General features: G+C 32.5%; 18 protein-coding genes, 3 long non-coding RNA genes and 2 pseudogenes across 42 annotated transcripts; 8 read left to right on the top strand and 15 right to left on the bottom strand.

Moving 5' to 3' along the window:
• Positions 1 to 5,828: 5,828 nt before the first annotated feature.
• On the bottom strand, positions 5,829 to 10,350 carry LOC100797238 (APETALA2-like protein 3). 4 transcript variants are annotated; one of them, XM_003554309.5, is made up of 11 exons: positions 9,385 to 10,350; positions 7,982 to 8,432; positions 7,867 to 7,892; positions 7,747 to 7,777; positions 7,573 to 7,660; positions 7,316 to 7,461; positions 7,130 to 7,174; positions 6,900 to 7,003; positions 6,649 to 6,791; positions 6,415 to 6,531; positions 5,829 to 6,315 (listed from the first exon to the last, which is right to left on the bottom strand). In XM_003554309.5, exons 1-11 carry the CDS (start codon positions 9,464 to 9,466, stop codon positions 6,064 to 6,066), a joined length of 1,485 nt encoding a protein of 494 aa, XP_003554357.2. In that variant the 5' UTR covers positions 9,467 to 10,350; the 3' UTR covers positions 5,829 to 6,063. The 4 variants fall into 4 exon arrangements, with proteins under 4 accessions (XP_003554357.2, XP_014627678.1, XP_040868545.1 ...); XM_014772192.3 differs by having other exon boundaries at positions 9,403 to 10,350; XM_041012611.1 differs by having other exon boundaries at positions 6,900 to 7,174.
• Positions 10,351 to 17,881: 7,531 nt separating this feature from the next.
• LOC100796712 (60S ribosomal protein L4) lies at positions 17,882 to 19,593 on the bottom strand. The gene is made up of 2 exons (XM_003554308.4): positions 18,219 to 19,593; positions 17,882 to 18,070 (listed from the first exon to the last, which is right to left on the bottom strand). The coding sequence occupies exons 1-2, from the start codon at positions 19,395 to 19,397 to the stop codon at positions 17,957 to 17,959; spliced, it is 1,293 nt and encodes a 430-aa protein (XP_003554356.1). The 5' UTR covers positions 19,398 to 19,593; the 3' UTR covers positions 17,882 to 17,956.
• A 2,340-nt stretch (positions 19,594 to 21,933) lies between these two features.
• Positions 21,934 to 26,047, bottom strand: LOC100783482 (protein REVEILLE 8). Of its 3 annotated transcripts, none has more exons than XM_003553489.5 (10): positions 25,310 to 26,047; positions 25,043 to 25,192; positions 24,721 to 24,778; positions 24,501 to 24,624; positions 24,257 to 24,415; positions 24,002 to 24,127; positions 23,791 to 23,900; positions 23,091 to 23,150; positions 22,425 to 22,548; positions 21,934 to 22,344 (listed from the first exon to the last, which is right to left on the bottom strand). In XM_003553489.5, the coding sequence occupies exons 2-9, from the start codon at positions 25,168 to 25,170 to the stop codon at positions 22,444 to 22,446; spliced, it is 870 nt and encodes a 289-aa protein (XP_003553537.1). In that variant the 5' UTR covers positions 25,171 to 25,192; positions 25,310 to 26,047; the 3' UTR covers positions 21,934 to 22,344; positions 22,425 to 22,443. The 3 variants fall into 3 exon arrangements, 2 of the variants coding, with proteins under 2 accessions (XP_003553537.1, XP_040868549.1); XR_001386420.3 differs by lacking the exon at positions 21,934 to 22,344 and adding an exon at positions 22,664 to 22,753 and having other exon boundaries at positions 22,443 to 22,548; positions 25,310 to 25,619; XM_041012615.1 differs by lacking the exon at positions 25,310 to 26,047 and having other exon boundaries at positions 25,043 to 25,301.
• A 2,236-nt stretch (positions 26,048 to 28,283) lies between these two features.
• Positions 28,284 to 30,178, top strand: LOC100796184 (uncharacterized). Its single transcript, XM_014771391.2, has 2 exons — positions 28,284 to 28,524; positions 29,840 to 30,178. Exons 1-2 carry the CDS (start codon positions 28,356 to 28,358, stop codon positions 30,103 to 30,105), a joined length of 435 nt encoding a protein of 144 aa, XP_014626877.1. The 5' UTR covers positions 28,284 to 28,355; the 3' UTR covers positions 30,106 to 30,178.
• Positions 30,179 to 32,588: 2,410 nt separating this feature from the next.
• Positions 32,589 to 35,522, bottom strand: LOC100795657 (uncharacterized). Its single transcript, XR_001386390.3, has 7 exons — positions 35,453 to 35,522; positions 35,257 to 35,328; positions 35,027 to 35,166; positions 34,835 to 34,923; positions 34,511 to 34,695; positions 33,972 to 34,430; positions 32,589 to 33,093 (listed from the first exon to the last, which is right to left on the bottom strand). It is a non-coding gene; the product is annotated as an uncharacterized lncRNA (long non-coding RNA).
• Positions 35,523 to 38,422: 2,900 nt separating this feature from the next.
• Positions 38,423 to 46,134, top strand: LOC100794606 (pentatricopeptide repeat-containing protein At5g02830, chloroplastic). Its single transcript, XM_003554304.5, has 12 exons — positions 38,423 to 38,984; positions 39,332 to 39,419; positions 39,630 to 39,834; positions 41,007 to 41,114; positions 41,502 to 41,666; positions 41,819 to 42,394; positions 43,033 to 43,098; positions 43,231 to 43,311; positions 43,622 to 43,719; positions 44,830 to 45,040; positions 45,393 to 45,453; positions 45,633 to 46,134. Exons 1-12 carry the CDS (start codon positions 38,525 to 38,527, stop codon positions 45,947 to 45,949), a joined length of 2,436 nt encoding a protein of 811 aa, XP_003554352.1. The 5' UTR covers positions 38,423 to 38,524; the 3' UTR covers positions 45,950 to 46,134.
• A 410-nt stretch (positions 46,135 to 46,544) lies between these two features.
• LOC100795126 (UPF0308 protein At2g37240, chloroplastic-like) lies at positions 46,545 to 49,934 on the bottom strand. The gene is made up of 9 exons (NM_001254655.2): positions 49,681 to 49,934; positions 49,328 to 49,469; positions 49,182 to 49,227; positions 48,599 to 48,658; positions 48,206 to 48,242; positions 48,035 to 48,114; positions 47,806 to 47,897; positions 46,965 to 47,025; positions 46,545 to 46,802 (listed from the first exon to the last, which is right to left on the bottom strand). The coding sequence occupies exons 1-9, from the start codon at positions 49,871 to 49,873 to the stop codon at positions 46,743 to 46,745; spliced, it is 771 nt and encodes a 256-aa protein (NP_001241584.1). The 5' UTR covers positions 49,874 to 49,934; the 3' UTR covers positions 46,545 to 46,742.
• Positions 49,935 to 51,169: 1,235 nt separating this feature from the next.
• On the top strand, positions 51,170 to 54,682 carry LOC102666238 (adenylate kinase 1, chloroplastic). Its single transcript, XM_006604484.4, has 4 exons — positions 51,170 to 51,543; positions 52,899 to 53,039; positions 53,224 to 53,496; positions 53,575 to 54,682. The coding sequence occupies exons 1-4, from the start codon at positions 51,301 to 51,303 to the stop codon at positions 53,716 to 53,718; spliced, it is 801 nt and encodes a 266-aa protein (XP_006604547.1). The 5' UTR covers positions 51,170 to 51,300; the 3' UTR covers positions 53,719 to 54,682.
• Positions 54,683 to 62,341: 7,659 nt separating this feature from the next.
• Positions 62,342 to 71,050, top strand: LOC100794069 (WRKY transcription factor 44-like). Of its 3 annotated transcripts, XM_026126950.2 has the most exons (8): positions 62,342 to 62,576; positions 62,704 to 62,731; positions 62,834 to 62,928; positions 66,378 to 66,645; positions 66,731 to 66,862; positions 68,925 to 69,643; positions 69,936 to 70,094; positions 70,442 to 71,050. In XM_026126950.2, exons 4-8 carry the CDS (start codon positions 66,427 to 66,429, stop codon positions 70,626 to 70,628), a joined length of 1,416 nt encoding a protein of 471 aa, XP_025982735.1. In that variant the 5' UTR covers positions 62,342 to 62,576; positions 62,704 to 62,731; positions 62,834 to 62,928; positions 66,378 to 66,426; the 3' UTR covers positions 70,629 to 71,050. The 3 variants fall into 3 exon arrangements, with proteins under 3 accessions (XP_025982735.1, XP_003554351.1, NP_001304597.1); XM_003554303.5 differs by having other exon boundaries at positions 62,342 to 62,731; NM_001317668.1 differs by lacking the exons at positions 62,342 to 62,576; positions 62,704 to 62,731; positions 62,834 to 62,928 and having other exon boundaries at positions 66,427 to 66,645; positions 70,442 to 70,628.
• A 4,778-nt stretch (positions 71,051 to 75,828) lies between these two features.
• On the top strand, positions 75,829 to 78,988 carry LOC100793549 (probable serine/threonine-protein kinase PBL7). Of its 2 annotated transcripts, XM_026127198.2 has the most exons (6): positions 76,168 to 76,246; positions 76,851 to 76,910; positions 77,124 to 77,314; positions 77,548 to 77,737; positions 77,830 to 78,221; positions 78,425 to 78,988. In XM_026127198.2, the coding sequence occupies exons 4-6, from the start codon at positions 77,617 to 77,619 to the stop codon at positions 78,692 to 78,694; spliced, it is 783 nt and encodes a 260-aa protein (XP_025982983.1). In that variant the 5' UTR covers positions 76,168 to 76,246; positions 76,851 to 76,910; positions 77,124 to 77,314; positions 77,548 to 77,616; the 3' UTR covers positions 78,695 to 78,988. The 2 variants fall into 2 exon arrangements, with proteins under 2 accessions (XP_003554350.1, XP_025982983.1); XM_003554302.5 differs by lacking the exon at positions 76,851 to 76,910 and having other exon boundaries at positions 75,829 to 76,246.
• A 1,241-nt stretch (positions 78,989 to 80,229) lies between these two features.
• Positions 80,230 to 82,435, bottom strand: LOC100793025 (glutathione S-transferase L3). Of its 2 annotated transcripts, none has more exons than NM_001317638.1 (10): positions 82,253 to 82,263; positions 82,077 to 82,151; positions 81,933 to 81,993; positions 81,486 to 81,572; positions 81,309 to 81,407; positions 81,123 to 81,225; positions 80,963 to 81,039; positions 80,698 to 80,805; positions 80,361 to 80,441; positions 80,230 to 80,241 (listed from the first exon to the last, which is right to left on the bottom strand). In NM_001317638.1, exons 1-10 carry the CDS (start codon positions 82,261 to 82,263, stop codon positions 80,230 to 80,232), a joined length of 714 nt encoding a protein of 237 aa, NP_001304567.1. The 2 variants fall into 2 exon arrangements, with proteins under 2 accessions (NP_001304567.1, XP_040868334.1); XM_041012400.1 differs by lacking the exon at positions 80,230 to 80,241 and adding an exon at positions 80,544 to 80,583 and having other exon boundaries at positions 80,372 to 80,441; positions 82,253 to 82,435.
• An 891-nt stretch (positions 82,436 to 83,326) lies between these two features.
• LOC100792493 (ATP phosphoribosyltransferase 2, chloroplastic) lies at positions 83,327 to 87,351 on the bottom strand. The gene is made up of 11 exons (XM_003554300.5): positions 87,190 to 87,351; positions 87,045 to 87,104; positions 86,846 to 86,959; positions 86,579 to 86,644; positions 86,377 to 86,484; positions 86,181 to 86,264; positions 84,948 to 85,049; positions 84,690 to 84,803; positions 84,522 to 84,602; positions 84,243 to 84,362; positions 83,327 to 83,824 (listed from the first exon to the last, which is right to left on the bottom strand). Exons 1-11 carry the CDS (start codon positions 87,349 to 87,351, stop codon positions 83,729 to 83,731), a joined length of 1,107 nt encoding a protein of 368 aa, XP_003554348.1. The 3' UTR covers positions 83,327 to 83,728.
• A 97-nt stretch (positions 87,352 to 87,448) lies between these two features.
• LOC100782942 (glutathione S-transferase L1-like) lies at positions 87,449 to 89,329 on the bottom strand (annotated as a pseudogene).
• A 799-nt stretch (positions 89,330 to 90,128) lies between these two features.
• Positions 90,129 to 92,252, bottom strand: LOC100782405 (glutathione S-transferase L3-like; annotated as a pseudogene).
• A 1,356-nt stretch (positions 92,253 to 93,608) lies between these two features.
• On the top strand, positions 93,609 to 96,277 carry LOC100791970 (protein MODIFIER OF SNC1 11). Of its 3 annotated transcripts, none has more exons than XM_003554299.5 (6): positions 93,609 to 94,092; positions 94,195 to 94,272; positions 94,384 to 94,512; positions 94,625 to 94,685; positions 94,785 to 94,861; positions 94,966 to 96,277. In XM_003554299.5, exons 1-5 carry the CDS (start codon positions 93,803 to 93,805, stop codon positions 94,821 to 94,823), a joined length of 597 nt encoding a protein of 198 aa, XP_003554347.1. In that variant the 5' UTR covers positions 93,609 to 93,802; the 3' UTR covers positions 94,824 to 94,861; positions 94,966 to 96,277. The 3 variants fall into 3 exon arrangements, 2 of the variants coding, with proteins under 2 accessions (XP_003554347.1, XP_006604546.1); XM_006604483.4 differs by having other exon boundaries at positions 93,610 to 94,092; positions 94,788 to 94,861; XR_005889931.1 differs by having other exon boundaries at positions 94,625 to 94,861.
• Positions 96,278 to 99,132: 2,855 nt separating this feature from the next.
• LOC100791448 (probable protein phosphatase 2C 79) lies at positions 99,133 to 101,961 on the bottom strand. 2 transcript variants are annotated; one of them, XM_006604482.4, is made up of 5 exons: positions 101,342 to 101,961; positions 100,856 to 101,255; positions 100,089 to 100,456; positions 99,537 to 99,773; positions 99,133 to 99,443 (listed from the first exon to the last, which is right to left on the bottom strand). In XM_006604482.4, exons 2-5 carry the CDS (start codon positions 101,142 to 101,144, stop codon positions 99,225 to 99,227), a joined length of 1,113 nt encoding a protein of 370 aa, XP_006604545.1. In that variant the 5' UTR covers positions 101,145 to 101,255; positions 101,342 to 101,961; the 3' UTR covers positions 99,133 to 99,224. The 2 variants fall into 2 exon arrangements, with proteins under 2 accessions (XP_006604545.1, XP_003554346.2); XM_003554298.5 differs by having other exon boundaries at positions 100,856 to 101,136; positions 101,342 to 101,947.
• Positions 101,962 to 106,588: 4,627 nt separating this feature from the next.
• LOC100781865 (uncharacterized) lies at positions 106,589 to 108,549 on the bottom strand. Of its 2 annotated transcripts, XM_014771461.3 has the most exons (4): positions 108,455 to 108,549; positions 108,235 to 108,355; positions 107,620 to 108,032; positions 106,589 to 107,525 (listed from the first exon to the last, which is right to left on the bottom strand). In XM_014771461.3, the coding sequence occupies exons 2-4, from the start codon at positions 108,343 to 108,345 to the stop codon at positions 107,390 to 107,392; spliced, it is 660 nt and encodes a 219-aa protein (XP_014626947.1). In that variant the 5' UTR covers positions 108,346 to 108,355; positions 108,455 to 108,549; the 3' UTR covers positions 106,589 to 107,389. The 2 variants fall into 2 exon arrangements, with proteins under 2 accessions (XP_014626947.1, XP_014626946.1); XM_014771460.3 differs by lacking the exon at positions 108,455 to 108,549 and having other exon boundaries at positions 108,235 to 108,446.
• Positions 108,550 to 109,631: 1,082 nt separating this feature from the next.
• LOC121174119 (uncharacterized) lies at positions 109,632 to 111,508 on the bottom strand. Its single transcript, XR_005889934.1, has 2 exons — positions 111,428 to 111,508; positions 109,632 to 110,003 (listed from the first exon to the last, which is right to left on the bottom strand). It is a non-coding gene; the product is annotated as an uncharacterized lncRNA (long non-coding RNA).
• A 1,638-nt stretch (positions 111,509 to 113,146) lies between these two features.
• On the top strand, positions 113,147 to 114,993 carry LOC100790914 (dirigent protein 17). Its single transcript, XM_003554297.3, has 2 exons — positions 113,147 to 113,329; positions 114,203 to 114,993. Exon 2 carries the CDS (start codon positions 114,225 to 114,227, stop codon positions 114,708 to 114,710), a length of 486 nt encoding a protein of 161 aa, XP_003554345.1. The 5' UTR covers positions 113,147 to 113,329; positions 114,203 to 114,224; the 3' UTR covers positions 114,711 to 114,993.
• Positions 114,994 to 122,303: 7,310 nt separating this feature from the next.
• Positions 122,304 to 126,749, top strand: LOC100790395 (uncharacterized). Of its 2 annotated transcripts, NM_001253953.3 has the most exons (4): positions 122,304 to 122,496; positions 122,567 to 122,742; positions 125,337 to 125,535; positions 126,237 to 126,749. In NM_001253953.3, the coding sequence occupies exons 1-4, from the start codon at positions 122,433 to 122,435 to the stop codon at positions 126,467 to 126,469; spliced, it is 672 nt and encodes a 223-aa protein (NP_001240882.1). In that variant the 5' UTR covers positions 122,304 to 122,432; the 3' UTR covers positions 126,470 to 126,749. The 2 variants fall into 2 exon arrangements, 1 of the variants encoding a protein (NP_001240882.1); NR_183043.1 differs by having other exon boundaries at positions 122,312 to 122,742.
• A 2,781-nt stretch (positions 126,750 to 129,530) lies between these two features.
• Positions 129,531 to 132,946, bottom strand: LOC100789337 (serine/arginine-rich splicing factor RS2Z32). 6 transcript variants are annotated; one of them, XM_003554294.5, is made up of 7 exons: positions 132,824 to 132,946; positions 132,344 to 132,462; positions 131,447 to 131,486; positions 131,188 to 131,283; positions 130,385 to 130,572; positions 130,162 to 130,260; positions 129,531 to 130,022 (listed from the first exon to the last, which is right to left on the bottom strand). In XM_003554294.5, the coding sequence occupies exons 2-7, from the start codon at positions 132,448 to 132,450 to the stop codon at positions 129,659 to 129,661; spliced, it is 894 nt and encodes a 297-aa protein (XP_003554342.1). In that variant the 5' UTR covers positions 132,451 to 132,462; positions 132,824 to 132,946; the 3' UTR covers positions 129,531 to 129,658. The 6 variants fall into 6 exon arrangements, with proteins under 6 accessions (XP_003554342.1, XP_006604541.1, XP_006604542.1 ...); XM_006604478.4 differs by having other exon boundaries at positions 132,344 to 132,466; positions 132,824 to 132,930; XM_006604479.3 differs by having other exon boundaries at positions 132,344 to 132,459; positions 132,824 to 132,930.
• A 1,401-nt stretch (positions 132,947 to 134,347) lies between these two features.
• On the bottom strand, positions 134,348 to 137,229 carry LOC100789862 (serine/arginine-rich splicing factor RS2Z32). Of its 3 annotated transcripts, none has more exons than XM_003554295.4 (7): positions 137,082 to 137,229; positions 136,660 to 136,784; positions 135,881 to 135,920; positions 135,618 to 135,713; positions 135,296 to 135,483; positions 135,075 to 135,176; positions 134,348 to 134,950 (listed from the first exon to the last, which is right to left on the bottom strand). In XM_003554295.4, exons 2-7 carry the CDS (start codon positions 136,764 to 136,766, stop codon positions 134,620 to 134,622), a joined length of 864 nt encoding a protein of 287 aa, XP_003554343.1. In that variant the 5' UTR covers positions 136,767 to 136,784; positions 137,082 to 137,229; the 3' UTR covers positions 134,348 to 134,619. The 3 variants fall into 3 exon arrangements, with proteins under 3 accessions (XP_003554343.1, XP_006604540.1, XP_014627423.1); XM_006604477.3 differs by having other exon boundaries at positions 135,075 to 135,170; XM_014771937.2 differs by having other exon boundaries at positions 136,660 to 136,799; positions 137,082 to 137,126.
• LOC121174117 (uncharacterized) lies at positions 135,922 to 136,653 on the bottom strand. Its single transcript, XR_005889932.1, has 2 exons — positions 136,266 to 136,653; positions 135,922 to 136,162 (listed from the first exon to the last, which is right to left on the bottom strand). It is a non-coding gene; the product is annotated as an uncharacterized lncRNA (long non-coding RNA).
• Positions 137,230 to 138,203: the final 974 nt, after the last annotated feature.

The following is a 138,203-nucleotide window of genomic DNA, read 5'->3' as shown; positions in this document are numbered from 1 at the left end:
TTTCTTATGTGAATGGGATGAGATGTCTTGTCAAAGTAACTGACTGAATTAAGATGGCTTCATTAGTGTGTATTAGGAGTGTGAAGCATAAAGCGTCAGAACGGTAAAACTTACTATCTAGGATAAAAATCACCTAGTAGGGGCCAACTTAGGATAGGTATAATAACCTAGTTTTTGAGCTCATTAGCTACTGTTGAATACATTAAAATCTCACATTTCTTCTGTTTTACTACTGAATGGACAAAACACAGTAATCATAAGCTTAGTGAATGGACTTTTCATAGGAAACAAATTTTAAAGGGCACACTCATTCTCCTTAGGTTTATGATTTACTTATTTATTTTAATTCAAATCCTCTGAATCAACTGTTACGTCCACCGCGCGTGCCCTAAACAACCATCCCTAGACCCAAGTTGTAGATTATGAATAAATATTGGTCCATATTCATAATTCATACCATATCAATTAAACTTAACCTGGAATTATTTTTTTCTATTAAATTGCTTTATACTCTCCCTCACCAAAAATTCTGTCCTTCCCCAACATTTTGTCAAAAGGAGCCGTGCACTGAGATGCTTGTCCATAAAAGTTAAACCTTAAAATAAAGGACGCTGCTATGGTGAAGTCCGGGAATACTTCCTCACATGTGGAACACAGAACATAACCCGCAATTGAAAGTTACTTACCGGGAAAAAAAACAGTAAAAAATATATTAAAATCATTAAAAATTTAACTTTAAAATAATAAATAAAGATTCTTAATTTTATATATTGAAGAAAAGCTAGAAGAAGAAACGACGGCGGGTGACGGTCTCGTCGACCTCCTCCATCTCTTCCCTGACCTTCATCAACTGCGAGACGACTTCGACACCTTTGAAACCTCCGTGAAAGGTTCTCCCTCTCTCCTTTGCCTCGCTGACGGCGACGACAACGTTTGTTTTTTTATTTATTGTACGTTTTCTGATTTGGTGAATTGAAGAAATCAGTAGCATGATTTGTTCAGTTTTTGTTTTCTTTTATTTGTTGGATTCTGGTTACTTTGTTTTGCTGATCAATCATGAAGTTGCTTGATTTTTTATTTTTTTTGTTCTTTCTTGAATCTCAGTTGCTCTCAATTGATTTGGAGGATTTGAAATTTGGGATGAATTGGTTGTTTATTTTTGTGAGAGATTTTTAATTTTAAATTAGTAATTTGAGGTTTTGAAATTCTGAATTGGTATTTGGAATGAACGAAAGAAGTCACCAGGAGAAAACGAACGGTGGTGGGGAAGAGCTGACGAGATTAAAAAAAAAAAGGAAAAATATTTATTATAAGGAAAAAAACTTCAAATGTATTAAAAAAATTACCGGTTGAACAAGTATTCCTTCTTTGATTTCAAACCTGATACCTGATAAACTGGTAACCTTTCTCCATCAGAATATAATTTATCTTTTTTATTTTTGTGTGATGTTTATTTCTTTATGATTATTTTTCTTCCAGTAAATAACCTGTTATTACAGGTAAATTTAAATGTTCTACAGGTGAGGAAGGATTCCCAGACTTCACCTTAGCCGCGTCCTAAAATAAGACAATAAAATTGTCCATTTTTTTAGAAGCACCTGTATGTGACAAGGGAAATGTTACTCGTCCATCTCAATAAATTTGGGTGGATTTGGATGGATAGAGGAAAAAGTAAGAGAGAAAAAGACAAATTAAAAAGAATAAATACGAAATATGATTTGATACAAAATAAGAAGATAGATATAAATTAAGAAAAAAAATGAGGTAAAAATGAGTTATAAAAGACTGACTGAGGGAGATGAATATCATTATCTGTATAATTATTACATTTTCCATATATTTAGATTAAAATCTAATAACTTTGTTTGTTTTGGGCAATTTTTCTCAAGATATTTTAGCATATAAGATCTAAGTATATATAATTAAATAAAACTGCTTACAGGTCGGTGGAATAATCTTTTACGTGAGTTTCTATTAACAGCTTTAGCATACCATGGATGTTTTGGTCAATAGTATTAAAAGTACCACTTCATTTATCCCTTTAATGAAAAAAAGCATGTATACATAAAATAAAATAAGAATTTAATTAAAATACATTAACAACATATATAGTAAGATAGTTGATTTTTGTAATAGTAATTATTTTAAAAATTATAATTTAGATAGTTGAATTGAAAACATAACTTTTTTGAGTTTAATAGACATACAATTTCAGTATTAACTTTTTTATACTCTCAATTAATTGAAAATGATTTTTCCTGTAGTTTATAAGAAAAATTTATAAAGGTTTTAATTGACCAAAGCAACACAAAGAATCAGAGTTAATCCAAATATATGAGACTGCAAATCTGGTGGTGATTGATTGTGGGCAGAGGCGGTAAATTTAGTTGTTTCTATATGTTTAGGTTAAAAAAAACACAGGGAAATAGAACAAGATTTGTAATTATGGGCAGGGATAATGATGTCGGCAGTTGAGATGGATGTGAATGAAGAAATTGATGAGGCCAGGTTCAAGTGAAGTGGTGTGTGTAGATAGGAATAACTTGGCAATGCAATAGAGCCCAACAAACAAAGGGAAAAACCAAATTTAGAGAGTTAGATTAGGTCATTCATTGGCAACCTTCAAGTTTGGAGAGAGGGCAATTTAAAAGTGACAGAGAGATAGGGTCAGTAACTTGGTACGGATTTGATAGGTCACCTACTTTTGAGAGCAAAGAGTGGCCCCTGCCAGAATAATCAACTTTTTACTATTCACATATAGAAAGTACAGTACAGTGTGGCCAACAGGCTTTTCATGCTGCTCATGATACATACATACAGCTAGCTGCATGAATCATGCCATTCATTGCCCCCCACACCCACACTCTCATCCTCACCTCTTGTTAATTCTTATTTCTTGGAGATCCCATATCAGTCAACATAACTCTTATTCGCCACTTTTATATATAAATAAATTTAACTATCAACACATAGAATAGGAATAAATAAGTTACAGAAAATAACATTTTATTAAATGAATGACATAATATTAAATAAGATAAAAGTTAAGTATTATTTCTTTATATTTAAATTTTAAATTATTTTTTTTACTGTTTATATCTATGTGTGGAGGGAGTAAGCCAATTTGATGAGAATGTGTTAGATTCATATTCACATTAAAATAGTATTCAATTTAGTAAATCTTCAACATGAAAAAGTGTGTTAGATATTTATAATATATAAATAGAAATAACCTGTATTTTATAAGTAATTATACAGTTTTTTTATTTCTCTTTCTTTATCATATTATTAATTTTATTATATTTATATATTTGTTTGTCTGAAGATATTAGATAGCATTTAGATATTAAAAAAAAAAGTTAAATTAGGTTGATAGTTACATTTAAAGATTTATTAAGGTCATTTAATTAATTTGGTTTGGTGAGGGGTTTCTTACTCTTTATTACAGGGAAGGCAGATTGACGTACAAGTGAGTGACTGAGTCCTAATCCTAAGGTTGTGGCAAAAACCGGCGAATGCGGAATTGCTTTAATCCAGGGAAAGGGACGGGACATAGCGAGCCCCTATTTCGACACGTGGCCGAAAATTATCATGCCATGCGACAAAATCCCCCAAACAAATCATTTTCAATCTCGTACCTCTTGTCCTTTTGGCATCTGCCATGCCTCAATTGTAATTCTTTCTCTTCATGTCAGGCCTATTTTTACCTTTTATTTTACTTTACATGTCAATTATATTTTATTCTTGCCTAATTTCTTCAACTTTAATTAATAAAACTAAGAATTTGCTTGATTGATTTAAAAGAAATACAATATAATTAATTAAGATTAAAACTTTAAATTATAATAGAGTATAAAAATATGAATTTTATCTTATTTTATTATTTATTTTCTATTTTTTTAATCTTTTTTATCTACAAACAAATGAGCTTTAAAAGATTTTTCGACTCAAACTTCAAATATGTTGCGCATTATAAAATTAAGAGTCCCTTTAACATAAGGAATAAAAATTGTAGAGCAATATTCTAAGTTCAATTTTAATTTATTCAAAATTAAAATTAGTTTCAATCATATTTTTATATTTAAATTTTACAAAGGATTAAAGTAGAAAATTATTTTTTTATTAAATTTCAATTTCTAGTAAGAATATTCATCAGCAAAATTACATCATATTTGATAAAAAAATATTTAATTTATAAGTGACAATGGCACTAGCTATAAAAATAGAAATGATAATGGAGGTTACAGTAGTGACTATGGGATAAGGAGGTAGTGGGTTGGGTGAGGGAATTAGTTGCAGTAGCAACAATTATGAAAGCAAAGGATATAGGTAACAATAATGGTGATAGAAGTAACAAAAATAAGGAAAGTATATATATATATATATATATATAATGTTACGAGTTGGTAAGTAATTTCAATTGCATTAAATTATAGGGAATCAGATTTTGACGAAAAAAAATATCGTTTACGTATAAAAATAGTCTCATAGTACAATTATGTTTGACATACTTTTTGGTAAAATTACGTTTATTTTCAAACACGATTTTGACTATTTTTTTGGGTGAAGGATATAAGTAGTTTGAATCATACGTTGGTCCAGCCACAAATTAATGAATCTATAACATTTTCAACATCGAAGTAACACTTTGTCGCTTTCGCATTAAGGAAAAAAAAATCCTTATTGTGCATATTAACAAATATTTTTTCTTATATATAATTTAGTATTACATCATTTAATATTTGTTATGGAACTCATCCTTTTTAATAATTTCACATTCTCAGCTTCAAAAGTGATTTTAATTTATAGCAGCCAAATAACATTCATTTTGTCGGATATCACATTTGAAACATAAGTTTCCAGACATAAATTACACTATTATAGACTCAACAGAATTAAGTTAATAAATCATGATTCACAAATTCAAATTTACAAACTCTAATCTAAGCACTATGTAGTTCCTATAATCAGCACCTGTTGAGTCCAATTTAACATTTGAAACTAAATCTACCTCATTTTAACATTTTTCTACGAAAAATTCTGTCACTTCAAATCTTCTACAACATTTCTTTTGCTTTCAAAATCTCCGACCATACATTACATTCTCTCCTTCCTATTGTGAAATGAGAATTTTAATTTTCGAATCTGATTTATTAACTATACTTTGACCTTTTCTTTTTTAAAAAAGTCTGTACATATAAAGATGCATCAGCAATAAAAAATTAAAAATATAGGAAATCGTGTTTGTCTGGTTTGCGTTAATATTATTTATTATAAAGCTTGTAAAGCGTCGGCATTGATGCATCGGCAGTTTGGTTATAACTTCTTTCACTATCTTCTCGGACAGTGTTTCCGAACTCTCTGACGATGATGCTTATTACGCACTACTATAGATCTTTGTTTGTGAGAGGAGTAGAAATTTAAAAAAATGTGAAAGGAGCAAGGAGTGTGTATACAATGTACATAGGAATGGGACATAAAGTGACTTGGACGTCCTACCGTGCGCACAAAATCAATGCATAAACTTCGACCTAGGTTAGGGGGAGGAATCATTAACAAAGACCATAAGACAGCTTTGCTGTTCCTTAAATATAAGAATAACCATGTGATGGGATTCAAGCCAAAATTTGTGAATAGTGTTATGTCGGCAATAATAAACACTGGCTAGTGGCGACTAACTAACGGAAGCAAAGAAAATTCACGACAATGACCCACAAATATGGATTGAACTTACCATGCGTTCAAATATGTACAAATTCCGTCTCTTCAAAAAGATCAAACTCATCTTTTCAAGTATTTTCTAGATAGAAAAGCACCGAGATTGAATGTTGGAGATACCAAAGTAAACGCTTAGTCTCAAAAATCAGTAAAAGCAGAGTTCAAGAAGCCATCGGGGCATGGCATTTCTTTACATATATTGAAGAAAACTAGTAGAATGGCAAATAGTAAAAGCTGTAGAACCAAGCAAATTCAATTGCTACTTGTAACTAGTCCTACTAGTTTGTCAACCATATGGTGAAATCAAGAAGATTTGCAATTGCTTTGGTCTACCTAGCAATGCATTCAGCTACCGAAGAAGAAAGGGGATATGGTGCCGGAGTTAGTGATTGATGATGGAAAATGCGAGTGGAGGAATGTCATGTTTGGAAAACGAATTTGAGTATCCGCAGCTGATGGTATTATTGTTGAAGGGAATCCTGATGATGCTGCAGTAGAGAAGGGTGGAGCAAGAGTTGCCCTGCCATAAGGACCTTGGACTTGCCATGCCCAATTTGGCACGGGAGCAGCTTCCATCCTCTTCTCTATTGCTGTTTCCTGTAAATATAAAACGAAAATGAATGATCAGTGAGCACTAAAATAAGTAGACGGAAGAAATTGGGTAAAGAAATTGCTATGAGAATGTATGGCAATCACCTCGTAGATAGGAAAGAAATTGCTACCATTCCAGACGGAAGGATGTTGCCCAGATGCTATGGAGAAGCCATGATGAGGTGGCTGAATGGTCCGTGATCTTGATCCAGAGTGCTCAAACTATTACGCGAAGTAAAAAAATACAAACTGCTAATTCAGAAACAAATGAAAAATGCAGACTCAAAGAATAATTGAATCCAACCATATGGGCCATCATACAACACTCCTCAACCTTACCATAACTCGCTTATCGAGAGGGATATCATCCCAGCTCTGCGGAGCTATCATACCACTCCCGTTGCTGGGTGTGTTCTTGATTTGACCATCAGAGTAAGAAGGGGGAGCTATGCCCAAGTTCAGATCAAGACTTTGCTTGGTATCTGAAATAGTGTCGCAGTGAAGGTGGCGTTAAATGTTTTAATCCATAACTTTATAGATCAATCAATAAGCAGATTATGAAACAATGGAAATAAATAAATAAGTGGTACCTTCATTATCAGACTGGGAAATTACCTCCCCTTCATACAAGCTGGGCTCGAAGTTTGTAACTGCTTCCCTTCCATTGCATTTTATAGCTGCCTTATCATACGCTCTGGAATTATGTATATACACAGCAAGTAAAAAATAACACATCAAGTGTGTGTCTGTATATATGTATATATACAGAATCCAAAATGTTAAGGAATTTAGGCTGAGATATTCAATTAATTGGTAAAACCTTGCAGCCTCTAATTCACTGTCGAATAGCCCAAGATATATATACCTGCAAGCAAGCAATAAACCCTGGCCAACTTAAATTCTGATTTATCACGAGCAAAGGAATCCACATAATCTCGCATATTAATGCACATGGAAATAGAAAACTGAAAAAACTTTATTCAACCAAATAGTTTTGTTTTCTCACTTTTTACCAAGAAACTGCCCCATACGAGCTTCCCATCGCCCGCACTTATGCAGAGTAACTCCCCTGTATTTGGAGCTTCCCCTCGAAAAACCAGTGCTCTGTCGCCGCAAAATGTGCACAAACTCCTCCTTCGTGAAGTTACTCATCTGCACAACACAATAACCGAAAATCAAATCCACAATCACAAATTCCATTCAAGTATCTAAAACAAATTAAAAAAACCAAGAAATTAAAGCCATCAGTGCACAGTTCAAAACCTGCTTTATATCTTCATCGTAATCGCTAACGTTAAAATTGATATCCGCATCAACGCCACGGAACTTGATCGCAGCTCGATCATAAGCCCTGAAAAAAAAAATTAATTAATAAAATAATAAAAACAGCACGCTTAAACAAAAACCAAAAACACTTAATCACGAAAATCAAATTACCTTGCCGCAACATGCGCGGTGTCAAATCCACCTAAAAGAAAAAAAGAAAAAGAAAGCGATATTAAAGAAAACTGAAGCAGTTAATATAAAACGAATCTTCTACTTGCGTTGCGTCCTCACCCAAGTACACTTGTTTCCCACAGTCCCTGCACAAAACAAAACCACACAGTGGATTCACTAACGGTAGCGTGTTAATACCAAAATTACTGGGCATCATCGATTACTAAGTACTAACCAAATGTGCGATTCCCATCTTCCGGTTCTGCGATAGAAAGTAACGCCGCGATACTGCGAGCTTCGCGACCGCGGTCCTCTTCGGCTCTTCTTCACCTGCTGTTGCCGGGGAGTGATCCTCTGCTCCGGCGGAGCACCGTGCTGATCCACCTTCGACGAGAAATCAAGCCACGCCGCCGCCGAGGCTCCCGAATCGGCCGCCGGAAAGAGCTGGATGGTGCGAACGGACGGTTCTCCGGCGGCGCCGAGGGGAAGCCCGTCGGAGGTGGCGGCGTTGTTGAGGATGGCAAAGTTGTAGGCAACGGCGTCGCCGTAGGAGCAGGAGTCGTCGGTGTCGGCGGCATTGACGACGGAGGAATTGAAGCTGCCGGAGCTCTCCATTTGCAAGTCGGAGGCGGAATCGGCGTTGAGGTTGAGATCCAACATCGCGGCGTGAGTTTGTTTGGTAGAAGCTGTTAGGGACCGTTTGGAGGGAAAAGTAACGTTAGTTACAACGGAAGTGAGTCTGCGAGAGAGTGGGATCCAATTTGCAACGGCAACAACAACGAATTCACATCATTTGTTCAATGCGCGCGTGTGTGTGTGAGTGAGCGAGTGAATGAACGAAACCCCTAACAATATAGGAGGGAATTTCATGCAGCGAGAAGAGTGAAGAGTGAAGAGTGAGATTAAAAAAAAAAAACACAAGAGAGTGTGTGGGTTTTGTTCTTGTATGAAACAAGCACCACAGTCAATGCTGGGACTCCTTTTCTTTTCAATTTTTTTTTCTTCTACTCAAACGGCTTTTAGCAAGGGGAGATATTTTTGGTTTTATGGGAATCATAGGTTAGTTACAAACTATTGATATGTATTTTTAAAAAAATAATATTTTTGGAAAGATGTTTTTTAATTATTTTTTTAAAAAAAATATATAAAAGAGATAAAAAAAATTATTTTTTAGTTTAATTTTTCTTTTACTATAGGAAAAATATGAAAATATAATATTCTTTATTAAATTATATAATAAGATAAATAATTAAAATAATCATTAAAAATATGCATAACATGTTTTTTGATTTTTAACAAACTTATTGAAAGATTCTAAATAATTAACTAAATATATTTTTAAGAAATATAATTTTCAAAATTTATAATTTTCATCGATCATTATTCTGAGAATAAAAAAGCTTTTCTATCGTCAAACATGCCTTTTGAAGTCTTGCCACACATTTATTTGTAATTTTTTTTTTCTCTTTCCACCCTTCCCCAGCGAAACTTTGTTTCCTTTCCCAAGTTGGGAAATTTTTTAATACCGTTGGATGAAAGATGTTTTTAATAGAATGGTTAGAAATAGAGTTTGTTTGTAGACTGTTTAAAAGTTAATTAGAATAATTAAGGACAAAAATAATGTATATTAAAGGTCACCTCCATTGAAAAGGTCACCTTCGGGCGATTGCCGACGTGGTATCGACAAAGCAAGGTTCCGCCGGAGACGCCGCAACGCCATGAACCACTCCCCGTTCAGGCTCTGAGGATCGGGGGAGGACTAAGAGAGTAGCTTCGAGCTATACTATGATGGCTTCGACAATAATTAAGGGGCTCCGCCCGCTGTCGTCGAGGATGTCGGAGTTTCTGCTCGGATCGGGATTCGACGGACTGCTACAGTATGTTTCGTAGATTGAGATCAACAACTTGGGTAAGGTGGAGAATCTGCCGGTGTTGAATGTGGCGCTAGAGTCAATGCCAACGGTGGAAATTACTGAGTCTCTGGTTGCGACGGAGACGCACAGCGCCGTGTGCAAGGAACATTGGCGCGCGAGATGTCGTGCAAGCACCTCTACCACTCTAATTGCTTGTGTCCAGTGTGCTGCCGTCGAAGTAGGCCATGTCGAAAAAGAGAGTCGTCGGTGAGGTCGAGGAGGAGTTGGTAGGGTTGAGCATATAGAGGTTGACGAGCGACAGATTCGCCGTCGGGAGGTTTGCCGACGAGAATCACTTGTAGGAGGTGTACACTTGTTTTAGTTGGGATACATGTGATTTTGTCCTTAACTATCCTAATTAACGCTTAAACAGTATGCAAACAAATTATATTTCCAACTGTTAGATTAAAACCATCTTCATCCAACAGTATTCAAGTGTTTTGTAACTTGAAAAATGAAAGAAAGTTTCCCAGTCTTCTTTACCTGGGAGAAACAATTTGTTCTGCCAAACTTTGCTTCCATTATTTCCTTTTTGTTTATCAGATTTACTTCTTCTAAAATAAGGAGAAGATCTGTTGAGCGGAAAATAGAATTAGCCACTAGTAGAAGAACCAAAAATAATATTAGAGTGACGCATGCTTGTAATTAATAAATGATTTATTATTAATCAACTTGCATGGTGTATTAAATTACCGATCGAATTAGAGATGTGGGTTCATTCTGCCGAGGGCTGACGATGTCATTTAATCAGTGAACTTTTCAGTTTTGTCCACGATTTCTTTTTATCTTGTACTAATACAATAATACTACTTTGTGAGAAAAACAGGATTAGGAGACACTTAAATATATTTATTTGTTGATACAATAGATTATATACTGATATATAAAATAAATTTATACGATTATCTAATAATCATGAATAATTATATAAAATAAGTTTGTTAACTTTTTATAATAATTATATTAAAAATCATATATTGATAATTACTTATTGATCGATGATATATTTTTTTTCATCTTTATAACTAATACAAAATAAAATAAATATCTAAATTGTTTAAGAAAAATTAAAGAGCAAACAATATATATATATATATATACCATGTTGATGACACTATGTGTCCCTCAATCTATATAATTATTCTATAAAAATACTAATAAATAAATAGTGATCAAATTAATCATTAAATATTTCTTAAGAACATTAATTACAACGTGACAGTTTAAAGAGTGTCTAAAAGTAAGTAAAAATAGAAGTATTAAAAGTCTGTAAAATTATGTGCATGGAATTATTAAAAGTTTATATCACATAATAATCTAAGAGCTCCAAGGAACATAAAAAATATAATATTAAAATTTATTGCTCTAATGTGAATGACTTAAAACTTTTTTGTCAATGTCTGTACTACAATTTGTGGTTATTACTCGACAACCTAAAGTAATAAAAATGTTTACCAAAACAAAGTAATAAAATTGATACCAAAGTACATGTACATATGTGTTGGTATTCTTGTGTAAATAACAAGCAAAGTTTGCAGTCAAAAAATTAAACAAGTAGAGTTTGTTTCTCATCCATGAGCATACCGCCCATATGTATTGTTAACGCATGTCTAGAGTTTACATTTATTAGTAGAACAAAAATTACAAATTTCTTATGCTTTTGACCGTATATGGATTATGTATATTTATGTTTTATTTTAAGATCGACATTGTTCATGAACACGACATAAATCAAAATAATATTGTTTAAGTATCACTTATTAATCTTTTTTAATCAACAACTATAACTTCTAATTAAGTTTAATTAAGGATACCGGTTAAGAAATTCAAAACATAAAATTTTAATTAAAACTTACCTTTAAAGTACATTAAAAATCACTGTAAAAGTGCATGAATGACATTTTTTAATTAAAAAATTGTTTTGAATTTCTTAGGACTGGTTAGCATTTTTTATTAATTCTTTCAAATCTCATGGTAATTAAAGCCACAGGATAGTGAGTTTAGTCACAAATTTATACGTTGCAAGTAATACATTAATGAAGTTGATATATAACAAACACGAGATAAATAAAATCCCAGTACGATGCCCAGGCTTTCTATGGAGATACAATAATAGTGAGTAGCTAGCTGAATGATCATATTTATTGACATCAGGTACGAATAAAGAAGAAACTAGAAATGGAGAATCCAAACATTGTAATTGCTGAGTTTGATAGGCTATTTATGGGTGTGCTAGCTGCACATTGTACAAATGAATGCAATAAAACATCATAGTATATATGAAGAGATTGTTAAATAATTAGACTACCAGATATTTGGTGCGCATATAAGTAAGTGGCATTGATAGTTATAAGACTACACTCTTGTACCCAATTTGCCATGTCCCATGACTCACGCCATTCAAATTGGCCATGTCTACAACCAATCAAACAGTTTCCGTAGCTAGGGTTTGGTGATGTAGAATTAAAGAACCTAAATTGGACGACACAAATTGTAGTGCCAAGCATTTTTGGCAACGAACAAACGCAACGTGTAAAACGTGCTAAGAGCACAAGTTTGGGCATGAATTGGCTTATTATACACCATGGACGGTGATTTTTAAGATTGTCCAATATCTTAAAGAATATTAGTTAAAAAATTTAAAGTAAAAATATTTTTATTGAAAGATAAAAAATTACGTTATTTATCATTTTCATTACACTCTTATATGATTTACATAATAATAATTATTTCTTTTAGTTTCTTAGAATAAGGCCCTTTTGTTTAATTAGAAATGAACATTTGGAATTGATGATTTTGAAATTTATTGTGTTTTGGTTGTAGTTAAACTTCAAATTGCTAGGTTTATAGGTTCTAGCTAGGATCAAAGGTGATCAGTGTCGGTACAACAACAGTAGCTTTGCAGAACATCAAATGCGGTCCAAGCGGTGGCTTCAATGGCGCACACACACAGGGAGAGGCTTCGAATAAGAGACAGGGTCGGGTTGGAAACTGGAAATAGCTATGCATGGCCCTGTATTTATTACAGGGTAGGGTTTAGATTATTTGTCATTTGATCTTAATTAGTTAATTTGAATTTGGTATGCTACTTTTGATATTATTTTAATCTTACGAGTCTTAAGTTGGTTAAAATGTTTATCTGTGATGTTACTTTCATTATTTTCATATATGTTCTATTTGAAAATTTTATATTTTAAAAAAATTCCTATATCGTTAAATTCATTTATAGATCTTTATAATTTTATTAAATTTCGGGGATAAGTTCTTATAATTTAACAAATTAGTGAGTTTAAGGATATGCACTGTTAATGTAATTTTTTTTACATAATGTCTATCTTCTTGAAAATAATTAGATCTCCATAGTTTTGAAATTTTGTAAGTGAGTCCTTAAAAATAACACCTTCAAATCTCTGTTAAGTGTTAGTTTTTGAAATTGTTAACATATTCTCGCGCTAGTGGTGCTGTTGGATTTTTTATTTAGAAAGCTTAGTCTCTCTTTCCACTTTTTTTCTTTCTTTCTTTCTAGCAAGCATGCTCTCTCTTTCCACTTTCTTCTACTTTCATTTCTTGCCCACTGGGGTATTAAAATTTATAAACACTACTTTGTTGAGCTTACAAACTTAATAACCGATAGACTTACCTAGAGCAAGAAAGGGTGGGGCAAGAGGATAGGACTTGAACCAAAACCATGTTGAGTTACTATATAGCTTCTTAATTAGTTGTATTTAGTATGGTTATTTTTTTCATAGACTTTTATTCTTTAAAGTGAATAAAGGAAAATATATATAGTAACAATTGATAAAAAATATCAACGGGTTATATTCTAGTATATAATATACTATTAATAGTAAATTTTTCATCAATACTATAATTACTTACTTTACCTTGTAAAATAAGTTTTTAGAATAAGTTCTCCATCATTTATCTTTTTTGGTGCAAAGCAGTACACAAACAGTGTTTGAATTTGGTAAGGGAATGGTTCTCAAATATCAACCTCCTAAATGATGATAACGTGTCTCTTTCTGTATCCACAATAAATTCCAAAATACCCCCTAAAATGAGAAACCGACCTCCAATGAATTAACTTCCGTTAACAGAAACTTAACAGTGTTAAGTTAGCAAGAGCTTGATTACAGAATTTTAAAGTACATAGACTTAATTAAAAAATTAATAAAATATAGAGATTTATAGATTAATCTAATCTTATTAAGTTTTATATAGTGTTCTAAAAATTAGACAGGACAGTCTGAGTAGAACATCAGCCAACCGATCAAGTGTTTGGTCTAAATAAATAGAGAAAAATCAGTTAAAGAACTGAAAGAAAATCTATTTTAGTTTTTAATGTTATAATTTTATGGTATCATGTATATTTAATCTTATTTTATGTATTATTCATTATCATTATTTTGTTTCAATTGAATCATTGAATATTTAACTACATTTAGAAAAAAAATTCAATCTTTAGCTGGTATCATGAGTGGTTTAATAATCAATTTAATTTTAAAATATTAATTTTATGAGAAAATTTTTGATGTACAAATAATTTAAAGAATTATAAATAGTCATCCAATCATAATCTATTATGTGATAAATTTAATAATTTTTAAATAATTATTTCAATGTAACTTAAATTAAATTATAATTTGTCATTGATAATATAAAATTAGTCTACATTATGAATCTATAAAAATTTTACTCTAATCTTATTTATTCTGAATAAATATCTGTTTCCGTACAAAAATGTAATAAGAAGCCAGAATGGATGCATAATTATTTTGCCTCCACCAGACAGCCTGATCTTTTAGATGCAATCTGATGGCCCTCCTAAATGTGTTGTCTAATTTAATTTGTCTCAGATTTGGCGTATGATAGTCTAATTCGTCGCTAGTTTTTTGTTTTTGCTTTAGACTACGGTGCTACGTCGTTGATCATTATCATATACAACATACCAAACTTTAATCCTATCAAATATCAATAGCTAGAGTTAGAGGGGAATAATGATAATGAAGTTTGTTGAATAACAATAATAACTTCTTATGAATGTGAATCGAATATTTCTAAACACCAACGGCGGTTTCAACTTTCAAGTACGGAAGCACATATTTTACGGTACTTGCGGTTTTAGTTACTGCTTTTCGCCCTCACCACCGCAAATAAATAGATTAGGGTATGTCTTATTTTATTTTAATAAAAATGATATTAATAAGAGTTTTTAATAAAAAAAATACTATATTGAAAATGAAAATAAAAATAATCACTTTTTTTGAATGTGAGGATATCGCTTTTTTACACCTGTAAAAAGCAAATAAATAAAGAATAAATACCCTGAACATATTTCTTAAGATTTATCTACGAATATATCAACAATTATCTCCTTTCGTCTGATAAAATCATTTGATAAGCGCGGCGCGTGTGACATTTTTAAATGTGTGAAACATATTGCATATCAAGGGGGTAAAAAAAGACTATGATAAAGTTGTTGAGGTGGGATACTCCAAACAATTGGACAATGTCCATATGTTAAGATCCCACTAATATTTAATATTTTAATGCATAAAGTCGAAGGTACTGTATAATTTGGGATGGGATTAAGACACAACACAAAACATATTATGCATTGAATCTATATGTACACCAGGAACCACTTTGGCTTACTTTATTAGATAGTAAAGCCAATTAAGAGCCAAGTGGAGGGGTCTCGTAATTTCGATCTCAAATTAATTCGCTGACGTAATTAGAACTTATGATAAATTTCCGTAGCATTATTCAATGTCAGTGCAGTGAAGTTTCTTTGGAGGGTACATTTGTTAGTGCAAGTTTCTATTTGTTGATGTGGTCCATTTTCACCTTTTGTTTTCGAGAATTTATAGGTTCGCACCAGGGTTTCCCTTTATGGACGAAAACCAAGTTGTTAGAAAAAGCCCAATTTGCGTTCCACGTAATGGAAGCAGGTCAGCCCAACAGATGAAAGCGAACCTCACTTTGCAATTTGTGATACCATGGTTGAAAAAGCAACTTGGATCAGTGACGAACTAATTCTAGGTTAGTGGTTCAGTGACCAATCATAGTTGCATATCTCTGTGGAGTGATATACCATGCTGTATATCATGCTCTATGATGTTTTTCAATTTGTCTCTATATCTATATTAAGTTACTCTGCTTACATTAAAACAGATCCCATTATAATAAAAAATATTATTTATACTATTATTAATAAATTATAATTTTTGTATATATGAATTTTGAAATAATTATTTAAAAAAAAATCAAACTTATGATATATGGATTTATAATTAACTAAAGTGTAAAAAAATGTTATTGGTTTTAATAAAAATAGTACAACTTGAAAAAGCGTATGGGCTTTAACTTATAAGGCTCACATGAAACATCCATGCATTCATAATGAAACACAACTTTGTCTCTTTTTCATCTTGTTGGCCCGAAATAGGAAAATGTATACTTGTATTAGTTGTATAAACCTGTACGTACTATTTGGTAAAGTTAGACTTATCTGTATTTATTTTACATTTATTATGATTAATGCGTGATTTTGATCTCTTAATAATATAATATTTTACTCAAAAATTAGTCATTTAATTTGTAATTATTAAATCAAGTTTTTTTATTACTAGAGTCAAATCCGTAAACATTTTTTATCAGCTTAAAACACTTAAATTATCTTCTTTTTTTTCCATCAAAATCTCCATCAGTTAAACTTATTAAACCATTTTAAACCTTCTTCTATGTAAAACTAGTTCAGTATCTGTATGGGTATTAATTTTATAATTTATAATTTCTTTATAAATTATAAATTTTTAGTGTATTATTTAATTATATTTTAATTAATAAAAATATATACTTAGTGTAAAATAAAATATTAAATTTTATAGCTTAATATAAATTGCCTACAAAAGATATAATATTAACTAAAAATACTAAAAAGAAATGAAATAAACTCATCGATCTATTTTGTAGTAAATTATTAAATAATATTAAAATCGTTATAAAAAAATGCTAAAAGAGGAATGAAATAATTGATTAAGAATAAAAATTCTAAAAATATATATTTTTGCATTTAATAAAATAATAATTGAATATAATTTTAATAGAATGAATAATAAATTTATTATATATATATATATATATATATATATATATATATATATATATATATATTCATCATTCAAGACGATATATTTTACTCAAGAATTTAGACTAAAAAAATTCCAAAATTTGTCTTTTACAAAATCTTTATCTCTGCCATTTTCGCTTTACAGAATCCTTATTTTAAAATTTGGTCATTCTTTTTGTCATCTCAAATTCATCCTAAATCTCTAATTATTTGAGTAGACAATAAGGATTAGAAAATATTAAATAAGAATAAGTGATAGAAGGGCTTTAAGAGACAAGAAAAGAATGCAAGTAAAGCAAATTATGTTTCAACGTCAATTGATTTCAAGTAATCCTACCTTATCTAGGATACAATTATTGTTAGTACAGTGGTAGAATCTGGACAGTCCTCTTTCGACGATGGAGAGGGATTTAGTTTGAATCAAAACTGAACGTTGTTTTATTGCGATATGTATTTAATCCACATATACACATCAACATGGAAGCTATGTACGATGTCTTTTGACGGTGTGTCGATCTATTGTTTTCGTATGATAGCTATGTATAAATTACAATTACAGCTGGGTATATTTGTTGGGGCATGTGATTAGTCTGTTTAGCTTACAGCTTGCACGGATGTGAATTCGGCAATATCTAACTTATTTAAATGCAATTCTATACAGATTTATTCGTTTAACGGCTTTAATTTGTGGGTTTACGGATAAACTATTTTTTTTGGGTACATGGATAGTTTTTTTTATCTCTAGAGGAGACCAGTTTAAACCCATCTCTTTAGAAATTACAAATCTAGCAAAAATTGGATTCTTTTAGTCACATTTTTCCTTACACCGTAATTCAACTAAGATAGAAGTATTTTAACGACAGGGAGCTCAATTCATAGGAAAAGGGAGTAGGAGTTCAATCCAGATATGATGTTCCAATCGTATTGCTTCAAATAACATTGAAAATGCGCGTAACATTTTTTTTGTTTACTTTGAAAATCAAATTTTAAAATTATGCAAAACCAATGCATGTTTTCCTCATCAAACTGACAATGAAAAGAATGTACACTCAAGAGAGCCAAAGCAAAAATCCATCCTAAGAATCGCAACTTTTCCTCCAAAATAAAATTTACCGTATCAAAACTGCAAAGAATGTAACAAAACAAAACCTTAATACTCAAACTTTTACTGGGAAACACCTAGCCACTTAGAGAAGTTGTCAAAATCTGCATAATCAGAGTCAGACACCATAGTTTGATACCACGATTTTCCAGCAGACTTGATAGCAGAAGCCTCCTCCTAACAAAGGAATAGAACCACCAGTGTCAGTTCAAACCAACATCAATGAACTAAATACACAAATTAAAATGAAGTAAATCCAAACATACACAAACTCACATAACACGCGAAAATGAAGATAATTTGGTAAATGATAAAAGTAACTAACCTTGGAGACAATGTTGCGCTTCTTATCAAGCTTCTCCTTCTTTGCCACAATGCGCTGCTTCTCAGCGAGAAGAGCCATTCTCTTAGCGGTCTTGGCATAGGGATTGAGCTTCAACATCGCATTGAGGTTGGTGAGAGGGTTCTTCTTGAGAGGAGCTCTCTTAACATCTTTCTTAATGGGCCTGACCACGGACTGGACCTCATCGGAGTTAATGATGCGGGCCAAGTCCGAGTTAACCATTCTGGGCCTAGGAAGCAGGTAGCCCTTTTTCTTCTCAGAAGCCTTATGGAAGGATCCATAGATAGAGTCCAATTTCTCAAACGCGGACTTGGTCCAAATAATGAACCTCCCGAGGTGGCCTCCGGGTGCCAGCTTCAGAAGGTTGAGCCTATCAACATTTGCCACCTCAACACCAGGAATGTTCCTGAAGGCTTTAACGACCTTAGCACCTTCTGTTCCGTACACGATAAGAGGACCCTTCCGTGAAATGTGCCTGCGGTTCCTCATTTTTCCCTTCCCGGGACGAATTCCGTGGCTCAGTTTCGCTTTCTCCGCGTCGGGGAATGCGCCGATTTTCTGGAGAATTTTCACGGCTTCTTTGGATTTCTCGACGCTTTCGACGGTGTCGCTGACGACGAGGGGGAGTTCAGGGACGGACTCGATGCGGTGGCCGCGAGCCTGGACCAGGGAGGGGATTGCGGAGGCGGCAATGGCGGAGACGACGGCGTGGCGCTTCTGCTGGACGTTGATCTTGCGGTGCCAGCGGCGCCAGATCTTGGTCGGGGCGAACATGCGGCCGCCGCGGCACATGTTTCCGAAGGCTCCCTGGCCGGCACGGTGGGTTCCTCCGCCGGGGACTCGCGGAATACGTGAGACGGCGCGGCCGGTGCCCCAGGACTCGGCGGAGGTTTGGTGGCCGGCGCGCTTGCTGACGGCGTAGGGTTGGCGGCTGTTGCGAGAAATGTTGGAATGAACGAAATTGACGATGTCAGGACGAATGGAGGCCTTCATGACGTCGGGGAGAGGGACGGTGGGGGCTGCATCGCCCTCTAGGGTTTGGACGGAGACGAGAGGGCGAGCTGCTGCTGCCATGGGTGTGGTATTCACAAAACTAGGGTTTAAGGGTTTGGGGTTTGAGACGTTGAATATAAATATATTTACTTGTCCAGGCCCGTCCATGTTTGGGCTAATAGTTTCAATGAAATGAAGGACTCATAATAAATTCTTATTATAAACTTTTAATTATAAAATTTATTGAAATAAGTTTAAAAATTTGTAAAAAAACCATTATCTATGTTGACAGGTTGAATTATGGAATCTCATTAAATCATTACATAATTAATAGTATATTGTTATTTGATATTAAATAAATTATTGTGCGACACTAGTGTTTTATAGTTAGAGTAATGTAGATGGAGCTAATTGGATTAGTCTATATTACTTATATTATATTGACAAAGTTCTTAGGCCTACAACACAATTTCTATCTCTTGATGAGCAGAGGAATTAGTTAAATTACCTTTATGACAAATTAATTGATGTTGGTTGTGGCTTTAACACCTTTGGGTGTATTTTTTTTTTTCTTTCGAATTTATCAACCAGAGGCTTTTTTTTTTAATTATTATCTATTTTAGGATAAGTCATAACACCGAATTTTATGTTAAAAATCATAATATTCATTATTATTTTTTTAACTGTAAATTTTAGTTTTTTTTATAATTTACGACTTTAAAGTTATAATTTTTTTTTACATTTATGACTTTGAAGTAGTAAATGTTTCTTTTTATATATGTAGACTTTGAAGTTGTAAATGTCTTTTTTTTTTTTACTTTTTTACCTTAATTTTTTAAAAAAATTTGTAAGTATTTTTTAAAGTTAATTTTTTTAAAAAAATTATAAATATTTTTTTTTACTTTTTTCAGTTTTATTTAAAATTTTGTATATTTTTTAAATATTAGTTTATTTAATATATTTTTCATATTTAATATTTAATATTTTTTTTTACTAATATTAAGGAATTTGATTTGTTTTGTAAATGAAAAAAATAATATAAAATACTTAAATCAAATAATGAAAAATAACATAATAAATTAATATAAAATGAATAATATAAAAAAGAAAAATATAATACATAATTTAGTAACGAATAATATTATTTTTACTTTTTATGTTTCTCTTTAGTTTATATTCTTCATTTTATATTTAATGTATTATGTTGTTTTTATTACTAAATTATTATATATTTTTAATATTAAATTCATTTATACAATAAAATTAACATTATTTAATAAATTATAAGTTACTATTAGTAGCAAAATATTTTAATATTTTGCTTTAAATTTTAGTCAACTTATATTAACATATTATGTTGTCTTTTTTATGTTTCTCTTTAGTCTTTTTAAATTTAAGTGTTTTGTATTATTTTTTTCATTTACAAAACAAATAATTTTTTTTAATATTAGTAAAAAAATATATAAAATATTAAATATAAAAAATATATTAAATAAAAGAATATTAAAAAACATATATAAAATATAAAATAAAATCACATATATACAAAATATTAAATAAAACAAAAAAGTAAAAAATATTTATTTATTAAATAATTAAATAAAAATAATTATTTACATTTTTCTTAAAAAAATTAATGTAAAGAAAAAGAGATGTATGACTTCAAAGTCAAAAGTATATATATAAAAAAAAAACTTTACGCTTTAGTGTCATAAATTATAAAAAAAAATTTACAATCTCAGTTACAAAAAATCATAACGAATGTTATAATTTCGAACACATAAGTCGTAAAACGACTTACTCAAAATGAATAATAATTCAAAAATACCTACAATTGATGAATTCGAAAAAAAAATTATACCCAAACAATATTAAAGCCGTTGGTTGCTCTAAGAATAATGTCAGGCACACACATCACTTGATAATTCCACGCTTATCCCCATCTTGTTATAATTCTGCATTGTTGTACTTTTTTTTTGCCCGTGCATTACTATACTTGCATTTTGCCATCTTCGGATAATGCTTTCCCAAGTGATGCGAAACAAGCATTTTATTGTTATAAGAAAAGAAATGCTTAACTGCTCAAGTGAGGTATGCTGCATCAATTTTGTAACCGAGTACTAATAAGTAACAAGTGAAGATCTGTCAAAGGAGGATTCTCTCTTTACGGTTCTTAATTGGTATTCTGACTACTGCAAGAAATTCTTTTTAGTAGAAAAAACTTGATAGTGAAATTCTTTCTAGTAAGCAGATATGAAAGTACAAAATGACGGTTACAAAGTCAAATTTTCTCTTCATATCTTCCCTCATGTATTATTGTCATGAAATACACGGTTTGTTAAATTTCAAACTTTCTGGTTTTTGCACAATAAAATTCGTACTAACCATAAAGCTTACTGTTCTCCTTTCTACTGCATAATCCAGTGGTTGCCGGTTAGGCTTTGATAACCGATATTTCATTTTCATGTCAAATAATTGGAGCTACAACTTTTATCTAAAAGACTAAAACACACCAATTATGTCTCTAGTAAAATTAATTTTAAATCGTTAAATATAATTAAACGTGTCTAATTTAAGATTTTTTTATTAAAGTATCTGTATACTATAGGAAATTAATTTTTGATGTAAAACAAAGACACTATATTGAGCTGCTTTCTTGTTAACTTCACAATTGCATTCCAATTATTGATGCTAAAAAAAAAAGTAAGTAGAATTAGAAATTGGGACCACTTCCTGTTATGATGCTCTTTATGATTTACATTGAAAGTTAGGCCACATTGATATAAGCTACTATGACTAGCCCCCCACCTCTCCAATTAATACACCTGAGCCATCAAACTTATCTTACAGTTAGACCCATGTGTCTACTTGAAAACCACATTCCATAAATAAGTACTAGAATCACTGCAATACTACAAAACCTTGTGCACCTTAGAATTACCCGATGAATATATTTTTGGCTTTGCTAGCACTTCCATTAAAACAAACTCTCCTGGTTGTGGTTACATAGGCTGATGGTTTGGTTGCATTTTCAAGTTTCACAACGAGTTAATGTGAATGCATTGCTAATGCTGCTGGTTGGGCAAAACCTCGGTCTTCCATCCAAATTTGATAACTGTAATAGGAGACGTTACAATGCAAACGGATATGGGAAACCAAAGTAAGGTACAAAACATGAGAGGAAAAAACACTTACTAAGTTCAATTAATGGTTGTCAAGCTGTTTGACATGATAGATCATTTGTCTGCTTCTTGACGTCAATTCCTGCGGTAACTCCTACTGTTTTTGTATGGACATCGTATGATGACATGACCTCCCTCTATACAAAACCAATAAAGAAGAACTGTTATAAATCTCACATTCAACTTTCAAAGACAAAGGCACAAAGTTTTCATCCAAGTTAAAAAAAAAAAAACTTCAGGAGCATGCCTTACTTCTTTCTACAAAAATGAAGCAGATGACATTAGCATTCAATAGTCATCACAACTCACAAGGAATTTTATCTCGTCGTATTACTTTTAGTTCTGTTATAATGAATACAGGGCAAGGACATCAATCTTCTAGCAGGTACAGTTTATTTTTTTATTTTTTAACCAAAGCAAGGATCATGTCATAAGTTCATATAATATGAAATGAAAAGGGTAGCATGTGGCACAGATAGCAAAGCCAGATGAGTAAGATATATTGATTTGGAGAAATCATTAAATAATCCAGGACCACCATGTGTATGGTCCCAATTACATGTCATATATAATGAGAATATGGTGGTCTCTGACCATCTAATAATTTACTGAAGTGCAAATAGTGCAGATCCTGTATATATTGCATATAATCATGATTGAGATTTATTTTGATACTTACAACGGGCTCAAAGTCAGGACTAGACAAATTGACAGTGAGGTTTTTCATTAACAACAAAACCTGCAGAACACCAAATATATGTAAGTCAATTTTCAGTCAACAGATAACAACAAGTTTATAATTGGTAAACTCATTAGTCCCTTTTGAGCCTCATTTAGCTTTTGTAGTACGTTCAAACATGGGGGAGGAGAGGGGATATGAGTTGGGGAACAGGAGGACCAATCTATTATGTAAGAAATTGTAACAACTCTTATGAAGATTGAAGCCAGATCCAGAAACGGAAGGGTGTTTCGTACTTTTGATCTTGAAATGTTACGAGAGAACAAGAACAATGCTCTACTAGTTCGCAACTAAAAGAGATCATAAAAAGCAGCCAGTGCATTATTTATCCCTGTGAATGTGATTTGGATGATTATACTAAATGTGAACAAAAACCTGCCTGGTTCATGCAAAGCTCAAGCCCTTTCTCATTTCAAACTAAGTTATGACAACCACTCAAAAATCTTACCAGAAGAATTTTTATTTTTTTCAATGGTTTCTTGGAAAACAGAACCAAAAGGATCTTTTATGGTATAGCCTTTTATGGTACCACAAATGCATATAATGATTATCTTCCCTAAAATGATCTTTGCTTTATTGAACTCACAGTGATAAGTTTTATTGAAATAAAATGCATATTGATATGTTTTATTGAACTCACAGTTTCAAAATTTATAGGATCCATTTCCTTCAGCTTCTGGACATGGCCTTCTGTGTCTGGATCAAAAACACTTCCAATGAAGCTGTAAACATCAGCAAAATCTGGCAAACCTGTGAAATTTGGTCAAGATGAGACAATCACCACCAGTTACTAATGATTTCACTATGAACACGAATGTAAAAAATAAAAAAAATGCATGTAAGATCATTACCATGAATAACCTGAGCCTGTTTCCCTTGTTTTGGCATCTCAGTAGCAGGCAGATTTCTAGTAGAGTTCCCAACACCACTAAGACTGCTGTGGTCAATTCGTGTTATCCCCTTTGATCCAATATCAGCTGAATCAGTAACGTCATATAACATAATTAAGTGGTGGAAAAGTTCCATTTAGTACAGCCATCACAGACTCTTCATATCAAACAAGCAATTGAACCAACAAATATAAGAACTAAAAGAAGTGTGCGTGCCTTCATTTCCAAGAAGATTGGCGAGCTCATCCTTACAAGGCACTGATTTGTTGGATCCAGAATTCATGAGCAAGGAATTTTCATCCCATGTGACATACCCTGGTGGAAGGGTACTAGTGGAAGAAACATAAACCATGGAAGCTGGCATTGGCAACAAAACTGCCAAACCATAAAACAGCATGTCAACAATATGCATTCTGTGATTTTAAGGAACAGAACATCATTGTGTTAAATAGAATCAAACCATTTTTGGATGCCTTTTGTGGATAAGGATGAGAAGCTTTGCGCTTAGGCCGAGGAGGAGGCACATGTGCTACTGTCCCGCTCTTTTGAACTTTCAAGAAGTACTTCTGGGCATGACTTCTAATCTGAAGAAAACTCATGGTGAGACTGTGAGAGATACAACATAATGGCATAACAGAAGATAGAAATTAGAACACATAGCTGAAGAGCTTTTTCCTAACCTGAATAACTGATTTTGAACCAACAAAATCTTCAATTTTCTTCCAATCTCTGTCAAATCTGAATAGCAAAAACATAAAGTCAGTAATTCAATAGCAGAACGTGTTTGATACTTCTCTCGAACATTCAAAAGCAAAGAGGCTTCATATCTAGGACTAAAAAGAACTGAACCAGCAAGATGACCAACGAATTTGTTAAGTTGTGCACCTTTTCTATCCAAAAGTTGAAAACAATCAACATAAACAAATGAAACTCAATCTAGAATGAAACATAATGAATATTTTGTGAAGTGAAACAGCATTATGGTTATGAATATGAACTCACAGTTGAAGAGCTTCGAGAAACTTGTCGTGCTCTTCCTCAGACCAGCTCTCCCTAGATTTGGTAATAGTATAAGGCTTTCTAATCTTCTTGCCAGACCCACTTGTGGAAGTTGAGGGCTTCATGGCCATTGATTGACAACTTCAAGTGTTGCTATAGTTCATATGAAAAAATAAATATGATAAAAAATCAGAAATGGTATCATAGTCTATCCTAGTGTTTGTTGTTCAGCCTATTGGATCACCGGTTATCAGGCCGTTAGCAGATTACCTGGAAATGTCTAATCCTGCAAATTTTATGCTTGGAGGGCGTGTTGGAGTTGAATAGTGATATGATCAAAATTGTGTATATAAATGGCCAACAATCATCGCTTTATGAATTAGTTTTTGAGGTTGAATTGTATCTAATAAATTTAAATTCGAATATGAGAAAAATAAAATAGGGAATGGCGGGCTTGATTATGTGGTTATATGAGGTGTACAGTTGCTAATTAGGTCAGTGCCACAAAACCAAACTCCCACCACGTCCATTTCATCCTCTCATATCATTGGCAGTTTGGCACACCCGAAAAGCACTATGATCACTTTAATCGTTCCACTTGTGTAAATATAAATTTCTCCCACCATGGAATCAACAAATTTCAAAACATTTTAAGAACTTATTATAAAACAAAGCATGCTTTCTTAATATAAGATAAAACATCTTAATTACACATTTTTTTCAAGTGTGTCACACACGTTTGAAACCCAAAAATAAGGATTTGACAACATGGTTATATGGTGTCCAATAGTTTGGCGGCGTAAATAATAAACGAGGAGGATTAAAGAGAGAAAAGTGGTATAGGAAAAGAAGGGACATGGGGGTGTTGAGAGGGGGGCAATGTTTTGTGAACATAAGGAAATGATAGTGAAAGAAAACAAGTAGTGGGTCACACACACACAGTGACCATGAAAGTAGAAAGATTGGTATGTGGGGGGTGTGAAGACTTGGAACCACAAGACCTGTTACAACTCGTGCTACTGCTGCTGTTGTCTTTCTAGTTCGGTAGAAGGCGCGGCAAAACCTATTGATTTTATTTGGTCCTGGCCAAAAGTACAAAAGGACACCCTTTTATTATTATTAATTACTGAATTTTATTAATAATTATAAATAAAATTATATAGGTTTTATTCCCTGTTAGTATATCATTGGCATGTTACAGAGTTTGAGTGCGATTGGAAAGGAACTAGACAAAAGTTTTAGTGTGATTGGAAAGGAACTAGAGATGGTTAGTTATGTAAGTTTTCAGGTGATGATTAATCATTTACAAAACAAATGATACTTTCACTATGCTATGATAACATAATAATTTCACAAATTATAGGTAAAATTAATTTAAAAATAATTAAAACATAGTTTTTGTTAAACTATATTGTTTTAAATTATATAGACAAGATATTAGTATAAAAATAAAATAAAACATAAGATAAAAACATATCTGTAATGAGAAAACTAATTATTTATAAATTAATAAATTATTAAGGTGGACTACAAAAGTATTAATAATTATAAAAAAAATTATTTCTTTGTAATGAATATGCCATGCACATCTAATATGAATGTTTATGACTTGACTTTTAATTCTTGTCATAAATAAAATTCAAGCAATTTTTACTTCTATTGTACACAACGTTTATTAAATTTATTTTTATACATTAGTTGTATAGGTTAAGGAGATAAAACTATAATTTTATTGAAAAAAAATATTATATGTAAACTCAAAATTTGTTAAATGTTTTACACTTTTTAAGCAATTAAAGAATTAAAAAGTTTCTATTAGAACCCTTTTAACTTCTACATCAAATAAAAAGTGTGTACTAAATTAGCTAGATTGTTTTGATTTTTTACGTATTTGAATATAATATTTAAAACCATATATAAATTGATTTATAAAATGTTATTGTGAGTTAATAATATGTTGAACTTGATGTGCTCTACCCCAAAATTTGTTAAGGTTAAAAATAACAAACAAATTAATTATTATGACTACCAATGTAGAAGAGAGTTGTCAAATTCTTGTGTAACTAAATTTATATTAAGGAAGTAATTTTTGTGTGAGTTTGAACTCCAATCCATATTTGAAGTCTATGAATTGATGTTTTCATCAAATCCAGTGGCTTGTCAGTTGACAATATTGAGCAAGATAAGCTAAACATGAAACTTAAAGAGCCAACTCCATTTTCTTATTTATATCCTTTATATTGCGTATAATAACAAATGAGAATGCATGTTTTCAAATAGTCAGATAAGTTCCTTTCGTGGTAAAAATTTAAAACATTTATTTAGAAGTAGAAAACTAATTTTGTTATGGAGGCAAATATTTGCCTTATCTCTTAAGTTTGCATGGTTTAACTAAAGCAATGTTGACTTGAGGGAAAATGTTATAAACTCCTTTTAAGCTAATTATCACGTGATTTATGGCCTACTAACCATACATTACAATTGCTCCACCTATCGTGATACCGTTTCATGCCTACAATTTTGAAGTTTGAATCTAAGTTCATATCAGAGTATTTGTGTATGCATTTGTGTATGTGAATGCAGGCTCACATGAATGCTTATTGAAATTTTCATCAAAATCATTATTTTGCCTTAAGCATCCATCATGTTAGAAAACACACCTAAACAAATTTGATATTTTTTTAAGTGTCAAAGAATCAAAATAATTAAATTTAAAGTTAAGTTAAAAATTACAAGAATCATTGTGCTTTGTGTGGATCTATAAATTTGTGTAAAATATTTAAAAAGCATAACGTAAAAGTAGTTAAAAAAATTATTTTACTGTATAAATTAAAATATAAAAGTATAAACATTTGAAATTTTTAATTTTGGAAAATCATAAAAATTAATATAACTAATAAAATATTAACTTGTAGATATTTTATTGTGCTTAATATTATTAAAAAATAAATATTTTTAAAAAATTTAAATGATTAAAAAACTTATTTAATTAAAAATAATTTAATTTAATATAAAAATCATAAAATATATGTGACAGGATAAAAAAAAGAACTATATAATTTTATAAGTAAGAGTGCAAAATTATAAAATTGTCTTTAGGGTAAAATTACATATTCACGAAACAAAAAATAAAATAGGTTACAGATTAACGTGATTGTAAGGTGGAACTTGTGGTTGTGGAACAGAAGGAAGGACACGTGTGAAGAGGTAGTCAATTTTGAGATCGAAATAAGAGGCAAAGGATAAGAAACAGGTGATGATCCTTTAATTTCCTGAGTTCCGGCGAATTAACAAGCTTCAAATTCAATTGCTTTTCATGCAAATGGATGTTTATACACACATCTCATTACCATCTTTCATATCGCATCGCTTCTCTTCTTCACGATTCCAATGCTCATCACTTTCTTCTTATTCTCCTTTCAAGCTTGTCTGTTCCAACAGAGACTCCAAGGAATCTCAACGAAACGACGATAACAATAACAAGGGTATTTGTTTTTCCATACTTCTCTTATTATTATTTGATGATAGTCTTTGTCTTCTTATGAATTTATTTAATGTTGCTTTTGGAGTTCTTTGCGACTTCTGATTTCACGAATCGGATTACCTTGCTCTTGGTCGGTGCTTAAAGTTCCCGTAAAATGGCATGTGTTTTAATTTCTAACAGATATTGCTGAAAGCACCGTACACTTGAATGTGTTTATCAATTATCATCACTCTTATTTGTTTTTTTTTCATCTAAAATATCTTCCTTCTATTTTATTTATTGATCAAATTAACAGTAAGAGTATTTTAGTATTTAGATATAAAAAATGCTAACATAAATGTGGCCAAATCTCATGAAAGTGACGATATATATTTTGATGAATAGTTGTTTATCATATGATCATATACCATGTGTAGACACCTCATCAAAATTAATGCAGAAATTTTCTTACAGTTAAAAAAATATATAAAATCATTAACCTTTTTATTTTGTTGAAGATTGAAGTATTATCGTTAGTTGGGTCCTTAAGCTAGGATCAAGTTGGATAAAATTAAGAGGCAGTACTTTAGGTATCTGTAGTTTCAGTTCAGTAACTTTAAACGTTAAAAATCAATGCCAAAGGTTGGCAAAAATGATCAATAAAACTCCAAAGTTGATTTTAAAAAATAGCTCCATGAAAAACTTAAGGAATAATATCTAACTTTGTCCTGCCAATTTTTGTATAAACAAAGTGATCTAGAGTTCAATCATTTTGTCTCCATTTCTCTTAAGATTTAATACAAAGTGAATTTGTGCATTACGTTTCAAGCCTAGAAGACTCTTGCACGAGGGTTCATGTTATATTATCCTATGAATTATTCACGTTTTGTCACTTTAATAATTATGAGATAGTAGGTTCATGATTATTATATGTAGTGTTCTGATAGCCACAAAATTCAACATCACTTAGAAGTCGAGATTAGAAGTAATTTATAAACATCATTTCCTCCCAACACACAAGATCTCTTTTACAAGGATAAAATTCTAATTTTGAAATATCATTTGGTAGAAGGAAATGAAAAGGCAGAGACAACTACAAAAATTTTCACCCATGCTTGATTATCCCTTTTTTTTTTATCATTGAAAATATCTGTGTTTCTCTCCATATTTCCTAATTTTGTTTCCTCCCATATTCCCCGTTATTTCCTGAACACAGCAATCTAGTTTTTACCCTTAAACTTCATTGCTTCCAAAAGTATTTAATCCATTTTTCATCCATTCAAAAACAAGTGTAGAACTGACGACCACTTATTATAATTGTTGGTCAAATGTCTCAGGTGATAAATCTTCAACAGACTGGGACAAGGCATGGTCAAAATTCAAAAAGCAAGGGGGAAAAAAACCCTTCTCCAAATTTTCAGATAAGTATGTGAGCTGGAATCCTAAGCGTTCAGAGTTCCCTCTTTCTGAGGAGGTTGACCCTATCAAGAGAACAGAGAGATCAAACCTCAGTTTCTGGAATAGTCCAACTTTCACTTTAGGGGGTGCAATTATAATTGTCTTATTTCTTCTGTTGTACACCATTCTTGCACCAATCAAGTGATCTCTTTTAAAGCAATATAACTGTAAAACTGAAATATTGTTTCACAGAAAATGTAAATCCTTTACTAATGTAATTGATGGCTTCTCTCCATTTTCTTTTGTAGTTCTGTTGCTTCACCCACTTGAAACGATATTCTTCCTCGGATATGTCATTGGCTTTTCATAGCCAATCATATTTACAGATGACTTTCATGCATGCTGAAGTGAGATATGAATACGGAATAAATTGATCATATTATGTGCTTGCTTTAACCAGTTTTTAACTGGGGAGAATTCTAGAAAAGTCAAAACAAGGTAAGTGTTGAACTTGAGTAGACTAGTAAATGGCAATTACTTGTAGTGAATTAGGTTTATGGTATGTAATTGATTGTAGGTTAATCAATTGATGAACTTGATAACCACTTGTTATTAATCAATTTGACAATTTCCCTCCTTAGGACCATCATTTTATGTTAGCTTAGTTTGACTTTTAACGAATTTCTCCTCTCTTTTTTTTCTTTTTTCTTTCCTGTTTCTTGGCTGCGATAAGGGTTTGCAGTGGTTCTATGTGCCAACTCAGTAATAGGATGTAATCTTTTTTATTTCTTATGTCATGTCTATAATTGTCTTATTAGTTTAACATATTTAAAAGAAATGATCTTTTTTAACTATACGAGAGGATTTTTAAAAATAAGAAATTATATTTCAAAATGTAATCATTCTTATACAAACAATAAGATTTAAAAAGTAAGAACCCGTTAGGATCAACTTAGTGGTAGAAGATTTGAATAGTTAGCATAAGATCTTATGTTTGAACTTCATTGTCACCATTATAAAAAAAGATTTAAATAGTCAGACAACAGTAGTATCGAGTTCATGTATTAACAATTTGGTTTCAGGAAGCTTGGTGAACAATTGTTCACAAATAATTTTACTGTTGAGGTAACAAGAATCGCTAGCTTATTATTCGGTAGATTCAATGAAGGTCTCACCGAAAGAGAGTGAGCCTAAGTGAAGTTCTTGTGATAGAGAAATTTATCTAAACTAGGTATACGGCCTGTGATTTGTACAGTTTTTTTTTTTTTTTAAATTCAAACCGAGAAATAAAAAAAATAATGATAGTGTACTGTTCAGCAGTTGACACGTGATAAGCTGTTGGACAGTTTATATATATATATTATTTATTGATAAGATTGCATTAGTAACATTCCCAGTACAATATATATTCCTTTGTTATAGTATATATTGATGATAATTTTAGGTTAAATTGTAATTTTAATTTTTTTATTTTTAAATCAAAATATTTAATCTTCTATTTTTTAAAATAATCAATTTTAATCACTTGAATATTCAAAGTCTAACGTTGACTTTAATAGTAAATATTGGTGCCACACTTATGTGACAAGAAGTTTAATAAAGTAAAAAAATAAAAGAATTTGGTAGAAGTTGATTTCATCACCTTTTATTTAAAGACAAAATAATAAATTATTAATACACTTTTTTTGTTTAATTAATTTTGTGAACAATATTTTACATGTATCATTAGTCAAGAATTATTATTATTTTAATTATAAAAATTTATAAATTAAAATACATATTTAATATTTAATTTTACGTGTATTTACTTTTATCATAAAATTTTATATTAATATAAATCAATAAATTATTTATATAAATATTTGTTCTTATAATATTATAATTTTTTTAAAAAAATACATAAATTAATATATTGATTATTTTAAAAAATTATGTAATTTGTAAAATTACGTAAATTTAAAATAATATTTAAATAACCTGAAAAATTAAAGTTATTACTTTTTATAATTAAAATAAAAAATTTATTATTTAAAGTAAGATAAAGACTGCATTTCGGCTTGAGGACATTAGGACATTGATGATAACGTGACTTGAGGAGCCGAGAATGACGTGTGTGTCTCAGGATTATGATTTATGAATGGACGAATTCATTAGCATGCCCATCTTAGAAACTATTGGTATTAAATGAAATTGCTTAACATGTACATAAATTGTACCCTCAATAATTGAGACAAATCATTTCAGACTTTCCATTTCAACACTCTCCTCCACAGATGCATGCCAGAAATTATTGACACAATAGAGATCCTCCACAAACAATAAAAACAACGAAAATGGGCAGTTCCTTATAAAACTTCTATTTTTTTTATTAATATCATTAAAAAGTGATAAAGATTGAGATCTTCCATAGTTGATTTTTTAACTAAAGACTAAATGCGTAAAGTAAGGACGTAGTTTGTGGAATCTTGGTAGCTTCTACAACAACATCAATAACAAAGGTGTTATCCACTAGATAAGATCGACTAAACGAATCAAAAAACGTAGACGAATCAAAATACGTCATTTGACTAAGTTAAAGATCAAATCTTCATAGTTATTGTACGGAAAGTTAAACAAGCTGAACATCCAAGACACCAAAAATACCACTTTACACTTGAACATTAACAAAAATTACACGGCATAAAGCAATATGGAACACCCCCGTGCTGATTTCTGAAATAAGTAAACCGTAAACTCATAATAAAACTGATACACACTGCTGAGACAACATAGTGTTCAAACAACAAAAAATGTGTGTAGTAGGTCCAATGAGAGATCTAACTACAGAAAGCTAGATTATATCACATTATGTCACACATGCAATTATTCTTACCAAATGTAAAATTGAGAAGAATACTTTCATTATCATCAAAGGCTTCACTCAAAAACTTACTTGAAAGAAACAAGTGCTAATGGCTACAAGCACATGCTCTATTGTGCATTAGATGCATAGAAATATCACAAGAAGGTTATAACTAATCCTCAGAATTAAGTTTCAGCTCCTTACTCCTTTATTTGAATTGATATCTTTGATAAGCTTGCTTAATTCATCCAACTCGTCCATGTCCAGTTCGCCATCAACATCGTCAGTATCGTCAACATCAGCACTAGCTATTGAGGTGCCAGGACCATCTTCGGTAGCATTACCATTCGCCTAAGTTGAACCCGACAATTAGCAAATTGAAATATACAGTAAATAAATAAAGATGCAGCACCCAAATAGTTCAAACGCATATTTTAGCTGTGCATTCAATACAGCAAAAAATGCGAGATAAGAGAACAAGGCCCAGAAGTCACAACCCACCCCTAAAAATGGTCATCCTCTATATATGTTTCAAAAGGCATATTGCTAATAGTACAACAACAACTGTTCTGAATGGAGAAGAAAGAAGGCTTCCACTGGTTATAATTCATGACATGGCTCCATGACCAAAGGGAAACACATTCATCCCTGGATTCTTTCCAGCAGGCCATATTATGTGTAGCAACCTAAATGCAAATAATAATGAAAGTACAGTTTTTGGTTCAAGTCCAAGTACTTTATATTTTTATACTTGGGAACTCATTACAGATACATTATATTCCATTTCAATGTGTTCTGAAACAAGAATAAGTAGTTTACCATCTGCAAAAGCAAATTGCTGGTCTTCCTGGGTTTTTTAAGGCAATTCAGATCTAACCTTGGTTATTAGTATTAGATTTGTATGATTGGAGAGGCATGTTGTCTATGCTGCTTGTGTTTGTAGTGGGGTCATGAAAGTGGCCGAGCCACACCCCACCATAACCCAAGTTCCAACTTCCAATATAACCCCCAAAAAAACAAAGATTATATAAATGACACAAACAAGCATGCCAGCTTGGAAATTGAAGAAGTTAAATCTCAAACATCATTTTCTCTAACTAACAGATTGAATTCCAAGCATAATATGCCTCACATTTACATTCACCTGGCTGCTTCTAAGTTGTAACTATATCCATGAAATAGGCAAGGAAACCAAATTATGCAGAGAAATAAGTGAAGAAAAAACTAACATTCTGTTCAGTGTTGCCAGATTCAGATTCTGGTTCTCTTTGGTACTTGTCATATGCTTCATCATCATCCACAAAACAAGCTAGCATCTGACAAAAATAGCTCGTGACCAATGCAAATGGGAATGGAAACATGACATGATTAGTGACAGACAACTAACTTAAAGGTCATCAGCCTTCATAACCAACTGTGATCCTTCCATTAAAACACATTCAAGAATGTGCAGCATGTACTTTTTCTTTTGAGTAATAAAACTCATTCATGTGTGAACTGTGAACCGTAAGACAAAGATTGGCCTCTCTCTGCCTGTTGTGCAGCAAGATTGCATACCTCATGCGAACATTCTTAGCCCTCTCTGCCTGTTGTGCACCAAGATTGGCCTCTCTCTCTTCCATTTTCTTTTTCTTCCATTGCATGAATAATTCAGGAGTCATAGGAGTTGTAGTTGTCACTTTGGCACGCTGAATCATGATAAAATATTCTTTTAGGTAACCTAATGCAATATTATCAAGTGTAGCTCGATGTAGAAAAACACTTTCACCTGATTTTCAATCTCCTCCTCTATTGTTATTTTTTCACTTTCCTCCTCTAATAGAGCCTTCATTTGAGATTTCAAAACATATCCAAGGGGAAGGGCATGTCTATAGTGGCAATTCTTACTGCCATTGGGGCAGACCCAGAACCAACCATATTGCTTCTTCTCCACTGTGTCCAAAAAGTACAGACCTGAATAGGGTACACAACCAGCAAGATAACAGTCACTTTGAGTTGCACAAGTCAAACAGCAAATATGATTCAAAAACAATGCACTATCATCAAACAAATATCCAAAAGACATCATGACAAATCAAATGAAACAACTTACCATGTCAGTTGGTTTGTTCTGATTATACTCGGTTTTCTTAGACTCTACAACCTTCTCCAAGGTGTCTTGATCCCAATCCTCCATTGTTTCTGACAAAAAGAGAGCCAACCAAAAGTTAGAACAACAGAAAGCCATGAAAGCCAAAACAAGAAGCAAGCAAATGAATGTCCCTCTTGAACTATAATTCAATACCCTCGTCACACTTATCACTATAAAGGTCAATTTTTCCCCTTTCCTCTGAACATTCAAATCATGGGAGAACTTGCACTTGAAGCCCTTGGTACACTGCCCCACTTTGAAAAACTCACACAATATGGACTTAGGATCAACACCTGCTCAAATCACTCACATATCAGTTCCCTGCAACACTGAATACACAAACAAGCCCACAATGATACTGAGACGATATTAGCGAGTGGCACCTTAGGCTGACTAACAGCAATTTTGAACAAATCATTTAACTCCTTGTCCTTGGCCTTCTCTTCCTTCTTTTTCTGCCACCATCATTTCAACAAATCAGCATTATTAGTATATCTTAGAAAGTCAAACACAGATCATCGATGATGATCAATGATTAAAGTTGTAATTAAGCAGTAGAGTTAAAAGTGATTTTGGGACCTTTGCAGTGAGTTTTGAAGGGTCGAGTTTAGGTTGCACGTATTGCTTGAGGTTCTGGACGTATTTCTGGACATTTTTGCTCCTGTTCTTGTTTTTGAGACCGAAGGTTTTGTCTTCAACGATCTTCTGCTTCTTCACAAGATCAGCTTTTGATTGCTGCTTCGGCGGCATTAAAGATTGGGAGTGAAGAGGTGGCAGAAATTAGGGGACAGTGTTGTTGTGTTATGCGACGACAGGAGACAATGCGGTTGCCGGGAACAGGTTGTCCGGTTAGGGTTTAAACCAGAGGAGTCAACACTCCAAATTTTAAATTATCCAGATGCGTTCCCTTACTCTTCTGAGCTCTACACAGCATCAATTACCATCGGTTGCTATTGGTCCAACAGCATTCTTATTAGCCCCACCCACATTTTTAAATTTTCAAAATTACCTTTTCTCACGTTGTACAAATGAGGTAGGAAAAAAATTATAACGAAAACATGATTGTGCAAATTCATTTTTGCACAAAATGAAGTCCGTTTTATTGAATATTAAAAAGGAATCGTATTTCTGTTGAGGACCTTAGCGACACCCCAACCCAAACAACACCCCACACCAACAGCACCTCCGCTTCACCACGACGCTGGCGCGCTGCTAGCACCACCGCCATTTCATCAAATTTATGAATTATAAAATCCATGTAGCAATCTTTTTCATTCTCGTCAAAATCATGCATTCTTTTTTCAAAATTATTGGGATGAATGGAAATAAAAAGAGTGAATTAAAATAAAGTCAAAATTAAAGGTCTTTAGTTAAAGAAATTTAAAAAATAAAAAAAATGACAAAAATAAACAAAGATAGGTAAAAAATAACACAGTGTGACTCACTATTTTTTTAAAAAAAAAATCGATCATTTTTTTTTTCTCTTACTAAACAAGCCCTATCCTCTCTCTTCTTGCAATTTCTCTCCTACCAAATAAATTGTAAAGGATTTTTTTTAAGACTATTGTGCACGTTGAGCTTATGACTATCTTATGGATCTTCAATTGGCCATTTTAAGAGGCTTCCATAATATCATAGTGGAATCTAATTCTAAAAGTGCTATTCAGTTTTTGAATAGACTGTCTTCTGAATCATCCCATCACCAATTTAGTTCACAACATTTGACATGTTTGTTCTTCTGTGCATTCTTTGATTTGGCAATATGTCACCAGTGAAGTAAATGCAGCTGTTGGTGTAATGGCTAATTAGGCTAAAATTTTGCTTATTGATTACACTGTTTGAGGTTCCTCCTACTTTTTCACAATTAGTTTTAATAATTGGTTTTTCAGCTATTGCTTGTGTTAGATAATCTCTTTGTTTTATGTCCCGTTAGTAGCCCTTCCAGAATTTTTTTAAAAAGAAAAATGTAAACCCCAACCCAAAGATTATTACTTATATGCCAAACTACAATCACTATCTTTTTTTTTAAAAATCGATCATTTTACAACTGTCACACATTGTTGTTGTGTAGTCATTCATTCTAATGGAAACATGTCTAGTATAATGATATTTCACATTTATATCAACTTCACATGTAAGTCATATTAAGCTACATATTAGCTCCAATAACTAAAAACATATAAAGATTTACAAGCACTCGTCACAATTATTTTAAGATGGAAGCATTCAACACTTCATATTTATAACATGGTCATGATTTCAACACCAAATTCAATTATTCGATTTCAACACCACATTTTTACTTGAATAAAAAAAAGCCAAAATTAAGATGTTTTTTTCTTTTTTTTTCTTCACTCCTTTTCACTCCAACCAAATGAAGAGTAAAGTTGTGTTTGATAAGGGGAGAAGAAACAAATGAAGGAGAAATAGGTAGGTGAAAAGAGAAATATGTGAGAAATAAAGAAAAATAAAAGTCATTTGGTAAAAGAGGAATATAATTAAAATTATCTAATATAAGGCAACACGATGCACTACAGGTAGACACGTTTATAAAAAAAAGTAAGGGAGAATGAAAGCTTTTAGCTGTGGGACTCATTATTTTTTTGAATTTTTTTCATTGCTACCAAATCACTCAAGATCATCAGACTTTTTCGCCTCTCTTTGCTCCTTATCTTGTTTTTTTAAAGAAATTTCAGTTATTTTTATTTTTTTAATATTTTTTATTAGTTAAAAAAATTATTTGATATTGATAAACAAGTTTTTTTAATAGATTTGAAGACTATATTCAACAAAATATTTAAGCTAACTAAAAAAACTTATTTAATTATTCAATAAATAATTTGTTATCAACAATTTTTAACATTTTTTTTGAAATGATACTTAAAATAATATTTTTTAAAATGTTATTTTTGATTTTTTATATTTTTATCCTTATTATATTTATTTAACTTTCTATCCTTTTAACATAAATAATAATTTTATCATTTTATATTTTCAATTACTTTAATAATTAATTTTATCAAAAATTATATTTTAATCATCTAACTTTTCAGCTTTCTTTTATGCTACTTACTTCTCAGTTTCCAGGTAACTTTATAATTAATTTTGCATAACATAACCTTAAATAAAATTATTTTCAAATCGATGTTATATTATTGGTTTGTGGCCCAACGAACCGTATCCAAATCGATGATAAAATACTGTGTTTTATTTAATGAGACTGAGCTATAACTTTGAGTGAGAGTGCTTTGTTTGGTTCAGGACAATAGGAGAAAAGTTTTGTACTAACATGAGACTCAGATCTTTTATATTCTGCCTTAATTGAAAGAAAATTATTTTATTTTTTATCATCTTTATTTTGATCCTGTCTGAATCTAACACACCCACATTTTCAGTGTATCGTTTTTAAGGAAAATAGCAAATGTGTGTTTTAGTGTTTACCATGGTCGATAATTTTCCTGCACAAAAAGGCAAAGTTATAAAATATCGGGTGGGGGTAAAAGTAAGAGGACTTTGTGGGTACGATAATGTTGAAAAAACATGCTCCTTTCAAATCCAATCCAATCCAAAATCCAAAACCCATATAAACCCCTCCTTCACACTCCACTCAACAAACCAAACGGTTGGCCAAGAATCATAGAACAATAAATTATGAGAGATTTCGTGATCCTTGGCTCCTCCGTTGTAACTCCCTTTTCTTCTTCTTCAACACCGCATCATCAACATCGTCACCCCATCAAACCACCCCACAAGCCTTCTCTCCCAAAGCTCGCTCCTTTTTCTTCCAATTGGAACATTTCCTGCGCCCTCCAAGCCCCACTCGCTCTCAGCCACTGCGCTGATTCAAAGCTCGTTCAGGAATTTGAAGTGGTTTTTGAGGACTTTATTGATTCTGGGGTGGTCGATGCTGAGCTTCTGGCCAAGGTGGTTCTGTTGGGAATTCGAGGGAAGAAGGTTCGGAGTGTGATTCACGCCCTCAACAAAGTTCAGGGTCGAAGAATTTCTTTGTCTACTCATCTTAATGGCTCTGATATCATTGCAAAGGAGTGTTGCCGCTTGGTCACGTGCAGCCACGTTGAGGAGGCTGTTGAACTCATGGAGGTTCTCGCACGTAATTTTTTTTTCTCCATTTTCTTTTCTTTTTGCTAGTAATGTGGATCCATCCTTAAAAGTCACACATGCAGTGCTTGTGCTAATTACATTTTGACATATATGCTAAATTTGTTCACGTTTTCAATTTTTTTTAAAAATTGAGTCAATATTGTCTTTTTTGTCTAATTCACAACTCAAATTTGAAAATTAAAGGAGCAAATTAAATTTTTTATAATAAAGAAACTAAATTGAACAAATTAAATAAAAAAGGAACCAAAAGGATAATTTAGCATTAGAGCAGCTTCCTAATGATTGACATTGTTGTGACTTTTGTGATAGTTAAAATTCATTAATTTTCTACTCCAGGTTTCCAGATATCAATCAGGGAACTTGTTCAGCCGTCTGACATAATTAAACGATGTGTTCTTAGTCGGAACCCAATTTTAGCTGTGAGGTATGATTTTTTATTGTTGTAAAAGACACATTGTTTCAATTTCTTAAGCATATTGTTTCCATTAAAATGTGTTGTCTTTGATTTTTAATATAAAGTTCTGTTTATGCTTTCTAAACTAGTGCTTGCTTTGGTATTTTAAATAGTTCATATTCATATATGTTGATTTTCTCTATGTAATCAGCTTTTATATGATAGTATGACATCTTTCAGGTATGCATGTCTTCTTCCCCATGCACATATATTGTTCTGCAATATTATTTCAGAATTTGGCAAAAGGAGGGATTTAGTTTCTGCTTTGAAAGCGTATGAGGCGTCGAAGAAACACTTGAATACTCCCAATATGTACATATATCGGGCAACAATTGACACTTGTGGTTTATGTCGTGATTACATGAAATCTAGGTACATATATGAGGTATTTGCTAAGGCAGTTTACATTGACTTACTTCAACTTGTTGGTTAAAGACTTTAAGCAAAAGGCCTATTAAAAAATTTGAGTTCTATTTTAGTATTTTATACTCCTAGGCATTGTTCTTTTGATACAAATGCCATTTACTTCCAACCCCCATGTTTATGCACTCTTTTGCTCTTCCTCCTGTTCTCTTAGTTTAACATTCATAGATATATCTAACGCAGAGTTATCTTAAATCTTAACGAATATGAACACTGCATTAGATTAATTGACATTTCCAATTTTTTTTTTAAAAGTATGCAGCTAATCATTAGTGAAATGTAGTACAGATAAATAGTAAATATTTTAGCACAATGATGTTACACAAATAAGAATTATTTTATTGATATCTACTCATAAATTTTACACCTCTCCAATCACTTTTGGTTTTGCTGAATATGAAGCATTAAAAGGCAGCACTCAAGCACAAGAATCCTGTTGGATGGGAAATGGGAAGAGATGTCAAGCAAGTTGGCACAAAAATGGCCTAAGGCTTATAGTTTGAAAAATGTGTATAGAACATGCCAAACTAATCATATAGAGACCAAATCGTATTTTGTTTTTATCTGGATTTAATTTGGTTTCAGTGACCAAGCTTTTACACCATTAGTGAATTTGATACACTATTGTTTACTATAGCATAAAAAGTTTTATAGGATTGTCCATAGTTGCAGAATTCTCTCACTGTATTGGTTTCTCTTTAAAGAAAGTCTTCTCATTATAATGTAAAAATTGATGAACAGCATGCCTACATGAACCATGTACTCACACTGCATAGTTGGTAATATGGGGATAGTCTATCTAGTTTTAGCCTTTTTATTTTCTCCTCACTGCCCTTAAATTGTCCAAAGAAATAAGTAATACAATGGGAGATTATCTCCACAGGCTAGGGATAGAGAAACTGTTATAAATTTTTAATTATATTTTGGCTTACTCAGTAATTTTGGCTTCACATGTTTCCTAAAATGGTGCTGTCTTAGAATTTTAAAATATGAAATTTTATTGTTCCGAATCTGAAAGATAAATACTATACTAGTGGTCATAATGTTGACTGGCAAGCACCATACAAGTTTTGTATTATTTATTCACTTCTCAGATGTGTATTATAGCATTCATTTGCACAATTTCTTGTGCAGGATTTGCTTAATCAAAAGATCACTCCAAATATATATGTGTTCAACAGTCTCATGAATGTGAATTCCCATGATCTTAGCTACACGTTAAATCTATATCAAAATATGCAGGTAATTGTGCTGCCCTCAAATATCATTGTCACGTATACACACACACACCCAAAGAAAGAAAGGAAAAAATTCCAGAACAAAGATATGCACATGCTTATCTTAATAGAGATTATGAAAACTTCACTTGTCCTTACAGTTCCTGTTTTCTCACAATAATTTTTCATGTATTAAATAAACCACATATAGCAAATTATGTCTATATTATGTTCATTTGGTATCCCTTAAAAAATGAGAAAAGAAAACTAATTAGATTTTCTTCTGCATAACTTCACATATTAATCGACAGCATATGATTTCATTTTCATGCCATGAGTTGGCAGGAGCATTAAAGTTTTTCTTCATCTGAGCAAATACTGCATATTGGCTAAATTCCTTCTACAAATCCAGAATCTCGGTTTAAAACCAGATATGACATCTTATAACATCCTACTGAAAGCATGCTGTGTTGCTGGAAGAGTTGATCTGGCTCAAGACATTTATAGGGAACTTAAGCATTTGGAATCAGTGGGACAGCTAAAATTAGATGTCTTTACCTACAGCACAATTATAAAGGTATTACTGTAGATACAGAATCACCTTAGTTTCATTTGATATTGCATGGTACCTACAACCTTCTCCCTCACTTCTCTTTGGTGAAGTGATATGTAACACATTTATTTTACAGTACAAAATATTTGACATCTCCTGACAAATATCAATTTCAGGTCTTTGCAGATGTAAAGTTGTGGCAGATGGCTCTAAAAATCAAGCAAGACATGCTGTCTGCTGGTGTTTCTCTTAATATTGTTGCATGGTCATCATTAATCAATGCCTGCGCACATGCAGGGCTTGTAGAGCAGGCAATTCAGTTATTTGAAGAAATGCTTTTGGCAGGCTGTGAACCTAATACGCAGTGTTTTAACATCATTCTAAATGCATGTGTTGAAGCTTACCAATATGACAGGGCTTTTCGCTTTTTCCATTCTTGGAAGGGAAAAAAGATGTTGGGGTCATCTGGTGAAGGCTACAATAGCAATATAGGGCAGGGACACATGCATGATGTTACTTCTATTCCAAATGGCATTTCTAATTCACACATCTTGAATTTTGCTGAGAGGTTCCCTTTCACACCAACTACAACAACATACAATATCTTGCTGAAGGCCTGTGGTACTGATTATTACCATGCAAAAGCATTAATCAAAGAGATGGAAACAGTAGGTCTTTCCCCTAATCAGATAAGCTGGTCAATTTTGATAGATATATGTGGAGCATCATCAAATGTGGAGGGTGCCATTGAGGTAAAAATATAATAATCTAAGAATATTATGTTTTTACATCTATTTTGCAACAGTTTTTTTGGAAACCTTTATAGTCAAGTTGTATTAGGATTGGTGTTTCGGTAACACCATGGGAACAGGAACATCATGGGTTTCTTATCATATTTGACATTTTTTATGTATCACTTGCATTATTTAGTCACACCAAAAGAACAGCTAGAAAGTGTTTGTTAATCTGCTAAATATGCCTGATATGTTCAATTTTTTCGTTGGGTACAATTGAATGTGTAAGCTTGATAAATAATTAGATAAAAGACTATTGAGGTATAGAACAGGTAGTAGGAAAACCCTTCTCCAAAATGTTAAAAAGCAAAATATTAACTAGACAAAATTATGGCTGCAAGATAAATAGTGTAACTTCAAAGTTATCATGTTTAAATTGCAGCTATGGAAACTCATTATGGACCATTCTTTAATTAGCTTATCTAGTTATCTTACCACGAAGTCATATTCCATATAAAACCCGACTTCAAAATAATCACCGATAAATAATAATCTACCTGAATATTGATATGCAGAGCTCAGATTATTGTACTTTGCTTCTTTGTATCATGATAATGCATTTAGTTCTCTGATGAGATGACTATGTTCCCATGCAGATTTTGAAAACCATGGGTGATGCTGGAATTAAACCTGATGTTATTGCATATACAACAGCCATTAAGGTCAAAAGCTTTTCTGTCAAAATGAGCTTATTTTATTTTATGAAATTACTTGTACACCTGTAGTGGATGTTTTTCACTATCTTAAAACTATATGGCCTTTGACGTAAGGGAATTTTGCCTTATGGTTCACAGGTTTGTGTTGAAAGTAAGAATTTTATGCAAGCATTAACATTATATGAAGAAATGAAATGCTACCAGATACGTCCAAATTGGGTGAGTGCCTAGTGACTCAAGTTGTTATCTTGTTATGATTCTATTCATAAAATGGTAAACTTAGATAGCTCTATCCATGAACTCAATCAACATGGATGAGGTTGCTCTAGGATTCTACAACCATAAATACCAACTAAAATATAAGTACAATAGCTGACATATCTACTCATGAAGAAAAGAAATGACAGACAATGCATAATACAGTAAATATAAAAAATAATGGAAATTACAACTTTCTTGTGATCCTGGAAAAATTAACAGAGTATGCTTCATCAACTTATCTCTATTGATTTTGTTAATTATCTCTCAGGTGACATATAACACACTTCTGAAGGCACGCAGTAAATATGGCTTCCTACATGAGGTGCAACAATGCCTGGCTATATACCAGGATATGCGAAAGGCAGGGTATGTTAGCTTTACTTACATTACAGATAACTTGGACTCGTTATCTTTTCCAAGTTATGTGTATCTTTGTATCTGTCAAATGTTATGTTGTATACCTTGTTTGTTCCATTTTAAATCATATGTTAGCAACTTTTTAACCCATTGAAGGTTTGGGAGATCACTACTTAATGGTTTCAAGAGAAAGTATAGCCAGTGAATATTGTTAGCAGATTGTAATGTATATATCTGAGTTACTTATGCCCAACAAGTTTCTTTATATGCTATTTCAAGCTATACATGCACACACATGTATACATAATGCAGCAGTTTACTGCAGATGCTACTTCATAATGTTAACCCGGGTATGCTTGATCCCATTCAATATAATTCCTTTACTATTAGGCCTGATTTGGTGTTGTAGGTTGTTGCTTCTAGTTATAATTTCTCCCAGAGAAAATTGTTGTAAAACTTTGTTTGAGATGCTGAGAAATTAAAGATATGGCCAAATTAAAGCTTATAAAGGTTTGGGAATCCTCACCTCATGAGCTAGATTTTGGGGTTGAATTAGGTTTAATCCAAATTCAAGATGAAATCAGAGCCTACCATGGATATGATATTGGGCCATCTTTAACTGTCCAAAGACCTACTGGCCTCACAGCTTTCCCAATGCAATGTATAAAAAAAAGTCCTAGAAGCTCCACGCCCTAGATATCAAATCCTATGTGTAAGGGAAGTGTTAAGATCCCACATCGATTATAAATGTGGCCTAAGTAGGACAATCTTTCCTTATGAGCTAGTTTTTGTGATTGAGTTTGGCCCAACTCAAATTCAAGATGAGATAATATGCTTTACTGAAGTGTTACCTATTTCATGATCCTCTTTGGGTCTTCTTGAATTTATAAGGAACAGGAATCCCTCATTTTCTAGGGAAAAAGAGGGGATCCTGATCCAATTTTTTTTAGGTTCATTGTCCTCATGGTACAATATAACAAGTTCCAAAATATTATAGCATACAAAGGATTGAACAGAATGATGTGATCCAGGACTATCTTCAATGTTTAAGGGTATGACCAGAATATCCTTTGACACCAACATCACTTTGTTTCAAACTAAATAACTAATGTATTGCAGGTACAAACCCAATGACTACTATCTAGAAGAACTGATTGAGGAGTGGTGTGAAGGAGTAATACAAAATAACAGAGAGAAGCAAGGAGAATTTTCTTCCAGCAATAAATCTGAATCAGAGAGACCCCAAAGTTTACTTCTTGAAAAAATTGCAGCTCACCTTCTAAAGAGGGTGGCTGATATCCTAGCTATTGATGTTCAAGGGCTCACAAAGGTGCCTATAAATTCCTCAGTTAATATTTGCCATAAATCTGTCTCAACTCTAGCATGGCTTTAAGCTACATTTTTATTAGTAGAAATGCTAGCAATACTATCTTTTCAACATACACATGAGTATTGTGTGAATTTCGTGAGTCCCATTAAATTGGGAGTGGAACTCATGAATTATGATTTAGTGTGTCTTCTTGTTAATAGCAGATTTGCAGCAATTCATTTATTTCCATATTTTTTCTGGGTTTCTATCAGTACTCTCAAATTTAGAAAATAAAACAATATTTTTTAAGTTATATTTGATTTAAAATTCCTAATTCTTACCTTTTGTTATCAAACCTATATGGTGTCAACAGGTTGAAGCTCGTTTGGTTGTTCTTGCAGTTCTTCGAATGATCAAAGAGAATTACGGTTTAGGTATGAATGGGAGATTTTAGATATATAATGCTACAATACCATGTTGCATGCTGATTTTGCATGGTCTTTTGTACACATAAGCATTCATATTCATATGAGCTTAGAAAGGAAGCAGGTGGAAACACTAAAAAAAGCAGAAAATCCATGTGACTAAACATAACTCGGTTTTTGTGATACAGGACATTCTGTAAATGATGATATCTTGATCATCATAGGAGCTACTAAAGTAGACGAAAATCCATCCAAACACATATTAGAAGTGCAAGAGGCAATAATAAAACTTCTTAGGAATGAGTTGGGGCTTGAAGTTTTTCCAGCCAAAACCAGATTAGCACTAAGTGACACAGCAAATTTAGAGTACCCCAACTTTTCTAATCTGAGCATAGAAGCACAACCTGGAGAGAATGCATTGGGGTTTCAGACAAGGAGGCCTGGAGTTCTAGTAAGGTTGAAGGTCACCAAAAAATCATTATACCGTTGGTTGCACAGGAAGTAAGCGTTAAATAGTTCTATTATAACTTACAGAAATTTTGTACAAATATTAGATAAGATATGCCATTTTTTTTCTCCCAACCCTGTATATATTGCATTTGGGTATAGCTGCCTATGTATCTGTAATAAAATAGGTGTAACATAATGAATGATACCTAGTACCGTGGAATCAAATCATTTTCTTAATTATTCTCATTGTTTCTGTCCATTTGTACTTGTCATTCTCAATTGCCATACTGATTTTTCAATTTCGGATCACAGGCAAGGTTAAGAGAAGCTTAAGCAATTCGGAAATATTTTGGTTTTGGAACTCGTTAAAATTAGCACACGTTTACTTAATAAATAAAAAAATAAGAATAAAGACCAAACGAAACTAATATAAAAAGCAGGACTATGAAGGTTTCGACACTAAACAGTCTTTTTAATGAAAGTGATTAAGCAACAGGTCTGTTTTAGAAGTCCCGTCCATTCCATCGCAAATTGGAAAATGAAATAAAATGATACAACACTGATGTAACCTATTTCTCCATTCGACCATTCCATCGGTAGGAAGAACATTTTGAAATAATCAATAGAATCTTAAATTAAGAGCCTCATAGTAATAGGTTCCAAATTGTGAGTTGTCATTGGATAAATGGCGGGTAATAACGTTATATCTTTTAACTGAAACTCGAAGAAAAGCCACTGTTCAGCGTAAGAAGCAGCTTAAATATGATGTACAATGCCGTATAATGCGAGTTCCATTTCAGTAGCAGGCTAAATAAAGCAGAGAAAGAGGGGCTCCCTCTCTTCTTTCTTCACGAGCAACATGCTTTCAAGATATCTTCAATTTCTGGGTCATCCCCTGCCTCCTTGTCCTGCTCACATGAATATATTTCACATGATGATATCAGAAAAACGTTTATATGACATGAATATTATGCTGATTGACAACTAATTGCTGTCAAGCTAATAAATACCAAGGAAAATATATTATATAAAGGATGGAGCATAATAGAGGGTGTTGCACTTGCACATACTCTGTGAAGGTATGAGATGTTGTTTTTACCCGGGCCTGCAACTATAATTCCTCCTTGTTTCCTGCCACCATGTCAAATATGAAGGAAAAGTTAAGAGAAATTCAGCCATGCACAGAAGGGAAAAAATGATCCTGTCAAGTGTCAATGACTTAGAAGATATCTTACGAGTGGTTTTCATTTTATAATTTGTTGGCTTATTTTAAGAGTCTAGTATCACTATAATAGGGGTTATTCAGTATTTCATAATATACCTTATCAGTCTAATACTTCTCATCATTCTATGTTTATTTTTCTCTTTTCCTTCTTTCCTGACCTAAATCCTATAATGTCAACAGAATTCATGGAACTTAAATACAAATTTAATTATTGCCTCATGTTAAGACATACCATCCAAGACACGTCTAATTACTCTTCAAGTGTCAAACACTCTTCTTCTGTTGTCTTATAAGTAATTATCATGTGTCAAGTACTCAGGCAAGACATCAATGACCAAATGAATTTTTTTTTTCAAGCAGACGAAATTTTGTTAGTTGTTATAGAATAAAATGGGATAAGCTTTATTCCATCAATATTAATATTCCTCTACAATAGTTAATGTAACAATAAGTGTTCAACTAAAGTTCTCTTCTACCAGGAAGTAGGGTGTAATAGATGGACCAATGCCCTTAAGTTGGAATGATATCTGCTATGTATAAGTTCCTAAATCATAGATTCGTAGTAGGAAAGCCTATTTATCAGTTTGGACAAGAAGGATCCTTTTAATAGTGGAATAGACTAGACAAACCTGGAAAAATTAGCATAATCAAATAGTTTTAGATTTCTCGTGAGATAATTTACATACCAGCCTCCTCTGCTAACGGTATCCTTTTCAAATGAAAGCTTCCAATCTTGTCGATACCCTTCCATATATAGCTGTATTATCTTAAGACCTGCCTGCAGTGTAACAGCTGAAATTAACATTGGATGTCCTTTGTACAGTAAACAAAAATCTCAATTGATGAACATATATCATTCAGCCACAGGTGTTTTATGCACTTTTTTATTAAAAGATCTGGAGGCTTGTGACTTACATTGGGGGTAAATGTGGTTAAAACTCCAGAAACAAAATTTAAGGCCTCATATGATGAGTGAGTGGGGTCTGCATAGATTTCTAGAAGAGATAACAAGGTCATGTCAAAGTGCTGATATAAGATGGATAGATTACTAAAATTAGAACAAGCATAAGGTTATCTGCAAAGCACCTCCTTCAAATTTTGACTTCTCAGCAAAGGATTTGGCCTGTACCAATACAAGGTATTAGCAACAAATTCCAGCATACTCAGATTATAAGAGAAAGAAGAAATCAATAATTGGAAGCATAGGATTGAGAATTATATCAAGTAAACATTAGTGCTCCCACTCAAAATTCAAAACCATACTCCAATTGAAGCAGATAAGCAATCTCTTGTACTTTTTTCCATTTTAAATTAGAGCTTATGAAAACATGTTCTGAGAGGAAATAAGTTTAATGAACCTTGTCAAGAAGATGATGGATGCAGTACAAGAATATACGACATCCAAAAATGAAAGTGAAATCCAACCTAACAGACCTGATCTAAAAGTACAGGCATTCACCATATTTTCTTCTGATATACCTGATCAATGCTCCCAGGTCCAATCAATACAAGTGCCACACCAGATGCATCCATTATATCCTGTTGGCAGAACATATCCGTGTTAGGAGACATATAAGTCTTGGTTAAATAGAAAATTTTCTATTTTGCCACTAAACACCATGATATAAGAAAGATGATATAGGATTCCTCTTGCCAAAAGTTTTCATTGCAAACTACTATCTTCTAGAAAATTGGCACTCATGTTTTGGCCTTATACCCCATGGCAAGGATTGAGGAGGATATCTTCATTCAGAACTAGTGAAAGTAAAATACAGATTACAGCAAAAGGAAGCTATCCAAAAATTCAACACATGAAAGGCGACAAAAACCACGGGTCATGTTTGGACCAGCATTTTTTTATTTAAGATGCATGTCTAGTGGATACTATAAACTCAAAAAACAAGAGCCAAAATCATCTTCTAAGAATTCAGTGCTAAAAGCATCATTCAAACTACTGACAGTGATCAAATGAGTCTTCAGATAAGGCGGACGCTAAATAGAACATAAAGCAATTTGCAAAAGAACAATATAAAAGGGAAATAACTACAGCAGAAAACTTTACCTTCTTGGATGAAAGATAATCAGCCCTTTTGCGGCACAACACGCACCTGTAAATGTACAGAGAAAAAAGGAGCACAAGTGAATACTAAACAAACTCAAACTAGCTAAAGGGTAACTTAATTTGTGTAGTAAATATGATAAAATCACCCAAAGTGGCGTGCAAATGCCACAACGGCTTTCCTATCTTTCCACAAGTCAGAAATTGGAATCCCGTTTCCATTCAAATCAAACACTTTCACCGAATCCAGTGAACTCGTGGTATCCTCACCCAACACCGGAGACTCAACTCCTGTTCTCAGTCACCCATTGAAATAAACAACCTTAAAGAGTTTGAGTGTGACACATGTAATTTTTTTTTTACAATTTACACTTTCAAAGAAATTATCATATATTTTAAAGTAATTACAAAAGTCAATAATATAAAAAAAATTATGCTATTTCAGAAACTTGTTTACTTTACTTTACAAAGAGAAAAGACTAAAGAGTGAGACAAGACTTGCCTGCAGAAGCAGCAACAAAGGGTGTGGTTGTTGCATGGTATTGAATTGTTGAGAGTTTGAGTAGGTTATTAGAATATATTGGAAGGTTTTGATTAAGTGAAAGGGTGGGATGAACATGAAGCCGACACTGACTAGTCGTTTTGTTAAGGAGAAGAGAATTTGACACAAGAGTTGTAGAAGGAGAGCATGCCATGGAACACGGTCTCAGGAAGCAGAACAACAAATGGTGAAGGCTTTTTTCCTTCTTTCTATTTGTCCCTCGTTTGTTTCCCCAAGCAATTTGAAAAAACAACAAATCGGACTCATGATATTGTGGAGTGTGAGCGTATAACACTTGGGGGTTCCGAGTTAGAGAATCAACAAACGTGGCATATTTTGTGGCACAAAATTTCTTATTGAACTTATGGACACAAATAATTTTTCCATTGAAGTTACGTCTAATAATGTAAAAGATGCATTACAGTTGCAACCTAAAAACACAAAATGATACTATTAATCAACATTCAACACTCAACAGTGACTCAGTGAGGCAGTTTTTTTTACCTGAATTGCAGAAAAGTGTGACAATAATGAAAATAAAGTTAGTCTTATTTGATATTTTGAAATTTTGAACTGTGACTTAAACAAGTTCATGAAACGATAAAAAGAAAAACAATACAAACCATAAAGTTAGTGTAAGACAGATCCAATCAATCCTTCTGTAGGGCAAACATGGGAGGGTTTTATCTATTGAGAAAAAGGGTTATGTATAGTGTTAAAAGTCATCCCATTACAATTTTCAATGTAAGATAAAATTATTAATTTTTAAAACATCTATTTTAAATTAATTCAATCGGTAATTTGTAATTAGATAATAATATAAAATTATTTAAACTTTTTATCTTTATTAAAAATAAAAAAATTATTGAATTACATTATATGTTAAATAAATTGATGATAAAAGGTTAAATGTCAAAATACTATTTATATTTAAAATTATTTAAATATTATAAATTGCAATTACTTGTAGAATATTATTTCAATTTCATTTGTTTTTTTTTTCTTCAACAATCACTAATGATATGTTTCGTAAAAAGAAAAAAATAAAGAGAAAAAAATACAAATAACAGGAAATAAATAAAAAAATTGACTTATAAATTTTTTTTTTTTCTTTATTTCTTCTCCATCCTCTTTTTCTCGTTCCAAACATAATAAGAATAATGACACTGTGATGTAACAAAAAATGGTAAGGATTAGTGCCAAAAAAGGCTAGGGTTTCATCTTGATATAAGTCTTCTTGTATTAGGGAGACTTTTGATTCTCTTTAACTGCGAGTATGTCCATTTATTATTATATTATTTTAGATTTAATATAATTTACATTTTTTAAAAAAAAAAAGCTAGGGGTTTCATAAGTGAATAAGAGCACGGCTTTGCTTAAAAGTCAAGCCACAGTCGTCGGCTAACGGTAATGCCAAAAGAAAATTAATTAAAAAAAACTCCCCCAAAATGACATTTTTTTTGGGTAACCAAAAAATATAAAGAGTGGGATTTGTTTTTCACAGGAGAAATAGAGTGCGCAGAGAGCATTGTAATAATACCACATTACCACTTCCACCCTCACCTTGCTGTGCCTCTCCCTATGGCGGCCATAACCCGACTCGTAAAGCGCACCTCCCCCCTCTCTTCCGTGGCGCGTGGGTTCTCATCTCACGCGCCTCCGTGCAAGGAGGAGAGGAATGTCCAGTGGGTGTTCCTGGGTTGCCCTGGCGTCGGAAAAGGCACCTATGCCAGCCGCCTCTGCAACCTCCTCGGCGTCCCTCACATCGCCACTGGCGATCTTGTCCGCCACGAGCTCGCCTCCAACGGCCCCCTTTCTTCCCAGGTCTCATCCTCTCTCTCTCTCTGTCTCTCTCTAGATTCAAAATCTCACGTTTTTATTACTGTTATTGTTGATTTGATTGAGTTTCAATTTAGAAAATTGATGAGCTATGCTACGCAATCTGAAAATACAAATCTTATGCTAGATTGCATAATGGTGGTTAATTATGAGATAATCTTATAAATTTGTGTCTTTCTGGCATTAAAAAATTTCAAACACTCAATTATTTTTCCTCTCAATCTCTCTCTTTCTATCACACTGCATCAATCATTTATCTCTTCTCCCGTTCATTTTCTCTTAAGTTGTAGACAACTCAAGGTTGTCCGAGAAACATTTTTCTTGTGAGTTCTCTACAACTTAAAGAGAGAAAGGGAGGAGAAATAAATTATTGACTTGATTAATGATGTAGTGTGATAGAAAGAGAGACAGATAGAAAAGAGAATTGTTGATTGGGTGTTTGAAATTTTTTGTTTTCAAAATATAATCAGTCCTTGTGAGTTATAATACTAATTGTTGCGTCATTATGTGACTCCGTGGTGTATTAGGTTACCCCGTGTCGGTTGTTCATTCTAGTTAAACAAAAAAACACTTCGAATTTTGATGCACCCAATTGGCTGAATTGGAGATCGAAAGGTTGTCACTTGTCACCTTCCAGTAATATTGGTTTTTGAAAAAATACGGCAGTTAGACTGCAAATTTCGGGATCTTAATGTGGTTTAAGTCTCTGATTGGAAAGTCGTGCTTGTACTAGTTTGGCTTGCCTCTCTTTTTTATTTGAGTGGATCCGAGCTCTTTTTTTTTTCTGCTTCTAATTGTTACAAGAGTGACATGTATGGCATATTTTTGTTGCTTGTTATTTTTTGTTGGTTAACTTTATTTTGGCAATCTGTGCCGCATGTATCTAGAATTAGAGTTGTTAATTTTCAGTTCCTTAAACGGTTTAATTATTAATTTCTTGCATTCACCTGTTTGACAGTGGTGGAGGATTATTCTGTTGTGTTGGGGTTGCATTTATGCAATTTATTTACTAGGTTATAAGGAAAGCCTGCCTGTATGTCTCTGAATTAGTGAAGTCTTGGTTATTGATTGCTTCTCATTTTTATTTTTCCATTTTAAGCATACAAGGTATTGGAATTTTCACTATTCTTGATCTCTTTTTGAGGTTTTAATTATACATAGTTATGATATTTCAATTTCAATGCATCATATGGTGTACCTTAATTTTGTAGCTGTGAATTGGAGATACCATAGTTTGAACTTTTAAGAAGTAGCATAGTTTTTAACTAAAAGCGAATTATAAGAGGATAGTATATTTATCTTTTTTGCTTTCTGTTTTTCAATCATTGATCTTTTTACAGCTATCAGAAATTGTTAATCAAGGCAAATTGGTGTCAGATGAAATCATAATAAGTTTATTGTCAAAGAGGCTGGCTGATGGGGAAGCTAAAGGCGAATCAGGATTTATTCTTGATGGTTTTCCTCGAACAATAAATCAAGCAGTGAGTATTGATACCCACCTAATGCCCTTATATTAATTAGTATATGTGCTTGTAGTTGGCTGTGATTTTTCTTGGGACTAACTAACCACACAAGTGGCTATATTTTCTGTCCTCGACGATTTCCTGACATTCACTTTTCATAACTGCGATCTACTTAAAATGTGCTTGAAACCTGTGTGCTCAGGAAATATTGGAAGGGGTAACTGACATTGACTTGGTGGTCAATCTGAAGCTCCAAGAAGAAGCACTGCTTGCAAAATGCCTTGGTAGAAGAATTTGTAATCAATGTGGAGGAAATTTTAATATTGCCTCCATTAGCGTCAAGGGTGAGAATGGGCGTCCTGGAATGGTCATGGCTCCACTTCTTCCTCCTGCACACTGTATGTCAAAGCTCATTACTCGGTCAGATGATACTGAAGCAGTAGTCAAAGAAAGGCTTCGTATATACAATGAAAAGGTATTTGTCTTATTATTTTGTCAAACTTCCTCATTCATTTCTAATAGTTTTATAATTTGTTTTCTATCATTCTTGCAGAGTCAGCCCGTGGAGGAATTTTACCGTAGTAGAGGGAAACTGTTGGAGTTTGACCTGCCAGGAGGTATCCCAGAATCTTGGCCTAAGTTGCTGCAAGCTCTTAATCTTGATGATTATGAGGAGAAGCAATCTGTTGCAGCATAAGATATATAAGCATACAATACAAATGAGTATTTCATTCTTTGCATGCATGCATGCTTGACGATTTTGCAGGAAATAGAACCAAAGAAGGTTTACTTCTCTATTGGTATTATTTGGGTAAATAATTATATCATGAGGTGTTGGAATCTGATATAACTTCTTCCCTGTTGGGATTTCTGCTATTCTAATTCAGTTATATATGGCCATGGTTTGATGGTTTCTAACATTGTCAGGAACAGATGATTTCTGTGAGAATTGCTGATTGATTAGCATTTAGCAATAAGCTTGTCAGAATCTGGCATATAAATTGTTGTGTTGTAACTGAAATACGAAATATGAAGGAACTAATGTTATTGTATTAATTTCTTCTTATGCTTTTTTTCTTTGCCTGCCAATTTCACAATCCCCACTAATGACTCTGTTTAAATAGGGCAAACAGAGGGATAACAGACTGAAAAACTGTGTCTGCAAACACCACGGATGCTGTATTATATAGATGTCATTACAATAAATTCTAATAGTGACAGGATATTTCGTTTTCTCAAAATCAGATTCTACTTTCTTACAAATCCTACTTTCCTACTAATAATACATGTATATTATTTTATCCTGATTTTCAACAGACTCCTTTTGGTTGACTATGTTTTGGATGCATATAATGGTAGGTTCAAATCCTAGGAGTTCTCTTTTTCTTGTTTACAGGAATGTGGCTTTCACATATCTGATCATGTTTGGATGAAATTATTATTTTTCATCTAGATTATTTAATTGATATATGGGTCTATTGATATATTCAATGATTCTGTCATGGGGTGGGGTTTTGCTACATCGCAGCTAGCCGAGCTGGTTGGCTTAAGTGTTTGCAAGCCAGTAAGTTTACTCAGCTGCTAAATTAAGACAGGGCACAATACCAGCTCTTGACTGCTCAAGTTTTTGTGGTGCAAGATAGATTGTGCCCGACATTTTATCTCAGTAGTAACTAGTCCCTTTTCCCACCATTGTTCTTTGGATAAAATTTAATTGCAGTTTCTTATGTGCTTTTAGTATTATTCTCCAATCAAAATTAGAGTTTCACTATGGATATATTCAATGATTGTCATACTAGTCTCTTTAGGAATACATGAAATTTGTGATTGTCATACTAGTCTCTTTAGGAATACATGAAATTTGTGATGGGGTGGGGTTTTGCTACATCGCAGCTGGCCGAGCTGGTTGGCTTAAGTGTTTGCGAGCCAGTAAGTCTAATCAGCTGCTAAATTAAGACAGGGCACAGTACCAACTCTTGACTGCTCAAGTTTTGTGGAGCAAGATAGATTGTGCTCTACGTTTTATCTGAATAGTCTCGAGTCCCGTTTTCTTCCATCATTGTCCTTTGGACAAAACTTACGGTTTCTTGTGTGCTTTAAGTGTTGTTCTTCGATCAAAATTAGAGTTTCACTTTGGTGATTTATAATAAATGTTTGCCTAAAAGGTTAACATGAGACCTTTGGTTCTAATTGGGGAATAACAGCAAAAATTCTTGTGTCTAAGTTGTCTCTATTTTCTTGCCCCAAGTTTCATCTGTTGGCTATGGGCCTTGGCCAACGTGTATTGGTTGAAGTTTTCCTGTGGATACTACTTAGCAGCCATATTTTGCTGAATCTTTCGTTTTGAACATGTTGAATTTGTTATATATTGCAATTGATTCAAGAATGGTTAATTTCTTTTTGCCAGGAAGAATAAATATGACTAGTGTCACTTAAAAATAGCGTTATTCTTTGGTAAAATGGTCAACTAATTTTGCTGGACTTTTTTTATTAGGAGAAGCTGAAAGTTTAATTTTTATTTTGGGAGGGGTGGGTGTAACATAATGAAGTTTTTTTTAAAAAAAAATTGAATGTAATTCTAAAAGAACTAAATATTCGTTATGAAACGTTGTGCTAAATGATGTAAAAAATGACAATCGTTACCTTGTCAGAACTTAGAATACTTGTAACAAAAAGGAGTATGTAACAGCTATTAAATGTTTTATTTACTTTTTAAGAAAAAGTATGTTAATAAGCTTTTGGGAATATATTTCAACCGGTTTATAAATGCTTGCTTTTGATTTCTTAAAAAATATCTGATCAATTTATACCGTTGTGAAAGAACCGAATCGTCGCTATAAAAACTTGAGCTTGGCAGAAATGAAAATAATGTTGAAAATGGCTTAAAATTGGTAATAGTGCACCATGTGGAGGTGTATGTTAATATGAACCGCTCATGTACCAGGTGCTTATTTAAGCTAGTGCTTAACTTTTTTTGGGTCATACAGTATAGTTAATGTTGATAAGTTGTAAAGATGTGCAGTTATTTGAATGTGGGATCTATTTAGAATTTATTTTTTCAAGTTGTTTGGTTGGAGAGAAGACTGTCTAAGTTGTAGAAAGTAAAAAATGAGTTATATATGTTATAGTGAGACTAAAAATATGCAAAAAGTAAAAAATAATTAAAAAAAAAGTTAAATATATTTTTTTATCTTTTTTTTTTAATTTCCGCTCTTAGTTCCTAAATAATTGTTTTATCATTTTTATTTCCTATATTTTTGTTTTGTTAATAGTTTTAGTCCATGTTATCAAGTAACATATCAATCAAAAAATATTATCAAATATCAATTGATGATATAATAATTACGTTGGTAGTTCACTGACTTATGTAATCAATGAGTCTAATAGCATATTCATTTGTAATTTTGATTTTGAAAGCTCTATTCAATAAGATTGAAAATACAATTTATCGAAAAATAAAAATGATTCTTATTTTCAAAATTGTTTTTTAGAGGGAAGGAGGGTTGAATTTCACATAAAGGAGATTTGTCATAGAATAAGTTTTGGGCTGCAATCTTTGAATATGTACATGACTTCACAAGAATATATTATTGAGTGGGAGCGTAATTAAATAAGACCAATTGCCAATATTTAGTCAACAGAGAATCTTAACTCATTCACAGATTAAAACATTTAACCTTTTCACGAAGTATTTATCCATTACGAAAAGTTGGCCATGCATGCTATTATTAAAGAAACAAAATGGTGTCAGAAAATGGAAGGAAAGATATTTGCATGTTTGATAGTTTGAAAATATAACATGTTTTGCTATGCGCGCGAGCTAGAAATGGGATATTGGGGTCCTCTTCAACTTTGTGTAGTCACATGCAAATGACAAAAATAATTATGCACGAGGCCAGTATGCATTAGTTATGCACTCATAGTGACAGGGTGCACGGAGCAGCATATTAAGAAAAAACAAACACCAATAAACTAGTTTTCTTAAATTATGTTCACCATATAGGGGTTTACAATCGTCACTTTTTGCTTTTTACAATTAGAACTGAGATTTAAACAAGATTCAAGTTGAACATGCCAAAAGAAAACTTTCATATCATAACTTTTGGGTGTACTTGGACATTTACCGGTGTAATTGGCAATCAACTAAGCTTAAATATGAACTTGTTGGAAGTAATTAAGTTTGCACATCATACCGTCAAAAGAGAATATAGACAATGCAATTAAACTTTCATGGTTTATTTTTTATAAAAAAAAAAAAAAAACCCTAGATGCAGCCACGTAATAATGTTGTTCTTCGATCAGAATTGGAGTTTCGCATTGGTAATACACTATGATAAAATATTTCATTAAATGTTACTGCATATTAATTATCAAGATAAAACGTAAAATCTAATAGAAGAATAACATCAACAGCATGTCAGCACCTATGATACTGCATTTAAGTTTTGTCCAAAAAATAGTTAGGAGCTCATGTTAGTTTCTTTTTTTTTTTTTTACAAAACATAGGGTTATGGCTTCCCATTGATAATTAAATGATGGATACAATTGGAAATATAATTAGGAGCCCAGGTTAGGTTGTTCCTATAGTTTTACATAAATTCAAACAAAAATACTATAATGTATCATAATTTTCTTTTTTAAAGTAGATTTCTACTCTTTTGAGATTTATGAGATAGGTCTTTACTGGATGGTGATCATTTGAATTCTGCCAAATATGTATACTTGGTAATTATCCAATGAAAAAGTTGGATAATTTATATATAAAAAAAAGTCTGATAGTTGAAATCACATAGCATATTCGTTTATTTTTCATATGAAATGACAGATAGAAGTATTAATAACGTGAGGATAAAAATGTAATTTGAGTATGTGGGACATACTGTACAAGTACACAACTGTGAGTCATAACTATAGAATCAAGTTTGGTAATGAAATTTTGATCGTGCAGGCAAAGCACCGCCCCACGCGTGAACTTCTCAACTAACATTCCAATTTTCCAACGTCTCAACTAACTCTCAATTCTCAAACCCTAATTTTGATTCTAGACATCGTCATATCTCTTTCATTGGTACTAGTAATCTAATGCGTGTTATCTTCCCTTCACTGAATAAACACACAGGATTGGTTAAGGGGAAATGAAAGGATATATCCACAAAAATTAAAGGTGATTAATTAATCTAATAACAAAACTCAGAAAAGTGGCATACCCCGTCATCATATTGAATTTTTTATAGCAGTAATACAAAATAAAAAAAATTATTGCACAAATTAATAACACTCGTTTCAGATTATTTACAGAACTAGCACCATTTATTGCTGAAATTATTACACAAATAACACTGGTTCCAGATTATTTACAGAACTAGCTAGCGCCATTTATTGCTGGTGTAGAGAATTTGACTCCTCCCATCTCGATATTTTTTTTACTTCGACGTTGAGAAATCAAGTTTAGTCAACCCAATTTCTCAACATATATTTTATTTTATTATTTTTATTTTTCTGGTATCTAAAAATAAAAATAAAATCAATTCTAATTAATTTTGTAATTATTTGTGTTAACTAATGTTAAGTTGTTAAAAAATATAAAAAGTGTGATTAAAATTAGACATTGTAATTAATTAAAATGAATATTGCACAATTGACTTAAAATTGAAATAAACTAATAAGTTTTAAATAATCAATTAAATTATTAACAATTAAAAAAAATTAATATGTTTTTTATTTGTGTTAGTGAAGTTACCATTAAGTTTACCCCAAAAATAATAGTCACAATTATAATTAAAACTATTTAAAAGTACAATTTGTAGAAAACACAAAGCGAGAGTAATTTACTTAATAAATTATGTATAATATATTTATATAAAAACTATATAAATAAAATTAATTAATACTATCTTTATACTTGTATTATTACTATTCTCATTAAAATTGGAATTCAACTTATAATTATAATTGTTGCTTTAATTTTTTTCACAATTTAAATATGAAATAATGTTTTTTAATATGTATGAATTCATTATATGTTTAATATACGTATTATATATATATATATATATATATATATATATATATATATATATATATATATATATATATATATATATCAACATGACCTTTTTTAATTAAATAAATATATTATATTTAATAAATATATTAATTTATACTATATAAGAAAATATCAATATGTTTATATACTCATGTAAATAGTAAACACTATGGTAGTAAAATTAACGAAAGAGTATTGGGAGTAATTTGCAGAAAACACAAGGTGCAGCGTCCCTTTTCGACAGTGTCAATGGCGTTTGGGGGGAAGACATACACGATGTTATACGCGGAAACAATTAGTAAGTTTTTTATAGGGTCAAATAACAAAAGAATATTGAGCACAAATAGCTAAAAACATAGAAAGTATGAATGCCATTTACTCTTTATAATATAATAAAAATAACGATAAAACATCAATTTCTTTGCATTGTAACAAATTCCCTGTCTATATGGAGTGAGTAAACCTTAGTAGATATTTTCATGGTAAATAGAAAAATTTGAATCTTCTTATTAATTTTGATCATAATAGGAGAGAAAAAGACAAAATTATCATAATAAAAAAATTTCATTATTAGAGTTGTAATAGCATTATCAATCATATTACTATAGATAACCCGAGTCGAGCATAACAATCCAATAACAAAATAATATAAAAAAAGGATAAATGAAAAATGATTTTAGTCTTTGAATATATAAATTAATGATAATTTAATTTCTAAACGAATAAAAAAAATTATTTAGTTAGCAAATATGTAAAAAATAAAATTGTTAAAACAGATCCGTTTAGTCTATCCCAAGTTCATAACTCACTTAATAGATGAGTCAATTTAACACAACTCACTATTTGATAGGCCAATAGATGAGTCAATTTAACACAACTCACTATTTGATAGGCCAATAAAATGTTACTCCAATCTGACCCACATGTTAGTGAGTTAAACAAGTTGACTCATAACAAAAAATTATAAGAAAATCAAATTTCAACACAAAATCATTTTAAAAATTTTAGAGCAAAATTATGTACCTCTATATTTAAACCAAACTACACGATAACCAAATTAGTTTAACTTAATTAAAAAGGTAAAAGTAAGAAGCCACTTACCAATAATATGTGATCAATTTAGCAGTTAAGTGACTCTATGATTAATCTCGTCCACCACGGGTACAACCTAATGGATCTAGTCAAAGATGGATTTGACCAACTTTTTTTCATCACTGGGAAAAGACTTTTTCCAACTCAAATCAGCCCAAACTCATGGTCAATCATGAGTTACCAACTTATAATTATTTTGATACTTTAAAAAATACAATAATTATATCTTATTTCATAAATTAATTCTTGAATTTTTAGATTGTTACTTTGATGTAACTTAAAATAAGCCACATCGATATCATTTATATATTATTTAATCATAAAATATCATGTGATTTATATTGTTATATCACATAATTCAATTTAATAAAATATCATTTAATTAATTTTAAATTTATCTAATAGAATAATATGATATAATTATATCTAATTGATCTTGCAATTATTTTTTATCTAATATTATAAATAATATATTTTTTATCAAGGTCAGAACAAGTATATCTAATAATAAAATTTAATGTAATTATATTTAATATAATTAATATGTAATTAATTTTTTTACACAATGTAATGATATTTAATAGGGTACTGTATATCTTAAAAATTGATAATATATATTAAAAATTATTAAATAGAAAATACAAAGTATAAATTTAAAAATTTATAATTTAATCGAACGTGTGCATTGCACGAATATAAAATCTAGTATTTATTTTTAATTTATTTTCTGCATTTACTTCATTATCATAAATGGATTTATTTTTAAAAAATTTATTAATTCAATAAACCATATAAAATTATTTTTACTCAGAAATTGTATAAAATAATTTAAAATAATTTTGTGAATAAATACTATTTTTAATAATATTTATATTATACATTGAAATTTTTATAGTTAAATTTAACTTAAATCTAATTAGTTGATATATTTATTAAAAAATAATATTGTATCTCTATGTTTAATAACTGTGTATACGAAATTTTTGTTAATTAATATTTATAAAATAAGGTTAAATATCATTTTTACATAATTATACAATAAATATTTTAATATTATTTTATTAAATATACTTTTATTACAAAAGTATTACACACGGAATAAAATCATAAACTAAATTAATTTTTTATAGTGTTGGAATTTTTTACATAAATACATTTGAATAAATTGCATAAGATTTGTTTCTCATACTTATTTCCTTTTATTATAATAAAACTTTAAATATTTGTAATTACCTTGATTAAAACATATACACGTGTGATAATAATTAATTTATTCAAATTTTAAATATAACGATATACTTGTTCTAATTACCTTAATTATATTTAAATGATTTTTATGAACTAAAAATAAAAAAAAATATTTATAATTTTTCTATCAAATGCATAATATTTTTTCTATTTAACTTGTTTATTATAAAGAAAATCAATATAAAGATAACATAAAATGTATACTCCAAAATTTTATTAGATATACTTATTCTATTCTAAATAAAAGAAATACTTGTTCTAATATTAAATAAAAAATAATTACGACATTAATTTATTAGATATGATTACATCATATTATTTTATTAGATAATATTTACTTATAATTGATTAATTTAAAATTGATTATATAATATTTTATTAAATTTTGATTTGATGAATATAAAATTAATTAGAATTTTTTTTATTAAATTTGGTTAAATAAATTATATGATATGATAATATAAGTCACATGATATTACATTATTAAATAATACTTGAATCACAATAATGTAAATAAATCATACTAAAATAGCAGTTTTTATAATTGAATCTCAAATTAATCTTTAAAAATATAACTTAATATTAAATTAAATCTTGAATATTACAATTTAATAAAAATAACCTCATTAACTTAAATGAAAAAAAATCTAATCATCATATTTTTTATACATTCAAATCATTTATCTTATATTTTCCGTAATATAAAAGTTATGAGAGGAAACGAAAAAGACATTGGGATTGACGTATTTATTAAGTTACGTAAGCTTTTGCACAATGAGTTGAAACATCTCAGCGAGGGAATCTTATCTGATGCGAGGACACTATTAATTTCTCTCTCCAAACTTAGCGAATGGTCAAAGAGGACACTGAGACAGTTAGTTGTCCGTACTATTTTGGAGGTTGGCACCCACTGCTAACCACCAATCCCAAGATTCATAGTTCCCAAATAACCATGGCATGCAATTGCAATGCAACTATTATATTCACCTTTTACTATTTTTATAAAATATAGTTTTAATCATGCATTGACTGTGATGGGGAGTTAGTATTATTAAGAACTAGAGAGCAAGTCATGTGGTTAATTTTTGAAAAGGGAACATTATCGTTTAGATTCAGAAATCTGATTTGGAATCAAAGCACTCCCTCCTCTCCCCCTCTCTGTCTATCTGGTTTGTATATACATACATATATATAAACATAAGGTCAATATCGACTGCATGTTGAGATTTGAGAAGATCCCAGAAAGAAGCTGAAGCGTTTTTTTTTTTTTTTGTTGGTTTCTTTTGTTGGATCTAGAGAAGACAATCTTAGTTGTGAAACCCAGGTTTCGTATTTTTATTTTTGATGGCCACACTCTACCCTTTTTGAATTCATTAAGAACTTACTTTGTTGTAAATTTCTGAGTCTTTCCAATTAATGCAAGCAGGAGATCGAGGTTAAACTCAGTTTTTATATATACAGCTGGGAAATGAAAATTCACTGAAGCCACTTTTTAGCATGTTGCCACTTCTCAGATTTCTGGTTAGTTTAATTCTCTACTCTTTCTCTTCTTTGTTTTCCGAAATTTTGTTAACACTACTCCCCCAGCTAGCAGAAAACAAATTAAGGAATGAAAAGATAAAACCAAGAAGGAAGAGACGAGTTTCTTTGTTTTAATCCATTGGAAATATTCAAACTATGATTGATTTAGACAAAACTTGGTCCAAATCATAATTTGTGACTTTTGAAACCTAAAATAAAATCCCCAGTAATAAGTCTAATATTCTACGTACCACTGTATTTTATTTTCATAGATCGATCTTTTTGGTTTTCATATATCACATCTATGGAGTGGTGTAATTAAGTTACAGTACATTACAATGACTCTTCTTTTGTACATGTTTTACACAAATTCAACCATCACTCTTCATCTCTCTCTATTCTTGTTAGTTTTTCCAATCAACATCATCATCACCTCACACTTGGAATGTGGGAAGACATCTTCTGTACAGGCCAGGGGAACTTCCAATGTGAATTAAAAACTCAAATATAGAGTCCAGAAAAAGTTGAAAAGTTATTGTTTAGCTGGATGTCTTGTCTGTCCAGCCTAATTCCCAATTTAAACACAGAATTCAAGAAATTCCACTTTAACTCTAATATAGAGATAGTACTGTGAAGATTTGAGTTTTTGTGAGTTGGAAAAATTGCATGGATATTGATGATCGACATCGACCAGACAAATAGTACCTGAAAATACTATATCAGGTTTCATGTTTGTTACTTCAATTTCCTACCAGTGCCTCTATTTCAAGTTTGGCGTTTAGCCAATTCAAAGGGACCGTCCCCTATGGGGAAAAACAAAGTATTTAAGTTTGCCATGAACGTAAATTTGGCCAAAGCATTTAGGTTAAGGTTTAAAAAGTACCAGGGCGCGCTTCTTGTTTTCATCACATCTTTTATATTTCTCTCTCTCTCTCTCTCTCCCTTTATTTGAGACAATATTTTTGTTCAAAATACTCTTAAAATTTCACATTTTATTAGGAGAAAATATGTTACGTATAGACAAAATAAAATAATTTTATATTGTTATTTAATTATAATTCATTTTATATATATATATATATATATGATAAATTTATTAAATTTTATAATATATACTCTCTCTACACTCACATATATATATATATATATATATATATATATATATATATATATATATATATAAATATTTTATATCTTGACTCAAATATAAATAAATTTAATTAATTTTATTTGTATTAATTATATCATTCTCAAAACACCCTTTATTTAATAATAACTCTATTTTCAATGATTTTATTTTATTCATAATATTAAGCTCAAATAAAGGATGTTCTAAGAATAATTTTTTTACTCAAAATTAATAAAATTAAATAATTTTAATTAATTTTCTTAATCAGTATGAAAGTTTTTACTTATATATATGAGTTCGCTAAGAGTTTCTTACAAATCATACCAACTCTAATTTTTGATTAGTTAATATTTAAAAGTTTTTACACTATCATTAAACTCTTTTCTTATTTACTTTTGTTCTTATATTAATTCCGTTTTATACCTCTTTTGTTTATATGCTACAAACATCTATCATGAGATTGTCTAATTTACCTGAGGTAAAAATTTGTGCAATTAAGAATACGTGAAAGAATCACATCAATCGGGTGTGATAGGATTGCTATTCTCTTTTTTATTTGGGGTAAGATAGACAATCCATCTATCATTTGCTTATATTATTTATTTCTCTTGTCTCTTCATTCCCAAAGTGGTGTATAAATTCTAAAAAGAAGAGTACTAACATTATATTCTTGAATTATAAAATATTTTTTCTAACACAAGTAATGAGTAAACCTCACAAAATTTTATAATTTCAATCAATAGAAAATATATTTAAAATAATATATTAAAGAATGTTTTCTTAGCAATTCACATTTCAAGAATCTCTTTCTCTCAAAATATCATTTTGCACCTAAGAAATAAAGTGTTTAGCACTTGGAAACGGACACTAGTTTGTAGTTCTATGTGACATTAGATTATATATGATTATCTTGGTGTCTTATTTTAAGTAACCATTACTTTATTGGATACTCTATTCGAAGACAATGATGTAACAAAGAGAGGTGAGTATTATCAATAAAATAAACAACTCTATATTGTGTCAGAGAAGAAAAGACCCACAGCCTTGTATATAATTTGTGAAAGAAAATAATTATGCACCCCTGAAGTGTTGCAAGGATATATGTGCCAGCAAGGATTGTACCGTTTATATATGTGGCTAGGACTACGCTGAAGTTTCTTGTCACAATTTGGAATGTTTTCAGACTTTGATACATCATGTTTGTGGTCTTTGTTGTCCTTTCAAGATAAATAAATAAATAAGAAAAACAGCATTAGGCTCTGTTCCTTTTGAGTGGCCGTAATGTATAAGAAAAAAAAAATAGGTAGATGCCAATCTCTAGTTAATATCTAGAAAGGAAGAGGAAAAAAAAACCCGTGATATAATGTTTTAGAAAAAAAATAGTAAATATTGATAGAGTGTATGATATATAAAGGTGTCTACAAATTAAAAGTGTCTGCGGTACGTTGTGGATCTTATATATATTTCAACACTGCCCAAGTTAACAAGGAAATGAGATTGAACTTGTATAAACATTGTCAATCAATTCAATACAATACTTTCTATACTCTATTTTAATTTAAATATTTTTTTTCTATTTTTAACTTCTTTATTTTCTTCCTTTATACTAATCAAAGCCATAACATGATATACTCGATTTTTATCATGCTGTCATGTATAAAAGGATTGATTGGACCAAGATGCAGAAGTTAGCCTCTCTATCATGTTGAGTTAAAAGGGAAAAAAACAAATATGATTTAGATTGAGAACAGAAGCAGCCTCCATAATATGTCCATAACCTTGTGTATCATAATGCACCAGTTAACCGATGATTTTCAGCGACCGAGTACAATTCATTATAAATGCATGGAAATTCCCGTGACAAATACAGTAGAATGTGGTCCAATGTGATAGAATTTGTCTCGATTCCTGTAAATGCTGCTTTTTTTTTTCTGTTTCTTGGTGTAACCCAATAATATTACTATTCTTTGAGCAAAAAGCTTTGTCCTGGTTGGCGGGAAGATAGTTTTGACTTTTCATCTATGCTTCTGAGTCTTCAATTAATATTTCCTCTTTCCATTATCATATTTTATCACAATTGCAAAGTGGTAGGATATGGTATTATATCATATATTAATTACTCTCAAATATTATAACAATGGACTACATATCGTGCACTTTGGCTATTTTAACTAAGTACAGTAGATGGGTGAGAGTCATAATTTTGAGATTGAATTTCTTTTTTGATTAGGAACCATGATGCATTAAGCATTTATTTGTAATATGTAATGTTGATTAACCATATCTGCTAGGTGATGATTTTATTTTTTCTTGCAAACAGAATCACATGTAAAGTGAGCAGCACACTTTACAAAACAGACATATTGAAGATGCATATCAAGGAAGCAGAAAGGGTGGTCATTGCCAAACCAGTTGCATCAAGGCCAACTTGTTCTACTTTCAAATCTTTCTCAGAGCTCCTAGCAGGTGCAATCAATGCTTCTCCCGCTATTCCATCTTCTCAAACAACAGTTTCTGCCATTAGACCAAAGACAGTGAGGTTCAAGCCAGCAATGAATCAACCCCCTTCTGGGTTTGTTTTTTCTCAGGTGCATGAACTTTCAGTTCACTAGGACAAACTCCATTCTTCATAGCTTTTTGATTTCCGTCATAAGTGGTGTTTAACAATTTCAGGCTGATACTTTTGGAGCTGCACTTGATAATTCCTCTGAGATGAGTCCTAAACTTGACACCAAACAGTCCCTCATATACAAGCCAACGGCAAAACTCGTATCAAAGACAACTGTGTCTCTTTTGGCAAATATGGTCAGAAACATATACACATACATATTAAGGCTCAAATATGTCTTTAAGTCATCATAAATGATCGATTTTTTGCTTTAGGCCTAATAATTTTTTTCAATACATTAGATGCTGATCCATTTATTAAAACTTTTGTTTTGAGTTTTGAAAGTCGGTTAAGTTATGATATGACATTATATCAACAAATCTTTCTAATATAATATACGATTAAGATGACATTATATCATCACCTAATTGACGGTAAGAACTTAAAAAAAAAAAATTATGTATCAAGGATTCAATGCATCAAAAAAATTTATAAGAGATTCAAAATAAAAATTGATCAATTATAAGGGACCTAAAACACATTTACATATTAATCTTTGATCATTTGTTATATACTTATATTTCATGACATATTCAACAAAATAAGAAAATAATTTTTATATTAAAGTGAGAGAAGTAAATTTAGGTCTACAACTATACATATATGATGAAAATTAGTTTGGAGTTATATGACACTTATAAAAATTAAGTTACTTAAAAAAAAGAGTTAAATATACTTTCGTTCCTATTAAATACAAGTTTTTTTGAGTTTAGTCCTAATAATTTTTTTTGGATTGGATTCCTAATATTTTAAAAATTCTGTCTTAAATTTCTACTGTGTTAGTCCATAGTCATTAATTGTTTACGTTAACTGGTAGGCATATCAGGTGTGATTTTTCTGTGACTCATATTACACATAAAAATCCTTTTTTATTTTAAAAAAATTAAAAACGACATTGTGTTGTCCCTTACTTCTTTCTCCTATCTGTCCTCGATGACCTTCTTCGCCTCCGCCAACATCTTCTCTCATAGCTTGTGTTGTCATGAACTCACATGATTTCACGATCTTGCTCCCTGCTTCCGAGCTCAATTGTGAGTAAAATCATGAAGCGGTGGGATTGAAGATTGTAGTCAGACTAAATCGAAATTTGAAATTGAATGTTCTTTTTCCAATCTTGCTAGCTAGGTTTTTCTGGCTCGAGTTGCAGATCTGGTTTGCCCCTAAGTTTGTTTAGCCAGTTTTTTTTGTTGCCCTAAATTAATAGTTTTTGCTTCTCCCCCATTTTCAAACCTAGATGAACACTGCCTAGCTTTTCTCTTTCCCCCTCTTCAATTCTCTTGGTCTCTCCTTTTAGTTTCTCTCAGTCTTGACTTGACCCTCTGTCTGCTACGATTGTTTGCTGTTGTGTATGTGGTGTGCGTTCAGTCTATCAGGCTTTGATACCCAACCCTCTCTCTGGCCTGCTGTGAATTTGACTCAAGTGCTTTGGTTTGCACTCTTGTTTTGCTTACTCTGAGTGAGATGTGCTGTGTTTTGACTTCTTTTGTTTCCTACATTCTGTTCTCATTGGACCATGACATCTGTGGCTCTAAACTCTTCTTTTTCAGCTAGGACCTCTCTTTAGCGTCTTTTGTCCACAGCCATGGAGGACATGAACGCGTTTCAATTGCAGCTCAATTACGCCCTTGCCTTGGTAGAACCAAAAGAAGAAGAAGATGAAGAACAAGAAGAAGGAGAGGAAGAGAAAGTGACTCCAAAGTTTTCTGTAGATTTATCTCAATAGAGAGAGAAAGGGGCAATTAGATTGGGAAAAGAATGAAAAAAAGAAAAAAGAATTTAAAAAAAAAATGCAAAACGACATTGTTTTGTACTTTTTTATTTTAAAAAAACTTTTTTCACCTGTTATTCCGGTCTGTTATTCCGGTCATAGACCAGTCATAGAAAAATCACATGTGACATGTTTGAGTGGGTAATTAAGAGTCACATGGATGATTAACAGGTAAGGACTAACCGAAGGATCTAAGACAATTTTTTAAATATTAGGAATTTAATTCGAAACAAAAATTTATTAGAAATTAAATAAAAAAATGTATTTATTAAAGACTAAAAACATATTTAAACTAAAAATATATATATATGACTTGTGGATTTTAATTTTAATTCATAACGAGATCCAATGATCAATATGTTTTTTTTTTCTCACACACTTGTTTCAAACATTATGTTTGTGACATTTTTTTTCCTCTTCTTTTGGAGAAGGGAAATTGCAGTACTAGTCGGCAACAAACACAGCAACCAATGGAGGCCAATTTTCAACATTCCATCCATGAAAAATTTAGAACCAACACGAGCTCAAATCTTGATCAGAGTATTACCCCGCAAACAGAAATAAATTATCAGAGCAGTGAACCTAGTAAGATGGTGCAGCAGAACATAGAGGAGGACCAAAAAGTTTTAACATCCTCAGTCAATTGTGATCGACCTTCTTATGATGGTTACAACTGGAGAAAATATGGTCAAAAGCAAGTAAAAGGGAGCGAGTACCCGCGAAGTTACTACAAGTGCACACATCCTAATTGTCCAGTGAAAAAGAAGGTTGAAAGATCATTTGATGGGAATATTGCAGAAATTGTTTATAAAGGTGAACACAATCATTCGAAGCCACAGCTTCACAAGCGAAACTCAGCAGCAGGGACACAAGGATCAGGGGTTGTGTCTGATGGAATAGTTCAAGATATGTGGAGTAATAGTCACAGTGAGAGGAATGAAGGCAATGAAGTTAGAATTGAGAACACAGGACTGTCTATGCATTCAGATTATTATGTCAAAGTTCCACGGCCTAATGATTCTGCTCTAAATGTTGGTGCAACTAATGCTGGTGGAGTAAGCACGGAAAACTCGTGTGGTCTAAGTGGGGAATGTGAGGAAGGAAGCAAGGGATTTGAGGCACAGGAAGATGAACCCAGATATAAAAGAAGGTAAAAACTCTTCCCTAAAAGTAAAACTGCACTTTAGTATTTATCCATAGTCTGCAATAACCCTCTAATATCATGTGACATGCATGTGAGATCAAAGGATAAAGTTAAGTACTTGATATTTTTGGGATTCATGATTCATAACACCCTTCTCTTGCAATCTCCAACCTGTCAATAACCAAAAATTGTCCATCCAGTAACATAATAGTATAATTTTCATTTTTGGGCTAACTGCATTATTATTTACAATTTTTAATTAGAAGGTAATTTATAATGAATGATTCTCGTTGTTCAGGAAAAATGAGAATCAATCCAATGAAGCAGCACTATCAGAGGAAGGATTAGTAGAGCCACGGATTGTGATGCAAAGTTTTATGGATTCTGAAATACTTGGAGATGGCTTTCGCTGGAGGAAATATGGGCAGAAGGTGGTGAAGGGCAATCCATATCCCAGGTTTATACTTGTTTCCTGTTCCATGTTGTCATCAAAATAACTATTTTAAATGATTTGCTTCAAGATCGCTTTGAAAGGAATAATTTTGGATTCTGCCATGCATTGCCTTGATGATCTTTTTACTTATAAATACTGCTGCAACATTGTAGTTAAGGGATGTAAGAGGATTCTAAAGTACACCTTGCCCTTATCTTAGCCTCATAGGTTTCCAAGATACAATAATTCCTTGAAATTAATTACTCAATTGAGTTTGAGTTCCTATTCAAATAACTACTGATCACTAGTGTCTGTTTTCATTCTCCTATTTCATAATGTTTTCTAACAGCACCAACTACTTTGTCTTGCAGAAGTTACTATAGATGTACTAATATCAAATGTAACGTTCGCAAACATGTGGAGAGAGCCATAGATGACCCAAGATCGTTTGTGACTACATATGAGGGAAAGCACAATCATGAGATGCCACTCAAGAACACAGGAACTGTAGCATCTGAAAGAGATTCACAGGCTTCTCTTAGTAAAGATAAAGCATGATTGACACTTCAATTAGTTAGCAAGTATGATTCAATTTCAATGGCATTGGCTGTCATCAGAAATAATTCAGAGGATCCATTCCTTTTATATCCTAAAGTATGCTCAGAATAATTGAAGTTGATCAGAAAGATCAAGACATTGACAATTTCGAATGCAGTACCTAGCTACTGAGACTAGGATATTTACTTCTACAACAACTTGTTGATAATAACAGTATTGGTGCTGATAATTTGTATTATATATGGAATCAAGGGCACTGGCTCAGTGGCACTGCCCTTCAATAACTTTCCATCTCTGCTAGCTGCCTTTGTATACCAAACCGGTATATTCTATTGTCTATCATCATATATAAATTAATCTGGAGTACATAATATCATATGCTAATAATTTTTGTTGTAAATCACTGGCATCGCCAGAAAGAACCCCAAAAGACCTTTATAAACTATTAGCTATGGACATAATTTTGTTTCTTAATGTAATTTAATCTGATTTAGTTTGTACTTTCTTGTTCAATACGTTATGATCAGCGAGCAACGAGCAATAATTTATTATTGTCATCCGCCATCATCGATCGCCTTGGAAAAGAAAAACAAGAGTATACGACTTGCTTGGTACCATCTTGTCAAAAAGGCTATCATGGTATATGAGAAGTAGTCATATTAAACTAAAAGTGACATGTTAAGAGACACTTTACCATTAAAGTGCAATCGCGTACAAGATGATATTAATTTAAGGGTTAAATATACTTTTGAACCTTCATAATTTTTTTTTGGATTGCATCTTTAATATTTTAAAAATTTTGTCTTAAGTTCTTATCGTTAGTATGTAATTGTTAACTTACAAGGTGATCGTTAATTTGCTAAGCAGACATATCAAGTATGGTGTGTGGTGTCACGTGTGATTTTTTCTCTTACTAGAATTACATGTGAAAAAAAATTCAAAGATAAAGTACAAAAGAACGTCGTTTTGTCCCTTTCTTCTTTCTCCTGTCTGTCCTGGATGACCTTCTTCTCCTCCGCCAGCATCTTCTCCCGTAGCCTGTGTTGTCAGGATTGCAAGTAAAATTGTTAACTCACATGATTTCACGATCTTGCTCCCCGCTTCCGAGCTCAATTGTGAGTAAAATCGTGAAGCGGTGAGATTGAAGATTGTAGTCAAATTGGATCAAAATTTTGAAATTGGATGTTTTTTTTTTCAATCTTGCTAGCTAGGTTTTTTTGGCTTGGGTTGCAGATCCGGTTTGCCCCCAAGTTTGTTTAACCTGTTTTTTTTTTTTGCTCTAAATTAATATTTTCTGCTTCTCCCCCATTTTTAGACCTAGATATGAACACTGTCCAACTTTTCTCTTCCCCCCTCTTCAATTCTCTCGGTCTTTCCTTCTAGTCTCTTTCAGTCTTGACTTGATCCTCTCTCTGCTATGATTGTTTGTTGTTGTGTCTGTGGTGTGCATTCAGTCTATCAGGCTTTGATACCCAACCCTCTCTCTGTGGTCTGCTGTAACTTTGACTCAACTTCTCTCTGGTTTGCACTCTTGTTTTGCTTACTGTGAGTGAGATTTGTTGTGTTTTGCCTTCTTTTGTTTCCTACGTTCTGTTCTCACCGGACCATGACATCTATGGTTCTAAACTCTTCTTTTTCAGTCAAAACCTCTCTTCAACGTCTTTTGTCCACAACCATGGAGGACATAAACGTGTTTCAATTGCAGCTCAATTACGCCCCTGTCTTGGTAGAACCAAAAGAAGAAGAAGGAGATGATGAAGAACAAGAAGAATAAGAGGAAGAGGAAGTGGAAGTGTCTTCAGGGTTTTCTACAAATTTATCTCAATAGAGAAGGGGGTAGCATATTGGGAAAAAAAAGGATTTTTTTCAACATGCAGAACGATGTTGTTTTGTATTTTTTTTAAAAAAAATTCACGTGTAATCCTGGCAAGAGAAAAATAAATTACAGGTAACACAGTATATGGTATGCCTACATGGCCAATTAATAATCACATAAGCACCAATTAACGATTATGGACTAACAACAAAAATTTAATATAAAAAATTTAAAATATTAGCAACTCAATCTAATAGAAAAATTTATCCAAACGTAAAAAATATGTATTTATTAAAAATCAAAAACATATTTAAAACTTAATTTAATTTAAAGGGATGTTAATTAGTAGTTAGTAAGAAGAATATCAATACAAGTTACAAATATACAAATAAACAATCAGATTTTTATATGACCATTAATGAATTGAGTCAAATCCTCTTGACTTTACTTAATATTCGGATTGATTCTATATACATTTTCCTTTTTTTTTCTCTCCCATTTGCCATGTATGGCCAGGATGATCTAGTGGGCGTGTAGCAATGGAGTTAGTGGATCTGTTGGCATTGTGGTGTGGGAGTGGGGAAGGGCGCTGTAAACGTGGGAAGCAAAAATAGTGGGGGTAGGGAATCTACGCTCCACTCAATCGGCATATGGTGTACATGTATCAAATTCAATCATTTTCATAATAGTGGTGTAAGTTTACGTGACACTTTTACTTACTCATATATAAAGAAGTGTCTGTCTCACAGGCAAATTACACCCAAGCTAGAATATACTTATTTGTTAGATTTTATATATCTTAAAATTAAGTGAATTTGTTAAATACATATATAAGTTAAGTTGCACTCTAATGATTCATAATACTCTCTCATCTATAAATGTATGTCAAAATAGGTGAAATTTAGCAAGATGAATTATATATATTAGATTTCATCTTAAAAAATAATTGTTAGTAAATAAAATTATTCAATAAATATAAAAGTTATATTCCAAGAATTGAGATAGAAAATATAAAATTTCCTAAAAATGCTAACATGCAATTAAAGTGTGTTCTATTTTTATTCTTTTTACAAAATACCATAGACCATTAATTAATCGGCAATGCCATATAGCACGAAAGTTTTATGCACGAACACTATATGGAAATAAAAGCTGAAATGTGATTAGTTGAGTTTAGATGAGCAATTTTGTAATCAAAGTCTTTGACACAAATTAACGATAGTGAGCGGTGGTAAAACATTTGGTGCTATTACGAATTTGTACTAATAATCATTTTTCTTAATTAATTTGCTACAAAATGTAGGATCATAGAATTAGTTTTCATAACTTGTCTTTCGACCAATTCGGTGACCTTTTCTGTAACTTTCTCGCGACATAAGTAAAAACTAAGCATAACAAAACAAATATTCACGTGCAGTATATATAATCTTGACATTTAAATTTGTAATTGGCGAAAAGATAAGTACGGGCTGTAATGATTGATGGTTGTTGTTCATTTCTGAGAGTACCCAATGAGAGTTGAGTAATTAAAATTATAATCATTAAAATGGAGAAATAAAAAATTGAAAAGTTTGTAGATATTTATGTTGTTAGTTATGACGATAGAATCAAACTTAGGCAAACAAAAATGTCAGTCAACAATGAACAGAGGAAGATTATGGGTTATGTAGCAAAGTAGTAGAAAGGATTCAGCTTGTTTAAATGGTCACTTCTCAACCTACGCGTTAGGTTTAATACATTATAAATATATTTAAAAATTATTTGGCTATTGTATTTTTTTAAAAAAAAAATCCACTCTTAATTGAAATATTCAAAATTTTATTATCATGCTATTAATCTTTCACTTTACTTATCAATATTGACGATACAATTAAAAAACAATAATATTTCATTAGTTTTCTCTAAAAACAAATAAAAATAAACAAAATGATAAAAAGGGGAGGAAGTATTGCTTCTTTCATTTAAAACACAATCTCTTTTGCAGGATACTTGTCTGGAAACAACTTTAGACCTTGTCTAATTTCTTGACTATATTTTTTATACGAAAACTAACTCTGATTGTTTTTTAAAAAAAATAATTAGTAGAGAAAAAATATAGACTTTCTCATAATATGTTCACAAAGACCATTGTTTCAAAGAAATTCCAGTAAAGAAATTCACGTGACAGTATCAAAGAATTTTTTTTAGCTTTCCTTAAATTAGTTTTTTCAACTGCACAAATGCAATAGTAGCAATTGAAATTGAAACTTCAAAGCAATTAATGTGGCAATATTCCAATTGAATATCAATATAAAAAATAGATACATAGAAGAGCTACCATCATCTCACCCAGCATTGGTTAACAATCTGCTATGCCTACAGGAGATATAAACCATCAAAATCATCCCCTGCTTCAGCGTTCTTACCGCAGCTTGTTTAACCCAAAGGATGGGTCCATACACCACGAATACAATGAAATATCATTTATTCCCTTCATCTTTGTTCTTATCCATAACCACCATTTATACTTGACATTGTCCACAACTGTGTACAATTTTAAATCAATTTAGCTATTATTAAAAGATTGAAAAAATTGTTTTCTTATTTTTTTATTCAAATTTGATATTTTTATTATTTTTGTCATTAACTTTCTTAATTTTAAATATATTTTTAAAAATTCGCATAGTACTTTCAAATTTATAAAGCCATTTTAAATTTTTTAAATTCTTATAATATAAATTCGTTAAAATTCAAATTACAAAATCTTAATCTTAAAAGCCATTCAAAAAATTTTAATAAGTCATAACATTTTTATATAATTTTTTAAATTTATAAGACTGTTTTATATTAAAATAATCTTTAAAATCTTAATCCAAATACACTTCTTAATTTTTCATTTTGAATGTTTTTTTTAAGAAAAAAAAAACAGTTGGTAAAACTATATCCTCTTTCCCTCCAAAGAATTATTGACTAATTTTAGATGGTGTCATGAGCCCCATCTTGTAATAATTATAGGAATGTCTTTAAGATCTACAGCTGTTATCATTTGTTCAGTCGTGTGCCAAATATTGAACTATGAGGGCGGCCAAATTATGATGATTAAGTTAAACACTTGGACTGCACCACATGTTCAAATTAAATGGACATTATTATTATTATTATTTTCATTAAATGAAAAATGATAGTACTATTATGTAGGAATTGTTCCAATAAAAGCACAAAGCATCTAAATTTATAGATTCCTGTTGTAGAACGTAAGCAGTGTGTGGAGGGCAAATAGGAGTGGCAAGCATGACATGCTATGACAGAAATTAACTTAAAATCAAAGCAATTATATATATATATATATATATATATATATATATATATATATATATATATAAAAGATTAGTTTGGAATTGGTTTCGGAGGTGATCCAGTGAGGCGCATTTCTACCAATCATGGTGTTTTTCCGACCAAAAGAGAAGGCAATGAATAAATTAATGAACTCAAACTAAAACACCAAGGGAAAAAAAAAACAGAAAATATAAAACACAAAACACAAACACATGATAAAAGTAGACACGGAGAGAGAAAGAACAAAGACTTTTTTTTTTCTTTCCAAGTTGTTGGTTGCAGTTAGCCTCCCTTCCCGAGCACCGTGTGGTCGGGTCGGGTATTGTATTGAGAGTGTTTTGTAGGTTCTTTCTGATCACTGTGGTGCGTCCATTGGAAACATCAAGCATGGGTTGGATTCCCTGTTCTGGATATTCAGGCACTAAGAACAAGGTTGAGAAGATGGAAGCTCAGGATAGTCTCGTTGGTCAGATCAAAGCCACCACAGGTTAAAAAAAAAGAAATCTTTTTTTGTTTTTGGTATAGGAAAAAAGAGAGACATTAATGGAATTATGATAGCGAAACCCTGTTCGGGACAATTATGCTTTCCCTTAATTAAGGTACTTTGGGGGGGGGGGGGGGGTATGCTATTTTGTTTCTTGCACAAATCTATCTCTTGCTTTATACGGAGTTTCTTGCAAAAATAAATTTGAGTGGGGTTTATGTATTTAGTACACCCGATTGGTGATGTGTGTGACTGCAAGCTTTTTTATATTATAGAAAAAATTGATTTTGGGAAGGGGACGGGATAGGCATATGTATGATCTAATAATCTGCTATTTTCAGTTATATATCCTAAGAAAAAACTTTAGTGCTAGTCTGATGTGGTGTTGGATTCGTAGAATTTGTGAGTTGCCATTTTGCTCTTTCTGTTGAGTCGTTTTAGATTGTCATTTACTACTATCTTTGGATACATTCCCTCGATAGGTGTACTACTAGCATTCAGGCTATGCTCCATACAATCTATAGTATTTTAAGTACCTGAAATTATCTTGTTAGTTTTCTTAATATTACCGAGACTTCTTCTCATATTGTTTTCTTTCAAGTTTCAGCTTGTTGATTTCCTCAGTTATAAAGTACTATATACCAAGCTTATATTTGTACTAGTGATGGTAAGTTTGAAATGATGCAGAATCTGATTGTGATTCATGTTTGCATAATCTTTAGTTATTTCTTTTTAGGGCTTGGAAAATGAAACCTGCCAGGTAGTGTTTTCACGATTGCAAGAGATTGCATTAGCATGTGTTGGTCTTAGAAGACAAATCTTGCCCTGCTGTAGCTTGTGCGTCTCCCCCTTAAATATTATGCTTGTCAATTGAGTGCAGGAAAGTTGAAAAGGAATTCATCCACAAAATCCAAAGATACATCTAAAAATGGGAACCCTGATCACATTGCAGCTCAGACATTCTCATTCCGTGAGTTGGCAACTGCAACTAGAAATTTTAGAGCTGAATGTCTTTTGGGAGAGGGAGGCTTTGGTAGAGTATACAAAGGACGTTTGGAAAGTATTAATCAAGTGAGTCTATTTTCTCATTATTTAGTTATTTGTTTATGAAAAATAGGAGAGAGGTGCTTGGAAATGAAGTGGTTCATCCTTTTTTCTTTGTTATTCATCATTTCACTCTTTTCCACATTGATCTCTTCTTACAGCCAGAACCATAGATTGAGTTTTTCTAACATGAAACACTGCATAAATTTTATGTAGGTTGGGTTTGTAACATGTTTCATGCTTTCTTATGTTGAATATAGGTTGTTGCGATTAAGCAACTTGACCGAAATGGACTGCAAGGGAATAGGGAATTCCTTGTTGAAGTGCTGATGTTAAGTCTACTTCACCATCCTAACCTTGTCAACCTTATTGGTTATTGTGCTGATGGAGATCAAAGGCTTCTAGTTTATGAATATATGCCATTAGGATGCCTGGAAGACCACTTGCATGGTATTTGCATTTCAACTATTCAAGTTGTTTTATCCCTTCTTTAATTTATATCATCATGAAGTTATCATTGGTTATATATGTTTGATTTGCAGACATTCCTCCTGGCAAGAAACAACTTGACTGGAACACACGAATGAAAATAGCTGCTGGGGCAGCAAAGGGATTGGAATATCTACATGACAAAGCTAATCCTCCTGTTATATACCGAGACTTAAAGTGCTCCAACATTTTGCTTGGTGAAGGTTATCACCCAAAGTTATCTGATTTTGGTTTGGCTAAACTTGGTCCAGTTGGGGAAAACACCCATGTATCAACAAGGGTTATGGGCACCTATGGATATTGTGCTCCAGAGTATGCAATGACTGGTCAACTGACTCTGAAATCAGATGTTTATAGCTTTGGTGTAGTACTTCTGGAAATAATTACCGGAAGAAAGGCGATAGACAATTCAAAATCAGCAGGAGAGCAGAATCTTGTTGCATGGGTAAGAGTCTTCTACAGTTATCTCATTTCCTACTAGGGTTGGTTGATCATTTTAAAGCAGCACATCAAAATATGAATTATCACTTACAACAACCCTTAGACCAAAATATTTCATAATGAAATTTGATGCATGGCTTGGTCCTTGCTCCTTAACTATCTGAATATTAAGTTTTTTTAGGATGGACTATTCTGATTTAACTGCAGGCTAGACCCTTGTTTAAAGATCGAAGAAAGTTTTCACAAATGGCTGATCCAACACTCCAAGGTCAATATCCTCCAAGAGGGCTATACCAGGTCATTGCTGTTGCAGCAATGTGTGTTCAGGAGCAGGCTAACATGCGTCCAGTTATAGCTGATGTTGTCACAGCATTATCTTACCTTGCTTCACAAAGATATGACCCCAATACACAACACACAGGCCAAAGCTCTCGTCACGCTCCTGGTACGCCTCCTAGAAACAGGAGGGGGCAATGATTTGGAGCTCAATGTTTGGTGGATATATACAACATAATCTGGACAAAAATTCAAGTATATTATTTAATGGTCTTCTCAACTTCAAGATATAGGTTTATAGATGTTAATATCATTGTCCTTTGGTGGTGTTCTTTCAGTTCAGAACACACACTTGAAAAGGAAAAAAAAAAACTTGTGGAATTCTGTTCTAGTTCTGGTACTCAAAACTGCTCCCATTTCTGTTTGGAGCTAAGAAAGTAGTTCCACTTTTTTTTCACGAAATTTTTATTTAAGAGCAAATTGCAGGATTCATAATTCATGTGCCTTCTTCTATCTTGGCAATGTCACTGCCTTTACTTCTTTATGCTAGTCATTTTGTATAGTTAATTAAGCTCTGAAAATATAGCTTTTTCAACCAAGTCGGTCTGCATAATATGATGTCATGGGATGATTTAGCCATCAGATTGGCTATGCAATTTGCATTTTACAGCCGAAAGGGTAATTACACATGAAGTAGCTTATCCAAAAAAAAAAAGAAAATACACATGACGTATCTTTGTTGTAGCCCAATTTGAACGTGAGGTGAATCTTTGCATGTGGACGCTTCTGATACTCAGAATTGTGATAACAATAGTATCCTTAATCTCATGATTATTTTGGCATTACTACAAGCGTAAAACTTAAAATGATGTTATCTAGTTGTTTTTGAAATTACTCTTTAATGAAAATTGAATTTTTATTTTTGTTAAATATTAATATCAACTTTAATCACATAAGTTTTTCAGGTATAATTTAAATTTTTAATTAAAATTTATATTTTAAATACTTTTAAATTCAGTTTTGAAAAAAAAGGAAGAGAAGATAATTTTTTATATTTAAAATAAGAATTATGTAATGTTAAAAAAAATTACGGCATTAAATTTACTCTATCATTTTTCTTTTATTTTAAAATATTTTAAATTACAAAATATTTACTGGAAATAGTGAAAAAAATTGTCTTTCCCTTCACTTTTCAAAACTTGACTTCCAAATACATCTTATGATATTACATTTAAATTTTGCCCTTTATATTCATTTGATGTAATTTATACATATTTCTGGATAATAAAGACAAAGACTTCTCCATCAGTTCAACCATCGTCCTCCCTGTAGTCTTTCTTTAATACTTATTATGTTGTGATATTAGATGGAAATTCATATATTACTAAATAAAATCGCAATATGACAGAATTCATCATCGTTACCATGGCAGAGGTATAAAACGACGATTAATTTATTACTACTCGAGATTGCATATACATACATGTATGTAATAATCATAGGATATTGATAATACCATGCCACTCAGTATTAAAAGCCGATACACAAGCATCATTTTATTAGTCTGACATCAGACAAGCTGGTACATAAACATCACCGACCCTGAAATCAAATTATTTGCAGCTCTAGCAGACAAAGTGACAAAACAACATGTGACTAAAGAAGCATCCGATAAACACACAACACTTTATTGACAACAATCTACAACTTAGAGGATACCCACTGCAACCAAATTTTCACTGTTGAGCCTGCAAAGTAAAAGTGTAGAAGTTCAACATAGTGGCAAAGAGAATACGTAGAATTGCAGAAATCAATGACAATCATGCAAACTCAATCTTGTGAGGTATGTGAATGTTGTTTACAGTACCAAAAAACGTTTCTTGAAAAGATCAACGATTTCCTTTGGATCAGCTCTTGTCTGTGTATAAGCACTAATCTTGTTCACTTCCTGCAAAAGAAACATACGTTCGCAAATGAATATATCTTCAGTAACCAAGCATTTAGTAGTCAAGTCCCTTATCAAAGGCATGAAAGATCACATTCAACGGACCATTCGGTTTCCACTTGTTGCACATAGCATATGGAGTTCTCTGTGTTCATATTGATGGTTATGATTCGCAATCAATTCATTACATAAAAGAATATAAAGCAGTATAATTTCTTCGAACCAGAAAATAATTTACATAGAACTGCTTCTAATTTACCTCAATCCATGTTGCAAGTTTAGGTCTTCCTTCAGTTATATCATGCTTGAACACATCAGCAAAGACGAGCTGGAATCTTTCAACAAATGGAACATAAGCAATATCCACCTGATCATCACAAGCATTAACAACTCATCATATGAGAAAAAAACTATAGTCATGGACTCATGGGTATTATCATTCATCTTACATAATTTCTTGCAGGTGGATAGATAATAGAGTTAATTCAAACGGAACATTTTCAAGGCTCTTGATTTCAACTTACCCAGCTGAATTGACCAAGAAAGAATGGCCCATCACCAAATTTACCAAGAGCATTCTCTAAGTAATCAAAGGCAGGACCTGATTAAAATCACCAATTCTGAAAGTTAATTCCATAACTACTCGAACACCACTTTCCTCCATCTATAAACCTAAAACCTTACCGGCTTGATGTATTGGATCTCCTTTCAATGCAGAATACAGCTCTTTGGTGAATGTATCAACATGGGAAATCAACTCCTCACCAAACTCTTTCTTGGCAGGATCCTGGAAAAAAAAAAAAAACCTCTTCTGAAAACACCACCACTGAAAAAAAAATAGAAATGTGAGGAAGAATGTGCAGTTCTTACACTGGGAACTAGAGACGGCCCTTCAAAGTTGTCATCTATGTATTTGACCAAATCGAGACTTTCACCCAAGACCTTTCCATTGTGCTCCAATGATGGCACCTATAACATAAGAAGAAAGTTATGATCAATTACATGATCATAAACTAATTTATTTTCCTCAATCAGCAAGTTAAACACCTTGTTTTCAGGGTAGACTTTCTCCTTATACCAAGCAGGCCTGTTTTGTAGGTCAATAGGAACCAGTTTGATCTTGTCTTGTAGTCCCTGCAGTATAACCAAATCGATCATCAGTAATGAAAAACAACGACCTATCATCTAAAGTTGCACCAATCATCGCATTGGACAATCTTAGTCACCAAATTAATATCACAAACATCACAATATTAGTCCTCCAAAAAATATGTCCCCTTGAAAAATTCAGATACATGGTGGTATTTTTTCATATTTGAGAAATTAATTTAATGATTTTTTGGAATTATCTTGATGACATTTTAGGGGAAGGACAAATCAAGGGTTCACTTATATATTAAATAATGGATAAATAAAAATAAAAATTAAGGTGAATACTGAATAGGTCATTTAAAAAAAAAAGGAATAAGACAGAACACAGAACACAGAAACAACCTTATAGTTCCGAGTGATCCAAACACGCTGCGCATAGGGACAAATATAACTGATGTACAACCTAAAAGAAAATCCAAAAAATTTAAAATTAAAAAAAAATATACATCGGAAATAAAAACGGGATGAAAGAAAAAAACGAAGCACCTGGTGGTTCCGTCAAAGAGAGAAGGTGGCTCAGAGGTGGAAGTTAGAGGGGGAACACGAACTTCTTGCACGCCACTAAATAACGAAGAAGAGGAACCGATTTCAAATTAAAAACTAACTGCAGATCATAATTCATGAATAATTCACTAGCGATAATGAATGAAGAAGTGTCTTACGCAGTTGCCATGGATGTGTAGTGTTTCTTTGCGAAGTTTTGGTGAAGAATGAATCTCGGTGCAGAATGGCGTCTACATTCAATTCAAGTGAGTTTGCACTTTATAGGACCTCCCCACGTGAAGGAATCGCAAGCGGTGACGAATGTTTTGCTTTCCCATTGTCACTCCATGCTTCCAGAAAATTCACTAAACGCTTATGAATATCGTAAATACAGATAAAGTAAAATAAAATTTATTTGATTAATAATCATATCATATAAATTAAAATTGTATATTGTAAATGTCTAAAACTTTTAATATAAAAAATTTAAGAAATAAGATTGATTAATAAAATTGTGAATGAGCGTTTAGTCAAGATTTTAACTTTTCATGTATTATTAGTCTAAAATTTTGTATTTTATCAGTTAATTAGAAATTGTTTTTGTTACTGTTATTTTTTAAACCAATAAAATTATCATGGTATTTATCCTCTGATTAGTTAAAGAATTTTTTGTTTTTTTAAATTAGTCCTTGATTAATTTTAAAAAAAAAATTAAAATTACAACTATTTTAAGTTATAAAAATTTGATTAAACACAAGTTTAAAAGTATGAATCCTAATCTCCTTCAGTGATATTAATACAAAATCAAAATTCTATTTTTCTTGAGCGAAACAATCATTCTAATTTATATTTAATCAGATTTTTAATTAAAATAGTTGTAGCTTTTGGGGAAAAAACATAAAATTATTTAATTAATGAGAAGACAAATGACATAATAATTTTATTGGTTAAGAGAATAACAATACCAAAATCCCTCCAATTTTTTGGGTACCATAAAAACTCTCTTATTTTGGAGTAATCAACAGTACCCAATGTATAATTCCACTTTGGGATAAAATAATCCTTTCACTTGCGACTTCATAATCATACCAGAAAGAAATACGGTAGAAATTATTCTAAGTATGATACTGTAGGAATTAAACTATTACGTGCATACATGGTGCCGTGTATGGACTTCTTCCACTTCGAGTTGTGAAAGTCTTACCTGGCCACCAGCCATTTCTCTTGTCATCGCTGATGCAGATTACTCACCCTTTCAAACACCATGAAGGTGGACTTGTATATTGTACATGGGCAACTCATTAAGGTCACAAATAAAATAAAATCTACAATAAAGTTTAAAATTTCAACTTAAATAGCAATCCCCGCGGAAAGGACCAGGAACATAGTCACTTCTCTAGCGATTACCAGTGTTATGAAGAGAACGAAAGGAAAAAGATACAGGCTTTCTACAAAAATTTCAATCTATAAAGCGATGTGGAAATAGGAGTTCCTCTATGAATAATGAGCTAAAAATGCAATTTCAGTTATCTACGTCCTCCATTTTGGTGTACTTGGCTTTTGCAGCTTTCACCATAGATTTAATGCTCATCTACTTCGACAGTATCTGAAAAACGAAACATCCCCTAATGACTCCATTGATTGATCATAAATGGCTATAGCCCAAGTTTAGATAGGAGCTGACGCCATCTTGGAGTTTCTTCATCAAAAATATAGGTCAAGGGTGATATAAGAACTCCACTGCCTCCAATCTGCATCATGCGAGTGTAGTCAACAGGAAACCAAGTATGAGAATCATATTCATAGACGAATAAGAAATATAGTTTTTGATACGCCAGTCAAAATAGAAAGCATTGCATTTAGCTCAAATATAATGCCACATGATAAGCAGAAGCTTTGAAGGGATTTCAAGAATTTTCTAGTGAAAATCAGTTCACAGCTAGCCAGCGACAACGGGACTTATATAGACTAATAATAATTTATCCAGAGCGAGAGTATTACAACTGTAATGTCTGCACTCTGCTCATTCAAACCACCACCATAACCTATTCCACCTTCATCTCGTAATTTTCCTTCTATGTTTCCCGCACAAGCTCACAAGTATCTTCACCAGTTCAATAAATGATACTAAATCGAAAAACAACTTTGACATTAGTTTCAGAAACTCACCGCTCTCAGTTGTTGTATAGACTTGTATAGTGCCTTCTGAGGCACACATATGACTATGGCATAATAGTCTGCTGTTACCTTCCCATCACGCTTGCAGAAAACAGGACTTACAGTGGGTCCCTGCAGACAGGCAATCAAGTGTGCTTATAATTGGGAGAGTTGTATCAAAGGATGTCATAATTACAATACATCAGATTTTGCTAATGCAGAAAACAAATGATGAAAGGAAAACGTTGTTTAGGAAAGCCAGGTTAGCAAATATTTCATTTCAAATCACACCTGCAAACCCATTAATGATGGTTGACTCAGTATTCTCTCAGCCACTTCCTCTGCACTGCTTCCCCTCATGTTTGCAGTAACCTGTCAAGTCTAGCATTAGAAAATGGAATTAAAATAAAGGCAGACACTGGTGGAGTTAGGGGGGAGTGGAAATTATAAACTATGCACCGTGAACTGCCCAATGGCCCTGAGATGTGCTTCCAATCTCTCAAGCATCTCATGTGTTGTTTCAAGTACTCCTTTCCGTTGGATCACTGATTTCCTGCTTGTAATAAAGACAGCCTGAAGAGCATTCAATTGTCAGAGTGAGACAGAACCCCACAATGCATGATACAGAGCAGGTTTCCCATGCCTACTATTTTTTTATTTAATTGAAAAACCAACAAATCATGATAGTCAAGGTCAGAAAAGTTAACAATTGATAACCTGGCTTTCCAAAACAACTCCACCTTTGATTTCCTTCAAGTTGTTTTCTCTCAGTGTGGTTCCACTACTTACAAGGTCCAAGATAGCATCGGCTATCCCCATCTAAAAAGAGAAAAGAAACAATTACTTAGATAAATCATAAATATCACATCCAGGCATCCAGCATATATGGCCGCAGCATCTCTAAAATGAACAAGCAGCAATCAATACTTCAATTCAGGTGCAAAGACCTGAGAATCATATGCAAAGGAATAAAATGGGAAAGTTTATGTCTGGGAAGGGAATATAATTTCTACAAAAAAAGTTTGCAGGTTGCACCATGAAATTTGTAAAATCCTAACCGAAAATCACAGTAATAGATGTTGCCACATAAAGAACTCTCAAGTTTGTTTTGTCATTTCACTAAAAGCAGAGTGTAATGCCAACAGACCTTTGGCCCAGTAGTTAACCACAGTTTACATCTCACAACTTCTCCCCATAGCATAAAACATAAACACACACAACACAAACACCTAAAGTTTAACAAAAGCCAATCAGAAATTTTTATTTTGGTCAAACTTCACAATTCAGTAAAAGCATTGCAGAATTTTTAAAATCTTTTTCATTCTCCTGCAACAGAATTTGCAGAAAAACAATCTGGTTGGGCAAGCAGTGACATCACTCATATCCTCATTCTTTACTTTACAAAGTAATGCTGTCATCAAAACTGGACACTTTAATAAATGCTGATCACCAAGGCACACATACCTTAACAATGACAATGCGTAGATGGTAAACAACAAAAGCATATAGATCTAACAATCTTAGGCATCAGAAAAACATATTTTTAGGGAACATTCAAGAAATATACAAGTTTAGTCCACTGAATGCAAAACAATGTATCTAGCAACAATTAGCCAAATATAATGTATCTGCAGTTAAACAGTCTTTTATCCTATATGTCAAATTTGAACATCATCAATTTCAGCCCCTAGGCATTCATAGAATATTTATCTATGAATTTTTGGATAAAAACAACGTTTAACTATGACTAGTATATGAAGCTATAGAACAAAGATATATTTTATCTATAAACAACTATAGCAAGCAAGATCATCCCAAACCCCAACCATACTGGCAGCAGCAAAAAAAAGAAAACAAAGATCTTGTCATAACACAGAATGGTCAATTATATGCTTGATAATCAGAAAATTTAAATGAGCAACTTCTAATAAAACAAACAATATCTCTCACCGCAGGAGCTGCCTCCAGTGCTCCATCAGCAGTTGAAAATGTCACATGCTTAAGTCCATTCTCTTTCATAAATTTAGGCCCCAGCTGAAAAGTAGGTCCAAAATTCAAATCAAAATTTCACTTTTTAAAAGCTAACAATAGAAACTCTAGCACATAGATAAATGGTTGGAAACACCAGTTGAACTTTAAAACTTACGTAGGTGAAACCAGTAGCAACTCGTAGAGGCTTTTCTTCTGTCCATTGAGGCATTTTTGCAAGCTCGTCCAGTGAATTTACATTTTCAAATATTCCATATTGGGGAATCTGAAATAACAGAGGGAACTCCAGACAATTGATTGTACAAAACACTGACAGGAGCAGAATCTAGTAGCTTTACAACATCATAATTTTAACTCACCGCAAGGGATAAACGGCAATCACCATACTCCAGAGCCTCGTGGACAATGATAAGATCATCATTACCCTAACAAAAGAAAATTAGACGATCAAAAAAATTGAGTGTCGCGAATACACTGGGTCTAGGACATTAGTCTGCAATGCAGTTAAACTCAGAAGCAAGGCAAATCAAAATTTGAAGCAGGAAGATTGTGAGTTAGGCCACATCAGTGGTACCGAGTGGAGCATCCAAGAAACAGTGGGTATTAATTAACGCGAAAATGCTGACCTGGCCATGTTCACTGAAAGTATCGAGTCCCACAATACCAAGGTCAAGATCTCCAGATAACAATTTTCTTACTATGTCTTTGGGCCTCTGAAACCAAACGTCGAGGTTGGATAGCTGCAACAGTGTAAGAGAGAATTGATTTATGGTCATGTAGACATATAGTACATTGATGGAAGAAAAGGGAAAGAAGAGAAGGCACCTGAGGAATTTCAGCAACATACTGTCGAGGATTGACCTGCTTCACTGACAATTGACAATTCTTCACACAGAATGCAGAGTGAGTGAGAGTTAGTACTGTAGAAGATAACAGTAACAATGGCGAATTGAATAGAAATTGGAATGACCTGGAGAAGTTGGAGGGTGTCAGCGGACATGCGACCTTTGCTGGGCAAACCGAGACGGATCTCTTTCCTATCGGGCTGCGAAAGTGAGGCGTAGCAACACCAACTCCGCCGGGACTTTACCCAAACCGAAGTGTGCAGAGGAAGATTCATCGTCGTCAACATTATTGCTGCTGCTTTCACTCGCACAAGAGTCGTCGCTCACAACAAACACAGATTTGCTAAGCTACACTGTTTGTGTTTGTCGACAACTATGTCCTCTCTCCTCTACTCAAACAACCTTTACTAGTTTTTTTCTTTTCCTTCTCTTCTCCGTGTGAGGTATATTCCGTTTTATTTTCTCTCATATTTTGCGGAATATACCCCCATTCAAAAGTAAGGATGTTCATGTACACATTCAATCTAATGAAAATCTTGATAAAAATATCCAAAAAAAATTGATAACTAAATAAATCAAAAATCAAACATTTGAAAAATTATTTTTTATTAGATTAAATTGGATTTTTGGATTTAATTTTCAAAATCAATCCAATTTAGTCCAAACGAATTGGATTTTTATTAGATTATATTTTTCTTGGTAAAGTCAAAGAATATTCTGAAATACCTTAATCCATGTTGCTAATTTAGGTCTTCCAACTGGGATATCATGCTTGAACACTTCAGAGAAGACAATTTGGGACCTTTCAACTAATGGAACATAGGCAATATCCATCTAATAATTACCATAATTTATTTATTTGGTTAGGAATGAAAAATTCTAGTCATGGCTGCAAAATTTATTAATCAAATAACAAATGACTACTTAATTCCTCAAAGATGACTTGCTAACCAATCTAATTTTCAAATCTCCTAAATTTTTTTAACTTACCAAACTAAATTCGCCAAGGAAGAAAGGCGCATCATCAAATTTACCAAGAGCATTCTCCACGTAATCAAATGACGCACCTGATTCAAATGATCAATTTTAAACAATGCATAATATACTCTATATTTATGATCACATCCTTCGATTTAGAAATGTAATTCTTACTGATTTGTGTTATAGGATCGCCTTTAAATGGACCAGATACATCTTTTGTAAAAATCAACATACTTTAATAGTTCCTCTCCAGATTCCTTCTTGATGGGGTCCTGAAAAATATATTCTTAACATGATTATCCCATTATCAATAGGAATAGAGAAAGATAATGTTTTTATTCTTACGGTAGGAAATAATAATGGTCCTTCAAAATTTGCATGTACATATTTAATCAAGTCAATACTCTCTGCTGCTAAAACTTTGCCATTGTATTCAAGAAATGACACCTATCATATATATAAAGGAAAACATAATCAATAATAAAATAAATCAGTCAAATTTTCATGGATTTATATAAAAATTACCCCCCCCCCCCCCCCCCCCCCCCAAGATTACCTTATTTTTCCTGGCGGACCTTCTCTTTATACCAAGGCCTTGTTCATAAGGTCAATAGGACCCAATTTGATCTTGTCTTGTAAACCCTAACATACAAAAAAAATAAAATCAATTATTTACAAGGACACTAGTTAAATATAACTTTGGTTACATTCATCTTTTATTTCCTATTTGATTTTTTTCTTCTTCAATTTACTAGTACTTAAGACTGCAGATAGAGAAAACAACCTTGTGGTTCCTAGTGATCCATACTCGTTGTGCATTATGGGCACTAATAACTCATGTACAGCCTAAAGGAGAAAAACGGTCCAATATGAGAATCTATGGTCATGCGAACCTCCAGACAAAAACCATGAAAACAGGGTGAATTGGAATCTAATGGTCAAGTGCGAAATTGACCTGGTTGTTCCATCAAAGAGAGGTGGTGGTTCGAAGATGGCACCAAGCGTAGGAGGACGAATTTCTTCCACACCTCTACATTAATAAACGACATGCACATGACAATTAGAGAAAACAAATCTATTCAGATACACAGTAACCAAATTTTGGAATTGGGAATATGAATTGAAATTAATAATTAAATTCTTACGCAGTAGCCATTGATCTAATGATTTTGAGAAATACCAGCTAGTGATCTGATATGATGCAGAGTAGAGAGGCGTTTACTTACTACATTCAAGGAAACCTTTGCTTAGTTTTTATATTAATTTTTTAGTGCCGTACTGGCGCCCGCAGTGCTGATCTCTTTGCCTTTAGTTTGAATTGTCACTTTGTGAATGTTATAATTAAGAAGCAGCTTTTGTCTAATGAATTAATAATGTCTTTTAATTGGTAAATATCAATTATTATATATATACCATCAATTTGTAAGATCTAGAAGCAACAGAGTCAACCACTGATCAAGTTATCGGGGAGAATTTCATATTAATTCTGACAGATTAATCCGTAAGCTAACTGAATTGAAGGGTGGTATAGAATAATGTTTTCTTTATTTCTTTGAGATGATTTTTGAACGTCAAACATTGAATCTTGAATGATAAGGGTCTTTTGTATTTGTCTTATTTTGTTTTTACTTTTCTTAATTGCACTTTTGTCAGCCAATTTTCATGTTTTATAAATTGTCACTGGATTTTTGAAGTTTTACATAATGAATTTTACGTTATCTTTTGTTGTTGCACCAAGAAACGTACCTTTTTATGGTACCATCAATGAAAAATAGTTCCTACTCGGTTAAAAAAAGTTGTCTATCTTTTAAGATAAAAATAATTTCAGAACAAAATATAATGATAATAACTAATAAACGCATGACAACAAGTCACCAATTCCATGTCAAACTTGTCTTCAACTTATTAATTATAGATTGCGGGGTCATACATTTGGATGGTCCCATACAAAAGAATAAATGAGAAACCAAAGTAACCGCCACACAAACAAGCAAATAGAACACAGCATTTTTAAATTGAAAAAGCAGCCCATAAATGGAAATAAATCTGTATTGACTACTACATCTTAAAAGCATTCCATATCTTAAACACCAACGGGGCTGCAATTCACGTTCTCGGTTAAGCCTACAGAGTATAAACATGAAAACGGTTAGCAAACTAGCAAAAAGCATAACAAGACAGCAACCACAAATTTTCAAACAAAATGACCCAATATATATTATGAGTGGATGAAGTTTTCATAATACCAAAAACTTAGTATTGAGAAATTGAGGAGAATAACGAGACATAAACAATCACATAAGGAAACTTGTTATCACACTTTAATTTAAAACTTTATATGATATTCAACTTTTTACTTGAGATTTCATCCCACACTTGTATTCCCACATATAATAAAGGCTTATTATTCGAATATATCATTGAATATTTCTATCAAATAATCTTATAGACTTAATTAAACATGTGGCTAGTTTGGGTCTTCCTGTTGTGATGTCGTGCTTAAAAATTTCAGAGAAGACAATTTGGAACATTTCAAGAAATGAAACACAGGCAATATCCGCCTGTTGATAACAACAATTTATAAATCATCAGAATGTTGGTTGGGAGAGAAAATATCATGCATTTTTACTTATAATAAAAAATGTTTTATTAAGGGCTACTATTTTCCTTCTATATAACTAGATCCTATGAGTCAGAATTCCACCAAATTATCTGGTGAATTGCTCTAAATGACGAATTAAGTTGACAAGATTCCAAGATTGATGAGAATTTCAATACTTTCCAAACAAGATTGGCCAAGAAAGAACGGTCCATCTTCAAATTTACCCAGAGCATTCTCAAGGTAATCAAAAGCATTACCTGATTCAAATTATATATCAAATTTAAACCATCCAATTTCTCAATATATTTTCTCTTCGACTCAGAAACTTTAAGATCTTACTGGTTTGTTGTACAGGATCCTCTTTAAATGTAGGGTATGCCACTGGTGAACGTATCAACATGGGATATCAACAGCTCACCAAATTCTCTCTTGGCAGGATCCTGGAAAATTCAATTTAAAAATAGATATATACTCTAGGGGAATGGGTGGCAATAATTAATATTAATATATAGTTCTTACAGTGGGAAATAGAGGTGCCCCTTCAAAGTTGGCATCTATAATCTTATCAAATGAAGACTTTCTCCTTAAACCTTTCCTTTGTGCTCCAACGAAGGTACCTATAATATAAGAAGAACGTGATATGATCAATCAAGCAAATTAAATGGCTTTCACCACTTAAAATATGACCACGTACGTTTACGTACGCTGTATCTAGCTTATTCTAGGGTAAACTTTCTCCTTATACCAAGCAGGCCTGTTTTTAAGGTCAATGGGAACCAAATAAGTTGCATAAGAAGGAAGAGGTACAAAATTATTTGATGTTAGGAGCAAATAAGTTACAAATAATTCTCATTAAGCAACGAATATTTATTGTTTATTTAATTATTTTTGCAAAATATTTAAATAATTATAAGAAATATTATAAAAATATAACATAATTCATAAAATATAAAAGAAGTTAACACACTAAAGTTGGTCTAATGAGGGATTGAAATAGATGCATAACCAAAGAGCAGGGCCCCCTTTCATATTGACCGAAAGCAATCTCACAACACAATCATATGTCACATATACTTGACATGCTAAGATCTTAAGATCTTGGCATATTTCTAAGCCTAACTACCATCTAAGTACTACACCCAAATCAGGTCTTTTTTTTTTCTCTACTTAATTTATTAGTGGTTTACAAAGTATATAAAAGAGTAATAGAATTATAAATTCTAACCCATAGAAAAATTAGTTAAGAAAAGGAACGTGGAGGAAATCGTAGGTGAAGAGTGAAGACTAGTGAGAACATTTTAGTCCTAGAATCAATTTGGATTCTTACCACTTTTAAATGAGCCCTTTAGTGACATGTGGAATCAGATTTCAAGTTCTTAGGTTAATTTGAATGGTGTCACCATTTTTTATCAAATTCTTTTTCTCTTTCTCCTTTTTGCTGCACCCTTCCCATCCCACCCCACCCTTCTACCTCTATTTCTCCCCCTCTCTTTCACCCTCCAGCTCCTTCTCTCCAACTTGTAACATCTTGTCCTTTGTCACCCATACCCTTTGTTTTTGACCTACCACCACACCTTCCTCTGTCACCCCCACCCTATTGTCCATATCTGCTTCTTCCCAACACCCTCATCCCTACGGTAATCACGACATTATCCAGATTTGACTGGAGAAGGTGCGTCCCGCTCAAGGAGAGAACAAAACACCGCCGCAGCAAAGAGAAGAAGCTCCGATGATTGACCGTTTTGGGGATAGCCATTTCGTTTTTTTTTTTTTTGCGCGATTGCAAGTGTGGCTGGAATCAAACGGAGACGACAGCACGATGCGACGGTGCCGCCAAAACGCCGCACCTTCAAATGAAGCCATATACTGAAGAAGCTCTCTTGTTGCGGTGGTTCCTCAGATTGTGGCATGCAACCCGTTTTGTGTTTTTTTTTTCCTGTTGTTTGATTTATTATTTTGATTCAGTCTTGTTGGATGAATTAATCTTGTTTTTTTTTTTACTAGATTTGATCTGTTGTTCATGTTTTATTTTGATTCAACCCATTTCATTTGTTATTCTTCCTTTGCATCTTCAATTCATTGCTTCCCTCCCAACGCGTTAAACCAGTGACATTAAAAAACAAAATTTAAAGCAACCGGGGTTCTTGTGCAAGACCCATTCTTACACCGTGGAGATCCTTGGTTTGTCTCTACTGCTGGATCTTGGCAAAAATCGATCTTGAGTGCAAGAATCCACTCCAAGATTCTGCACTAAAGTTGCTTTGAGCTCAAAGTCAGAGAAAGTGGTTGGATCACATTAAATGATAGCACAAAGATAAACAAAAAAAAAAATCAAGAAATCATGGTGATGGACAAGTATGTTTGGATTAAAAATCCTGAAACAAAAACCGCACGACCCCGGTGCAGGTGTCGTGGTTGCTGAGATAGAAACAACAAAGAGAGGGGATGACTTTGGAAGGTTGGGAAAGGAATTTGGTATGTAGGATGTAATATAAAATTTTACATCTTAGATGAATCTAAAGGCTGGTCCACGCTAAAATTATCTCTTTTTCTTTATTATTTTTTAAAGTTATTGCAAGCATCAGACATCATTTCCAAAATGTTCATGGCATGGGATTATATTCCCTACAACACAAGCTAATTCCATGACTCTTGTTTCGTTTGGAAACTAGTAATTATGGCCTATTTTATAGAGATAGATAAATAGATGAAAAAAAATAAAATACGTAAATTAAAAATAGGTCAATGGAATATATTTTTTATTATAAAAATATATAATTAAAGATTAAAAAATGTAACCTAATTGAACAAGCAAGAACAAGATTTGAATTAAATTGGTGGGGGAGGAAGGGCAAATACGTAGTATGCAGTTGGACTCACACTCACTACTTCAGCCCAGGCCCAGTAGCCCATACGCCAAGAATCGTGAAAATAAAATTATACATTTTATTTTGTTCCTGTAATAAACAGACATCAACAATTTGTTCACTTGCAATTTAGAAAAGGAACAGACAAGAGCACAAGCACAACACAACACAACACAACATCCTCCAGGAACGGGAATCCCACGCCGCTTGTAACTCCATCTCGGTGTTTGATTCTCTGCTTCTTCCTTCATTCCCCTTCGGAATCGATCGATCCATCTTCCTCTTCCAATGGCAACCCCTACCGACAATAATAACAACCCTGCACAGGAAAACCCTAACAAAACCCTAGACCCCACCGAACCAGATCCAATCCCTGCCACTGAGGACGCCACCGCCACTAAGGGCTCCGACGCCAAGGACCCCGCCGACGCCGACGCCGACGCCATAACTTCTCCGCCGCCCGATTCCGGAAACGACGCTCCGCTCTCCGATATTCAGAAGAAGATGCGCCGCGCCGAGCGATTCGGCATTTCCGTCCAGTTGTCCGAGAAAGAGAAGCGCAATTCCCGAGCCGAAAGGTCCATTCCAAATCATCACTATTTTATCTATCTATTCATGTGTTGATTTGGATGCCCTAGTAATTTATGTGTGTCTCAATTTAACATTTTCTCTACATGCAGATTTGGCACTGTCTCCGCATCGCAGGGATCAGAGCCATCAAAATCGGAGGATCTGAAGAGGAAGGCTAGGGCAGAAAGGTTTCACTTTTCATTTCCCCCTTTTCTTTTCTTTTTTCCTGACATAATCTCTGAATCATTTATTTTCCACTGTGAATGCAAATGAACACTGTTGTTGATCCTGCTTCACAGGTTTGGGATGCCTAGTCCAACTACAACTGCAGACGAAGAGGCAAAGAAGAAAGCTCGACTTGCTAGGTTTGCACCTGCTTCCAAAGTTGATCCTCAAGAAGAAGATAAGAGGAAAGCAAGGGCACTTAGGTGGGTTCATCATTCCTCTCATAATTTGTTTCTCCCAATTCATATTGTTTACAAGAATCAAGCATGCATGGTGTCTTATTAGTTATTAGGTCTTTCTGTTTTGGGTTCCCAGGTTTGCGAATCCGTCATCAACTTCTATAGCTAATGTTAATGGCGAGGCAAAGATTGAGCCGGTAAGACCCTTTTGGTCACTTTCAATGCTTTGCGTCATACAAAGATGAAAAAAAAATGTATTTTTGTGTTGACTGTTGTTCTGTTGTGTTTCAAACTAGAAGGCTGCTATTGCAGGCAATGCTGGAGGAGGGACCTGAATGACAGGTCGCGTCTTTAATTTGTAGGAATTTTTCTTGTAAGTCAATTATCTTTTGCTCTTGCTTATTACCCTTTGCTTTGCATATTGCATATCTGATTTGTGATGTTATTCTCTTTTTTTCCCCTCAACTTTTACTGCAGTTTTTAGCAGTTCAAAATTTGCAGAGCAACCTCCACACCGTTTCTACATTTCAGCATATTAATCCCAGATGCGACTATCTTTCATTTGTTCATTGATGCCCTCCTCTATGAGATGGAAAATATTCAAGTGGTCTGAAGAAGCTTGTGTTTTGTTTTGTTGTAGCGTTGGCTTTATAGGTGACAGCTTTTGGGGTAATTATTGGCCATCTTCATAGGGTTACTTATCTTAAAAATCTTTGAAAAATTGAATTTTGGAATCTACAGCCTAAAAGAAGTTAATAGATGAAGGTATGCAGAAACAAGACTTTTTCTTGATTTGTTTCATCCTTATTACGGTCTTTAATCTACTGCTTTTGAAATGTGCATTATCATTATCACTGTGCTAAAAGGTAGTACGAGGTAGGTTTTTTTTAATCCAACATCATGCTGATCCAGAATGAGGTAATGTTAGGGTAGGTTTTGTTGTTTGATATGTCTTGGAGGAGTGATGATTAAATGAGGAAATAGGCTCTCAAATAGAATATAGCATGTACGTAGGATTAACTTGTTTCTGGTTAATGCTATACATCTTTTGGGCATTGAGGGGAAGAGGGTGTTAGAGTTAAGAGTTAACATTTCATCATCCATAATCTTGAATCATTTTTTTTCTTTTTTTGGTTTTAAAATGGTGTTTTGGCGGTAGTGTCCTTTAGGTTGTCTGTGAAATTGGCTGATGGCTTGTCTTTGAAATTGGTTTTCTTCAATCCTAGTCTCCTTTAAGTTGTAAGTTAGTGTTTTATGCCTCATTGTGTTTCGATCTTATTTGAAAGTAGCTTTTAAAGCACATCACGTTGATTAGAAGCATGTTTCTTGAAAAGGGGATAAATAAACTATGTTTTGGTACTTGTGAAAATGTTATCGTGTTTGGTATAGAGCTGTTGCACTAGTTTACTGGATCAGCAGAAATGTTGAAGCTCAAGTTCCTGGTACCTATCTTCTTGCATTCAAGAAAAGAGTTAGCTGAATGTTTTGGTGGGGCTGAATTCTGTAGGTTTAAAATCTCGGTTTATTTTCAAGGCTGTAGATTCCAATTTTTATTATCTTTGCTGGCGCCTTAAGATAAGTTAACCCTTTGAAGATGTTTCGTTGTTTACTTGGTTGGCAAAGTTCAGAATTGTACATTTGTAGGGCTGGATGTGGAGGGGACTCCTTACTTTTTGTTTTATTATTACCCTGTAATTTATTTTTAAGCTTTGTTCTAATATGTTTGGATGTTAAGATATTTTGCTAGCTAGTATAAATGAATGGAAGGACCGATACTTTATGCGATAAATCTATTCCAATTGATAAAGGGGATACCTCTCTTGGTAATCACCTTTTGGTCTCCACTTTATTAGACCATTATGCCCTTAATTAACAAAATATGAATGTAATCAAACACATGAAGAGGAGAGGGCATATCCATCTTTTCCTCTCCATTTTTAAACTTGTCCACAGTTCTACCATCAACTGCTAAGTAACTCATTTATACATTTTTTTTCTTCTTATTTTACACTTGAAGATGTAATTGTTCCAATGTAGTCATTCATGTTTCTATGCTTGAAAGCAGTTTACATTTTTACAACTCCCACAATTTACTTGTAGGTTTTCACTTATCTTCTCTCTTCACCAACCCTAAACGCACATCCCATACCCACACCTATATAGTGCACTCACCATTGTCCCTTTGCTTGTTGTATCATCCCGCTGCACTGTCGTTGTGTTGTCCCTCTGCTCGATGCCCGCTGCACTATCCTGCTGCAACACCACTGTGACTTCACATTGCTCGAATCACTTCGTTTAGGTACTTCCTCTTGTTGCTTCTACAGATCCTTCTTTGGCTATGAACCACTGAAATTGAAACTTCTACAGATCCTTCTTTGGCTATGAACCACTAAAATTGAATTCTTTGTTTTATGAACGTGTGTGCCTGATTCCTCCGTGAGTCTTCTTTTTGCAGTAACACCATGTTTAGAGGTGGAATTTGTAACTACTTTCAAGTGGGGTATTGAAATTGGTTAAAGAATGAGTTTTGGGTTTTGATTTTATTTTTTTTCCTGTGTTTTTGCAGTAACATCATTTATGGTTTTTTTTTCCAGGTGTGATGGATGTGTTATATTAAAGAACACTATCAAAGCGAACATGGCTTGAATGATTTTTTTTTCAGTTACAATTGAAAAAATGTTTAAATAATCTTTAATTTTTATACATTTTTTATATTTATTTTATATTTTATTTCATTTTTTTTCTCTTGACCACATATCTTATTTTGAAATACATAAAAAAATCATAGAATTGAAGTATATATACCTTAAGAGCAAAGATAATTAAGATCAAAATAAGAAAAAAATTCTAACATGTGACATAATAATATTATTATTTTAATATTTTACAAATGCATTTATCAAGTAGAATGATATTCAAGTATGTATAATAAATGATTTGATCAATTGTGTATAGATAGACATCTATTTATAAATATAATATATTAATTTATCATGTTATCATAATAATCAAAGAGAGACTTAAAAAGAAGTAAAATTATTTTCATCATAAAATATATTAAACTAAAATAAATGTGATAGCATAATAGAAATACGGATCCATGGCGGCGTATGGTGCCTCTGATTCCGTTAATATTTAGAAAATGGCCACCCAAGTTTATGCGAAACATTACATTTCTTTTCTTCGCGAAACACGTCTTCAAAACACATTTACATTTAATTTTTCTATTGTCACCGTGAAAGAAGATTACTAACAAAACTATCTTTTAAGGTATACTAAACTTACGGAGATCGGGTATTACCTGGGAATTTTCTTCTAATTCCCAATCTGAGCCTCCCAAACTTATCAGAGTGAGCTAAATGAGGTGTATTCCTGATAGGAGTGTGAAAAAAAATTGAACTGATCCAAAATCAATTAATTAAATTATTAAAATTGAAGTGTTTTGAGAAAAAAAAACTGAATTACTTTATAAAAATGATTGATTAACTGAACTGTTTTTATAAAGGGGCATGGTTTGATTTTTTTTAAAAATCTAAATTTTGCACCTCCCTATTGATGGGCTATGGCACTACAGGACTATTAGAGTTGAAAATTATCCAATTCCGTATGTTCTTGAGCCAACTTGTCTACACGAGGAAGGTTCATTAATTGTATTTATAACGTGATTCCTAACAAAAAGTGACCGATAATAGTGTTAAATTTATAGTAAACATTTTCTTCTAATTATTTTTACATTAATTTTTTTCCTTGTGTTTTATTTATAACAGTACAAAAAGAAGTTACAGGTCAATGAATAATGAATGATATGTAATAGCAAAAAAAAAAAAAATTCAATTGTTTCCAAAAGCAACACATCGTCTCTGACTCTCACTGATAAATGTTTTGGTTTAGTCAGCATTTAACACTACTAGCGTTTTGAACTTTCAAAATCGCAAGCTAGAGAAGCAACAAATTTTCGATACAACGTTTTTCTTGTCCATTGTCCTCGGTGCTGGCTCGTGGTGTGGGAAATATATCGAATACGTTACCATAAAAAGAACTCAGCAACAGCAATGCCTACCAAGCTTAGCTATCATGTGCCCTTTCTTGAGCGTCCTGAGGGTGTAGATTCGCCGTAGTAAACACAAGATTGCACAAAAATATATTTCTCGTTAACCAGATCATAAAACGGAACAAAAGTCGGAAAATTGTTACCATTTTACATAAATTCTTCTATCAGCACAATGTCATCATTGCTAATATTTACATAAATTCTTCTATCAGCACAAAGTTAACGGTACAGACTAGAGAGAGATTTTAAAGCTGATTGTTTATAGTGATAATTGCTTTATTTTAGTCTCCATATATGTAAATTGTTACTATTTACATAAATTCTTCTGTCAGCACAATGTTATCATACTACCAATAACTTGTTAAAGGGATCTAACTTAGTTGGTAGAATATGGTATGTGAGTTATTATAAAACTACCAATGACTTTTCTGTTTATCTTTTTGGTGGTGGAGTTGGGAACAATCTGTGTAGATGCACCTCTTTTTAGTATATCCTTTGACCATAGGTTTTGAAAGATTTAAACCATGACAATCTTCAAGCTTCAACAATAATCACAAACTGCTTTAAGGACATGGAAAAGTATGCTGCGGTTGTGGTAGTGTGATGTTACTGTTATTTGCGTATCTTCTTTTTCCTCTTTAGGTAACAATTTCTGTTGTAAACAGGAAGCGCATAATTGTTTGAACTAAAAACTGGCTGAGCCACCTCCTTTAATTGAAAGAGGAGAAGCCAAGAGAGAGCTATTATCAATGAGTTTGTGATTTAGAAATACAACAATAACTGTGATGTCATCGTGGAAGTGTCTCCTCACTCCTTGTTCAATCTTTTGAAGGTCTGAGACTCTCATTTCTCTCTTCCTAGCCGCTACTCGAAGCGCAGCTTTCACAAGCCGCCTAGCAATTCCCTGTTACATGAATCACAAAACATTAATATTCATAAAGGACTCTTGCATTGCATGATAAGAGAACATACTGCAATGGAGGTAAAGGAACCTTACATTCCGTGGGCTATTGCTGACTATATTCACAACCTCTTGGTTGCTGAGTTGCTCCCATAAACCGTCAGAAGCAAAGATGATAAATTGATCTTCAGGGCGAAGTTTATGCACTGATATTGCTGGTTCATAACTAAGAATTGGCTTAGAGAAGGGCTCTGATAGTCTAAACTTGTTCGGTAGAGGCTCCCTGTTGAATTCGTCTTTCTTCAGATATGCATCACCTATGGATCTTGAAACCTGCAAAGGATAAATCAGTTAACTTGGAATTGACATGATTTTTGTTGTTGTAGTAGTAGCTTATAGCCTTCTCAACAATGTCAGTCATAACCAATCATGCAATGACACTCATCATTCTCCATATAGGTATATAAACAAATTAACTTTTACTTTAGAGTTTGAGTCTTCTTGCTTAAAGGGTTTGGCTCTAGAATAAACAGTTAATTTTAGAGAAATGCTAAATTTTTTTTTTCAAAATTGAAGTTTGGACAAAGAAAAGATCACTAAAAATCTTCCTCATTAACAACTAGTGCTATGAATATCTCAAATTTGTACCTGTATGATGCCTTTCACACGCCAAACATTGTGTTTCATAACCACGATTTGTGGATCATAAGGGTGCTTTGTCCGAACTTCATCTCTCTCAGTTTGGATGTTAACGTTGTGCTCTGCAGACAATTGAATGGTTGTTGTTTCCCTTGTTGCTCTCTCCACTCGCCCCAACACTGCCCTCGAGTCTCCCGCATTTGCAACGTATAGCATGCCATTGCAAATTATCCCCGCCAAACAACATGTACCTGCGGATGCAATCTGTGGCTTGCTTAGCCACTGTTTCCTCACAACAGACAGAAAACCCTCTTCTGTTGCTGAAAAGGCTCTTTGTATAACATTCTCCGATATGCCTTGATGTTCACCTGCAAAATCTGTTTCACACAGAAAATTGCATCGCCACAAATGATATTAATAATGAGAGAACGAAATTATGCTTGTTATGGAGGAAGTTTCTTAAACATCCATGTTTTTAATTTAACTTTGTCTTCCTACATGATACTTGTTTCAATTTGATTTTCAAATAGGTCTTTATACTTATAATCAGTAACAGTTTTCACTGTCAAAAATAGGGTCTAGTTGTCCTAATTATGCTACTTTACAGTATTGGTTGTGAATGGTTACAGTTTTGAATACATGGGTTAAGGAAGAATATATAAATGGCTTTTCAAAGTCTTCAATTCATTAGAAAAGCATCAGAGAGAAATAAAAAACAACTATACTTCCAATAAATACACATATGCTTATATAATAAAGTTAAGGGCATAACATACTCTTGAAATTGCAGAAAAGATTGTCACTGACAAACTGCGAGGCTGCGGTGCCACCATGACCATCATATACACCTATGAAGGTTCCTTGAGGACCCAAATAGTCCGAAGTCAATGGTCCAGATTCAAGTTGGCTACGATCCTCCAACGAACTATTAGCTTGAATCACAGCCATTGAGAAATCCCCATAAAGATGGTTCCCCAAATCCTTGTACCATAGCAGCCCTTCAACTCGACCATTCACATCTCCATCATCACCCACCGCAGCTGGTCTCCAGCAGAATCTAACCATAGTTTTTTTTGGCAATCCCTTTAAAGTATTAATAAAAAGATCAAGTTTTTCTTTAGCAGCTTATGCTTCACACGATCTTTTTTTTACTGAAGTTGTTTATATATTATATACCTAGGAAAAAAGCAGACATCATTGGATAAGAACAACTTTTAGCTAAAAATCAAATTGGTATGGGCCAAACTAACTGAGAAGTGTACCTTGGGATGAGAAAAGCAAGTAGCTTTCACGAAAGTTCAGAGAATACTGAGGCGTGTTGGTTCTATGTACCTTGAACTTGAGCTGCATGCATTTGGAGCTTGGAGTTGTGCCAATTTTCAGCAACAGACTTAGCTGTAAAAGCACATAAAAGACTCAATATGGCAGAGTTGGTCTAAGATTTGAGTGATAAAAGGAAACAAAGGATAAGAAAAGGGTTTTGGATCTTTTTGGCAGAGGATCTTCAGAGCACTAAGGCTAGATCTAAGGATGAGAAAATGAAAAGAGATTTAAACTACAAAGTCTGACATTGTAACTCGTGTCCTTTCATTTGTCCCACATGATTTTAATGCTTTGTGACCTTGTGGGTTCCCAAGGTTTTCATGGCTGGGATTTCAGTTCCATCACATTAAAAAGGGTATGATCCTCATTGTTAGGTAACTTTGCTTGTCTACAATTTCCACTTTCCATTTTTCTGGGTAAACGTCATCTTTTTTCCCTGGTTTAACTTTCGTGATCATTCATGACTTTACTAGATCTAGAGTCTAGGACCCACGGGTTTTGCTGACCCTCTTACCATGGGTTCATGCACTTGATCTTTCAACTGTAATAGTAGTTCTTTCGAGATTTCTGTTAAATATCAATTTGTTTTACTTGAGAATAGTAGCGTGTTTGAAAACTCGTTGAAAAATAACGGAGTTACATTTGAGAATTGAGATACATAAGCTATAATTATTAATTTCTGCGAAAAATCACGTCTGAAACTGGAACCGAACATATTATAGATTCCTATACGTCTGAATTTTAAGAAAAGTGTAAATATCTGATAAAGAAAATTAGGAATTGAATTATAAAATATGAGTAGTAAAATATGTCTAAAATTGATTCTTTTAACGGTTATTTACCTAATTGATTTTGTGGACAAAAATGTTTCAGGATGGTCAAATAGATTTTAAGTGAAAAGGCAAAGTTCACGTTTGCTTTGACCTAACAAATTTTACCAGGAAAAGAAAATGGACCACATTAAAAGCCAGGTCATATCTAGTATATCTACCAATGCAGTACCAAATTCATTCACCCAATTTCTCCTGTGTAGTCATTTCATTACGATACGGATCAGCCTGGAATTTCTGTCACCACCGACTCACTGCATCATGAATCTGCATTTTTTTTCTTCTTTTTTTTTACTCAAATTTAGATTTGTACTACCAAGAGAGCAAGCCCTGTTTGATGAACCTCACCCACCAGCATATGTCATGGTAAGCTTTGAAAGTTTTTTTTTTCTCCCACAAATATTTTTTTTACACAATTTTATTCGAAACATAATTAAATACTAAATGCAAGGATATCTTTTGAGTGAGATTTAAACCTTAATTTGGTATGTTACAAGAGATTAACCCTTTTGGTATAAGCTTTGAAAGTTATGATAGGGAAGGGTCACGAGGTACTTCAGCTGTTGCCATCACAAAAATATATGATACTTGGATAAGACATCTTGGAACTTGAAATCATGCATGCATTCTCTGTATACAACAACAGACTAGGGTTTTCTAATTCCTCAACCAACAATATAAAGTTGTGGTCATCTGATAATTTGGTGAACGTGTATTAGTTAGCCCGCAATGGTTTATGGATATAAAAGAGGTTTTAGGACGGATTTATCCATTATATATTGTGGTAATGGATGTTGGCAAAGTGAATGATAGTTCTGTATGGGTTCCACCTATCATAAATTTGGATGTCAGCTCTTCATAGAATAGTTTGAAAACAGGACCGCATGATACATCATATATATTGTATTAAAAGATTTTCAATGAATAGTCAGGCTAGCAGGTGGGCTTGTCAACTCAACTTCAGTCGATGTGGAAACATGCAAAACATAGATCCAAAAGAAATTATTAATGATAGTAACATATACTCATCCTCAAATTTCTCCCATACTTTTCTGCTGATGTTGATGTTTTTTGTATTTTAATTATTTTTAAAGGGTTTTAATGAACTTTGATTTTTTCGAGATAGACTAAGGTGACATGTTTATGGTGGACTGTTTGATTGAGACTAAATTGCAGTGGATGTTTATGAAAGTGTCCAAGTAAATTCAGGTCTAATGTCTTTTTAATCTAGACAAGACATGTTTAATTAATTTTTAATTAAAATTATTGTGACATGTGTGTGTTTTAATGTAATCCAATGATTAGAAATAAAATAAAAACCAAAGTAATGGTTTTGATTATTTTATAAAAAAATACGTTTGCTTAAAAGTATTTTTCTATCTAATTTTCAAAACATGCACGTAATTCTCTAATGAGGTTGAGACACCATGAAATACCGACCTATCAAAATCAATAAAAACTTTATCACAATAATAGTATATTAAATACTTACATGATATAGTGACATCGATGATATTAATAGAGATGTAAGGTGAGCTAAATTACCTAGTATGAGACCCATGGCCTCTCATAAGCAATAATAGGTTTTCTTAGGATATTGGCTGGATAATTTTATTTTAAACTCAATCCACGGCTTATAGGTGTATATTAAGAGCATATTTAATCTAATTTTTTAAGTAAGTTTTTTAAATTATTTTTTATGATTCTTACATTATTTTTTGTAATTCTTAAAGTGTCATATCATTATAAGGAATTCATATACAATTTTATTCAAATGATAAATTTTTTTATAGAACTTTAAGAAACTCATACTTTTATATTTTTTTTATTTTCACTTAATTATGGTTTAATTATGATATTGTTATGTATCAAATAAATATTGTTTTTTTATTGTTAATAAATATTTTCTTATAGAAAATACATATTTTATTTTTAAGAAATTCTCATTATCACATATATTTATTTTAATGGAAGAAACGATAAGAATCAACTTTTACACTTAAAAAATCTTTCAAAAAATTCTCATTGAAGATGCTCTAAGAATGTTTCTAGTCTTGACTTTTGTTAACATTTTGTGATTTGGAACTAATTCAATTATTACATCAAGATAAATCATTACATGAAATGAACCTAAGTTCAATCCATATTGAGTATATTATTAAAAATTTAATTAAGAGATGTTTTAAAGTTTTTTTTTCTATAATGATTATACTTACATTTAAACATGTCTCATGCATATTATGCAACTCCTCACTAGCATATTTTAAAGATGATAGCATACTAGTGGTAGAGATATTTAAGATTATAGCATCTTATATGGAATATTTTGTGTAAAATTATTAATAAAATAAATAGACAAAAGAAAAAGCACAACGGAATTCGTTAAGATTATGATAGAGAAGCATATGGTTCTTGATCGTTAATTAAGGTCCTGTATGTACAATAAGAACAAATAATGTCTTCTTTTTTAATAACAGAATTTCATAAATGAAAACCGTACATATGAGATATGACTTGATGACCATGACTTATTACATAAAGTTCATATTATTTTATTAACGGTAATTACTTTTGAATTTTTCATATTTCTATTTTTATTTACCATAAAAATAAAATAAATATTTTTGCATTTTAATCACACACTAAAAAAATGAGACGTCATTGAGATTAATAACTTAATCCTTACAAATTTGTGAGAATCATATGCCCATTCTCATAATTTTTCGTACTTTTGAACAAGTTAATAGATAATATTTTTAACCTTGTCATATTTTTTTTTATAATTATCCATATACATCTTCAAAATTTATGAAGAATTTAAGATAACTAATGCATACTTGACTTTATTTTTTAAAACATTATTGAGATTTGCTTGAATGTTCAATGTCTTGCCTAATTTTTCAAAACATAGAAGATCTCAATTAATTCTATTGAAAATAATTTATTTAATGATAAAATATTAAAACTGAATTTAATTCATTTGCGAGAGGCAATTTAATTTTTAAGACTCTAGAAGATCTGGATTGCTAGCAAAATTTTTGCAACAGAACATTTAATAATACAGTAACACTAGTACATGGGATGCTCGATTATTAGAATGCATGTTACTTGTCAAAGGTCAATTGCTGATCTTTCTTTGTGAAGCAAGTCATCATGCTTCCTTTATTTCCAAGGTAGTAAGACTAAAATGCCCAACAACTCTTTAACTAGCTAGTATATTATTTATACCCCAATGGTTTAAATTAATTTTTTATTCTTCAAAAGTTTATGATTTTAATGAATTTCTCAAAAATCATTTTTCATTTCCGCATAATCCTTCCATTACTTCTATTATTTGTGAAAGTGACATTCAACTTACCTCATATAATATGATATGGAGTTGATGTGAATGATTATATGACACCTATATCTTCGTATCGCTTTCATATCCCTAAATCCTAATTTTAGAAACCTTAACTCTAATTCTTGAGATTTCATTTCCAAATTTATGTAATTCTTTTCCATTTGAGGCCAACAATGCCAAGGTATTTACTTCATCAAGGATTTATTTTTTACAAAAATTGATGATTGAGAAAGAGATTGGTGAAAGAAGTCAAGAGCAAGGTGGAATCCAGCAAATTAGAAAATAAGAATGACGAGAGATCTGAGTCAAATTAAAAGGAAGTAAGTTCAGAAGTATTAAATTCATCTATTGAGCATATTTCACTAGATAATACCATAAAAGTTGCTAAAACTCTTATGCAATTTGGAGTTTAATGAACATGTCAATGCAAAAGATTTGTCAATTCAATTTGATATCACAAATATCTTCTGAAAAAAAAAAATCATGTTCAATCCTGTGATAAAATTATCCTTTAAATATTTAACATAAATCCATATTGAGTACTTGATCAACTAATTTATGTGCTCGATGATCACACATATATTTCATTTAAATATAGTTTCATTGATTAAATTTACCTTAAAATTATAACTTTATTTATTATCATCTTATATACAAAATATTTACCTAATGTCAATTTTCAAGAGTCATATTGTAGATAAATATTTATAAATTTTATCCAAAAAAAACTATCATTTTCATCATAAAAAATTATATTTAGTCATTTTTATAAAAAAAATTATACAAAATATTTACCTAATGTCAATTCTCTAATCTTTAGTCATTTTTATAAATATAAAATTATATTTTATCATAATTTTACTTTACATTTTAATATAGAAGCATACAGTAAATATTAAATTAAAAAATAAAATATTATTGAAGGAAAATCTAGTAAAGAAGATCTAATCAAGACAAACTCTAAGTTTTAAATTTAATTCATTTAAGTAAACTTGAACACAAAGTTGGTTGACTTTACACCCTTAAATCATCCATGATGTGGGCACGTACGTTTGTCCAGCCAGTGTGAATGTTTGTGATAGTTGCCAAGTGACCAGTAATGTATGCTAAAGCAGCAAATCATAAAATTCCCTTGTTATGATTTTTCAGTTTACAAACCAGCAAGTCCAACTATGATAATATTGTAAATGGAAGTTACTACCTCACAGGAATCAAGTGATGACTGCATTCAATGAATCGAAATTTTCCAGAAGTGCACACACTGTAGAAAGAAAGGCAAAAGAAAACAGCATGGCCCAAAGAGTTGTACCCCAAAGTCAAAATCCTAGAACTAACACCAAATCCCCACTTCACATGCTTTCTGTGATAAACAAAACCATAACTCACAAGAGCTTTCTGTTAGTTATAAGCAAGGGCCACACGGTCCATGATGTTCCCATCTAATTAATTTGCATTCTATATTTTTTATCTTTCCTCCAAACATTCATTAATATAGAAACAATTTTGCATTATTACTATCTCAATATGCAAGGTTAATTTGGGCAACTTAAATGATTTGACTTTGTTCCCAACTTAATTCTAGAGCTTCAAGTACTCTTCCATTAAATGGTTTTTATTACGAGTGGCCAGTTATGTTACTGGAAAAGTCACAGCAACTAGGGACAGTAAGTTATGATGATTTTGAGTTTAAAGCCTGAAACAGATCCCAAGTTCAAAATTGGTAGCCATCACAAAGAAATTAAATTGAAGGATAAAAACTACTCAGTATAATGTCTCCGCAATGCATGTTCGGATGTAATACCTGCTAGCTATTATTAACTTGGAATTGGATTTGAGTTATGGCAAATATTTTCAGGGAAAGCTTCAGTTGGGCTTGGATTTGAGCTACAATCATCGGTACCCTGAGAATTATAACCTTCTGCCAATGATTTTGAGCTTGAAAGTGAAAGCCTGACATAGAGCCAAACGAATCAGCCAATAAATTTAATTATAAGATCCAAATTTTTCGTCAAAAATGCAATGATTCCAGTTTCAATTTGGACACCTGTTTCCATCATTCTTCAAATTATCTGAGCTCTGATTTGGATTATTGCCCAGAATTTGCGGGAGAAAGTTACTTGGGTCTGAATTACAATCTTTGGTAGTGAATGGACTATTTTGGGTCTGAACAAGTACACATTCTTCTGCTACATTGTGGTTGTGGACTTCATTTTCTAACAAAGCTGGATTTACTGTATGAACTAGCTTCGTTTCATTTGCTTCTGAATCTCTAGAAACAGCACTAGACAAGGATGATCCACAAGAATCTTCGCATTTCTCAGACGAATGGTATTTTTGCCATGATGGGGTGGTCACATTGTTGAAACATTCAAGCTTCTTCTTTAAAAGTTTAAGCTTTCTTTCTGCTTTGTCTCTTAGTTTTATCTCTTCTTTAAGCTTCTTTTCCAGCTCAACAAACTGTTGAACCACCCAAGATTTCTTTTTCAATGTTAGGGAGGGAGAAATAAAATCCCAGAATAAAGCTAGCAAAAACTAGAATGCTTCCAATAAAATAAAATAAAAACTAGAATGCTTCAGAAAACACAATAGTAATGCCATTTTTCTTTCGTTAATCTATGTTGTCTCATGAATGAAACAAGTAGCAATGTGTGAAAATTACCTTGTTGCCCAATGATTCTGCTTCTTCTTTTGCTACCCTTGAAGCATGTCTCTCAGCTAGTAATCTCCCTCTGAGGCACTCTAAAGTATTCAAACCATTATGTCCTTCCATTTTCTTGCCACTGAAACAACCATTTGAACAATGTGAGTTCCATTTTTTTTTTATTGCCATGAGATAACACATTTCAAAGAGTAATGTGAGAGAGAATTTAGAAATCCACCTTCATGCGTTTCAATTTTGTGCATTTTAATTGTCAGATGAAAAAATAATTTTGAGATAAAAGTAATCAAAGATCATAATTCTTATTTTTATTTTTATTCATTAGATTAATATTAAAGTGTACCTACAGCATTTTTAATTTCAATTTAAACATCTACCTTGTCCATCTTTCACATTTTACTGTTCCATTTCCTGCTCCTGTACTAGAGCCACGGCCACGTGATCACCTTGAACTTTGTTTCTTTCTCTCCACTAAAACATATTTTTAATAAAAATATTTGTACTATTTTGTAGTATTATTTATTTTGACAATTAAGGATAAAGAAATTTGCATTAAAATATGTTTTTATCCAATTTAAAAATGAATGCCTAATCTCATTAGTTTTTTCCACCCTCTCTTCTCCGAAATATTATATCATATCGTCTCACGGGCGATCTCTAGCTTCGAAAAATTCTTCAGGCTCTAAATTTATTTATTATAAATAATAATGAAAAAACTTCAAGTTTCAATAACCAATGAACAAAGTTTAGCAGGCGACCAAGCAGGAAAAAAAGAATTTTTTCTAAATCAATTGCTTTTATACATCTGCAACTATAAATTTACATTGCCCGAAAGATATTGAGCTTCTGCTTAATTTGGATAGAACCTCTCATTTTTCTTGATGAAAAAAGTTTAATTTATATAGATTTGTCAGTGTAAAAGATTTTTCCTTGTCAACTAATAAAAAATACACTGTGGTACAAAAAAAATTATAATGAAATAATTTATATGTGATTTTTTATAGAAAAAATATTACTAAGACTTTCGTGACTCTAATGTTAATAACGAAAAAGTAATCTGTATATATCACTAAGTTTAATCATTAAAACATTAATTTTATTATATATATATATATATATATATATATAATTTTTTAAAGTAATTATTCTAAAAAAATAGATCATATTACATATATATCTCTTATCTCCTTAGAATCGGATATGGTAGGGATCCTTAGCCTTCCTTCCCCATTGCAGTATTGACAAACCATGCGAGTAGGCCCAAGTCGTTATTATTGATACCAAAAACTATTCATGCATTCTAGAAAGTAGTAGTAGCCGAAGTGTTCAAATTATATTTCCATTAAAATAACACTGAACCATAAATTACCATTATGAGGTTTCGTATTAGGCTTGAATTGCACTCAAAGAAATGGATTAGCATTAGTGGCAGTTGATTTACTTTATTTTGCGATACAGATGAATCATCAAAGCATTCCACCTAACTACATTAATGTAATTCTATCCATAAATAAATGCAAAGAAAGAACTTTAAAGTTCCACCTTTATTATTTGACATTTTGCCTGGACCACTCCATTTCTATTTAAGGACATAATCCTTTTGAGTAGGGTCACAAACTCTACTCCAATTGCTAACAACATTGCTGCCATCATGTGCTTCCATCTTCTTATGTAAACATTTTTAGTGAGCATTGTCGGGGACCGGCTTCGTCTGCTTATTACTTTGTTGAATGAATATCTTTCCACATGCATGTGAAGATCTAACCATCCTAATACACAAACAAAACTATACTATAAGATAAAGGCTTCTTGCTGTATCATTAGGATAATAATTAAAAAATTAAAAGAAAAAAATGTTTATTGTGTAAATAAAAAATTATGAACAACACAATTTCTCGCCTTTAATAAAAATATTTATAATTTAAGTTTCTTAATTAATATTCCTAATTGTTAACATTTGTCTAATATATGTAACAAAACTAATTGAGACAAAAAAAAACTCATCTAAAGTAAACAAAAATCAAAAATATATTTTAGAGAATAAAATACACTTATAATTGTTAACAAACAATTAATAATATATTGTGACAAAATTAATTTAATATTTTGTCAATTTTTTTACTTGAAATCCTCAAGTTTTCGTTTTCAACTCAATATCTTCATAAATATTGTTTTAAAACCTTCCATTCAAAACTCACTAATGAAAGCATCAAGATATTTCACCTAAAAAAATGTCTCCAATTTTCCCCTCTTAAACCCTAATCCCACTTCTTATAATTTCCTTTAATTTTTTTTCTTCAAAATTTCACTAAATTCTGACTTGTAAACTTTTAAAAATGTTACATCTTAAATTAATCCATCATAAACTCATCAAGTATTTAGATAGAAAATGAGAATGTGAAGGTTAATTTTAGGTAAAAGAAAGTCATGGAGGAACTAAATTTGCTTAATTTAAAGAAAGTAGACTTAATTAAGTTGAATTAACTTGGAGAACCAAAATCTATTGCTTATGATCGAGAGTTTTCCAACCCAGCTAAAAATTAAACGTTCACCATAAGCGTACCACCATATATGATTACATTAATTCATATCATAAATATGTTATCTAAGCTAATTTCTATTCATATCGATCTATCGCTGCTATAATTTAGTTTCTGCTGCCATAGCATTAATTCACTTGCTGGGTTCGTGGGAGATATTAAGATAAATATCATGGGGCGGGTAAAGGAAAGCTCTATATATAATGTGATTTTGCAATTTAGACCCATACTAGATGCTGTTTCAGTCCTTATTGCACAAGCCATTTTGAAACTTATTATTATGAACCTCACCCAGTTGGAATCAAGATTTGGACACATCAATCTCTTTCAAATCTTCAACTGAAGCAGTGTACCTAAAGTACTTGTTTATAGTGGCCTAATGCTATAAAGGGGTTTCCAACTCCACTATTCAAAACAAAACAAGGAATTACCAGAAAAGTCAGTATGCATGCTTTGGGCATCTTTTATGGTACAACTTTTGGTAGCTCTTACTCACAGAGAAAAGTAACTAAAATCCAGAATAGTTCCCAAAACCCAGAACTGAAGTTCAGAGTCAATTTTTAATACCCCAAAGAATATGCATGGCAACATACTATCCAACTAGCTAGCAGCATATATTTTGAGAACAAGAACAACAATTCATGATGACTAACCATAGACTGATCAACAGACCCACATGATGACTAGGAGGAAACCGTGCGTGCCACACCTTTTTTGGTAGAACCCGGCATATTTCATAAAACCCAATTTTTAGGACATTATGTGACGTTCCTTGCAAGTCCAAACTTGTTATAACTAATTCTCAAATATATTTCTTTTTTTATCAGAAAATGTTATTTGTAGAATAATTTGCAACAGTGTAACAGTAAAATAGAAGCCATTGATATATGAAAGGAAAAAAGTAGTGGTGATTAAATATTTTTGAACGAATAAATAATGTTATTCAATCCTAAATTACTATTTTTAAAATTTTATTAATTTTTATAATAATCATTTCAAAAGAGATGTTAAGAATGATCTGATTAATTAATAGTGTAATAATTTTTACACTTATAATATATATCTATTAAGCTCCTTTTGAATTTAGTGATGATAAAAAAACATATATAGGTGTCAATAATGCTATCATTTTTTAATAGGTATATATAATATAATTTTATCAAAAACATAATGCTAGAAAACAGTTTTATATATATATATATATATATATATATATATATATATATATATATATATATATATATATATTATAAATGTTACTAATGCATTTTATTGATATATTCTCGTCATTTTTTTATAAAAAATATTTATTGATTCATTAACCAATAGGTCCATTAATACGATTGAAACACGCCTTAATAAGACCCTTACCGATTTCAAAGAATATCAAATTATCAATATAATGCTAATTTTTATAACTAATGTACTATATTTAAATTGTATCATAAGAAGTTTTTTATTATTATTTAGGACATTGGGATTTAATTTTCATTTTTGCATTTTTTAACTGTCATTTTTTAGAAAAGAAATATATTTTATCTATTATTTTTAAATTTTAATGCAATTGATAATAACTATTATTTTGTCAATTATATCCTTACCTTTGCTTAATTTTTTTAATTATTTTGCATGTATCAATTGTAAAAAAGAAAGAGAGAAATAAATGAAGAATAATAAATTCTAGAGAAATTAATCAATAATATAAATAAAGAATATAATAATAATTAGCTAACAATTTTAATAAAAATAAAAATATTAATTATATTTCCTAATTTTTATATATTTTTTCTATACTGTAACCTTAAATTACACATGAGCATATTAAAAAGGAGTAAATGCATAGCAAAAGATGATTAATTTAATTTAGGTCCTTCAAAAAAAAAACAGCGATGACTAATTTAGGTAATACAACTTTTAATTTTCTTAAATAAAATTTCATATTTAAGTTTTATATATGGAAAAAATCTCAATAGAAAAATTGTTTTTACTATGTTGTAGATATTTTAAACTCGAATTTAAAATTTAATACATGTAATCTTAGACAAGAGAAAAGAATAAAGAACGTATAATTTAATCTTAGATCCTCTTATTCCTCATAAAAATTTGGTCAATTATGTAAACTAAAGCCTTATTTAATTAAAATTCGAAACTTTTAATTACATAAATCAAACTTAATATTTTGACATACATATTTTAAAAAGCATTCTTCGGGGCAAATAATTTTAAAATTCATCTAATGCTGACTAAGAAAATGGAAAACTGATACTACAAAAATAAAAATGGAAAACTGAAAAGTAAAAGGTAGCATTAAATTATTTTGTAATTAAAAATTATGAATTCAGGATATTAAAGAGAAAATATATAAAAACACCATATCAGTGGAACGGTGCGTTTATCCTGAGAAGTGTATGTGTGAATAAATCGCCTCCCCTGTCACCACCATCTTCTTGTTAGGGTTTTCAGTGCTTGCATGTGAGGAGCAAGAGGCAGTGTAGTTTGCAAATCCCATTCGGATTACCAAAACGACACACCAGGAGGTCGTTTTTCATTCTCAGGTTCGTGTCTTGAGATATTACTCTCGTTTCCCTGATTCATTTCACTGCACTCAAATTTAGTTTACTTCTTCTATTTAAAAAATCAGAGAGATAGTGAGACTATTGTGCAATTCGATTGCTTCTCTAATCTCGCATAGAATCTAAACCAGATTCAACGAGGTTTAGGCTCTCTAGTGAATGCTTAACAAATTGATGGTTTGGTAGATTTGCATCCATTTTAGGTTCTGTAATTGTTATTCCTGCACCATTCTTTTTTACTTTATCTGGAATAAAAAAACTCATGGTAATTTTGCAGCTAAGAAGCATATACGCTTCTAACCAGTAGTTGTGTCATCGGATACGTATCCATGTTAGACGCACGGTTGCTTCAAAAGCTTTTAGTTATAGTTGTACTTTTATAATTTTGTTATTTTTTACCTTTTTAACATTGGTATCAAGGTTTTAAAAAACAGTCTACAGCCACAATTTCAGCCACAACCTCAAGGTTTTTGAGGTCTCTGCGGCCACAAAGCAACCACAATTGCAGCCAAATTGGCTGCATTTATCCACAATCTCCTGCAATACTGAGGATCGTGACTGCAATTTAAAACCATCATTTATGTTTTGCATGTTGCATTATGGTCATGCCATGTCTTATATTTTTAATTTTAAAATTTACCATATTCCTGTTTCTGTGTTGTATTGTATCTGTTTCCTATGTAGTAGTCATGCTTTGTAGTTTTGCAGGAACTGAAATGTTTTGTATGATCTGTTTAGTTCTTGGATTAATTTTGTTTAATCATGTCCTGAGCCACAGTCTCCATAAAGCTTTGGAGTGTGGACACAAGATTATCATTTCATATACAATTTGATTGTTTACTATTTTTTCTGTAGGTTTTCATAACAAATTTTTGAAATGGAAGATAAAGGAATTAAGCAGGAGTCAAATGCTTCAGCAGCTGGGGTTTGTGAGGTACCTGGAGAACCTGCTATTGTAATTAATGGGGTGCCTGACATAATCCCCAGTGACTGCAATGTTGCTCCCACTCCCCATAAGTCTTCAGGCAAAGTTGAAATGCATGCACCTTCAGGTTTGGGTGAATGGTTTGAAGGGAGGGAAGTCCAAAAATGGTTTATGGGAAGATATTACTCAGGTGCAGTAACTGATTTCGACAAAGGTTCAGGGTGGTACAGGGTTCACTATGAAGATGGTGACTCGGAAGATCTTGATTGGCCGGAGTTGGAAGAGGTGCTTCTTCCTTTGGACGTTACAGTTCCGCTTAAGGCATTGGCCCAGAGGATTGTCAGAAAAGACAAGAAATCCGGTCCTAAATCTGTTAAGAATGAAGCTGCTCATTCACAAAATCCCCAAATCAAAAGAAGGACAACAAAAGGAAAGTAGATCATGGTTCCATTGCAAGAGGTTTTAGTTGAAATTTTAGTGGTTTGTAGATATCAATTACATAGCATGCTGAACAGTTCCAAAAATGCTCAGCTAAGAGAGCAATTAGGAAATTGGTGATGATGGAAATTAAATTTTTTGTAGTAGCAGTGGGGACTGTTTGTTTTGTAGTTAGGGAATTGGTCCCATGGAGAATTCCAAAGCTTGTTGTAGTGATGATTGAAAATTATGTTTTACTTGGTGAATTACATTACTAAAATGGCGACAACAAGATTTGCTATGATACTCTGTTCTGCTTAAATATAGTTGCAAGATAGATATGAACAAATCCTGATCTCTTGAAAGAAGTTTCTCTTAGATATCCCTGCATCATGCTAGTGACCCAAGGTGGGTCTTATGATGACAAGAGAAATGTTAGGAATGTACTATTTTTTATCACATTTTTTACTATTAGTTAAAATTTATTAAAAATTTCAATTTTGGTAGTATTCCTCGTAACAATAAACACAAAAGATTAAGGAAAGAATCAAGCCAAAGATTTTTATGTCATTAACAAACAAGTAGAAAATTGAGATTTAGCATGTTTTGATTCAACATTATGAATGTGATTCATGTTAATTGACTCGTGTTACTAGTTTGTAGACATTTCTAATTTCTATTGCGCGAAAAAATAAGGTTGACTATATATATGTCAAGTGACAAAAGCTATTTGTAAGGTGACGTGAAATCAAAAGGTCAAGTCAAGTTTGGCTTCCCTTCATCACCTGGTGTAGTCGATGTACTGGAGTTCTTGGGTAACCTGAGTGAGAATCACTTCCTTACTCAAATATAAAGGATTTTCTTGGGTTGTTTCTGGATTCGTCGTAGTCTTTTTAATTTTTATGACAACTGAAGTTTTTTTTTTTTTTTTTTCACTACCCTCAGCCTGAAAGAAAAGTGTATAGATACATGCTGATTGCCTAGCCAACTTTGAGCAGTAAGGTTCTTTTGCAAGTGTTATATTCGATTCTCTTCCCCTCTTTCCTGTAAACTCTTGACAATATTGAGTTGACGGAAAAGACAGATAAAGGGAGTTTAGAGACAGAGGGAAAATTAACTATTAAAATAACAAATTAATCAAGTATAATAAAACACCTGGACAGAGCTAGTTCATAAATCTAACAATGATTATAAGACAAATTAAAAGTAAAAGTCCCATGGATGAAGTGCAATTTTATGAAAACGTATTGAATAAAAACAAAACCATTTTTTTATAGTTCAGCTCCCTTGATTGTTAAATTAAATAAACAAGATAAAGGAAAGAAAGATGAATACAGAGGTTTGCATTGATTAGAAGAGCTGCTGTATAATACGAACTCTAAACACACAAAAAGTTAACAATAACTAATTAACGTGGAGTATTATCAATTTGTTAAAACAGATATTATTTAAAAAGGGGGAAAATATAAAATGAAGTTTAGCGGAAATCTTTTCATACAGAGGTTTTCATTTATTAGTTTCACAACCTACGACTACGTTCAGACCTTTCATCTTCAAGCAAGCAATAACCTAAATATTCTCTCACTTGCATCTCCGGACACAAGCTTAACTGCTTAAGTATATTGAAACCAAAGACTATGGATACACAATGTGTTAAGATTATGACGTATCTAACAATGCGTTTAAATTATGATGTATCTAACAATGCGTTTAAATTATTATGTATCTAACAATGCGTTTGATGTGTAGATTTTAAGTAATAAAAGTTTTTATTTCATAAGGCTTTGAATAAATGTTTTTCACTTTGGACAATTATCTTTTAAAATAAAATATTTATTAAAAAGGAAATAGAGATCGTCCAAAGACATACTTGTTTTCTAGCTAAAATATGGTCATAAAACAAAAGTGTCCAAAACACAAGTTTGTCAATTGAACTGTCCAATACTACGTATTTTATAAAGAGAAATGCTTATTCTTACGAAAAACAATCCACCAAGTCATGTACGAATGTTATTATTTGATTTACAGCAAATTAATAATTTAACTTTTTTATCTTTTAAATATCCACTGAAATGTATACATGTATTTCTCGTGCAAATTAGTGTGATATATTTTCGTACAAAATAGTATAGCTAGCTCTGTTATAAAAGGCGCCCAACGTGTGTTCTTAAGCAATATCTTTATACATCAATCAATGGGAAATGCTTTTGAAAATTGGCTTAGTGCTTCGACAATCGATAAGTTTATCAAAATTACCAAATTAATTAAAAAAAGCAACAAAGCTTTGCTTTTACCTCTTAGTTTTATCAAGACCATGTTAACTTATTAGTTGTTAACAGGTTAATAGAGTTTTGTTGCATGATAAAGAGGAGGAAAAACGTAAAGAACTTTTTACCTAAGATGGGAATGTATTGTATATATATCTTCTAGGCAAACTGTTAATTCAACGTGTTTCACCTTCTTTCTCTCCTTCCGAAAAGGCAAGCCATGTTTACAGTAACGTGAAGGCTTTCTCATGCATTAAATGAAAATTAGAACAAGAAGAACCTCTCCGCCAACGATTACTTCTCTCATGAGTATAAAAGGAAGACTTCGGCAAAGATTGAAGTGTGATCAAGTGATCATGAGTATAAAAGGAATATTTGTTGTAAGTGTTTTTTATTAGTGCAAATCCTTTAGGTGAGAGATTGGATGTAACTCTTAATTAGTTGAAGATTGAAGAGGAAACCAGTATAAATTTTGTAAAATGTTTTTCAAAGTTTACGTACGCACGATTCAACTCTTCCTATCTTCCTACTTGTGTGTACATTGTTTATTTAAAAGTATTTTTACTACAAGTCCTTTCAGGATCACCAAACTTCTCAAAGTTTGAACGAAAATGTATTTTTTTTTTTGGGGATAGACAAAGAAGTTTTATTATGAACATCTCACTGTCAAGAAATGTCATAAGGAATTCCCTCATTTGAACAATAAAATAGCAACAGTATCTAATTAAAGTTCGTTTACAAACCCACATCACAGTCCCCCTTTATATAATCAACTAAACTCAGCATACACCCTCAACCATTATGGTGATACAAGATCAATCATAAAACTGCATAACTAGCAGCATCAAACCACAGCAATAGCCAGCAACAACAAAACTACACCTCAATATTAGAGATACACGACAAGGGACAATTAATCCACTCAGAAAGTGAGTAGGTAAAGCCTTTAGTACGTGCCTGCAACCATGTCCAAGCTTTGAATTTTATGTAGTCTATTACTTCATCCACGTCCAGTGTCTTGTTCCTAAAGATAATGTCATTCCTGCACTTCCACAAGCTCCACATGGCTGCTCCCCATGCCACGTCCCACTGTTTGCTCCTTTCCTACTCGAAGAACATAATCATCTTGCCACGATGCCACAAGTGCATAGCTATATTGTTTGGTAACACAACTTGGACCTGCATCCATTTATACAGCTTCTTCCATACTATAAGGTCAATTCTCACATCAAGTTTGGACTCTGGTGTATGGATGGCCGGGATTCACAATTGTACAGCACAACTCTATTCAACAACACGGGGGATTGTTTAAAAGTAAAGGCAAAGCTAAGCTCTGGTATATGTTATGGCACTGCACCTGCTGGTGCTTGTGGTTGGCAAGGAATAGAGCTATTTTTCGTGGAGTAGAACCTCATGCTCTCTCGATTCTGTCACATATTCAACATCTATCATGGACATGGTTCTTATATTCGGGACCTTGTAATAGAGGTTTGGCTTTTGCAACTTGGTGTATTGACCCACTGGACTGCCTTAGGATATAGCAATACTTTCTGTGGAGACATATCACAGTATAGCTAGGCTAAGGATGTCTGTATCATGTTAGAGCTGTTGTAATTAACTTTTGGGGGCCACATTTCGTGGCCTTTTTATGAAAGTTCACACCTTTGTCATTCAAAAAATAAAAGAATGAAAGCAGTACATGTGTTGTGGTTTCTTCTACCTGTGAGAAAAAGGGGCACTTGTAATCATCCCCTTGTAAAACAACTCCCCTTTTCCACAAGTCCACCTTCAATTCGTAGGTATCCTGTCAAGCATCGAACGCCAAATAAAATGGCAGTGATATCGATGAATTAGGTGTCCGAATCCTTCACAGACAGTTAAAGAACTCCCCATCAAACACAGTCACTGCTACCCGGATACTGTCATATATATGTGATAAACAATAAACGATAGTCATTTAAATTCTCACAAAGCATTTATAAGTTTTACAAAGAATGATCTTTAAATGATTGAGAATAAATAAGCATAGTAAATGCATTTTTTCTATTTTTCGTAGCTTAATGACTCTTGGAGCTTGTATAGATTATGTAGAAAACGATCATTAAGAGGTTTTTTCTTTTGCCGATTTTTGCATTAGGATGCATTAAACGTTTTTCCTGAGACGACAAGGATATTTTAATCAAGTGCCTAACTTGTATTCTTTTTTCGTACCTTGTCTACGTTGTAGGTAGAAGTTTCCATACGTATGTTTTTTATTCATTGACTTTATTTGCAACATTGTCTTCTTTAACTCCGCTTTTGAGCCAAACATATTCTTCGAGATACAAGAGTGGGTAAACTCACATTTTTTGTTTCTTCTGACTAAGATGGAGTCATGGAGACTCTAACTTGTAGGATATGTCATATGATTTATACTCTTCATGATGCCTTAAAGTCTTAAATAAGATACGTGATTTAGTATAAATTTTCTGGTATCTGTCTTGAATTTCCGTGGATAAAAAATGTATATATATTTGATGTCCTTGCAGGTATCAGTTGCTGCATGGAACTGCGGTGACCATGTTGGTGCTGGTAGCTTTGAGCGTGATCCTTTTCACTCCCTGTGGTTGGCATGATGATTGAGAACTCGATGACAGTTATCGGTGTTACCATGAAAAGACTCCGAGAGACGACATCTAAACTCGAATGAACTTGGTATGCCGTCTTAATTGTACTCGTCCGTATTCTTCTAATAATAAATTAATACATTACGCTGGGATGACATCTGCACATGTTTGAACAGATCCACACACGCCACAAACAAAAAATTAAAGTCAACGAAAAATCTCTCCAGCTCTTTTAACCGCAACCACTAGTCATTGAAAAATTAAAGTTTTTGATTCAGTTGTTAAAATAAAATGAAATTCTTTGGTTGAAGATTATGATTAAGAATTGATTTTATGTTTTTCTTTTTTTTTAATGATTTCAAATAGAGTCTTATATTTATTTTTTTCGTGATTAAGTATTACTTTTTGTGCAATCATTTATCATGTTTATATTAATTTAAACTATTCAGTGTCAATTTTAATTTTGGATATAAAATTATATTGTTTTTATTTTTAAAAAAATACTATATCAACATTTGTGTAAGGATTATTTTATTTATTATAGGACAAATACTCCCTCAAATTTTATATTTTTATATTATATGACATTTAAGATTTTCGTACATACATTAAAAAATATAATTAATTTATTGATTTTTTTAAAAAAAAACATAGGTAGTATTTTAATATATCATTCATTTCTTTAATTAATAACTTATTTATTTTTTCCATACACTACTAGTATTGATTTAGGATAGTTTTGGAAAAAAAAATATTTAATGAAACATTGATTTTATAAAATGACATATTTTAAAATAAGTTTTTTTTTCTCTAAAACATCCTGAAATAGAGAAAGTATTTTTTTATCATTATTATGAATCTTGATTAATAATTAATATTGACCGAAAAAGATGTGATTGATCACATGTAATAGAGGCTTCCTTTTAAAACATTGGTATAAAATAAACGGTGGGTCTAATATCCCTTCGGGGCAATGACTGGTCTCATTATGAGGGGCATCGCCGTTGGAAGCAATTCAACTACAGATTGTGGTGATGAATATGATGATTGGTGCAGCAACTGTTAGCAGCATCATGGCTACATACCTCTCTTGGCCACCATTAATATTCTTCACCAAGGCCTACCAGTTGGAAAAGTCTTCTCAAGTTGATTCCACCTAACTCGATTCTGTATGATTTCAAGTTGAGTGGAATTGAATTTGTTAAAATTAATTTTGAATTGTTAAAGGTAAAATAGATATATATTTAAAATAATTTTAATTATGAATTTTATATTAAAACATGCATAGTGTCAGAAATGGAATTTTGTGTAAACCAAAATGTTTTCAAACTCTTCAAATATGGATCTGGCTCATTTAAGGTAAGAGAGTATTTGGTTGAACGTCATGAACATAACTATATATGTCAATTTTCTCAACAACAAAAAAAATGTCAAATTTACAGGCTTTAGCTTCTCAATGGATGCATGTCATGTCCATCAAAATGTGGAAGCAAACACACTATAAGCATCTCGTTTTAAATATGAAGTAAGTAATCTCAATATCACCAATGAAAATCCAATATGTATTGTACTAATTAAATGTATAACCAATTATGAATGTATTCAAATATCATTAATTAATTCTCTCGGTTTTCATGAATGTATCGATCTATCAAAACCTAGAAGCAAACGTATAATCAATCTTAATCTCATACTCAACAGGATTTTCAATGATATTGATTATTATCTTATCATAGTGTTTTCTTCTTGGACATATGAGCATTCATCATTTTCATCTGAATAAGTGATTGACATCTATGGTAACTGAGATCGCGCGTTGATCATTTTCTCAATCCAATTAATTTTTCCAAAAGTTGCTTCATTTAAGTTCCTTGAGGTTACTTAATTTAAATTATTTAAGGTTGTTCTCTGAACGAATTTTGCAGTATCACAAATAATTTGTTATTATCTCTTATTAAATATTATCGTCCAATTTGAGACAACAAGTTTGGTGTTATTCAAAACATCAATATTTTCTGGATCAAATTATCTCCCAACTCAAAGTCTTCTTATATATATATATAATAAGTTTATATTCGTTAAATTTAAAAGGTATTCTTTATAATATAACTTATTTTATATAATCAATTATAAGACAAAATTGATCATCAAAATAATATATTTTTAAAGTTAATATAAATACATAAAGTTCAATTCGGATAAATTTCTCAACAAATGCCTATTAATTTTTATAAAAAAAATATAAAATAAATTAAACATTTTTATAGGTTATATATAAGGTTGGTTGGCTTGTTGGAAAAGAAAGGTCTTTAAGGCTAAAGAGAGAAAAGAGGAAAGAGAAGTTATGAAAATAAAACTAATAAATTAATATTTATTTTTAAAAAAACTGATTTATACACTTTAAAAGATAAAGTACATAAGACTTAAACTTATTAAAAACTTGATTCATATTACTTTTATTTTTTATTTCATAAATACTTTTTGAGAAATTTAAGAAAATCTAATGTAACTCATTGATATAATCAACTTTAAAAATAAACTTAACATATGTAGTATTTACTAAATGAAACATTTGACAACTTTGAGCTGAAATAAATAACTCAAGTCCTTTGCCTCCCCGAATTACCCCAAGGGTCAAGACTGTTAACTTGAGGAGTGAAGATTAAACTAAAATGATGACGTGGCAGAATCTTTTATGTTCAATTGGTAGTACGTTACACGCAATGTGCATATTTTTATTTGGAACGCACCAGACCGTAACAAACAAGCAGTTGCGATCACCCGCGCCACAACCTTGAACGCGGTCGTTTAACCTTCGAATCTGAAATTGTTTCTCCAACTTCCTCCTTCCTTAATCAACCTCTGTTGCAATGTCCATGTCGTGCAATTCTCTTCTCCTTCTTTTCTCCTCCATATTCCTCACCTATTTCCCAGGTTATTTTTCAATTTTCAACTCGCACCTTTTTCCTTCGTTTATTTATTTATGTGACTCTTGGTAGCACAGGATTGATTATATCTGCGGACGTGACGCTGAGCTCGATTGAGATCTTCACAACCCACGAGTTTCTTAAAGCCACTCCAACTGTCTATTTTCTGTGCAAAGGGGACAACAAAACCCAATTGCCTGACATCAAAAAACCCCATGTCTTTTATTCTTTTAAGGGTGAAGAGTCTTGGCAGGTTCTTTTTTCAGCTTTTCCTTAACTGCTGTTGTTGTTGTTTATGATCTCCGATTTTATTTTTTGGCGAACTGAACATGCCTATCTAAGTCATAACAAACTGATCACAGAAAATAGGAATGACCAAATGAATTGTAATTCTCATTGTCCAGAAAAAGATATCACTTATATGGAAAGATTCCCTGAGCTAGGATGCATCCATGATAGCTATATGTACTGCTAAAATTACAGGAAAAATAACTGATAGGTAGTCATTCAGTTATGTTGAACTGGCTGCGTAGTCATTTCGTTATAATGAGCTGGTTAATCATTTTTTTTATCAGCAAATGTTAGTTTCTTAGCAAACGAGATCGAACCTGCGACTTTTCCCCTCTTCCCTTCTTCCTTCACCATCCAACTCACCTTATATCTCCTTGGTTAATCATGTTTTAGATTGTGTAACACTATATGCTGGTGCTTCCCCTCAATTCTTCCGTTTTGTTGGGGAGATTCGACACAAGATTTTTGGTGAATTATTCCATTAGATGCACATAACTAAGGAATCAGAATTTCATATCCATTATTTGCATGAATCATATTCACTTATGCTTCATGTTGAGTTTCTACCATAACAACAAAATTCTAAATATGATGCTGGCCTGCTTTACTTCAGCTTTGGATTTCAACTATATAATAATGTATACAAATCTACTGAAATCATCCAATACAGTAAAAAAATACTTGTGTCCACTAATAGAAACAATGGACAAGAACCCCCACATATCAAAATAGAGCAATTCAAATCTCTTAGAAGCTTTATTGTGACTAAGAGTATATGGTAATCTCTTCTGCTTAGCATAATGGCATACATCACACACTGAATTCTTGTTGATTGAAAGGAAAGAGTAAAGAAAGACTACTTACTTATCAAGGACATTCTTTCATGATACAAGCGTCCCAGCAGAAGTGTGACAATGCAATCTCGGCTCAGGTATGGCAACAGAAACATTTTTATGTACAGCTAGAACTTGAGCTTGATTGTCATCAATCACCAAGTGATACAGCCCTTCAACTTGATCAGAAGAATGCACTCAGACTTGTGAAATTGGAGAGTACGACTCAAAAAATGACAAAGCTTAGACTCTGAAATAAGATTGAATGTAAATTGTTTTGCAGTTGTTCATTACCCACAACTTCATCCTTTGACTCAGTTTTCTGCAGTTGTTGTGTAGCATTTGCTACAGCTTGAACACCTTTCCCATGATTTGGTGGGAAACCATGCTTTCTATAGCATGTTTCAATGGTGTGTCCAGTTTTCCCGCAGTATATACAAATCCTGTTCGAATTTTTTCCACTATAATTGTTGCTATTTGCTCCTCTTCCTCGGCCTTGTGGCTTTCGAGTATCAACGAGTCTCAACTGCACTGACCAAAACCTTTAATCATCAAGATTGGCAAGATTTCCTTGCCTTTCTTGCTGCAACACCATGGAGTGGTGGAAATGAATCCATCGATGACTCTTGTGATTTTACCACAGAGGATTGGTCACTAATTCCTGTTAAGAACTGGATGACTTGATCTTGAAGTTGAAACATGTGTGCATTTCTCATGGATGCACAGGAACTTAGAGTCAGAGAAGTACCCGTTGGAACTGGTCTGGGTCTTTGGCTCTCAAGTTCCTCCCATAGAACCTTCAACTCAGTGAAAATTTTAGTCACTGACATTGACCCTTGCTTCAATCCATTTATCTGTTGCTGAATTTCAGATATGTGAATGAGATTGCCTTGAGAGAGTCATTCTCTCTAGTCCTTCCACACATCGATTGCATTCTAGAAAGAAGATGCTTTGCACTATAGGTGGTGAAACCAAATTCATGATCCAACATAGACCTATCTCAATACTTCCATAACAAATCTAAATTGGTTCTTCCCATTCAGTGCTCTTTGCATTGATCTGACTAAGGCATGGTAGTTTGCTCCGTTCAATAGTAGAGTCACCGCAAGAGAAGGTCCATCACTCGATTGAACATAGTATCGGGATAATGGATTCTGCAAGAGATCGATAATTCCATTGCTATTTGCATCATTGATAGTGTTTGATAAACATGGATGTGAGTTGTGTGATCCATGTCAGAGTGTACAACAGAGCTCTATGAGTAGAGCTCTGATTCCCTCTTATGAAAGTGATCATAGAAAATACGAGTGACCAAACCAAATGAATTATAATTTTCATTATTCAGCAAAATGTCACTTGTGCAGTGTTTAGATGGAAAGGGATTTGCAGTATGCAATTCCCTGAGGTAAGATGTATCCTATAATAGCTCAACAAACAGTTAAAATTACAGAAGAAATACTGGTAGGTGGTTATTCAGTTATGTTGAGCTGGATCTACTTTTAGCTCAGGTAACAACATGGTTTATGATAAATTGGTTGATTGAAATCCTTGCCTCTTTGATCAAACAACAGTAATTTTTTAATTTAGGCAGCTAGCTCATCTCATTATTTTATATGTATGTTAGTGGTTTGCTTAGTAACCTGAAGCTTAGTCATTAAATTCAAGTGGCTTTGCATTTGTAATTACAAGTGTTACTTACTGAGATTTTGCCTTTTGGTTCCAGCCTTTAACTAATTTCTCAGGTAAAAAGTGCAAGCGATGTGGAATCTATGAGGAAGACAAATTTCTTTCAGATGATGTGTTTGACGTGTGGGAATTCTGTCCTTCTGATTTTACTACCCCTGATGGAAGATACGTCCACTTCAAGGAAAAAGAATTCAATGCTAGTTTTCTGTGCCCAGAGTGCTTATCTTTTTCTGGTGGTGGGTTTCTTGCTACCTTTTTTCTTTGAAAACTCCTCTTACGGCTATCATGCTATTAGACTTTGCAAACAGCAGTGTGATAGTAGTTGTGACATATATGATGCCAATGCAACAAATATAAAGTCATCAAAAGTAATCAATTTCAACTTTGATGGTTCTTTTAATCTCTAGTATGGTGCTTACAGTTCAATTTTGCAATTATGTCAAAAAGAGAGTAAGTATACTCAATTATCTAAGTATTTAAATTAAGTATAGCAGATTATTTAGTAAAGAATTAAAGAAATAAAAAGTTATCCTGACTCCCCCCCGCCCCTTAAACAGCATTAATTGAACACAAGGTGCATAGGCTTATTTATCTTAAACTTCAAATTAGTATGCTATGTATCTTCAATATTATTACCTCTGGTCTGATCCCACCTTGCGGAATAACGCTTGATTAGTGTTGATATTATCACCTTGTGTCTGAAAGACTTTTTTCTTCAATGTTGGTTCATTAAGACTTTTTTCTTCAATGTTGGTTCATTTTGTTCTTGTGGAATTAGTGGGATTGCCTGAATTAACTTTGTTTCATTTCCTTGCATTTCTGAATTAACCTTTCATGTTTTGTTCCAAATTATTTTTCTCGTGTATGCTTGCATCTACTTATTTACTTGCTGAGATCTGCAATTTTATATTTGCAAAAACTGTGTTCGTGTGTGTAGCTTCTGTCTCTGCACCACCTGTCGAGAATCACAATCCCAATAAAAAAGGAATGAATGTAGCAGTTATCATTTTACTAAGTATTTTGGGCTCAACTATATTGATTCTGGGAATGTTGGGTGCATACAAGTATTGGCAAAAGAGGAAGAGGGAGCAGGATCAGGCTCGGTTTTTGAAGCTATTTGAAGAAGGAGATGACATTGAGGATGAGCTCGGCCTTGGCACTATAATATGAAAGCAAACAAAATACCTCCTGTACAGTAGGTTTTCCTCGCAATTTTGTTTAAGAAAATGGATGAGAAAATTTTCCTTGTTTGACTTGCAACTTACACTATAAGAGATAGTTGTCAAAGTGAACAGCAATATGTTATTGTTCATATTATCTGTACATACTACACATTTTTATATGGCTCTTTTTGGACTTCATCTGACAGAAATGCTATAACAATCTTGTAAAAACTAAGGTTTCATTGATTCCTCCATCTTCAATTGAGATTAAAAGAATACATTATGCAACTTCTACACTGTGTGTGCCTCTACCTGTGGAACTAAGGCCTAGATGCTGGTTAGTCATTGTATGTGTGTTCATACTGTGATCTGATGGAGTGAGATTACTCGGTTATGATAAAAAAGAAATAACAACTCTTGAACCAATCCTTGAGATATATGAGAGGATGTTAAATTTTAATGTGGTCTAAATTTGGAAATTGAATACAAGTTCTTGTTTGCTCTGAAGGTTCCTTGTTGACTAGAAGGCGGAAAATTAAACTTCAACACATAAAGCAGATGAAAAAATGTGAAATGCAGAGAAAAAGGTTTATCATTGAAAATTATTGGCAAAATACAGAGCCCTCATGAAAATTCAGATGTTTGTTTCTCAATTAAAGAGTGTTCACTCACTGTCTCAAGGCCAATCCAAACTTGGAAGGTAAATTGCTTATAATTATCGAAGTTCCAATTGAAGATAATGCGAACAGGTGTTTGTTTTGTACGAGCGTCCTTAAAATTAATTTTAGGAATTGATTTGACAAAAAATTGATTTTAAATGAAATTGATTTGAAAGTAATATGAATTATGTCCGGATGATTTTATTATATAATTAAGTTAAGAGTAAAACTCTAAATTTTCTTATTCAACATATAAGTTATTTAAAGTTATTTTAACTTATAATTAATTTTGAACCTAAAATTAATTTTGAAATCTTTTACAACGTGAAATTGAACATATAAAAATATATTTAAAATTAATTATCTAATGTGAAATCAAATACACGATAATTATGCAATACTCGTCTGAATAATAATTTCGGACTATTACCCACCAAAAAATATTTTGTAGACTATTTAGCGTCAGTTTTCGGTATGATCTTTGAACACTCGATCATCTGCACTTTCCACAATGTTTCAAGACCCTTATTTAACTTGTACTATTAAACATTTTATCACGTCTATTTTAATCTTCGAACTTTTAAACGTGAACATTGGTCTTTCAAGTTTTCATCATATGCAAAATGATTGATATAACTAATGTTCACTCAAATTTGTCAATTAGTGTAACTTTGCAACTATGACAAAACATTAACTGACATGTGACAATTTTTGTCAATTTAAGGTCGTATGTCAATTAGAAATAGAAGGATCATTAGCGTAGAACGAGCTAAACTGATTTCTTTTTCTTAGTTAGGCGAGGAAAAAATTGTAGGCGAATGATGGAATTTCCCGTCTAAGTCAACATAAGTCATCAAAACACTTCGAGCAGCTCTTCCGCATATTGTATTTTAAGAATGTTGGCAAATTCAATTTTTTTTTAAAATTTATTAAAGTACAAATACTTTTAATTTCATTATAAATTATAAAAAAAAAACACTTCACTTCAAAAATACAGTATAATTTTATGCAAAATTTCTAAGGAACTAGTTCTTTGAAAATATATTTTGAAAAATACAACTTTATAATTTATTTATTATGTTAAAGATGTGCTATAATATAATAATAATTACTATTTCTTAAAAAGATCTTTAAAATAATGATAATTTGTAACATAATGAATGAATAATGCATAGTTTTGTGGGAATCACATTGCATGTACATTTAACATTTTTAATAAAAAAAAATTGTTAGTTCTTTCACCAAAGTTCTGAAAACATTGATTAATGTCTTACAGAAAAAGAAAAAAAACTTATTTTTTAAAGATTTTTTGTAAGTTTAATTACAATGCTGTGCCGGTAAAAATCTTATACACGGTTAACCAATAAAAAATTATTTATAAAAATCAAACTATCATTCACGATGTAAAATTAATATATAACCCATTTTTTCTTGTAACTAAAGTTGAAAACAAGATATAACTAAAAAATATTTCTCCCAAATAAACAGGCCTACCAAATATTTCAAAGGGGCTCCGGTGGACGAAGCAGGTGGCTCTGACAACAGCAACAGTTTCTGATGAGCAACAAGACCTACCTACATACACCTGCACAAACACTCTATCGAAGAGTCGAGGTCATAAATGAGGTTAAGATGTATATGTACACCTGTAGGCATGAGATGCCTTATACAGAGAGAGATGGAGGAAAAGTAAGTAGCTAAATAGCTCTTGTGGGCATGAGCCACAAGGCATATCCAAGATATCTGCAAGAATAGCTACTTATCTAACATTTCCTCCATCTATCATTATAGAAAGCATCTCATGCCTACATGTATCCAGCTTAACCTCATTACTCACCTACACTACACTCGTTGACTTTGGCATCATAATGTTTGTGAAGGTGTATCCAAGTCTTGTTGCTCACCAGAAACCACTGCCGCTGCTACCAATGAAGACACCTATTTCATCCACCGTGTTTCGAGCCTCCCAAACATCTGTTTTAGAAGAAATAAAACAAAACGATAAAACAATTAGTTTTTTATATGAGAAATAGAACAAAGAAAAACTATAACATACAAGCCTTATACATCATACCGGGAAGCCATTAAACTCTTATTGAATGTACTATAACAACAAAGATTACCATATGTGATTCGCTTCTAAAATCCCCCAAGTTTCACTTAAAACTCGACTAGTCAGATCCTCACGACACTGTTATGTTGATCTAGTTAACACAGTTACAAAAATTAAGGGGAAAAAAATAGAAAAACCTTAAGATCTATATAATTCGAGCTGAAAGGATTCAAAACATGTCAAATTTAAATTTCTCACAATAATTCATATTGGTTTAAATTATGCCAAAACATTGAAACAAATCCATGCACTTCATATTCTAGGTAAGCCACACATGTTGCTTGACCGCAAGAATCTGAAAAATAGCATATATAAAATGTTTTCATAAATAATTGTCACATAATTAACCTGGAGTGCATTTTATAAACAAAGCAGATACAAATTGGGTCACATCCTGATCTCATTTTATCAGAAAGTTCTTTTTTCAAGGTGACCCTGAGCGACGGTTGTTGTCATCATCTTCATCAATGGGGCTCCTGTCATCTTCCCTAGGGCTCCTGCTGGGGCTGTGGCTACGCCCACTAGCTTTAGGGCTATCATAGTTGCCCTCATCATGGTCCCTTGCAGGGCTAGCAGGGCTTCTACTTTTCCCTCTAGGACCATCACTGTAGTCAGACCCATCTTGCAGAGTGGCCAACCTATCATTGCCAGGAGCCGGGTCACCTCTCTTCCGTGGGCTGCTTTGATCAGGTGATGTGCTATGCTTCCTTATCTTGGAGGGCTCAGGACTCTGTGATCTATCTTCAGAAACTGGGCTTCGTTCTCTTCTGACTGGAGATCTCGATCGGCTGGCAAGAACAAAGGTAACCAAAACTCAGCTTACAAGCAAAGATATTATAAATTCTGACAACTGAAACAACAGCCAATTGAAAATGCAGTGTCATTTTATCGGAACCACTAAGATTAGGGACACCATTAAAATCAAACCTGTAGTTGCGGTCTCGGCTGTAGCTTCGATCCCGGCTTCTGCCACGACGAGGAGAATGTGACCGGACCGGTGAACGTGAAAGACTCCGTCCATGTCGGCTGTTAGAACAATTCAACATTGAAATCAATGATTTAAAGCTCATAAAATCCATAAGAGATCAATAACCATCTTAAGAGCAAATCAACACTGTAGCAGAAGTTTGGAAACTACATCATGGCCTACCTCGACTTTTTGGGACTGTTCTTACAGTTCTTTTCTATATGACCTCTTTCCCCACAACGGTAACACTTGTTCTTCCAATCCCCAGCTTTGCAATCTCGGGCCCAATGACCATCAATGCCACAGTTAAAGCATCGTCCAGATCCAGGAGGTAGACCCCGACCCAAGTTTTCCCGGGAACCACGAGGACCCTGATTAATTAGAGATCAGATGAAAATATAAAATTAACAAGAAATCAAAAGCTAACAAATTTGTTCACACGAGTCAAAGAACAATAGCAGTGAAATCAGAAATGGCAGGGTCCAGAAGAAATTGTGTATAAAGTATTTAAGAAAACAGTTAACAGTAATAAAAACCATATTAGAAAAAGGTATACATAAGTGGCCATTGTCATCTAATTTATTTTTGTACTTATTAGACAAAAAGGATAGGTTGATGACACAAAAGCCAAAAAACATATCACAACATTTAAATACTAATCTAGGTACTCTTCAATCAGTATTCAAAGGATTGTTTTGATTATATAATCTAATCAGAAGAGATATATCGAAAACAGAACTAAAATGTGCAATTAGAGGCACTAAGGACATCAAAGGTCCAATTAATAGATTATATAGAAAAATCCCTATATGCAACTGTAAGATCCAAGAATTAAATATATGTCCATGGAGCAAGCACTTTAAGATTAAGACTATAGCACCAATGGAAAACATCCCTTTGATCATTAGTTACAAATGAGATAACCAAGTCTAAAATAAAATAAAATAAAATTATGTAGATAAACCATGAAGGGAAGTAATTCCTACCCCCTTGGCAAATTCCACAATGATACGACTTCCTTCAACATCACGACCATCCAAGCTATATCTAGCATCATCAGCATCCCGAGGATCGCTAAATTCCTGTTCAAAATGTCAGGAACAAGCCAATAAAGTGACACCAAATCTTATCATCATTTACTACTGAATTCCTCCAAGCAGATACTAAAAGCCAACTTAGAGCAAAGGCATGAGGAGAAATTGAAGTCAAAAAGAAATAAATAAAGACAGAAAGGGTGAAACTTACAACAAAGGCAAAATCATTCTTCATATCTACACCTCGAATTCTGCGGAAATGGTTGCCAGAAACAATAAGGCCATCATTACTTAACTACTGGAACTGTATGATACATCACCCCTCAAAGACGAACTAAACACCAGTTTGTGATTGTTGCCATTTCCATAAAAAACACGCAATAACATTACAGAAAGAATCGCCAAAGTCAACACTCGACAGGAATTTCCATCAATTCCACCAAGTCCAACCTCCCAACAAAGACCTCCAGGTTTAGAGAAAACCTCAGAAACCTTCAACAAGATCATTTAAGTTAAAACATGACACCTAGGTGATTTGGTTCCCACGCATAACATGACAAATAACCAATATAAATCCAAGCTCATAACAAAGCTTGCAAAAAACCTGTATACCATCCCATGGTGAACGCCTTCCGGCAACTTATCACTAACTTAACTCCCTTGCCAATTTAAACAACAAAGATGAATCAAGGAGGCTCGACAATTTCAAACATAAATTGGCACAAGTTAAACAATTAAGAAATTAAAGTCGGATAGGACATAACAACGAAAAACATCCTGCCGACTCTAACCAAGAAATGATGTACTATAATAAGACATTCATCCAAATCCAAATAGACACATAAGCAAGCATGCTATAATAAAATAATCATGAAAATGATTGAATAACCAAGGTGATTTACAATAAGAAAACAGTCACAGACCATGGTTTCGGCCTCAACCGCAATTGCAGCGGTATCGCCATATTTTTACAAAATTTTCCAGAACATTAAAGATTGTGGCGAAGCCACAGCCCCAATTTAAAACCATGCAAGTAAAACACTTTTTTTTGGAAAAGGCTGAGATGGCATAATTTGAAGGATAAGGATAAATCTTAAAGGGGAATTACCTTCCATATCTGCTGAAGACACGCTCCAGGTCACGGGAACGTGTCCTCGAAGACAAGCGTCCAACATAGAGGCGGGTATTACCATATTTATCATCATAGCGAGGCATCGTTGATTTCTTCTAGCTCGGCAAAACAAACAAAGGAAATTTCAAAATTAATTGAACAAAGAGATCCCTTATTAATCGTATCATATGAACATATAACAAATAACAAATAAACAAAAAAAAATATTGAAGGGGAAAGAATGATGGATTAAAAATAAAATTGAATTTCAAACATGCAATCAATTTTAAACCTAATTCGGAGAAAAGTAACAAATCAGTAAGTTGTTAAATCGGGAATTGATGAGATTGATGAAAAGAATAATGCAGAGACAGAATCCGACAGAGACTCGAAACCAAAAGTGAAAAGGAGAATCGAATTGAAAGGGAAGTGAATAAAAATCTAAGGGAAAAAGTGGGATAGATAAGAAGTTAAAACCTCGGAGAGGATTGGTGTTTCTTCGTAAACCTAACCCTTTCGAAGTGGATCGGTATCTTACAATCTTACCTACGATTTAATGTTATTGTTATTTATACAAAGACCACTGCCACGTATCTCCATAGATTTTTTTGGTTCCTTTTATTGAAAAGTGAATTGGGCCGCCTGTTGGGCTTTTGTCGGATTATTTAATATAAGATAAGATATTTCAAAATATTATCATTTTATAATAATGGTATAATATATATATATATACTATATAAGTATAAAAAAATTAAAATATATTTTTATATGTTACCAAATTTATTATATATTACATATTAATAAATATAAATTACATATTCCTATAATATGAATCTAAATCTTCATCTGAAATGAAAATATTTTTAGGAGTTATTTCCTGACAAAACAGTTTTTAAGAATTTTTCTTAAATAATAATGTTTTGAAAAGTTATTATCATTCTCGTTGAGTTAGTTTTTTTTTATTTTATTTTTTTTGAAAAGTTGTTAATAATACAAAGTATACATAATTTGGTCTATAATAATCTCTGTCATAAAATTTAGATGATAATTTATTATACTTTGATTGAGATTAGTTGCACTCAAATTTATTAATACTCCCGTACATATATAAAATTCATGACTATCATGCCATATGCGGGCAAGTGTTGGGGAGCTACTACCCACACTTCCCCCACCCCATCGTCATTCTAGTAATTTATTATGTATTTTTAAAACAAAAATTGAATCCAAAGAGTTTCTAAAATCATCATAAATTATCATTTTGTATAGCGTTTTTATGTCATAAAAAACTAATCTTGAAAACCTACTTTCTTTAGTTTTATGACCCAGTTAAGAAAACAATAATTTAGGTATCGACAAGGTACGTAAGTTAAATGAGACCCAGTTAAAATATTTCAGAATAAAATATTTTCAATATAAATGTTTTCTTTACTTTTTAAACATTTTATTCCCATTACCAAAAAAACATTTAATTCTGAAAGATTTTAAAATAAATTAGGAAACGTATACATAATATCTACTTATAGTTATATTTTTTAGCGATTGCAATGCATAAACTTTATTTTAATTTTATCTTGTGGCTGATTCCCGGGAATAGGAGGTTGAGGATATGAAGAGAAAATCTACTCATATGTTTGTTAAAAGGTAATAAAATATTTATTCCTGAGAATATCTTATTCCCTAGAATGTAATATTACCCACAATCTACGCTTTTATTCTGGGAAAGGAGCTGAGAAAATGGATTCTAGGGTGATGAGAATGCAACTCCTACTCTTGATTGCCACCCACTTACAAATCACATGCGAATAGCACCCCCGCCCCAACTAACAATAAGCAATATAGTTGTATCTCACGAGTATAATCACTATAGGCTGCCAATTTTCCTTTTACGCGAGTTATCTTGATTTTTTTTTTAACAAAAAGTATTATTGTCTTTTTTTAAGTAAAAGGAAAATAAGCATTAATCGTAAAAAAAAAACACACATTACTAATTTCTCATAATTCAACACAAATTCAGGCAGGCTTTAATCTCATAATTCACAATGTTTCAACACAAATTGAGGCAGGTTATATTCTTTGTAAGCCATACATTGCGCAACAAAAGATAAACTGAATAATACCCATACATAAAACCGTTCTTCATAACCATAAACAATTCATAAAGTTTCTCTTTTAAGCTAAAAATTGCCCCGATCTTCACAGCAAAGTGCATCAGATAACCAAAGCAGATATAAATTATAGGCCACATACAGAGTTCTTTCTCTGAGAAATACTTAAGGTGACTCGCTGCCTCTTGGCGAGTGGCGGTGGTTGTTGTCATCGTCAATGGGGCTCCTGTCATCATCCCTGGGGCTACAGCTAGGGCTGCCACTACGACCATTAACTTTAGGGCTGTCATAGCCCCTATCTTCAGGGTCCCTTGCAGGGCTTCTACTCAACCTATCATTGTCGGGAGATGTGTCACCTCTTTTCTGTGGGCTACGGTCAGGTGATGGACTATGCTTCCTTGTCTTGGAGGGCTGAGGACTATTTTTGTGATCAGGGCTTTGTGACCTATCTTCCCGAACAGGGCTTTCTTCTCTTCTGACAGGGGATCGTGATCGACTAGCAAGGCCAAAGGCACCCAAAACTCAGCATACAAGATAAGATTTTTACAAACAAAAATGTGAAAACTTGCTGCATCACTGCAACACATACATAAGAATTCTGGACAATGAAATCATCCTACCTGTAGCTGCGATCTCGGCTGTAACTGCGATCACGGCTTCTGCCGCGATGAGGTGAACGTGACCTGACTGGTGAGCGTGAATAACTCCGTCCTCGCCTGGTGCTTGAACCAGACAGATTAACATCGTCAGTTTAGATCTCAGAGACCCCATTCAAATGAAATAACCATGTTAAGACAACACAAAAGCAGCAGCACCTTGGAAACTATATAGCACAACATACCTCAATTTTTTGGGGCTGTTCTTGCAGTTCCTTTCTATATGTCCTCTCTCCCCACAGCGGTAACACTTATTCTTCCAATCCCCAGCTTTGCAATCCCGTGCCCAATGGCCATCAAGGCCACAATTGAAGCAGCGTCCAGAGCCAGGAGGAGGACCTCGCCCCAAATATTCCCGGGACCCACGAGGAGCCTGATTAAAAACAAGTGAACATCAGACAAAAATACAAATATTAAAGTGCAGATTAAATCTACCAAAAACAGTGCCCAAGTCTATGTACAACTATTGTAAAAATATCATAAAACTTGTATGGAAATGTTTCCTACCCCTTTTGCAAATTCCACAATAATCCGACTTCCATCAACATCCCGACCATCCAGGTTATATCTTGCATCATCAGCATCTCGAGGATCACTAAAATCCTGCCCAAAAGTTGTAACGAACAAGCCAAGAAAGTAACACAGAAATCATTCCATCATCTACAACTGAATTCCTCAAAGCAAATACTAGAAGCCACTTTTAAGCAAATACATAAGAAATTGAAATCAAAAGAAATCAATAAATAGACAAAGAAAGGGTGACAACTTACAACAAAAGCGAAATCATTCTTCATATCCACACCTCGAACTCTGCGGAAATGGTTTCCAGAAACAGTAAGGCCATCATTTACTTAACTACTTGGAACTGTATGATACTTCGCCCCTCAAAGACGAACTAAACACCAGTTTGTGATTGATGCCATTTCCATAAAAACAAGCAATAACATTACAGAAAGAATCGCCAAAGTCAACACCCGACAGGAATTTCGACCAATTCCACCATGGCAAACCTCCCACCACAGACCTCCGGGTTTAGCCAAAACCCCAGAAACCTTCAATAAGACCATTCAAGTTAAAACATGACGCCTAGGGGGTACAGTTCCCAGACATAACATCACGAATAAATCCAAGCACAAAACAAAGCTTGGGAAAAACCTGTATATTATCCCCCGAGCTTCAGTGAAACTCGTGAAGGACACCCCATTTCTACTCGTCACTAATTTAGCTCTCTTGCCAATTCAAAAAATAAAGACGAATCAAGGAGACCTGACAATTAGTTCCCCACGCAAAATTGGCACAAATTTGTAACTTGGCGATAAAATGATACAATTTGATTACGAAAAAATCCTGTCGGATCTCATTAAGAAAGGCGGGACTCGTACAAATAAAATCATTCAACCAACATATAATAGAACAAAGAAGGAAAAGATACAAAAAAAAAAAAAATAGGAGTTGCATGCAAATTACAACTTTGAGAAAATGCTGAGATTGCACATAGCAATAACTAAGACCATGTTCGTTGATGGAGTGATAAGAAAAAGGGAATTACCTTCCATATCTGCTAAAGGCACGCTCCAGATCACGGGAACGAGTCCTCGAAGACAAGTGTCCCACATAGAGGCGGGTATTGCCGTATTTATCATCATAGCGAGGCATTGTTGAATTCTTCTAGCTCTGCAAAATAGACAACTAAAATTGCGTAATTAACTAAGAAAAAGGCCACCAAGAGATCCCTTCTCTGCGAATTAAACAAATAATAGTGTTCTTCAATGATAAATAAAATGGAGAAACACATGACGCTAGATCCGATTTCAACCCTTACGATCAATTTTGAACTTCAACCCGGTGAACAATTAAAAGGGTCCTATATTGAAACTGATAAATAAAAAAATTGAAAACTGCAGTGCAGATGCAAATCGAATTGATAAGGAAGCGAGATCGAAAGGGGAACGGAAAGAAGAGAAGAGTTACCTCTGAGTGGATTGCTTTTTCTCCCGAAACCTAACCCTTTCAGGTGGATCTGTTCCCTACCGTGTGTTACAGTATTTATAGCAGACCACAACGATGCATAGCCAACGTTTTGTTTTTTGTCCAGACATAACTGGGCTTTTTCTGCCATTTAGCGAAATTGGGTTAACAGAGGGCTTTCGATGAGCTTGCCCCGTACGTGCATAATGGGAATATCTATTGCCACGACCTTCATTTACTATTAGCACTACCCACGTGGGTGTCTTTTTAGGGTATCCCGAAATTACCCCCTCACATAAACCCAAAATGGAAATGTGGTTTTGTTTTGTAAATGGGTTGAAACCCCATTAAACAACATGATTACATTGTACAAGTATACAACAAAATTATGATTTCATTTTTGTTTACCTCAATTACACAATGGAAACACATTTTCATTCTACGTTAATAGTTACACAACAAAAGCGTGTTTCCGTCGTTCTTTTTGTCCACCTGCATTTGTGAAATGGAAACACACTTCAGTTGCATAACTATTAATGTACAATGAAAACGTGTTTCTATTGTTATATTTTTTCTCGTGTACTTTACAAAACAAAAACATGTTTCCATTGTATATCTACACAACAAAAACATGTTTTTGTTTCATAATTTTTCTTAAGTTAAAAACATGAATAGAAACATGTTTTTATTGTTACGTTTTTTCTGTCAACCATAACTCACTTGTTAAGAACCTCATTATATGACTTGCAACACAATACGCGTGGCTTACAATAATTAGCAAACACAATTACCACACTTTATACTTCACATTAACTGAATAACAACATTGGCTAGAGTTTTATAGAATTGTCAAAGGAATACATATAATAGTACTTAATACAAGAGGAGTTAACTAAAACAACTGATTTTCAGTGAAGTTTAGTACATATCTTATAGTTGAATGAAATATCAATGAATTGAATTCTTTTATGTGTCGTTGGTACACTTTCTACCATGAACAAGTTTTGCATGTGCAATATGTACTTCATTGTGGTGCAATAAAAGGAAGGGACAACCATCCTTCAAAGACATTTATTATCACATAAAAATGGTATAGTTGAGTTGGTTAACGAATCAATTAATGTT

Source organism: Glycine max, chromosome 19 (genome assembly GCF_000004515.6).
Source record: "Glycine max cultivar Williams 82 chromosome 19, Glycine_max_v4.0, whole genome shotgun sequence".
NCBI classification, from domain to species: domain Eukaryota; kingdom Viridiplantae; phylum Streptophyta; class Magnoliopsida; order Fabales; family Fabaceae; genus Glycine; species Glycine max.
This window is presented reverse-complemented; position numbering and strand designations above follow the sequence as displayed.

Coding starts and splice junctions, on each gene's coding strand:
- LOC100789337 (XM_003554294.5), bottom strand. CDS start 132,450: ATGCCTCGCTATGATGATAAATATGGTAATACCCGCCTCTATGTTGGA. Junction 131,487..132,343: donor GTCTTCAGCAGATATGGAAG/GTAATTCCCCTT, acceptor CCATTTCCGCAG/AATTCGAGGTGTAGATATGA. Junction 130,023..130,161: donor AGCCGAGACCGCAACTACAG/GTTTGATTTTAA, acceptor TGTTCTTGCCAG/CCGATCGAGATCTCCAGTCA.
- LOC102666238 (XM_006604484.4), top strand. CDS start 51,301: ATGGCGGCCATAACCCGACTCGTAAAGCGCACCTCCCCCCTCTCTTCC. Junction 53,040..53,223: donor CTCGAACAATAAATCAAGCA/GTGAGTATTGAT, acceptor CTGTGTGCTCAG/GAAATATTGGAAGGGGTAAC. Junction 53,497..53,574: donor TTCGTATATACAATGAAAAG/GTATTTGTCTTA, acceptor TCATTCTTGCAG/AGTCAGCCCGTGGAGGAATT.
- LOC100790914 (XM_003554297.3), top strand. CDS start 114,225: ATGGAAGATAAAGGAATTAAGCAGGAGTCAAATGCTTCAGCAGCTGGG.
- LOC100781865 (XM_014771460.3), bottom strand. CDS start 108,417: ATGTGTTATCTCATGGCAATAAAAAAAAAATGGAACTCACATTGTTCA. Junction 108,033..108,234: donor CAGAATCATTGGGCAACAAG/GTAATTTTCACA, acceptor GTGGTTCAACAG/TTTGTTGAGCTGGAAAAGAA. Junction 107,526..107,619: donor TTGAAGAATGATGGAAACAG/GTGTCCAAATTG, acceptor GCTCTATGTCAG/GCTTTCACTTTCAAGCTCAA.
- LOC100797238 (XM_041012611.1), bottom strand. CDS start 9,466: ATGGCGTTGCGGCGTCTCCGGCGGAACCTTGCTTTGTCGATACCACGT. Junction 6,792..6,899: donor TTCCCAGTCTGATAATGAAG/GTACCACTTATT, acceptor ACACTATTTCAG/ATACCAAGCAAAGTCTTGAT. Junction 6,532..6,648: donor CTCTCGATAAGCGAGTTATG/GTAAGGTTGAGG, acceptor TTCGCGTAATAG/TTTGAGCACTCTGGATCAAG.
- LOC100792493 (XM_003554300.5), bottom strand. CDS start 87,351: ATGTTGACGACGATGAATCTTCCTCTGCACACTTCGGTTTGGGTAAAG. Junction 86,960..87,044: donor ATGTTGCTGAAATTCCTCAG/GTGCCTTCTCTT, acceptor ACACTGTTGCAG/CTATCCAACCTCGACGTTTG. Junction 86,485..86,578: donor ATTGCCGTTTATCCCTTGCG/GTGAGTTAAAAT, acceptor CTGTTATTTCAG/ATTCCCCAATATGGAATATT.
- LOC100793025 (NM_001317638.1), bottom strand. Junction 81,408..81,485: donor AAGTCTACCCTGAAAACAAG/GTGTTTAACTTG, acceptor CTTATGTTATAG/GTGCCATCATTGGAGCACAA. Junction 81,040..81,122: donor AGATCCAATACATCAAGCCG/GTAAGGTTTTAG, acceptor GATTTTAATCAG/GTCCTGCCTTTGATTACTTA.
- LOC100796712 (XM_003554308.4), bottom strand. CDS start 19,397: ATGGACGGGCCTGGACAAGTAAATATATTTATATTCAACGTCTCAAAC. Junction 18,071..18,218: donor AGCGCAACATTGTCTCCAAG/GTTAGTTACTTT, acceptor TTCCTTTGTTAG/GAGGAGGCTTCTGCTATCAA.
- LOC100794606 (XM_003554304.5), top strand. CDS start 38,525: ATGAGAGATTTCGTGATCCTTGGCTCCTCCGTTGTAACTCCCTTTTCT. Junction 41,667..41,818: donor CCTACAGCACAATTATAAAG/GTATTACTGTAG, acceptor TATCAATTTCAG/GTCTTTGCAGATGTAAAGTT. Junction 45,041..45,392: donor ATGTTCAAGGGCTCACAAAG/GTGCCTATAAAT, acceptor TGGTGTCAACAG/GTTGAAGCTCGTTTGGTTGT.
- LOC100791970 (XM_003554299.5), top strand. CDS start 93,803: ATGGCAACCCCTACCGACAATAATAACAACCCTGCACAGGAAAACCCT. Junction 94,093..94,194: donor CGCAATTCCCGAGCCGAAAG/GTCCATTCCAAA, acceptor CTCTACATGCAG/ATTTGGCACTGTCTCCGCAT. Junction 94,686..94,784: donor GCGAGGCAAAGATTGAGCCG/GTAAGACCCTTT, acceptor GTTTCAAACTAG/AAGGCTGCTATTGCAGGCAA.
- LOC100793549 (XM_003554302.5), top strand. CDS start 76,147: ATGGGTTGGATTCCCTGTTCTGGATATTCAGGCACTAAGAACAAGGTT. Junction 76,247..77,123: donor TCAGATCAAAGCCACCACAG/GTTAAAAAAAAA, acceptor AATTGAGTGCAG/GAAAGTTGAAAAGGAATTCA. Junction 78,222..78,424: donor AGCAGAATCTTGTTGCATGG/GTAAGAGTCTTC, acceptor ATTTAACTGCAG/GCTAGACCCTTGTTTAAAGA.
- LOC100790395 (NM_001253953.3), top strand. CDS start 122,433: ATGTCCATGTCGTGCAATTCTCTTCTCCTTCTTTTCTCCTCCATATTC. Junction 122,743..125,336: donor AGGGTGAAGAGTCTTGGCAG/GTTCTTTTTTCA, acceptor TTTTGGTTCCAG/CCTTTAACTAATTTCTCAGG. Junction 125,536..126,236: donor GTGCTTATCTTTTTCTGGTG/GTGGGTTTCTTG, acceptor TCGTGTGTGTAG/CTTCTGTCTCTGCACCACCT.
- LOC100789862 (XM_003554295.4), bottom strand. CDS start 136,766: ATGCCTCGCTATGATGATAAATACGGCAATACCCGCCTCTATGTGGGA. Junction 135,921..136,659: donor GCCTTTAGCAGATATGGAAG/GTAATTCCCTTT, acceptor CCATTTCCGCAG/AGTTCGAGGTGTGGATATGA. Junction 135,177..135,295: donor AACAGCCCCAAAAAATTGAG/GTATGTTGTGCT, acceptor GTCTGGTTCAAG/CACCAGGCGAGGACGGAGTT.
- LOC100794069 (XM_026126950.2), top strand. CDS start 66,427: ATGCATATCAAGGAAGCAGAAAGGGTGGTCATTGCCAAACCAGTTGCA. Junction 69,644..69,935: donor GAACCCAGATATAAAAGAAG/GTAAAAACTCTT, acceptor CTCGTTGTTCAG/GAAAAATGAGAATCAATCCA. Junction 70,095..70,441: donor AAGGGCAATCCATATCCCAG/GTTTATACTTGT, acceptor TTTGTCTTGCAG/AAGTTACTATAGATGTACTA.
- LOC100795126 (NM_001254655.2), bottom strand. CDS start 49,873: ATGGCATGCTCTCCTTCTACAACTCTTGTGTCAAATTCTCTTCTCCTT. Junction 48,115..48,205: donor GAAGTCAAAATTTGAAGGAG/GTGCTTTGCAGA, acceptor TATCTCTTCTAG/AAATCTATGCAGACCCCACT. Junction 47,898..48,034: donor TAACCACATTTACCCCCAAT/GTAAGTCACAAG, acceptor GTTACACTGCAG/GCAGGTCTTAAGATAATACA.
- LOC100783482 (XM_003553489.5), bottom strand. CDS start 25,170: ATGGCCATGAAGCCCTCAACTTCCACAAGTGGGTCTGGCAAGAAGATT. Junction 23,901..24,001: donor ACAGGCTCAGGTTATTCATG/GTAATGATCTTA, acceptor CAAATTTCACAG/GTTTGCCAGATTTTGCTGAT. Junction 23,151..23,790: donor ATCCTATAAATTTTGAAACT/GTGAGTTCAATA, acceptor GGTGTTCTGCAG/GTTTTGTTGTTAATGAAAAA.
- LOC100796184 (XM_014771391.2), top strand. CDS start 28,356: ATGCAAATGGATGTTTATACACACATCTCATTACCATCTTTCATATCG. Junction 28,525..29,839: donor CGACGATAACAATAACAAGG/GTATTTGTTTTT, acceptor CAAATGTCTCAG/GTGATAAATCTTCAACAGAC.
- LOC100791448 (XM_006604482.4), bottom strand. CDS start 101,144: ATGGTTAGATTCTGCTGGAGACCAGCTGCGGTGGGTGATGATGGAGAT. Junction 100,457..100,855: donor TCTTTTCTGCAATTTCAAGA/GTATGTTATGCC, acceptor TGTGTGAAACAG/ATTTTGCAGGTGAACATCAA. Junction 99,444..99,536: donor TCAGCAATAGCCCACGGAAT/GTAAGGTTCCTT, acceptor TTCATGTAACAG/GGAATTGCTAGGCGGCTTGT.